This window comes from Staurois parvus, unplaced genomic scaffold, assembly GCF_062004578.1.
Source record: "Staurois parvus isolate SC_StPar_1 unplaced genomic scaffold, SC_StPar_1.0 ptg000030l, whole genome shotgun sequence".
Taxonomy (NCBI): domain Eukaryota; kingdom Metazoa; phylum Chordata; class Amphibia; order Anura; family Ranidae; genus Staurois; species Staurois parvus.
Genome location: NW_028317826.1, coordinates 9186007 through 9313691, shown reverse-complemented (window position 1 = coordinate 9313691; position 127685 = coordinate 9186007). Strand labels below are relative to the sequence as shown.

The 127685-nt window shown below is 46.1% G+C and overlaps 1 long non-coding RNA gene and 1 pseudogene across 1 annotated transcript; both read right to left on the bottom strand.

Moving 5' to 3' along the window:
* Window positions 1-848: 848 nt before the first annotated feature.
* Window positions 849-964, bottom strand: LOC149470876 (U2 spliceosomal RNA; annotated as a pseudogene).
* A 5849-nt stretch (window positions 965-6813) lies between these two features.
* On the bottom strand, window positions 6814-70693 carry LOC149470875 (uncharacterized). The gene is made up of 2 exons (XR_016307830.1): window positions 70493-70693; window positions 6814-7176 (listed from the first exon to the last, which is right to left on the bottom strand). It is a non-coding gene; the product is annotated as an uncharacterized LOC149470875 (long non-coding RNA).
* Window positions 70694-127685: the final 56992 nt, after the last annotated feature.

The following is a 127685-nucleotide window of genomic DNA, read 5'->3' as shown; positions in this document are numbered from 1 at the left end:
TTTTTGTTTTTTTAAGTCCGGAAACGTGCAAACTACAACGAAAAAACCCGTAAGTGATCACAAAAAATGTGCAAGTGCGAACACCACACGAAAAAGTGCACTTAGGGGTGTGTTTGTCCTACCCCCGAAAGGGTTGGACCGTTCACCTTATCCCCCGGGGCACGAAGCTCCTGACGGGGACAAGGTTCCCATTTGGTCCTCCTGGCCAAAAGGCCTGGTGGACCACCGTTCCTTATATCCAGCCGAAGCCGGACATCCAGTACTAGGCAAGGGGGTTCTCCCGAAGAGAAAACCCCCTAGGGATCAGGGGAGGAAGGAACCAAAAGGCCACACATCCTCCCCCTAGACTTCAGGATAGGCCCGAGGACCCACACCCTCCATCCGTGAAAAACACACACATAAGCGAAAGAAAAAAGTGACAAACGTGGGAGGTGAAATAAATTAAATAAATAGAAAATAAAAAAGTGGTACCGTGCCAAATCGTGCACAGACCAGGCCCTGAGGCCCATAGCAAAAATTGCCCTGGACTTGGCCAAAAGGCCTGGTCCTTAGGGCGCTGTGCAAAAAGAAGTGAAAAACAGTGGCCATGTGTCATCTTCACACCGTGGGGTCCCACACCCAAGTGTTACTAGTGACACTCCTGAGAGCGTCTTCCCCAGGGGGCACTGAGTTTGCGGACTTTTTGCGTCCCCAGCCCCTGGCCAGACCAAGGTAGATCCGTCCGAATCAGGAGGTACTGGGTCTTTCCAGCTTTCCCAGAGGAATTACTCCCAAGGCCCCAGAACGAATCATGGCGCTCCCTGGTTTCTGTCCCTCCGGTCCAGCCTTCCGGACCCCCATCATACCAGTGAGGGTACTATACAACAGCCATCCCCGCAAAGCTAGAATGGCCGGGAGCACCCCCACTGGACACTGATAAGAACAGATACTACACTTGATCTTAGCCAAAAGGCCGAGAAGCATCCAATCAGGCAAGCCCCTTGCACTACATGGTTGTTAGTAGATCTAAAGGAGATCCATTACATCTCAACACATTTGTATCTGATTGTAGGAAGTATTCTCAGTTTACCATTTACACAAGAACATGGAATATTTATGGCTAATTTGACAATTCTGACACCATTCCTGTGATCAGTTCCATTACTTTTATGAAAGTGACTTTCCATAATGTGCCTTGAGGAGTCTCACTTCTCAGCCTGAATCTTGATCACAGTAAATAGTACATGTCAGAAGTCTAAAGTAATTCATAAAAACCCCAATGTTCTCCTGATGTATCCCATCAGGGGGGAAACACACACTCCTCCCCCTCCATGAATGATCTCCACTCCCTGTGTGCCTCCAACCTTCATTTATAACTCAACAACCCCAACCATGGTGAGGGAGGCCTGGAGCCTTGTTCATAAACAGTGCCTGTTATGCAGATTGCCATGTATCTCAATGTGTGCAACCATCACAACATCCCATTGTCAGGAGAGGAGATCCCATGAATTCAAAATACAAATAATTCACCAGCAGGAATTATTATAAAGGTGGAAATTGACTGATGGACATAAGAATTCTATGCTGAGCCCCCCAGAAAGGAGTTATTATCTCTAGATGAACATAGAAGGCCCATAAGTTAGTATGGAATTCAGGCTAGATCAGTCCCCACCCCACCTGAACAAGACAAACCATCCTCTCCCCTTCCACTCCCCCTTACTCCCCTCCCCCCCTTTTTTTTTCTTCTTTCCTCTCCCACTAGGTATACCTCTACTAAATGTGTACAATCATCACAACATCTCATTGTCAGGAAAGTAGATCCCAGGTATTCAAAATACAAATAATACACCTGCAGGAATCTTTATAAATGTGGAAATTGATGTTATATTTCATTATTTATTCATTCATTTTTTATTATTTTATGACAAATCTCATGAATTTAAAATGTGCTTTCCCCTTATAGATTGTGAGCATCATAGACTTCAATGTGTGAAGACAACTCGGTAGTATATATACCATACAGGAGAATAATAGTTCATCTCACCGCTAACCAATAGAAATGTCAGGAAATCGTTACTAAGCTATCAATGTCCAAATCATATAAAGGGATCTCTGAACTTTTCAGTACGAGGGCCAATATCTGCGGGCTAAAAAAATATATGAGTTACAAGAGAATGGATCCATTTTCCTTTGAGTTTTTTTTGTAATTGGCACAATATGATTCACAACAGAGAAAGAACTTCACTAAAGCAAAGCAAAGACATTTCAACTAAACCTGAGCCATTAATAAAGGTCAAACAAAAATACACCCATTCTGCACTATTCTCATCAAAGTCCCCTTTGTATCAGGGTCCCCATAAGAGTTTCTTTTAAACCAGAGTCCCAATCATTTTCCTGCAAAATGTCTTGATAAACTCTGGAATTCATTTTCTCATCAATGACAATGGTCTTTAGCTGACACTCTGGGATTCTTCTTTACCTCATGCAGCATTCTGCGCTGTGCTCTTGCAGTCATTTTTACAGGACGACCACGCCTAGGGAGAGTAGCAACAGTGCTAAACTTTCTCCATTTGTAGAGTCTGTCTTACCGTGGACACATGAACATCAAGGCTTTAGGAGATACTTTTGTAACCCTTTCCAGGCTTCACGCAAGTCAACAATTCTTGATCGTAGGTCTTCTGAGAGCTCTTTTCTGCGAGGCATGGTTCACATCAGACATTGCTTCTTGAAACCAGTAAACCCAAAACAGGTGTGTGTTTTTTAAGGGCAGGACAGCTGTCAGCAACACATCCAATATCATCACACTGATTGGAGTCAAGGTTGGCCCACTCCTGTCTCCAATTAGCTCTGGGAGAAGTCATTAAGCTAGGGCCTCACATACTTTTTCCTCCCTGCACTGTGAATGTTTACATATTATGTGCAATTAAACCATGCCAACATCTAATGTTTGTGTAGTATTATGTTCAGCAGACTGTGTTCTTCTATTTTTGTGACTTAGATGACGTTCAGAGCACATTTTATGCCCAATTCATGCAAAACTCCATGTAATCCCAAGGGGTTCACATACTTTTTCTTGCAAATGTACATCAGGGACCTCATCAGAATCCCATCTCACTTCAGGGTCCCTATCAGAGTCCCATCTTACATCAGGGTCCCCATCAGAGTTTTCCCTTACATCAGGGTTCCCATCAGAGCCCCTTCTTACATCACATTTCCCATCAGAGTCCCCCTTACATCAGGGTCTTCATCAGAGTCCCCTCTCACTTTAGGGTTCCCATCAGAGCCCCCTTACATCAAATGTCCCATCAAAGCCCCCTCTTACATCAAATTTCCCATCAGAGTCCCCCCTTACATCAGGGTCCCCATCAGAGCCCCATTATATCAAAGTCCCTATTAGAGCCCCCATCAGATTCCCTCTTAGTCCCCATCAGTGTCCCCTCTTACATCAAAGTCCCCTCTTACATTAGGGCCCCCATCATAGCCACTCTTACATCAGAGCGTCCATCAGAATGGCCCCTCACAGAGCAGTCCCCCCTTACATCAGGGACCCCATCAGAGCAGAGACTGTGCACATCAGCTGTGGGTCAGATAACATCTTGTAGCCAGCAGCATGTGGCCCGCGGGCTGTGGTTTGGAGACCCCTGATATAAAGTAATACCGTGAAGTACATTTTATATCGCTGCAGAATACACTATGTATCCACTACATTAACTTCAATATATAATTAGTAACAATAATCCCAAGAAATAATGTATTATATATGTACAAATAAACTCTAAATTAAGCATAAAATTGCCAACCTATAAAAATTGTGTTTAATTTGCAGAAAATGTAGAAAACTGTTGTAATTCCTACACCGTTCACCTGATTTGGATGTAAAAACCCTCAAATTAAAGCTGCCAGTGTGCATTTAAAGCACATCTTGTTTGTTTCATTTCAAATCCATTGTGGTGGTGTATAGAGCCAAAAATGTTAGAATTGTGTCGATGTCCCAATATTTATTGACCTGACTGTATGTAACATATCTGGAAAGAATTACCTTCCCAGAAGTGTGTGTATTCATGTACAACTCGTGATTGTCAAGGGAAGTCTGGAGCTTCAGCTAGTCACCAAACTAAAGAGATCAGATTTCTCCAGATATCACAGATTATATGAGGTGACTCTATAACCCGGCCTTGTATATTTGACATTTCTGGAGACTTGTCTCTGTCATCTCACTAATGAGATTGCTTAATGCAATATCCTTCTTCTGGCAGTCTCAACAATGACTTATCTTTTTCTGGGGTGAAGGTAAAAAATTGTATCTCTAGATATGAAACCACCAATGACTGGTGTGTCTCACACTTTGAATGGGAGTGGTAAGCTTGCAAGCTATATACTTGGAGACCTGGTTACCAGTCCATGCACTTGAACAAGATTTCCGTACGATGATGTACTTTTAATGTATTTTAGGCTTGTTATTTACCCGTGTAAGTCTTCATTGTGTCTCTCAAAAGCCCCAAGACTGTTCCTGGGCACCGCCATCTTGTGATGTCAGCAGCTCCAGCAGACCCAGAGCTGTCACTCTAGTGACACTCTATAGCAGCCTTTCTCAACATTTCCAACACAGGGGAACCATTGAAAAAAAAACTTTCCAGTATCAGGGAACCCCTGGTAAAAATGAATGTATGTACAATTCATGATACATTAGTGTGATGGTCAGTGAGAAGAATGCTTCTCAAGCCAGCCATACATGGAAAGAAATTTAGCCGGTTCAGCAGAGACCAGCCGAATTTCAATCCATGTATTCACTAGCTGGTTGTACTCAAGTCGATCTATCGATCGAATTGTGTACAACCAACCTGTTGAGATTTTCCTGAATGATCAGTGCCACTATAGCCAGCAACACTGATCATTGTTTTCTGTTGGCAGTGAAGGCTCCCCACTATCAGAATACAATAGGACGGTGGGAGGATTCCCCCACCCACATTGAATGGGGGAATTAACTCTTTTTTTTTTCCAATTATACATGGCCCTTACACATTGGGAAGAATTACTTCTTTACAGATAGCTAAAAAGATCATTGGTGTCAGTGGGAACTTACAGTTGTGCTCAAAAGTTTACATCCCCTGGCAGAAATTGTGAAATTTTGGCATTGATATTGAAAATAAGACTGATCATGCCAAAAAATGCTCTTTTATTGAAGGATGATGATCATATGAAGCCATTTATTATCAAATAGTTGTTTGGCTCCTTTTTAAATCATAATAACAGAAATCACCCAAATGGCCAGCATCAAACGTTTCCATCCCCTGGAATGTTTGGCCTTGGTACACACACAGTGACACACACACACACACACACACACACACAGTGACACACACACAGTGACACACACACAGTGACACACACACGGGTTAAAATGCCAGTTAGAGGTTAATGTCCCACATATGTGGCTTTTTAAATTGCAATTAGTGTCAATGTATAAATAGTCAATGAGTTTGTTAGCTCTTACGTGGAAGTACTGACTAGGCTAGATACTAAGCCATGGGGATCAGAAAAGAGCTGTCAAAAGTCCTGCGTAACAAGGTAATGGAACTTTATAAAGATGGAAAAGGACATATAAGGATGTCCAAAGCCTTGAATATGCCAATCAGTTCTGTTAAATCACCTATTAAGAAGTGGAAAGTTCAGGGATCTCGATACCAAGCTATGGTCAGGTAGACCAAGAAAGATTGCAGCCATAACTGACAGAAGAATTGTCTGGGATTCAAAGAAAAACCCACAGACAACCTCAAAAGAAAACCAGGCTGCTCTGGAAAAAGATGGTGTGGTTGTTTTTCAGGAGTACAATACGGTGATACTTGAACAAAAGGAGCTGTTTGGTCGAGGTGCCAGAAATAAGCTTTTACTGCACCAATGCCACACAAAAGCCCGGTTACAATATGGCCGACAACACTTTGACATGCCTAACCGGGCCTTTTTGTGTTATTGATGCAGTAAAGGCTTCTTTCTGGCACCTCGACCATGCAGGTTATTTTTGTTCAAGTGTCATCATATTGTGCTCCCTCAAAACAACCACACTGTCTTTTTCCAGAACAGCCTGTATTTTTCTTGTGGTTACCTATAGGTTTCCCTTTGTATCCTGAACAATTCTTCTAGAAGTTGTGGCTGCAAGCTTCTTGGTCTACCTGACCTTGGCTTGGTGTCAAGAGATCCCCGAACTTTCCACTTCTTAAAAGGTGATTTAACAGTACTGATTGGCATATTGTATTAGGTACACATTGCTAGTGCCAAGAAAATATCCCCCACACCATTACACCACCAGCCTGAACCATTGATACAAGGCAGGATGGATCCATGCTTTCATGTTGTTTACACCAAATTCTAACCCTACCATCTGAATGTAGCAGCAACCTTCCCATTCTCCTCTGATCTCTGACATCAACAAGGCATTTTCGTCCACACAACTTCCACTCACTGGATATTTTCTCTTTTTTGGACCATTCTCTATAAACCCTAGAGATGTTTGTGAGTGAAAATCCCAGTAAGATCAGCAGTTTTTGAAATACTCAGACCAGCCTGTTTGGCACCAACAACCATGCCTCATTCAAAGCTACTGAAATCCTCTTTCTTCCCCATTCTGATACTCAGTTTAAACTTCAGTAAGTTGTCTTCACCATGTCTAGATGCCTAAATGCATTGAGTCGCTGCCATGTGATTGGCTGATCAGAATTTTGTGTTACCAAGCAATTGAACAGGTGTACATAATAAAGTGGTCGGTCAGTGTATACAGTATATGGACAGATAAGAACACAACAGAACAGCCAAAAGAAAATCATACTGTACTATACATATTTTATCAGATTTATTTATATAAAATAACACATCACAAATGTACACGTTAGCTACAACTAGACAGAACATCAAGTTTATTTCTCCACTTTAATTCTAGGTTCACAAATGCAGAAAATCATGTTGCAATTTAAAAAAACTATGATGAGATCTAACCTCAAAGGCATGTCATCTTTTATGTCTGAAGATTAGTTACATCATTTCTATATGAGCAATGACAATGATTTCTTTTATCTGTACATTTACCAACTGCTGCATAGTTGACATCACATGACCACCTGAGGACTGTCACCTGCCCACAGCGGAGCTATCTTCCATTGTGTGGTAGCACGGATTACTAATTTGGCAGTGAAATTTACTGACCTGTAAAAAAAAAGAAAGCCTTTATGGATTTCTGAACATTTATATATAAAAATAAAATGAAATTCACATGAACCGCAATGCCTTCCCATCAATAAAAGTAGTAGATTCGGTCGGAGTAAAAACTGTATTGAGAAATGTATTATCTGCCACTTAATGAACATTGAGGTAAATGTGGTTCACCAAAGAATGCAATAAAGTACAATTTTCAAACAATGGTGGAGTCATAACACAGTCGCTCCGCTAAATCACTGCTGGCACCGGAGTTTCAAGAGACACAGCTGGCCTTGACACAGAGTATCCATATCATTCCAAAGAGAAGACAGTTATGTTCTTAGAGCAGATTTTGTCCAGCCAAAGTGACTTGGCAGACTGGTGCTGGATTTCACTTTCTCAGCCTATACTGAGGATATTCTGCGTGATAAGATGCAGTCATGGCGCCTGTGACATACAGAAAATACCTTTTATCTATATTGACTTCACATAAGGTAAACCTGCCATAGCAAGAATGTAGACAGGTGACAGGGCCTCTTTATGTGGATGTGCCTGACAGGTTTGGAGAGTTTCATTATTCTACAGAAGGGGCTCATGGGATGAGCCTTTGGATGTCAAACCAAATGGGAAACAAGGAATACTTCTGTTATGTAGAAGGGGAGCTGTCCACTCTTCAACCAGTCCCAGGGTAGGGACCTGCCAGAACAGTATTCTATAGAACCCCACAGAAACCATACTACCCTTCCTGCATGTGGCGGCATCTGTAGGGTGACCCGTCCTGGCTTTACCGGTACCTGTTGACAGTCACCTGTACACCTGCTTCAGGCCTTATACCACCAGTTACCAAAGAGATACAGGGAGGGTTAGTGTTAGGGTTACAGGGAGGGTTAGTGGAAGGGTGTGTTGGGGTTACAGGAGGGCTAATGTTAGGGTGTGTTGGGGTTACAGGAGGGTTAGTGTAAGGGTGTGTTGGGGTTACAGGAGGGTTAGTGTAAGGGTGTGTTGGGGTTACAGGAGGGCTAATGTTAGGGTGTGTTGGGGTTACAGGAGGGTTAGTGGAAGGGTGTGTTGGGGTTACAGAGAGGGTTAGTGTTAGGGTTACAGGGAGGGTTAGTGGAAGGGTGTGTTGGGGTTACAGGAGGGCTAATGTTAGGGTGTGTTGGGGTTACAGGAGGGTTAGTGGAAGGGTGTGTTGGGGTTACAGAGAGGGTTAGTGTTAGGGTTATAGGGAGGGTTAGTGTTAAGGTGTGTTGGGGTTACAGGGGGGTTAGTGTTGATCTTAGTGTTACAGGGAGGGTTAGTGTTAGGGTTACAGGGGGGGGGGGTTAGTGTTAGGGTGTGCTTGGGTTACAGGAGGGTTAGTGTTAGGGTGTGGTGGGGTTACAGGGCGGTGTTAGGGTGTGTTGTGGTTACAGAGGGGTTAGGGTGAGGGTGTGTTGGGGTTACAGGGGGGGTTAGTGTTAGGGTGTGTTGGGGTTACAGGGGGGTTAGTATTGATCTTAGTATTACGGGGAGGGTTAGTGTTAGGGTTATAGGGAGGATTAGTGTTAGGGTTATAGGGAGGGTTAGTGTAAGGATGTGTTGGGGTTACAGGAGGGGTAGTGTTGGGGTTACAGGGGGATTAGTGTTGATCTTAGTGTTACAGGGAGGGTTAGTGTTAGGGTGTGCTGGGGTTACAGGAGGGTATTGGGGTGTGTTGTGGTTACAGGGGGGTTAGTGTTAGGGTCTGTTGGGGTTACAAGGGGGTTAGTGTTAGGGTCTGTTGGGGTTACAGGGGGGTTAGTGTTAGGGTGTGTTGGGGTTACAGGAGGGTTAGTGAGTCACATGCCTGATGAAGGGGTCCTGCGAGACTCCGAAACGTTGCCTTGCTGTAACTATGTGATGGTTTATTAAAACCTTTGGACTCACATTGGTGATCCTCGGTGTGCTGGTGACATTTTTTCCTTGTTCACACAGACCGTCTCCAAGTCCAAAATCACAGAGATTTACTCTCATCACAGTATTGTTTGGTTGCTCCCCAGTCTGTCCTGCACAGCAAACTGGTTCCAGGTTGGAGCATTCTCCCTAAGCAGCCTGGGAGTTTTATAGAGCCCAGAGCTCCTAACCTGCTACAGCTGAGCTCATTAAATCATCAGTGAGCTAAACAGGCTCACTACACAGCACAAAGGAGAGACAGTCAGTGTAGAGCATGAATCTGGGACAAATATACCTCCCATCCTGGACACATCCCCTAGTTCTTCCTGGCTTTCTGTCACAAGTATATGTTGTCTTTTTTTCTTCAATTATTAAAGTGTATGTTATTCCAAAAAAAATTGTTAAAAACTGTCCATTTTGGTTTTGGTTTTTGGCCAAGTGCATCCTGAATTTTCGTTTTCGTCACGAGAATTTTCATTTTGGTGCACCACTACATAAATCCCTTTGAAAGTCTGAACTAGCAATTTATTTTCAGACCTTTATTAATCTGCCGTATTGCTGTTTACGACAAAGGGAAGTTGCAGGCAGAGTGGAGTGAGTTATGAAGCTTAATAACCTTCTCGGAGCTTTTTGTTTCCCTCATTAACGTATAAGAATAGTTGGAAAACTTCCTGAGTGGAATACTGAGTGGAGAGGCATTACAAAAATGAAAACTTATTTCCTTGAATTCTGATTAGTGGGAAGATACAGCAAGCTCTTCATCTAACAACTATAACACTGCAAACAATGCTGGTTTTTACATTTATATTTTTTACATTTATATTGCTTATTTAAAAGGGTTAGTCCTTCCAAAATTGATATATTTTTTATTCTTTTACATAAAACCAGAAACCACCAAACTCTGCGCTTTTGGTTTCACCTCCGATATCAATTTATCTGATGAGTACCCTCCAATTACCTTTTGGGGCGATAGTGCAGAAAATCTAACCAAATCCAATGCAATGATCCCCTGAAGACATCATAACAGACAAAGCGTGCTGGGTGGAGCCTCGCTAACTACGGCTGTTTATGTCACCTCTGGTGACGCAGGTTCCAGTGTCATGGAATGCACGGAGCCAATGGAACCCTAAGCTGAATTCTTATTATTTGCATGCTGGTGCGTTGGACTGTTTTTTAAATCTAATAAAAGCGGTATTACACTATTGGGAGTCCTCTTTTTATGATGGAGCTGCCGGGAGCTGGTGGAGAGTCGGGGGAGAGCTAGAAGGAGAAAGCTGTGGAGGCATGACACAAGCGCAAAAGACCTTCTTATGTATGTATGGGGTTCCATGAGATCTGGTGAGTGGCGCCCACTAAGGGGTGCTGGAAGGTGATACACGAGCACTAGAGTGACTGGGGAACAAGTCCCTGGTTCAAGAGGACTTTATTGCAGTCACCATTATATGCATTTCAAGAGCACTTTATTTTAAGAACACTGTATTGCAGTTATGGTTATATGCATTATTTAATGAACTACAACATCTCTGAAAGATACACAAGAGAAGAATTAGACCGACATTTTAGTATTGCACTTTATGAGTAATCTACCTCATTACTGTACTTTAGGATAATGCACTTTGTTTTTTGCATGTTTGTAAAGAATTATATATGTGGAGTATTTTTTGGAGTATATTTATTGTATAAGGTTTGGGGTATTTAATCTAAATGTGCTGCACCATTTTTGGTTATGATATATTTTTTAGATGTTGGGAAGTTATACCTTTCAACAATTTTCTTGTATCTCTTTGGAGACTCTTTAGGTGAGATATCTGCCTTGTGTTCCCAGGTCTGCACAACTGCTGTAGCCATTAAAAGGCTTCCCACCCAGACCAGGATGAGTTAGAACCTGCCAACATGATTAGGAACATTCAAAACTCCAAAATGTGAAGAAACAGAGCCAGGAACTACAAAAAGAGACGCCCCATGGCTGGAGTCATCAAGAGATATAGGAAGCCAGTGGGCCAGTCCAAACAAAACTGGTATTTATGTTTTTAGTAAATGTTGGGGAGTTATATCCTCCAACATGTTCCTTCTATTTATTTGGATATTCTATTGGTGGACCTTCTGTCTTGTTTTCTCAGGTCTGCATAACTGCTGTAGTGGCTATAAAGCTTCCCACTCAAAACAGGATGAGCTTCATCCTGGTCAGGAACACTCTAAACTCCGAAATGTGAAGGGACAGAATTTGGAAATACACAAAAAACCCCATGGGGCAGCACAGTGCCTAAATAGTTAGCACTCCCGCCTGGCTGTACTAGGGTCGTTGGTTCAAATCCCAACCATGGCACCACTTGCCTGGAGTTTGCATGTTCTCCCTTGCCTGCGTAGGCTTCCTCCGGGTACTCCGGTTTCTTCCCACACTCCAAAGACATGCTGGTAGGTTAGTTGGAATATGTCTAAATTGGCCCTAGTATGTATGAGTGTGAGTTAGGGACCTTAGATTGTACAACCCTTGAAAGTTAGGGACTGATGTGAATGTACAATATATATGTAAAGCGCTGCGTAAATTGATGGCGCTATATAAGTACCTGAAATAAATAAATGTCTTGAGTCATCAAGAGATATGGGAAGCCAATGGGTGAACCCCAGCCTGGCAGATTTCATCCATAATTGAAATATCATTTTCTCCCAAGCTCAGACCAGTTTTGAAAGGGCATACTGTATGTTGACGACAAGGAGGCGACAATGTGGGAGATTGGGTAACTTACATTGTATGTGAGTGTATAAGTGTATGTAGCTTTTGGAATACAGTGTTTTCTCTTGGATCCAAAGTAGCTGCTATTCTTTCTACCCCATCCTCACACTTCGCTCTACTCACTTTGTCTATGGACACTTGCCCGGTTCAATCTAGAACTGTAGTTTCCCATATTCTGATGTTGGCTTGTCTAACTATGACTTATAACTAGAAATCAATGAACTCCTAATATATTAACTCCTAATAGATCCATAGAGTTCATTTCCATTTTACCTATGAGATGTTCCTTGTGTTTAGTAACCAAGGCCTTAAGGCTTTTAATGCTAAGTGGTCAATTTGGGACCATATGTTTAATGTTTTAGGAATGTAGAGAAAATTGTGGACTCTCTAAAGCTCCTTTATCGGATGTTTCATGACCAATGGTGCTTGTTGAAAGGGTTTTCCTTATTCTTTTCTTTAGGTTGTTTGTGTAAACTGCGCAATTTACTTTTGATATGCTATACTGTACAACTGAGATAGCTGTACATCCCTTAGATAACCTAGTTTACCACAGATATGAGTATTGTCTACAATTTTTGTATCATTCCTTTGGTTTTGAAGATTTTGATGGATAATGCTGTCTGTACCTATGATTTAATAATAAAAAACTACTTAAAAGTGTGTGTTGTGTTGGTGGTGCTGAGTGAAGGTTCTTCACCATTCAGACATTGATCATATCATCAATCAGACCCCAGTCAGTGACCCATACTGTATAACCAGTTGCTTCCTGCACAGACCTGCGAACACAGCGTTTGGCAGAGGCAAGTCTTCCAGAACCAACTTTCTTCCAGATCCGAGACCTCCTAGGACCGTATGCCTACAGCCTCAATGGCAGCTGATGCTGGCACACTCACCTTTTACCGTCTCCTGCTTGTAACTATTGGTACTTAAATATAGAGTAAAAAATGAAATTTATACAACTGGGACCTAGATTAATCTAAATTCTTAAACCATTGACAACCGCTTGTGGTCCAAAAACACCAGGCTGACACATCCATCAGGTTCCGTTATTTTGTCCACCCCGTCTATATGTACACATATTACAGCTGACAATCTCTTATCTGTTGATAATAATAGTGTTCCTGAACACTCAGGCACCATATTTCTTTCTATCTCACTTAAATACTCAGATATCTAATTCTGCCTATACAGACCCTTGAAAACATACAGATAAACCACAATTATAGGGAAATGTGTGCCTGGCTCCCTCAGGCTTTTACCTCATTTTCCCATTAGGAAATGTGATCTTGTTAATGCAGCTTCCTATCAGCATTTTCGTGGCACGGGGAAGATGAGTGAGACATCGGCCTCAAGAGCTGGAGAAACATACAATGATAGGAAGACTCTGCTTCTCCAGCATTATCGCTTCAATTTATCAACCAGAACAGCTCTATTTTCATAAAACTGTATACAACGGGGAGACCAGAAATCCCAACAAACAACAAAAGATTGGGTATATAATACTGTGTTGCGTCTAACTCAGCCTTTCCTAAACCAGGGTTTCGGGGGAATCCAGAGGTTCCTTTAGAGCAGTAGTCTCCAAACTGTGGCCCGGGGCGAATGTAGCCCTTTGCTTGCTTTCATCCCGCCCTTGGGGCACTACTCCATCCAGTAACTCAACAATGGGACATCATTTCTGCAACTGACACCAACAATAGGGTGCAATTCCTCTCACTGACACAAATGATAGTCTACAATTCCACCCAATCACACAAATGATGGGGCACTATTCTTCCTAATGACATTAACGACGGGGCGCTATTCCTTCCACTGACACCTACAGTGGGGCACAATTCCTCCTAAACACACAAAGGATGGGGCACAATTTCTCCCACTGACACCAACTATGGGGCACAATTCCTCCCAAAGACACCAACAGTGGGGCACTATTCCTTCCATTGACACCTACAGTGAGGCACAATTTCTCTCACTGACACCAATGTTAGATACAATTCCTTCCAATGACACCAACCATGAGGCACTATTTCTCCAATTAACATCAATGATGGGGCACTGTTCCTCCCAATGAGACCAATGGCAGGCGACTAGTCCTCCCACTGACACCAATGATGGGGCAAAATTCCTCCCACTGACACCAACATTAGGGCACAATTCCTCCCACTGACACAAATGTTGGGGCACAAGTCATCCCACTGACACCAATTATGTGGCACTGTTCCTCCCGCTGACACTACTGATGAGGCACTATTCCTCCTGCTGACACCAATGATGGGGCACTATTCCTCCCACTGATACCAAAGATGGGACATTATTCCTCCCACTGACACCAAAGATGGGTCACTGTACCTCCCACTGACACCAAAGATGGGTCACTGTTCCTCCCACTGACACCAATGATGGGGTACTATTCCTCCCACCAACACCAATGATGTGGCTTTATTGCTCCCAATGACACCAATGATAGGGCACTATTCCTCCCCTAGTTCCAAAGATTTAGCATTATTTACTCCCAGTGAAGCCAGGACATTTTCTTCTTTGACTTCCTACAGTCTGCCCCCCTTAAGTCTGAAGGACAGTAAACTGGCCCTTTGTTTAGAGAGTTTGGAGACCCCTGCTTTAGAGGTTACTAGGGGGTTCCTTGAGAAGAGAGTAGTGGCAGATTACGTACACTGACCACCAACGTAAGAAGTGACTTTTACACCGACCACCACCGACAATTACTATTTTTACTTTAATTTCCTAATTAACCCCTTGCTGACCATGTAATGCAGAGCAAAGAAAGGGGCTCAGCATCCATAGAGGTCTGAGGTGAGCATGCTAACTGCACTTCAAGCACACTGACCAAGCTGTCAGTGACAGCTCTTGATCAAGGCTGCTAACCAATAGCCATCGGTCTCCCAATCATGTGATCACTGTGGGAGCCAATCACAACATGCCGCCTCCTGGGCATTGAAGCCCAGTTAAAGGGTCACCAGCACAGCTTCTGTATCAGATGACTGCTGTGATTGGCTCCCACACTGGTCACGGGATCAGAAGCCTGTCCTGCTGGCTCCCAGTCAGCAGCTTTGAGTCAGTATGATCAAAGAATGCTGTCAACCTCAGACCGGCGTGGATGCATACAGTATGTGCGGTGGCCGGACATTACAGCCCACCTTTCTTGCTGCTGCATATATGCATTGCACTGCTGGCAAGAGCTTAAGTGCACCCCATTCTGTAGTCTGTTATTAAACTCTCTGCAATCTACTGATCAGACTAATGTGCTATGAACTGCTGGGCTAATCATTTTACTGGAGGGCTCCTGACACCTGAAAACCTTTCTGTTTCAGGGGTCCCTTCATGGTACAAAAGGTTGAGAAAGGCTGGTCTAACTATTTCCTTAAAGCATAAGTGCACTTTAAACATTTGTCCTTAATTACTTGGCCTGAAGAATGCCCTAATAAGTCCAATTCCTGTTTAGGTGATAACCAGGCATTTCAGACACAGAAATCTCCAGCCTGTGAGCAGTATGCACACTTTTTCTCTTCTTGCAGCAGCTGTTCTTGGCCACCAGTAGAGGGAAGCAGCGAGACGGACTTCACAGTCATCGGAAATACAAAATCCATCTCTTTTCTTGCTTTTGGCGCCCTCTGGGCACATATGCAGGGAAGATGTAAAAACACTGCAGATAGACTGAAGGCCGTGTTTGTCTGGTTGCCATTGGAGAGTTCTCCCCACTTCCTGTTTAGTAAAACATTGATATTTGCATAGGAATTGAGGAGAAATATCTCTGTTGAAAACCTCCCGACATGACAAGGGTCCAATCCCTTCCCCAGTATATCCAAAACTAAGAAAAAAAATTTCTGGATGGACATATGCTTTACGGCAGATTTCCAATAGAAAAGCTTGAAAGTGATATTAAGCGCTCAGTCTTTTTAAGCACTTTCAGCAGCTGATTTAATCGCTCACACAGTATGCAACTTCTTTATGTTTTAATCTTTTTTTATGTTCCAGTGTAAGCTAGTGCCCCAGGTTTCCTGTTTCAGAGTGGCTCTTTTCTCTTTCAGCATCCTATGGAACCACTCTTGCATTGAGTTGAGTCTCTCTACACTGTGTGCATCAATAGAAACACACAGCCCTGTAGCCTAGGATGACAAGGCACTCCCCTGATCCACCTTCCTCCTCCCCACTCTCTTATTCAAGCTAACAGGCTGGAGACTCCACTGTCCACTGTTAAAAATGCTCCTTTCCCCCCCATCTATTCTGACTAACCCATGTAGGAAAGATATGTATACTTAGCTATTTCCAGGCCACTTTGATCTGGTCATGTGATCTTCCCTGGATCAGCCAGCAGAGGCTGCAGGGGAGAGAGAGCACTCCAACAACAGCTAGTGATGCCTTGGAGTGGTGACATCACCCACAGGCTTCAAAAGCCCATTCATTGTCGGTGCTCCCTCCTCTCCTCTGCAGCTGTGCTGAGTCCATGTGACAATTAAGTATTCAAATCTTTCTTATACAGCTTAGTCAGAATAGGTGTTAGGAGGGAGCATTTTTAAGAGTAGGTTTTGCCTGGAATTCCACTTTAATTCTTTCCTGTGAAAACTGGAAGTTCAGGGAAGCAGCACTGAGAGAGCAGGAGTCAGACGCATTGAAAATTGTAAACTGCAAGTGCTGGGTTACGAATTCTAACGAACGGTTTACTAGGGAAAGATTTCTTCATTGTGCCCAATGTGTTAAGCAAAAAAAAGCTAAGGGTTGATTATTACTTTAACCTCCCTAGCGATATGATTATTTCAATATTTCTGTGCTCAAAGCTAGAACTTCAATAGAAAATTTGAATTTCAGAAACATGAGTTTGATTTTCTAATCTTCAGTAATGTTCTTTCAATCGTAGTGATGCGAAAATTCTTCTATTCTTGTTTCTGCAGGTAGGGCAGACCAGTGAAATAAATGGGCTGCCTACACGCAGTACACAGGTCGCCATAATGGGAGCCAGTGCTTAAAGTGGACCTCCAGGCTCCCCCCCAAAAAATGAAAGTCAGCAGCTACAAATACTACACAGGTATCCAGTGTTGTCCTCCCTTGAGCCGATTCTTCATTTGGCTTTGGGTGCAGGTGCCAGCATCTTCAGTAATCCGGACACCTGGGACACCTGACAGGTCCTACAAAACTACGGGGCCATTCACAAAGTACAGCGCTCCTCACGCATGCGCAGTGGGCACCCGGCTGTGAAGACGCAAGCTGTCACAGCTGGGTGCCTACACTGAAGATGCCAGCGCCAGGGAGAAGACGGCCGGTGAAAGCAGGACACTGCTGGACCGAGGAGCAGGATCTTCTGCACAGTAGAGCCGAGCGGCCAGCCCGGTATTCTAACACGGCAGCGGCGACAGGGGGAACACCGGGCCAGCCGCTCCATAAGACTCACAGACATTTTCCCCCATTTTTTTGGGGGGAAAAAAGTGAGTCTTATGAGCAACAAATACTGTACATATGGGAATGTTGACGACATATTATTTTGAAAGGAAAAGTTCACCTTTTGACAAAAAATTATACTTTTTTTGCAAGTTAAAAAAATGTGCATTTATTATACTTTGAACTAGGACCTTGGAAAGCATTACACCAGCGATCAACAGATCACAGGAGCCATGTAGGTCTCCTGCAGACTACCAGTGTGATCGCACATCCTGTATGGGCAAGCAGATCCAGCCTGGCAGGAAGACCCAATGTACCACCACAATGCTAACAACACTGTGGTAGTTCATTGAGGACCAAAAGCTGACAGCCACTAAGACTGTTGGGACTTGTAGTACATGCTGGAAAAAGGGTGGTGAATTGCCCCAAAGAGGGAGTGAAGAGATCCTCCACCAACACCATACACAGCCTCTTACCAAAGAATAAGACCATAGGTCATGTGGTCCTACACAGCATATACAGACGGTCAATGGAAAGCAAGGACCATATATCTTCTCCTACAGGCCTTCCTTGAAGCTCAATAAGCTCTGACATGACTCCATATTATTAGCTGCGCACGCAGTAAATGATGGAAGTGAGGTTTTCCACCTGTTAGCTAGGTGTCTCATCACACAGCTGAAGCAAAAGAATGTTACGTCACTTCCGCTTTCAACGCAAACCATGTCGTCACTTTCACACCTGCAAATCATGTAGTGTTTCCATATTTTTGTCCAACTCCTGTAGTTCTGTATTTAATTTTTTTTAGGAAAACACACCCCATGCTTCCGCCTTCCTCACTTAGGAAAGAATGACATCCTCCCCACCCCACCTAAATCCCCCTAGGATACCAACATCATGTATCCCAAGTGGCTTTGGGGCAATGTACAATACGCTGTGCATGCGCAGTGGAGTGTCATCGGGAGCTGGTTGCTAGGACCTGGAAGAGAAAGCTGGCTCCAATGATAGCGGCACAAGGCCCTGTGGGTTCTGCTTTCAGCAGATTACTGCAGGGCAATGCTGCAGTTGATGGCTAGGTATGTTATTTAAATTCACCCCAGCACACAAGGTAGGAGGGGGTTTACAGTAAAATTAAACCTGGGGGGGGTTAAGTTCCACTTTAACCTGTTGTCACCCAAATAACACATATTTGCAGCCGCAAGGGCAGGCTTTAACACCCACACATGTGCGTTGTTGGGCAGCCAATGCTTCTGTGCTGAGAACAAGCTCACTGCAAGCTCCCAGCACAGACACTGGGCTGTCAAAGACAGCTCTCGGCCCTCACTAATAATTCATAGCCGGTGAAACGACTCCTGATCATGTGACCTCTAAGACAGCAAAACACAGTAGTCACATGATCGAAAATCTTCCCGCCCCCCAGGCACTCAGAACTTTGTACAAGGACACCGGAGTAGGCGGAAAAGGGTTAAAGGGACTTCAGATGAGACATTTTTGTGGTCATTTAGCTCGTGAGATAAACAATATAAAGCCAAAGACACAACAAACTGACCTTTTCTGCTAGCCAGCCCATGTGCCAAATTTCAGGACTTCCAGAGATTCCGTTTTTTCCCAGCTGAGTTTGGACTTCGGCCATCACCTTGGGAAGAAGTTCCGTCACCGCCCCGTGAATTGCGTTGAACCAGGTCTGGGCCGCCACGGGATCTTTTGCTCGCAGCACCGCAGTATGCTTGGCATCAGGTGAATGCAGTTCTAGATGTCTGCAATACAGAACACATGCGTTTACAGCGGGAAATCCCAGGATCTTCTTATAATCCCCTGTTCATAGCTCTGGATTTTTAGGATATTTTGCCACACACAGTTGAATAAAAACTGTACATCTTTGGACTAATCTCCAGACAGATATAATAGACACAAATGAATGCAACTCTGTATTCATTAACCCCTTCTTCCCAGCCTTTTAAGAGATCACAACACCGAAGCATTGTCACCTGCTTGCTAAGATTCCGGACCATGTGATCACTGTGATTGGCTGTCAAAGTGATTAGATAATTGGAAGCCCATCCTACCAGCTTCCAATTGTCAGTGACGGTACTGTCAGAGTGCTGGGGGCATGCTGCCAACACAAAACAGGTATGCGTATACATGGAGGCACAGAATACGGCCAATCTCTGTGCTGCCACATATATACATACATCCAACAGGAAGGGGTTAATAAATCTTGAAATGTGTGTTTTTTAATGCCACTAGTGGAAGTGCCTGAATTTGACTTGGTATCAGCCTCTTACTATGCACTATGCAGCAGCACTGGGAGAAGAAGGGGTAGAACCGAGAGCCAATCAGGTGTGCTGCATGTACATCTACTAACATGGAACATACTGTTCAATTAGAAAAACAGCGTACTTTAATTAAAAAGTTGATTGGAGAGGAGAAAACATATAAAGAAGTGCAGAAACTGATAGGCTGCTCAGCTAAAATGATCTCAAATGCTGTAAAATGGAAACCAAAACATGGAAGAAAACAGAAAACTGCCATTTTAATGGATCGAAGAATAGCCAAAATGGCAAAGACACAGCCAATGATCAGCTCCGGGGTGATCAAAGACGGTCTAAAGTTCCCTGTGAGGACTGTTACAATTAGAAGACGCCTATGTGAAGCCAAGCTATCTGCAAAAAGCCCCCGCAAAGTCCCACTGTTGGAAAAACAACTGGTGAAGAGGTTACAATTTACCAAAGAACATATTGACTGGCAAAAGAGAAATGGCGCAACATTTTGTGGACTGATGAAAGCAAGATTGTTCATTTTGGATCTGGTGCAGTTTGTCAGACAACCCCCAAACACTGAATTCAAGCCACAGTACACTGTGAAAACAGTGAAGCATGGTGGTGCAAGCATCATGATATGAGGATATGTCTCATACTACGGTGTTGGGCCTATTTATCGCATACCAGGGATCATGGATCAGTTTGAACACATCCAAATACTCGAAGAGGTCAAGCTTTATTTTGAAAAGCCTAATATTCCTTTTTCTTCACTTTTTGTAACGTAATAACAAATTTGAAACATTTTTCTTCGTGTTATGATTTGGAATAGACTGTGCAGTGTTCCCAGTGCATTTGCGTGTATGGAAATAAAAGTTACTATAAGGGTTTTGAGATGACTTACTTTTTTAAACACACTGCTATGATTTTTAACACACCTGTGTATATATATACACATACAGTATCTCACAGAAGTGAGCACACCCCTCACATTTTTGTAAATATTTTATTATATCTATTCATGTGACAACACTGAAGAAATGACACTTTGCTACAATGTGACGTAGTGAGTGTACAGCTTGTATAACAGTGTACATGTGTTGTCCCCTCAAAATAACTCAACCCACAGCGATTAATGGCTAAACCGCTGTCAACAAAAGTGAGTACACCCCTAAGTGACAATGTCCAAATTGGGCCAAATTAGCCATTTTCCCACTCCGGTGTCATGTGACTCGTTAGTGTTACAAGGTCTCAGGTATGAATGGGGGACAGGTGTGTTAAATTTGGTGTTTTCGATCTCACTCTCTCATACTGGTCACTGGAAGTTCAACATGGCACCTCATGGCAAAGAACTCTCTGAGGATCTGAAAAAAAGAATTGTTGCTCTACATAAAGATGGCCTAGGCTATAAGAAGATTGCCAAGACCCTGAAACTGAGCTGAGGCACGGTGGCCAAGACCATACAGCAGTTTAACACGACAGGTTCCACTGAGAACAGGCCTCGCCATGGTCGACCAAAGAAGTTGAGTGCATGTGCTCGGCATCACATCCAGAGGTTGTTTGGGAAATAGACGTATGAGTGCTGCCAGCATTGCTGCAGAGGTTGAAGGGGTGGGGGGTCAGCCTGTCAGTGCTCAGACCATACGCCGCACAGTGCATGAAATTGGTCTGCATGGCTGTCATCCCAGAAGGAAGCCTCTTCTAAAGATGATGCACAAGAAAGCCTGCAAACAGTTTGCTGAAGACAAGCAGACTGAGGACATGGATTACTGGAACCATGTCATGTGGTCTGATGAGACCAAGATAAACTGATTTGGTTCAGATGGTGTCAAGCGTGTGTGGCGGCAACCAGGTGAGGAGTACAAAGACAAGTGTGTCTTGCCTACAGTCAAGCATGGTGGTGGGAGTGTCATGGTCTGGGGCTGCATGAGTACTGCCGGCACTGGGGAGCTACAGTTCATTAAGGGAACCATGAATGCCAAAATGTGCTGTGACATACTGAAGCAGAGCATGATCCCCTCCCTTCGGAGACTGGGCCGCAGGGCAGCATTCCAACATAATAACAACCCCAAACACACATCCAAGATGACCACTGCCTTGCTAAAGAAGCTGAGGGTAAAGGTGATGGACTGGCCAAGCATGTCTCCAGACCTAAACCCTATTGAGCATCTGTGAGACATCCTCAAATGGAAGGTGGAGAAGCATAAGGTCTCTAACATCCACCAGCTCCGTGATGTCGTCATGGAGGAGTGGAAGAGGACTCCAGTGGAAACCTGTGAAGCTTTGGTGAACTCCACGCCCAAGAGGGTTAAGCCAGTGCTGGAAAATAATGGTGGCCACACAAAATATTGACACTTTGGGCACAATTTGGACATTTTCACTTAGGGGTGGACTCACTGTTGTTGCCAGCGGTTTAGACATTAATGGCTGTGTGTTGAGTTATTTTGAGGGGACAGCAAATTTACATGTTATACAAGCTGTACACTGACTACGTCACATTGTAGCAAAGTGTAATTTCTTCAGTGTTGTCACATGAAAAGATAGAATACAATATTTACAAAATGAGGGGGGTTTATTGATATTATTTATTTTTGCCCTGTATCCCAAAAGCTTGTTTTTTTTTTAACTTATTTTGAACATGTGACCGGCAGCAGAGAACTAGAAGCTCCTCCTGTCACTGTTTCCCTACAGGCAGGCTGGGAACCTGTCATTTGTCACAGAAGACTGCAGAGAGGGCCAACGCAGTGCAAAGGTAGGAATCCAGCCATAAAGAAGGACTCGCTCACAATGGCTGCAGGAGGTCGGAGGTTTAGTTATGGAGATCAGGGGAGGACTAGAAGCTTTGCTGCGTTTTCATAACTAACATTACAGGGGTGATTTCTTCTCACTTCCTGTGTAGCCAACATGGGGGGGGGGGGGAGAGAGAATAGACAGAAAAGAAAGTACTATTTTAGTACACTGGGCTTGGAGATATTTTCCTTGACTTCCTGTCTGAGGGAAAATCTTTTGAGACAACAATAAGAGATTGTTTGAGACAACAATAAAGGTCCAACAGAGGTCTTTGCACTTCACCTATCAAAAATAAATGAATATTCCACTTAAAAAAAAAAAAAAAAAAAAGAACCCTTAGTATCACAGTAAGTGTGAAAGAGCCCTAAATTATACCCTGTACTCATTTCAGTACAAATCTTCCCATCAGATTATACTGTCATTTTTTTGAGTGATTATATGTTCATTTAAAGTGTTACTAAACCCCGGACCCTGCATTCACTATATCCGGTCTCCCCGGACCTTGCATTCACTATATCCACTCTCCCCGGACCCTGCATTCACTATATCTGGTCTCCCCGGACCCTGCATTCACTATATCCGCTCTCCCCGGACCCTGCATTCACTATATCCGCTCTCCCCGGACCCTGCATTCACTATATCTGGTCTCCCCGGACCCTGCATTCACTATATCCGCTCTCCCCGGACCCTGCATTCACTATATCCGCTCTCCCCGGACCCTGCATTCACTATATCTGCTCTCCCACAGTACACACAACATAGAAATGCAATTATTTTAGTAAATATAAACTGCTAAATATCTTTTCTCATCAGCAATATATAGCAGTCTTGTCACTTCTCTCAGTGTCTAACCCAGCAGGGGTTAAAGCTTGTAGGAGGAGTTTTCATTCTCCTCCGACTGTCCTATGAGACTACAAGAGCCCTGACCCTCTGTCTGGACAGTGCTGATCACATGCACTCTCCCAACAAAAAAAAAAGCTCTCTATCAATACACACCAAACTGAGCATCGGCTGCTGGTTGCCACCATCTTGGATGTTGACTTCAAGCTGTAACTCAAGTGACACACTATAGTATTCTCTGTCTCCTCCATAAAAGGTTATATAGTGAGGGGAGGGGCAGAGGAGCTGGGCCAGCACACAAAGTAATTAGACACTCGCAGTAGAGGGGAGGGCTATGGGATCAAAGACACATTGCAGGTGAATAAAAAATAATTCACAGAAAGTAAAAACACCAGAAGTAGGCATTTAAAATACTGTGTGTGCTCTTACCTGTAGTTTTTTTAGGGTGGTGACAGGGTCTCTTTAACCGCTTCAATACCGATGCACGTACAGTGGGGAAAGTATTTAGTCATCCACCAATTGTGCAAGTTCTCCCACTTAAAAAGATGAGAGAGGCCTGTAATTGGCATCATAGGTAGACCTCAACTATGAGAGACAAAATGAGAAAACAAATCCAGACAATCACATTGGCTGATTTGGAAAGAATTTATTTGCAAATTATGGTGGAAAATAAGTATTTGGTCACCTACAAACAAGCAATATTTCTGGCTCTCACAGACCTGTACCTTCTTCTTTAAGAGGCTCCTCTGTCCTGCCCTCATTACCTGTATCAATGGCACCTGTTTGAACTTGTTATCAGTATAAAAGACACCTGTCCACACCTCAAACAGTCATACTCCAAACTCCACTATGGTGAAGACCAGAGAGCTGTCGAAGGGCACCAGAAACAAAATTGTAGACCTGCACCAGGCTGGGAAGACTGAATCTGCAATAGGCAAGCAGCTTGGTGTGAACAAATCAACTGTGGGAGCAATAATTAGAAAATGGAAGACATACAAGACCTCTGATAATCTCCCTCGATCTGGGGCTCCACGCAAGATCTCACCCCGTGGGGTCAAAATGATCACAAGAACGGTGAGCAAAAATCCCAGGACCACACGGGGGGACTTAATGAATGACCTGCAGAGAGCTGGGACCAACGTAACAAAGGCTACCATCAGTAACACACTACGCCTCCAGGAACTTAGATCGTGCAGTGCCAGACGTGTTCCCCTGCTTAAGTCAGTACATGTCCGGGCCCGTCTGAAGTTTGCTAGAGAGCATTTGGATGATCCAGAAGAGGATTGGGAGAATGTCATATGGTCAGATGAAACCAAAATAGAACTGTTTGGTAGAAACACAACTCATCGTGTTTGGAGGAAAGAGAATGCGGAGTTGCATCCAAAGAACACCATACCTACTTGTCAAGGTCCTACCTTTTCCCTGAGGTTATGTTACTCCATGTGCTGACGTCCATCTTGGATTCTGCTGTGCATGATGGGAATCCTTTTTATGCCTTCAGGTCTCTGAGGTCCACCCCCCAGAGGGGCGTAGCTGATGACATATAAGCCTGTGGCCCGCACATGCTCTTTGCACTTGTGTCTTGTGTCTTGGTGTTACTATTACTCTGTTCTGACTCTCGTGACTCTCCTGGTATTCTGATTCGGCTTGTGACTTTGTATTCTCCTTTGATCTGACCCTCTGTTGCTGAACCCGGCTCGTGACCTGTGATTCTTGTCTGCTGTCCTGTACTGTTTTGTCCTGTTGTTGTTGACCCCGGCCTGTCTGGCTACTCTTTTGTTTCTTCCACCAGCTACACGCCATTGGCGGCGGCCATTACCGCAGCTGAGGTGTCTCGGGGGCCGCGACCTGGTTCCTGGCTGCGTCAAGTCCATCCCCACCATCAGGAGCCCTGGTGAAGGGCAGCCTGGGACTTAGACTCCGTGCCCTGAGGGACTTCGGTCTGTGGGTGGTGGTTGTCGTCAGCCAGTGCGTTACATTGTTAGGCCTGCCTGTCCGTTCCTCGGCTCCTGCCCTGACATTACACAAGTGTCATGAACCCTGACGGTGCAGGCACGCCTTCGCTCCCAACGCTAGTCGCCAGACTCGATCAACAGGATCACCTGTTGGATCAGTTTGCTCAGGCGTTGCAAACTCTGCTTGCACGCACTGCACACCTTGCTCCTGGTGCTATTAGGCCGGTAGTCACTCCGGTGGTCTCTCCCGCTGCTTCTCCGCCTATTGCGTCCACCACCTCGGCGGCTGCATCAGCAGCACCCAGAGGTATGACTGGCTCTGCCCCTCTTCCACAGCGCTTTGGGGGTGAGCCGAGTCAGTGTCGTGGGTTCCTCAACCAGGTGGGTATTTATTTTGAATTAATACCCCACGCCTTCCCGTCTGAGAGGTCAAAGGTTGGGTTCCTAATTTCACTACTCTCAGACAAGGCCTTGGCCTGGGCAAATCCCTTATGGGAGAGGAACGACCCGGTGATTCAAGATTTTTCCGGTTTTGTCGATGCCTTCCGTAGGGTATTCGATGTACCGGCTCGTTCCGCCTCGGCGGCCAAGCTGCTCATGACCATGCATCAGGGTTCACGGACCGTGGCCGAGTACGCCATAGAGTTCGTACCCTGGCGGCAGAGGTCGGTTGGAACAATGAGGCTCTGATGGCTGCGTTTTCCCATGGTCTTTCTGACACACTGAAGGACGAGATTGCAGCTAAGGAACTGCCTGTGGTGTTGGAGGAGCTCATCTCTTTCCTGATCCTGATTGACACCAGGCTCAGGGAGAGGCCTTCACTCAAGGAACGCCTGCGGAGGCCTTCCAATCGACTGGCACCTGCGTTTTCTGTCCCACCCGTTCCTCCCTCTCCTCCCACGCCTCCTGCGGATGGATTGTCTGGTGGTGAGCCCATGCAGCTGGGGTTTGCTCGCCTTTCCGAGGGGGAGCGGGTCACTCGGCGTCGGGAGGGTCGCTGCCTGTACTGTGGTCTTGGTGGGCACTTTCGGCAGTCCTGTCCGGTCTGTCCGGGAAACGCTCGCACCTGAGATCCTGTCGGGGACAGATCTTGGGTGGAGTCTCCTCGTCCCCGGCGTTCCGCAGAGATAAGCCACTGATCACCGTTGTCCTCTCTTGGGCGGAAGGCTCGGTGACGGCCCAGGCGTTGGTAGATTCTGGGGCCAGCGGGTTGTTTATGGACAGCTCGTTTGCTGCCCAGCACTCCATTCCCCTGCAGGCTCGAGTTACCCCATTGGTTCTCGAGGCGATAGATGGCAGGCCCCAGCAACCACCGCAGGTTACCCACGAGACTGTGCCAGTGGAAGTAGCTATTGGGGCTGTTCACAGGGAGTTGGCCTGTTTCCAGGTGATTTCTTCTCCGCACTATTCGGTGGTTTTGGGGTATCCCTGGCTCCAGATGCACAATCCAACCTTCAATTGGCAAACAGCCGAGATTCTCTCGTGGTCTCCACAGTGTGGGGCCGGGTGCATCCGTGGGCCGGTTAAGGTGTTGTGTGCCTCCTCGGACTCTGCGTTGCCCTCTGATTATGGGGAGTACCAGGACGTGTTTGATAAGGTACGCGCTGGTGCCTTACCTGCTCATCGTCCTTACGACTGCGCCATATCCTTGCAACCCGGTGCCACTCCTCCGCGTGGCAGGGTGTATCCTCTCTCGGTTGCGGAGAATAAGGCCATGGAGGAATACGTTGCGGATGCGCTTTCCCGGGGGCACATTCGTAAGTCTACTTCCCCAGCAGGAGCGGGCTTTTTCTTTGTAAAGAAGAAGGGTGGTGAATTGAGGCCTTGCATTGATTATAGGGGTCTTAATCGAATCACCACTAAGAATGCCTACCCGATTCCCTTGATTACTGAGTTGTTCGACCGCCTTAAGGGGGCAACAGTCTTTACCAAACTTGACCTTAGGGCGGCGTACAACCTCGTACGTATCAAACAGGGGGATGAGTGGAAGACCGCGTTTAACACCAGAACCGGTCACTACGAATACCTGGTGATGCCCTTCGGGTTGTGTAACGCGCCCGCAGTTTTTCAGGAATTCATAAATGATGTCCTTCGTGACTTGTTGCAGCAGTGCGTGGTAGTTTACTTGGATGACATCCTGGTTTACTCTGCCTCCATGGAGTCCCATATCCAGGATGTCAAGTAGGTGCTGCAACGATTACGTGAGAACGAACTTTTTTGAAAACTTGAGAAGTGCGAATTCCATCGATCCCAAGTTGCCTTTTTAGGCTACATCATTTCTGCGGAGGGATTCTCCATGGACCCTCAGAAGGTTTCGGCGGTTCTGCAGTGGCCTCGTCCCAATGGTCTTCGGCCCATTCAGCGCATTTTGGGTTTTGCCAACTACTATCGGAAGTTCATCCGGAACTTCTCCACGCTGGCAAAGCCTCTCTCAGACCTAACCAAGAAGGGCAGTAATCCTCACGAGTGGCCACCCGAGGCCATCGTAGCGTTCGAGGCTCTGAAATCTGCCTTCGCGTCGGCTCCGATACTGTCTCATCCCAATCCTGGATTGCCCTTCATCCTTGAGGTTGATGCATCCGAGACGGGAGTAGGCGCTCTCCTGTCTCAACGTCGGTCGCCCGATGGACCCCTACTTCCCTGTGGGTTCTACTCCAGGAAGCTTTCCTCTGCAGAGTGCAACTACCAGATTGGAAATAGGGAGTTGTTGGCAATCATTCTGGCTCTCAAGGAATGGAGGCACCTGCTCGAGGGCTCCGCGGTTCCGGTCCTCATTCTTACCGATCATAAGAACCTGACTTATCTTTCGGAGGCCAAAAGATTGACACCCCGCCAGGCCAGATGGGCTCTGTTCTTGTCACGCTTCAACTATGTGGTTTCATATTTGCCTGGTTCCAAGAATGTCAGGGCTGATGCGTTATCACGGCAATACTCTTGAGTTGTCCAGGGAAGACTCTGAGCCAATCTCAGTTATTCCTCCAGATCAGATCCTGGCTGCCATTCGCACCAGTCTGACCTCTCCTCTTGGGGAGCAGATTTTGGCGGCTCAATTTGATGCTCCCCCCGGGAAGCCGGAGGGTAGATGTTTTGTACCCGAGGGATTGCGCACCCGCCTGCTGCGTACCTACCATAACGCCAAAACTGCCGGGCATCCAGGGAAGAACCAGCTGTGTTGGGTCGTCTCTCGCTTATTCTGGTGGCCAACCCTCCGTGCCGACATTGCCTCTTATGTAGCGGCATGTTCGATCTGTGCCCAGAATAAGTCTCCACAGCATCTCCCTTTGGGTCTTCTGCAACCCATTCCCAATGGGGAGCGTCCTTGGTCACACCTAGGTATGGACTTTATTGTAGACCTCCCGGTGTCTCGGGGTCATACGGTCATCCTCATGATCGTCGATCGGTTTTCCAAGATGTGCCATTGCATTCCACTCAGGAAATTACCAACAGCGCAAGAACTGGCCACGGTCTTTTCCAGGGAGATTTTTCGCCTGCATGGGTTGCCTAAGGTGATTGTCTCGGACCGTGGGAGTCAGTTCGTGTCCAGATTCTGGCGCGCCTTCTGCTCCCAGTTGAGTATTAGTCTCTCCTTTTCCTCAGCCTACCACCCGCAGTCCAATGGGGCTGCGGAGCGTTCCAATCAGGCCTTAGAACAATTCCTTTGGTGTTATATTTCAGACCATCAGGACGATTGGGCCGATCTCCTGCCCTGGGCAGAGTTTGCCAGGAACTCGGCAGTCAACTCCTCCTCCGGGATGTCGCTCTTCATGGCCAACTATGGGTTCCAACCCGCGGTATTACCTGAGAGGTTCTCACCACAGGACATTCCGGCTGTGGAGAACCATCTTGCTGCCCTGCGTTCTAAATGGGGGCAGATCCAGAGGGCCTTGAGGGACTCAGCTCAGCGCCAGAAGTTCCAGGCTGATCGCAGACGGTTGCCCGCTCCTTCATACCAGGTCGGAGATCAGGTGTGGTTGTCTACTCGCAACCTCAATCTTCGGGTGCCCACACCCAAACTAGCTCCCCGTTTTGTCGGTCCTTTCCGCATTCTCCGCAAAGTGAATCCGGTGGCCTATGCCCTTGCCCTTCCGTCTGGGAAGCGGATCTCCAATATCTTTCATGTTTCCCTGTTGAAACCTCTGATCTGCAATCGCTTCACTACCTCTCTGCCTCGGCCCCGTCCTGTTCGGGTTGACTGTCATGAGGAGTATGAGGTGAGCCGGATCCTGGACTCTCGATTGGTGCGCGGTCGTTTACAGTTCCTGGTTCATTGGCGCGGTTATGGTCCTGAGGAGCGTTCCTGGGTTCCTTCCGCGGATGTCCATGCTCCTGCCCTCCTCCACGCTTTTCATACCCGCTTTCCTCAGAAACCTTTTGTTGAGCCGCGGAGGGGGAGGGGCCCTTGAGGAGGAGGTACTGTCAAGGTCCTACCTTTTCCCTGAGGTTATGTTACTCCATGTGCTGGCGTCCATCTTGGATTCTGCTGTGCATGATGGGAATCCTTTTTATGCCTTCAGGTCTCTTAGGTCCACCCCCCAGAGGGGCGTGGCTGATGACATATAAGCCTGTGGCCCGCACATGCTCTTTGCACTTGTGTCTTGTGTCTTGGTGTTACTATTACTCTGTTCTGACTCTCGTGACTCTCCTGGTATTCTGATTCGGCTTGTGACTTGACTATTCTTTGTATTCTCCTTTGATCTGACCCTCTGTTGCTGAACCTGGCTCGTGACCTGTGATTCTTGTCTGCTGTCCTGTACTGTTTTGTCCTGTTGTTGTTGACCCCGGCCTGTCTGACTACTCTTCTGCTTCTTCCACCAGCTACACGCCATTGGCGGCGGCCATTACCGCAGCTGAGGTGTCTCGGGGGCCGCGACCTGGTTCCTGGCTGCGTCAAGTCCATCCCCACCATCAGGGGCCCTGGTGAAGGGCAGCCTGGGACTTAGACTCCGCGCCCTGAGGGACTTTGGTCTGTGGGTGGTGGTTGTCGTCAGCCAGTGCGTTACATTGTTAGGCCTGCCTGTCCGTTCCTCGGCTCCTGCCCTGACACTACTGTGAAGCATGGGGGTGGCAACATCTTGCTTTGGGGCTGTTTCTCCGCAAAAGGACCAGGACGACTGATCCATGTACAGGACAGAATGAATGGGGCCATGTATCGTGAGATTTTGAGTGCAAACCTCCTTCCATCAGCAAGGGCATTGAAGATGAAACGTGGCCGGGTCTGCCAACATGACAATGATCCCAAAAATACTGCCCGGGCAACGAAGGAGTGTCTTCGTAAGAAGCATTTCAAGGTCCTGGAGTGGCCTAGCCAGTCTCCAGATCTCAACCCCATAGAAAATCTTTGGAGGGAGTTGAAAGTCCATGTTGCCCAGCGACAGCCCCAAAACATCACTGCTCTAGAGGAGATCTGCATGGAGGAATGGGCCAACATACCAGCAACAGTGTGTGCCAACCTTGTGAAGACTTACAGGAAACGTTTGACCTCTGTCATTGCCAACAAAGGATATATAACAAAGTATAGAGATGAACTTTTGATATTGACCAAATACTTATTTTCCACCATAATTGCAAATAAATTCTTTCCAAATCAGCCAATGTGATTGTCTGGATTTTTTTTCTCATTTTGTCTCTCATAGTCGAGGTCTACCTATGATGCCAATTACAGGCCTCTCTCATGTTTTTAAGTGGGAGAACTTGTACAATTGGTGGCTGACTAAATGCTTTTTTGCCCCACTGTAAATATACACAGCCTGGTACTGAAGTGGTTATACCGGGACAATGGCTGAGGCGACAACCATGATCACGTATCCGTATCATTTTTCAGTGCCAACGATTCTCTTTTATGTAAAAGTAATCTGAGCGACTATGCGCCGTTGGATTACTTTTACAGGTGGCCCTCATCCCCTCCCCCCACCACCTTTCCCGTGTATCTTGTGCAATCGGGAAGCCCGGCAAAGATGCGATCGGTGGCATCGGCTCCCCCAGACACAATGGGAGGCATTGATGTTGTTCTTCCCACTAAGTGAAATGAGAAACTGGAAGCAACAAGGATTCTGTCACTTCCAGCTCTGGGTTTACTCTCTGCCTGCCAGCCAGTGAAGCAGCCAATCAGACCAATCTGTGGAGAAATCTGGGGTCTGATAGAAGAGGACCTGTCATGGCCCATGTTATCATAAAGGATGTTGTTTACCCCTTCTGATAGCAATGAAAGTGAAAAAAATAAATAATAAAAATAAAACAACCCCCAGCCCCCTCGTGGTTACATGCAAAGGTGAACGCATGTGTCGGCCCTGCATGCATATGTACACAGCGATCGCACGACACATGCGAGGTATCACCGCGAACTTCACAGCAATAATTCCAGCACCAAATCTCCTCTGGAACTCTCATTTGGTAACCTGTAAAGATTTTTAAACCGTTGCCTATGGATAAACTAAAGTACCAGTTTTCCGCCATTTCATTGGTGTGCGCAGTTTTAAAGCATGTCTTGTGTGGTATCTATTTACTCGGCATAACATCATCTTTTATATTTTACAAAGAAATTGGGTATTATATTGTGTTTGTGTTCACTAAAATTCATAAAAGTGTTTTTTTCCTCAAAAATATGCTTTTGAAAAACCACTGTGCAAATACCACGTGACATAAAAAATTGTAACCCCCATCATTTTATTCTCTAGGGCCTCTGCTTAAAAAAATATAATGTTTGGGGGTTCTAAGTAATTATCTAGCAAAAAAAAAAAAGAGAATTTTTCCATGTAGGAGAGGAATGTCAGAATTGGCCCAGTAGGCAAGTGGTTAAATAATAAACATGTCTATACTTACCTGCGGTTTGCACAGAGCAGCCCGGATCCTCCTCTCCTCGGGTCCCCCGCAGGCTCTCCTGGCTCATCCTGTCTGTCGGGTGCCCTCACAGAAAACAGCTTGCTATGGGGGCACCCACTGCTCCGTGTGTCCATTCACACATGGAGCCACGGCTTGGCCCCACCCCCTCTATCTCCTCATTGGCTGACTGGCTGTGATTGATAGCAGTAGGAGTCAATGGCTCCTGCTTGCTGTCTCAGCCAATGAGGAGGCAGAGACCAGGGACAGCGAGGCTGTCATTCATATTGCTGGATCTCGATGGGGCTCAGCTAAGTATTGGGGGGATGGGGGCACTGCCACACAAAGAAGGCTTTTTACATTCATCCATAGCATGCATGAAGGTAAAAATCCTTCAGACTTTACAACCACTTTAAGGAGAACTGCAGTGCCATCTGAAGAGCAATCCATATTTTAAGAGGACATTTGAAAGGCAGTGAGGAGGCGAGATATCACCTCCTCACTGCCTGATATTACCCTGTAATGCTGCACTCCAGCCCTGCAATTGCATGCACTGAACTCAATGGGTGAGTTTGGCAGAAGGTACCGCCTGTCAAAATCTGCTCCCCACAGTAAAAATGCCAAAACATTGCAGCCATGCATGCGTACAGCCCCAGCTGGCTGTATTGTGCCAAGCTGAGTGGGCAGTAAAACTTCAGCTCAACTATTTGTTTTTAATACCCCCAAACCACCCACCTGAAAGAGACAATAGAAGAAACATATCCAGGTTAATCCCGCCCACTGCCATTTCCTTCACTTCTGTGCTGAGAAACAAAGGCAATACTAGGTAGCCCCAGGTATGAAGAAGCATGTGACTTACCCCATGTGACCGTGCTGGGCCAATCAGCAATGTGTCATCTACAATCCCCATGACTTGAAGCTTATACTGGACTCTCCTATCAGCAGCTGAACGGAGCGGCGGAGAGGTACAAGGAAAGTCAGTATGGAGTATGCTGCTGGGGAGAAGTGCATTAAAGGGAACTTGTTGTTGCTTTGCCCTGCATAGTCTGAGCACAGACGTCCATGAAGGAAGTGGGCGGTAAAATAAGTACGCGGGAGAGTCAGTCTTCCTATAACCACCTAAAACTACAAGATCCGTTTAGGTGGGCTGACCCCCAGAAGTGTCTCCTAAGTCTCGGGGACGGCGCTCTCTTTCCCGGCGTAGTGTGTGGCACTTATACCGTGGAGGTAATCATGGCTGCATTTGTAATGACCTCCACCTACTTATCACAGCAGAGACTCCGGAGAGGGAAGCAGCATGAGTTACATGAACATTGCTGAAATCTTCAGCTCCCTCTGTGCGGCCGGGTCGTTCTAATATTAAATCGCATCCGTCCCACTGAGGCCATTCTGATTGACTTCGCATTCTTTCTCCACTGATATTTTAATGCGAGTGGCTGGAACCGGCAGAAATGATGTTATAGGACAGAGGACGATGGCTGGGGGACCTCACGGCGGGAATATCACATTTGTGTATTTATAAAGGTCATCAAATACAATCTATCAATGACGAGGGTTACATTAGATTCAAACCCAACCTCTAAAACCTGATAACCCCTCCCCCCCCTCCTGGCAGCCCTTTAGCTGGGTCTTAACACCGGGAGGTGATCACTAATCATGTGATCACGGTGATTGGCTACCACTGTGGTCACATTATAGGGATCCCATCCCTCCGTCTCCTGAACATAAACAGAGATTGGGAGCTGTTTGTGACAACTGAGAGTTGCTGGGCTGGGAATGAGCCGGCTCTCCGACCCCTCCGCTGTCACAATACAATACGGCAGCAGGGAGGATTCCCCAATCCACCTCCAATGTGTGGATGGGGGAAGCCCTTCTTTCTTTTCCGCTGCTCACCCACTACTTTTAACTGCCTCATACTCAGAATCTGAGTCTCACAGAGAGAGATCCCCGCTACTCTCGTCCGTCATACTCAGCATCTGGAAAGCCTCCTCACTGGTGTATCATTGTTTACACAAGTTTATGCTGCATTGCTGATGTTGATGTTCACTGGTACAGATGTGTATCTCTGGTACAGATGTCTATCACTGGTACAGATGTGTATCACTGGTACAGATGTCTATCACTGGTACAGATGTCTATCACTGGTACAGATGTGTATCTCTGGTACAGATGTGGATTTCACACTGATAATCTGTGACAGATATTGATCACTGGTATAGATGTGTATTTTACTCTGGTGCACCGTGACAGATGTTATTCACTGGTACTGATGTGGATTTTACACTAGTGCCGTGTGACAGATATTGAGCACTGCTAAACTGACAGATGTGGATTTGACACTGATAGGCCATGAGAGATGTGGATCACTGGTAAAGGACCACTGGTACACGGTACAGATGTGGATTGTATGCTGACAGAAGTGGATCACTGGTACAGATGTGTATGACCACTGGTACTGTGACAGATGTGGATCACTGGTGCACTGACAGCTGTGTGGGGGACACTATGGGGTGATGTGTGTGTTTTACACAGATCGGCTCCGCTTCTCACTAGCGGGCTCTGTGTGAGGAGAGGCAGAGCCAATCAACAGACTGGCGGCTTTGTTGACATCACATGATGGCTGTGATTGGAAACAGATATCATGTGATCAGAAGGGCCAATCAGAGAGCCTTTCTGCCGTGCGGCGTTATGCTGTGTCCATGGGACACAGGCAAACTGAGAGCGCACAGCTGCGTGGCCACATTCTGAGTGACGTTCAGGAACGTCCAATCAGAACAGCGATGATCCCACCTGGCCGTTTATGTGCAGTGGTCGGGGGGGGGGAGCGGTTAAAGAATTTTGATGCACAAACACTATATAATACCCACATTTTTGGTAAAATAGAAAATATGGTGTTGCACCAAGTAAACAGACAAAAACCCGTCACGCTTTATAATTGCGCACGATTATGGAATGGCGCCAAACTACGTGATTTACAAATCTTTATAGGAGACACTTTATAAGCCGTTCCAGGTTACCAGTTTAGAGTTACAGAGGAGGTCAGGTGATAGAATTATTGCTCTCCTCCGACATTCACGGCAATACCTCACATGTGTGGTGTGATCACTGGTCATGTATGCGTATGAGACCAATGCACGCATTCGCCTTTGCACTATAGCGAGGGGGGGATGGGGGCACTTTACATTGTTGTTTTTTTTTGTGCCCTGTACACTGTGACAGGTGATGACATGTATGTGGGACACTGACAGACGCTGACATGTGGACAGGGACAGATGCTGCTTGGTGTCCTGGTGTGGGGGGGCTGCAGAGCTGTGTAATGGAGGAATAAAATCATCAGCTACACACATCAATTGTCACAATTTGCAGCATCCCCCCCTCCCCCCCTCCCCGAGCTCTCACAGACCTCAGCTGAGGGAACAGCTACAGAGACACGTGTCTGCTGACATTCAGAGATGGCTGTGATTGGACACTGCCATTACGATTGGAAGGTCCAATCAGAGAGCCCATATCCCAATCCGTAATTGGCTAAGTCCGACGGGCGCAGCCATCACAGATTCGTGTTGCGTGGCCCCGGGGCCGCACACAAGCGCATGTTCTGAGGGACGTACAGGAATGTCCAATCAGAACGGGGGAGCTCCCAGCCGGCCGTTTATGTACATTGGTCAGGTGGGAGGGGTTAAAGCCCCTTAAAGGTCATCAGTGTAGTGTATGGAGGAGGTCTGGTGCTGGAATTATTGCCTCATCCTGGCGTGTGCGGTGATATGTAACGTGTATCGCAATCTACATCTTCATGTGTAGGCGCCCCAGTGTTTGCTTTGACGTTTCAACGTGCATGTATGTGAGGGGGGGGTCTCAATTTTTTTTTTGGAGGGGGGGGGGGAGGAGATGTGCTTGGGTGTAACTTTCATTTATTACATAACTTTTATTTTTTTTACTTTTTTTTTCTGTGTGACAGGTTCTCTTTATTGAGACATCAAAGATCTAAAATCCCCCGGGAGTGTCCCCTGTACTACACTGACAGGAATACAGTGCACTGCATTACATTCTATCCTGGCTTCCATGATAAGGAGTCTGTCAATGGGGACCCAGAAGTGATCCTAGATTGTAAGCTCCTAGGATCAGGGCCCTCCTATCCCTCTTTTATTGAATTGTATTGTTACTGTATTGTCTCCCGTTATATTGTAAAGCGCTGAGCAAACTGTTAGCGCCATATAAATCGTGTATAATAATAACATAACGTCACTTCTGGGTCAGGACACACAGGAGGTACAAACACAGCCCAATACCCAGGAGCCACACATGCAGCCCGATACCCAGGAGCCACACATGCAGCCCGATACCCAGGAGCCACACATGCAGCCCGATACCCAGGAGCCACACATGCAGCCCGATACCCAGGAGCCACACATGCAGCCCGATACCCAGGAGCCACACACGCAGCCCGATACCCAGGAGCCACACACGCAGCCCGATACCCAGGAGTCACACACGCAGCCCGATACCCAGGAGCCACACATGCAGCCCGATACCCAGGAGCCACACACGCAGCCCGATAACCAGGAGCCACACACGCAGCCCGATAACCAGGAGCCACACACGCAGCCCGATAACCAGGAGCCACACACAGCCTGATACCCAGGAGCCACACACGCAGCCCGATACCCAGGAGCCACACACGCAGCCCGATACCCAGGAGCCACACACGCAGCCCGATACCCAGGAGCCACACACATCCCGATAACCAGGAGCGACACCAAGTCAGATACCCAGGAGCCACACACAACCATACCCAGAACCACACAGCACCATACCCAGAACCACACAGCACCATACCCAGAACCACACAGTCCATACCCAGAACCAAACAGCACCATACCCAGAACCACAGTGGTCATGAACAGTTTGTAACAAGAGAGACAACAGAGTTGATCCTGGCTGACCAGATGAACTGCAACACCCTGTGGTACAGACATAGAGGCACCTCTCTGGGATAAGACCTGGAAATGAACACATTATCATTTGTGAGTTTATTGCCTTCTTCACACCCGGCTATCACAGGCTATAACCTTTCATCAGTCACTGTTCAAACATCGCAGACCTGCCTGTTATCAGGGGCAGAGAGTGGAAGAGATGGAGTCCTTCATCTGTTTACTCACTACCTACAGCAGAGGGCGCTGTAGCCGGGTACACACTACAAGGTTTGTATTTTCCATTCAACCCAGCGGACTTATTTTTGTAAAGAGTAGCGTGGATTGTCAGCTCCTGGGGCAAGGCGACTTTTGGGCGACAAGCTTCACACGATGCGACTTACCGCACGACAATCACGGCAAAACTGAAACGTTTTCAGGGCTCATGTACACTGCAGCTGCTACACTGACGTTCAGGAACTGTGGAGCAGATTTTTCAGCAGCCCCTGAACTCTCCTTTATGTCTTCCTGTGTCCATGTACACACAGGCGTTTACAGACGTTTACAGGCAGATCAGTTTAGTCGGCTTTTTTTGAACGCACCAAAATTGCATTCAGGATTAGATTTTACCGATATTTCAAACGCCAAACGCTTATGAACGCTGTTAACCGCCTTTACAAGCGTTTGCGTTTAGACGCGTATTTTGACAGGTCCTTATCCAGAGGCTGTCCAGAGCCCATTTTCTTCATCAAAAGTGCATGCAAAGCATTTTCCATGTATTCCAATGGACCCGGTACACCAGCGCAGTCACTTCCAGGTTTCGCGTGAAGGAAAAATAGGTAAAACGCGCCGCATTATGATGGGATCCATAGTGACTACAACCAGAATAGACAGGTCATCTCCACACATACTGCTCTCTCTGCTTCTGCTCGCTCTATTTCTCTCAAAATGTCTGAAATAGTTCATGATTTACTATTTTTCAGTGCATTCTGGGCATTTGGAAGGTCTCCTGACGCTATTGTTTAAAAACGCTTCTAAACTCAAACACGCATAAACGCGGTATGCAAACGCGGCTAAACTGACATTTTATAATCTACGTTTTCTAGCAGTCAGTTTCCAGAGGTCAGAAGAGTTTTCCAAACGCCCCGTGTACATGAGCCCTAATAATAAATAATGGCGCCTGAACCTGCGTTTTGCGATCACAGCGATTCTGCCGCAATCCCAAAATGCCCAAATGTGAAAGGAGCAGCCCTGGTTCACACATATGCCATTCTGGATGCATTTTCAAACTCACAGATTGACATGACAGGCTAGATATTATGTGCTCCTATTGAGGAGGTTCACACAGATGCCACCCACACGCATTGTGCTTTGAGTGCCATTATGGAAAGGGTTCTGTGCGAGTTTGTTGCGGTGCGTTCCAGAATCACAAGTGATAGAGCAGAGCCTCAAGAGAACATAAGTGTTCACATAGGATTGCTACTGAAAGGTGTTTTTGCATTAAAGTCTATGGGAGGCGTTTTCGCATTGAAGTCTATGGGAGGCGTTTTCGCATTGAAAAAAAAAATTCCATCATTTAGGGAAATAACGATAAAAGACTAAAAAAAAAAAGCAAGACAGAAATGAAAATATTTGTTCGGCAGGAAATCTTTATATGAAGCGATAAGGCTCCAATCACAGAGTTCTCATAGGAATAAAGACCTTTATTTTAAGCCGTGGGACTGTAAGGTTGAAATATCAATCAAAATAACTCACTTAAATTAAAAAAAAAAAGAAAAAACCTCTTCTCCTGGTATATGAGATCTATATACTGAGGCTGCATTCACATAACTGCCGCCCCTTTAGGAAAAATCGTCAGTTGTGTTTGTCTGAGTACCAGGAGATTTGAAAAAAAAAAAAAAAAACAGTCTCCTAGAGTTCTTAAAGGGGCCATGTCCTTGTTTTTGAATTAAACCTGCAGGTGGCTGAATTTAAAAAGGACGTGGCCCCTTTAAAAAAAAAAAAAGTCTCTCCAGCACCGTGATGTCATCACCTGACCCCTCCCCCTTCCCCCCCCTTTCTCCCCCCTAAGCCAGCTCTGCCAGAGTCCCTTCAGTCGCTCCTTGTACCCGGTACAGAGCAGACATGATTGTTCCTTCTCCTGAGTTTGGCTTGCAGTCTCATCGGTTCGGATTTGATCCGATTGGCTGCACTGCCTTTCTCACACAGGTTGAAGCGGGTTTCATTATTTTCCGTAATGAGACAATTAAAGATTAAAAGGTTTATTTCTCAGAAAACCACCAAAGAGGAATCGAGGGAAGGAAAGCCCCCTATGGAAGGAGGGATCACTGAGCAGTCTGCAGATCCCACCACCAAGAGGCCCACCACCATGAAGAGGACTCGGGCTTTTCTGCGCGGCTGCTTCAGAGCCGTTGCTGGATGTTTAGGCGCCGGCAGTAAAGTCAATGGGCGCCACCACAAGGCAGAACACCAAAATGGTATGTATTGTGGATCTAGAGAGAGACGAGGGAACTCACCTCCTCTCACTGGACCCTTTTTTCCCCCTTTTTCCCGGCTGACATTCCCATATGGACACATGTACAGGGATCCCCATAGACACTGAGGAGAGCTGACATTCCAGCAGGGATGGGGAATTCATATGGCCGGGCATGTCCGGACACGTCCCGGGGGTGGGGCAGGTAGTTTCCTCTCCCCTTCATCCCTGCTGCGGGGCTCACCTGTCAGGTGGAAGCATTGGAGGGGCAGCACAGCCTCTTCCACACAGTGCCGGCCTGTCCGCCGCCCCCCCCCCCCCCCCCCCGAGGAAGGAGGAGAGCGCCCGTCCCCGTCTGGTCCTGACCAGGAAGTGATGGTGTGATGTCACTTCCTGGTTACCGGTCAGAGATCCCCGCCCACCGAGGGCGGGACATATGGAATCCCATCCGATGTGCATTGCAGTCCATCCAGTGTAGTACAGGGGAGACATCCGGGGTCTATTACACCTCAGATGTTTCCATAAAGAGAACCTGTCACCAAAATACATCACAGACGGGACATTGTTCCCTATGTGATGAAAATAAATTCAGAAAAAAATATATATTTTTTTTAATTGAAAAAATTAAAGTAACAACCAATCACATAACACACCTCCCCCCAGACATATGCACATGTACAAATGTAAAAGCACACGCTGGGGCACATGAAAACGTCGGTTGCAATACACGTTACATATCACCGCACACGCCAGAATGAGCGCAATAATTCTAGCAGCAGACCCCCTCCATACACTATACTGATCACCTAGAAGGGGCTGTAACAGTCCGACATTCTCTGTAGTTGATGCTTTTAAAGCCCCTTCTAGGTGATCAGTATAGTGTATGCAGGGGGTCTGCTGCTAGAATTATTGCGCTCATTCTGGCATGTGCGGCGATATGTAACGTGTTTTGCAATCAACGGTTTCATGTGTAGGCGCCCCAGCGTGTGCTTTTACGTTTGTACATGCGTATATGTGCGGGGGAGGGGGGGGTCACTGCGTGGAAGCAAATCGGCAAATGCTTCCACCTGACAGGCAAGCAGCTGAAGATAAATAAAAAAAACTGCCTACCCGGCACCCGGGACTACATGTATGGCGATAGAAATTCAACATCCCTGGGCCATAGACACTGATGACGGCTGACATTCCCAGTGGTTCACAAAGCCCAGCCACAATGCAGAGCCAGGCAGGTGACACCACTACTTCCTACTGCCACTTCCCTTGTGACCCGCCCACTCATTTAACTTGCTGGTTTCTTCAGTCATTTAATTGTAGAGGCTTGGCATAACTGCCACCCAACTAGCATTTTTATATGAAGGCCACTATAGTCATCCCTGTGTCCCTATCATGTCAGGTTTCCTTACTGTCCCTGGCACAGGTGTTTCTAACTTTATTCTCTGTAATTTGATTTTGTATAAAGAAAAATATATAAAATGTATATTAAAGGTGCTAAATTCAATTCTTTTTTATTACAGATGTAAACAATATTTACTGCAAACACAGCTCACCCGGCAGGCTTGCCACAGTGAGCGAGAAGAGATATGATATCGACATGGAGGCTCCGTCAGCATGTGCCGAGCACGTGGAAACTCCGACAGCATGTGACGAGCTTGGTGAGATTCTGACAGCATGTGACGAGGTTGTTAAGATTCTGACAGCATGTGTCGAGGACGTGGAGACTCTGTCAGCATGTGACGAGCTTGTTGAGACTCTGTCAGCATGTGACAAGGTTGAGGAGATTCTGACAGCATGTGACGAGCTTGTTGAGATTCTGACAGCAAGTGTCGAGCACGTGGAGGCTCCGACAGCAAGTGCCGAGCACGTGGAGGCTCCGACAGCAAGTGCCCAGCACGTGGAGGCTCCGACAGCATGTGCCCAGCACGTGGAGGCTCCGACAGCATGTGCCCAGCACGTGGAGGCTCCGACAGCATGTGCCCAGCACGTGGAGGCTCCGACAGCATGTGCCCAGCACGTGGAGGCTCCGACAGCATGTGCCCAGCACGTGGAGGCTCCGACAGCAAGTGACCAGCACGTGGAGGCTCCGACAGCATGTGCCCAGCACGTGGAGGCTCCGACAGCATGTGCCCAGCACGTGGAGGCTCCGACAGCATGTGCCCAGCACGTGGAGGCTCCGACAGAATGTGCCCAGCACGTGGAGGCTCCGACAGAATGTGCCCAGCACGTGGAGGCTCCGACAGTAGTTGACATTCACGTGGACGCTCCATCAGCATTTGACATTCACGTGGAGGCTCCGTCAGCATGTGACATTCACGTGGAGGCTCCGTCAGCATGTGACATTCACGTGGAGGCTCCGTCAGCATGTGACATTCACGTGGAGGCTCCGTCAGCATGTGACATTCACGTGGAGGCTCCAGCAGCATGTGACATTCACGTGGAGGCTCCGTCAGCATGTGACATTCACGTGGAGACTCCGACAGAATACGACTTTAATGTCAAGACCCTACCAAAATGCCAGGGGAACATCTCCTCCAGTGAAGATGGGGGCAAGGATACAAGAAAGGATAGACATATACTGGTGGTAGGGGACTCCATTCTTAGAGGTACAGAGAAAGCAATCTGTCACAAAGACCGTCATTGCCGAACAGTCTGTAGTTTACCAGGCGCTCGGGTTCGAGACATTGCAGATCGCATGGACAGATTGCTGAAAGGGGCTGGGGAGGACCCAGCTGTCATCGTACATGTCGGTACCAACGACAAAATCAGAGGAAGATGGAACGCCCTACAAAAAGATTTCAGAGACTTGGGAGCTATATTGAAGAAAAGAACCTCCAAGGCAGTATTTTCAGAAATACTGCCTGTACCTCGAGCCACACCAGTGAGGCAGAATGAGATCAGAGAGCTTAACAAGTGGCTGAAGAACTGGTGCAGAGAGGAGGGGTTTGAGTTCATGGAGAACTGGGCGGACTTTTCGTTCAGTTACCAGCTCTACAGCAGGGACGGACTGCACTTAAATGGCCAGGGTGCGACTGTTCTGGGAGTTAAGATGGCCAAGAAGTTGGAAGAAATTTTACACTAGGAGGTGAAGAAGAGGAGGACCTTCATCATCAGAAAGTCCCCTATGTCATCGCTCTATTGAAGGATTGTCATCAACACCTGCCTCCAAGAAAGCAATTACACCAGCTCTCTTCACCCACAAGAGAGCTACAATATTTTTTTATCCAGGTGTGTGTTGGACCGGCTATAAGGGGAGGTTGGAGGCCGGTAGCTAAATGGTTGAAGGCAGCACATTGGCTAAATGCCGCTTGGAAGGCTCCGATGGCTTGTGCCGAGCACGTGGAGGCTCCGACGGCTTGTGCCGAGCACGTGGAGGCTCCGACTGCTTGTGCCGAGCACGTGGAGGCTCCGACGGCTTGTGCCGAGCACGTGGAGGCTCCGACGGCTTGTGCCGAGATCGTGGAGGCTCCGACGGCTTGTGCCGAGATCGTTGAAGGCTCCGACGGCTTGTGCCGAGCACGTGGAGGCTCCGACGGCTTGTGCCGAGCACGTGGAGGCTCCGACGGCTTGTGCCGAGCACGTGGAGGCTCCGACGGCTTGTGCCGAGCACGTGGAGGCTCCGACGGCTTGTGCCGAGCACGGGGAGGCTCCGACGGCTTGTGCCGAGCACGGGGAGGCTCCGACGGCTTGTGCCGAGCACGGGGAGGCTCCGACGGCTTGTGCCGAGATCGTTGGAGGCTCCGACGGCTTGTGCCGAGCACGTGGAGGCTCCGACGGCTTGTGCCGAGCACGTGGAGGCTCCGACGGCTTGTGCCGAGCACGTGGAGGCTCCGACGGCTTGTGCCGAGCACGTGGAGGCTCCGACGGCTTGTGCCGAGCACGTGGAGGCTCCGACGGCTTGTGCCGAGCACGTGGAGGCTCCGACGGCTTGTGCCGAGCACGTGGAGGCTCCGACGGCTTGTGCCGAGATCGTTGGAGGCTCCGACGGCTTGTGCCGAGCCCGTGGAGGCTCCGACGGCTTGTGCCGAGCCCGTGGAGGCTCCGACGGCTTGTGCCGAGCCCGTGGAGGCTCCGACGGCTTGTGCCGAGCACGTGGAGGCTCCGACGGCTTGTGCCGAGGACGTGGAGGCTCCGACGGCTTGGGCCGAGCACGTGGAGGCTCCGACGGCTTGTGCCGAGCACGTGGAGGCTCCGACGGCTTGTGCCGAGCACGTGGAGGCTCCGACGGCTTGTGCCGAGCACGTGGAGGCTCCGACGGCTTGTGCCGAGCACGTGGAGGCTCCGACGGCTTGTGCCGAGCACGTGGAGGCTCCGACGGCTTGTGCCGAGCTCGTGGAGGCTCCGACGGCTTGTGCCGAGCTCGTGGAGGCTCCGACGGCTTGTGTTGAGCACGTGGAGGCTCCGAAGGCTTGTGCAGAGCACGTGGGGGCTCCGACAGCATGTGCCAAGCACGTGGAGGCTCTAACAGAATGTGCCAAGCATGTGGAGGCTCCGTCAGCATGTGACATTCACGTGGAGGCTCCGTCAGCATGTGACATTCACGTGGAGACTCCGTCAGCATGTGACATTCACGTGGAGGCTCCGTCAGCATGTGACATTCACGTGGAGACTCCGTCAGCATGTGACATTCACGTGGAGGCTCCGTCATCGCTCTATTGAAGGATTGTCATCAGCACCTGCCTCCAAGAAAGCAATTACACCAGCTCTCTTCACCCACAAAAGAGCTACAATATTTTTTTTCCAGGTGTGTGTTGGACCGGCTATAAGGGGAGGTTGGAGGCCGGTATTCTTTTTTAAAGGCGTGTGTTGGACTGGCTATAAGGGGAGGTTGGAGGCCAGTATTTTTTTTTCACTCATGTTTTAGACGTCTATAGATGGTAGTTTCGTATATGATTGCAAATATATGCAACCAAAACCTCTGTTTTTGATTTAATTTTTGTTGAACTAGTTTACATTCTGAATGTATTTCTTGCTCTGTATGTCACAATTTGGAAATGACATTAGAGTGGAGTTAGGGACCGCACTGTACAGAGGAGCCTTGACGTGGCAGTGCGGCTTTACATATATTTGCAAATGTATCCAACAAACTGAACACAAATTGCTGAAACATTTTAGGCTTTTTCCAATTTTGCTGGCTGGCTGGTAAGTATGCTGGAGGACTCTGTGTATTGTAACGTTCTGTGAATTGCCCTCCCTATGCGCACCTTACATGAAGCATCCAATCACACTTTTGTGTTGCGGTAAGATGCATTCCTGCAACATAGGTCGACACGTGGTCCATGCATTAGCGTGTTGCAGTGCCATCCATTGTCAATAGGAACCGAACGCACATCTGACAAACATGCATTGCAGCGCACCACACTGCACATCTAGTCAGAAGAAACGATGCGTGTCCGATATTTGGTCTATTCTGGCGTGTGTCGGCAGCCCGTTCAATGGAACACAATAAATTGATCAGAGGAGGGGCAACTTCAGGCAACAGAAAAACTTTAATGCACAACTTGGGCAGCACAGTGGCTAAATGCACTTCCACCTGGCAGTACTTGGGTCGTTGCTTCGAATCCCAACCACGGCACCACCTGCCTGGAGTTTGCATGTTCTCCCTGTGCCTGTGTGGGTTTCCTCTGGGTACTCCGGTTTCCTCCCACCCTCCAAAGACATGCTGGTAGGTGAATTGGCTCCTGTCTAAATTGTCCTAGTTTCATCCCTGGCCATGTGGGATCTCCTGCATGGTGGGGGTTGGAGAAAGACCTGGCAACCTACCCTGTAAAGTAACTGCTAAGAGAGTTCATGGAAAAAGTCGCTTACAAGTGACTGTCCATGCAATCGCCAAGGGTCGGATACAACTGGATAGATAGATAGATAGATAGATAGATAGATAGATCGATAGATAGATAGATAGACAGACAGTGTATGTATGAATGTGAGTTAGGGACCTTAGACTGTACGCCCCTTGAGGGTTAGGGACTGATGTGAATGTACAATATATATGTAAAGTGCTGTGTAAATTGACGGCGATATATAAGTACCTGAAATAAATAATAAATAAAATAAACTTCAATCTCAATAAACATGAGCTATTTTTGATCCTTCTGCTGCTATCCTTAGCAAATACACGGCTCAAAAAATAAAGGAACACTTTGAGAACACATCAGATCTCAATGGGGAAAAATCTCATGTTGGATCTCTATACTGACATGGACGGGGTAATGTGTTAGGAATGTAAGGACGCCCCATCGTTTGATGAAAATTATCAACCAACAGAGGACTGAATTCAAAGACACCCCGAAAATCAAAGTGAAAAAAAAAATGCAGACGAGTCCATTTTGCTAAAATTGTATTGCAGCAACTCAGAATGGTCCTCAGTAGTTTGTATGGCCCCCACGTGATTGTATGTATGTCTGACAACGTCAGGGCATGCTTCTAATTAGACGACGGATGGTGTCCTGGGGGATGTCCTCCCAGATCTGGACCAGGTCACCACTGAGCTCCTGGACAGTCTGAGGTGCAACGTGGCAGCGTCAGATGGACTGAAACATGATATCTCAAAGGATGCTGGGATATCTTTTTAACCACTTGCCAAGTGCGCTATAGCCGAATAACGGTTAGAGCGCAGTTGTCCAGTTGTGGGAGGGCGTCATATGAGACAAAACTAGTGAAAAACAGTCAAAAAAGATGAGTAAGGAAAAAAATGTCAGTGGCCTTCACCTGTAAAACCATTCCTGTGTTGGGGGTCGTCTCACTGTTGCCCATCTAATGCAACTTTTGTTCATTTCATTAATACCAAAGCAGCTGAAACTGATTTACAACCCCCTCTGATACTTAACTGACCAGATAAATATCCCAGAAGTTTAATTGACTTGACACTATACTCTGATTAAAAAGCGTTCCTTTCATTTTTTTGAGCAGTGTATTTAGGAACGTAGATCATATCTATTTGTTTTAAACGTATTCTTTTTTATTAACAATTCCTCAGTTACTTCCTGGTTTCTAGCCTAGGCAAATGAGGTCATACATCCCAGGAGTATTCAGGAGTGGAGCAGAGGCTCTCTCACCAAAGCACACCCTCGTGCCTGAGCTAAGGGCAGATGGATTCCAGGAAGTAATGGCTACATCAGTCATCTGCCCTTACTCAAGGTGGTCACAGCCAGAAATGCTAGACAAGAGTTTTTCAAAGTGATTTCTCAGTAAAATAAAGCATGGAAACATGGATGGATGGGGGAGTTTTCTTTGATTATTACAAATGAATAAATTATCATTTTGGTTTTGTGGTGCTCAGATACAGTGTAATTCCAAGTCTGTGGTGACTGGCATTTCTATCATTCCGTGTGTCCCGTACTCTTTTAATTTGTGTACCACCAACATATCCTGTACAGTTAAAGGGTCAGTCCACCCAAAAGTGATATTTTAGTTACCAGTGGAGTCTACGGGGCTTAGTCACCCTCTGGCCTCTTCTGTCTCTCATAGTATCATCTGTTCCCACTAATTCTGCTGCATGGACCATCCAATAAAATGAATCCCACATCTAGAAGAGTTGAACCCTCTAGTCATGGCTGCACTGGATGTGAAGATCTGGGATCCCGATTCCAGACATCTCACCACAACATATAAGAGACTATTAGGTAGTAGAACTCTGTTCCATGAATTAACCAGCTGCCGACAGGTCCATGCAAATATACAGCAGCCTGGGGTCTCTTCTGCACCAGATCATGTACATGTTTGTGATCTTTCATTTCTAGGTAGGGGGCATGTGTGCCCGTTACCCCCATCTGTGCTGCCATTCGCTACAACCCAAGCCAATCAGCAGGTTCAGCCAAATGATTTATGGCTGGGACCTGCTGAACGACTGAGCGAATGACTTAGCAGAGCTCTGTGTTGACAAGCAACACAGACCTCTGTCAAACAGCAGTGATGTGTCTATTTTTTTCTCCCTGCAAAGCAGAGAGTAAAAACAGCCAAATGGATTAGTAAAAGCAGCCCATACTACACACAGTACACACCGCTAACCCTTTGATTGCCCCTAGATGTTACCCCTTCCCAGTCTGTGTCATTTATACAGTGACAGTGTATAGTATTAACACTGATCTCTGTATCAGTGTCACTGGAGATGTCAGTGTCAGTTGCGACAAAGTGTCAGATCGCTCGGCGCACTATCACAGCCCCACTCATCATCAACATTAATAGTATAAACATAAATAAATAAATGTAAAAGATAAAGAAAAATTCCAGTATTTATTATTTATCCCATTGTTTGTAGACGCTACAACTTTCACACAAACCAAATAATACACATTTACTGATTTGCGTTTTTTTTTTTCTTTTGACCTAAAACATGTAACAGAATATATGTTGGCCTATATTTATAAAGAATTTTTTTTTAAATTTTTATTGGATATGTTTTATAACAAAATTTAAAAAATATAGTTTTCTTGTTTCAAAATGTTCATTTATATAATAAATACCTAGTGGTGTTCATATATCACCAAGAGAAAGCTCTATTTTTGTGGGAAAAAAATGAAAAATGTCATTCGTGTACAGCGTTGCATGACCGTGCTATTGCCAGATAAAGCGAAGTGGAGAATAGCAAAAAAATGCCCAATGTACCCCATACTCATTCACATGGATGGGGGGGTTGGGTTGGCAGGATCTGGGGGTCTGCCCCCTTTACTGGCCAGCCCGGCCACATGCTCGGATAAGGGGTTTTTTTTGGCATGGAGTTACCCTCAAAATCCATACCAAACCAGGACAAGCAGCCATCTACCTGGCCCCCCCCTTACCCTCTTCCCGTCCGCCCATTCTACATTGACGGCAGACGGGAAGCAGCGCCGATGCAGGCTAATGTTCCTGTACGTTAGGCTGCATTGATGGCTCGTGTGCAGCTCACAGAGCGATCACCACAAAACCCGGTGATCAGGGTGTCGCCCAGACACAGTGGATCAAATTACCGCTGTGTTATGGCGATCATATGGTGTATCACATGTGACTGCTGTGACCAATCGCTTTTTTCTGATCTCATTGTGAGCGATCCTGCAGTGTGTGAGTTTACACTGAATGTCAGGCTGCTTGTACCCTCACACACTGCACTGCCAGCCTCCCCAGGGCCCCAGTTTAGTTCCCCTGTGTCCCTGATCACTGCCCCACAATATCAATAATACATCATTCAGGAGGCCTTGTCACCTGTCCCAGTGCAAACAAAACACCCCCATACACCATACCAATGTCCTGATCACAGCCACACCCCATAGCAGCATCCTGATCACAGCCACACCCCATAGCAGCATCCTGATCACAGCCACACCCCATACCAGCATCCTGATCACCGCCATACCCCATACCAGCGTCCTGATCACAGCCATACCCCATACCTGCATCCTGATCACAGCCATACCCCATACCAGCATCCTGATCACAGCCACACCCCATACCAGCATCCTGATCACCGCCATACCCCATACCAGCGTCCTGATCACAGCCATACCCCATACCAGCATCCTGATCACAGCCATACCCCATACCTGCATCCCGATCACAGCCACACCCCATACCAGCATCCTGATCACAGCCACACCCCATACCAGCATCCCGATCACAGCCACACCCCATACCAGCATCCTGATCACAGCCACACCCAATACCAGCATCCTGATCACAGCCATACCCCATACCAGCGTCCAGATCACAGCCACACCCCATACCAGCATCCTGATCACCGCCATACCTCATACCAGCATCCTGATAACAGCCATACCCTATACCAGCATCCTGATCACAGCCATACCCTATACCAGCATCCTGATCACCGCCATACCCTATACCAGCATCCTGATCACAGCCATACCCTATACCAGCATCCTGATCACCGCCATACCCCATACCAGCATCCTGATCACCGTCATACCTCATACCAGCATCCTGATAACAGCCATACCCTATACCAGCATCCTGATCACAGCCATACCCCATACCAGCATCCTGATCACAGCCATACCCTATACCAGCATCCTGATAACAGCCATACCCTATACCACCATCCTGATCACCGCCAAACCCTATACCAGCATCCTGATCACAGCCATACCCCATACCAGCATCCTGATCACAGCCACACCCTATACCAGCATCCTAATCACAGCCATACCCCCTACCAGCATCCTGATCACAGCCATACCCTATACCAGCATCCTGATCACCGCCATACCCCATACCAGCATCCTGATCACCGTCATACCTCATACCAGCATCCTGATAACAGCCATACCCTATACCAGCATCCTGATCACCGCCATACCCCATACCAGCATCCTGATCACCGTCATACCTCATACCAGCATCCTGATAACAGCCATACCCTATACCACCATCCTGATCACCGCCAAACCCTATACCACCATCCTGATCACAGCCATACCCCATACCAGCATCCTGATCACAGCCACACCCTATACCAGAATCCTGATCACAGCCACACCCTATACCAGCATCCTGATCACAGCCACACCCTATACCAGCATCCTAATCACAGCCATACCCCCTACCAGCATCCTGATCACAGCCATACCCCATACCAGCATCCTGATCACAGCCACACCCTATACCAGCATCCTAATCACCCCCATACCACATAACAGCGTCTTGGCTACTGTCATACCACCGTCCTGATCACCGCCATAGCCCATACCAGAGCCCTGATCACTGCCATATGCCATTATGGCATATATTTCAAATATATATCCCATAGTTTATAGACTCTATAGCTTTCACAAAGACTAAATAATATAAACTGTTTTGGGTTATTTTTATCCCAAAAATGTAGCTGAATACATTTTGGCCTAAATTTATGAAGAAAAATGATCTATTTGCAAAATTATATAACAAAAACTAAGCAAAAAATGTTTTGGTTTTTTTCAAACTTTTCAGTATTTTTTCGTTTATATAGCAAAAAATAAAAAACCCCGTGGTGATCAAATACCACCAAAAGAAAGTTCTGTCACAAGAAAAAGATAAAAATGTAATATGGGTATAGTGTTGCATGACTGAGTAATTGTCACTCAAAGTGTGATAGTGCTGAAAGCTGAAAATTGTCCTAGAATGGAAGGGGGTGCAAGTGTCTGGACCTGTAGTGGACCAGGTATTGTTAAAGATGTCGGTAGCCAGCAGCTCCATAAATTTGCATCTGAACCATATTTGAAAACCACAGATGAACCGCTGAATAGCAGCATTGGAAATTGGCAGTGAAAATGACCCATAAATTCACACCAGACATGTTTAAACCTAGCCGTAGGAAAATTATGCTGCCGCAAAGCCCCTGTGAGGGTGAGGCATTAGGCGACCGCCTAATTAGCCGCTTCTTGAGTTTTGGGAATCTCTGCCCTTTCGCAAGTTCAAATGTGCATTGAGCTTGAGAAAGGGGTGGGAATGCCAGAAACGGTCATTCCTATGGCTTTTAATATACATACATCCATACGATATAGTGAATATATTTTTAGAGAAAGAGCATAGAGAGGGTGTGAACCTAGCATTGTATAGATGGAGAAAGGGGGAGGTGTTCTGTAGTCCTAAAACCCCACAATGCCGCGCTTCACTTCAACAATAATATGTGTATCCAATCACTAATATTTCTAATGCATATCCAAATATATAAATGAATATAAATATATGTAATTGTGTATCCAGTTACTATTAGTTATATATCAAAATAAATGAAAAAGTGAATAAACCAATGATGATTTTCAACAACAGTGTCCATATGATTGTTATAAGCAGTCAAAAGAAAACTCCATATATGAGTTTCTTCAAACGTGCAAACTTTGCTTTACCGTATACTATCCCGTGCTTCTTAAAAAGTATTTGGTGCGAATAACTTGCATAAACGTGCCCCCCCACCGGTTGTGCTCTCACCTCCAATATATGAACAAACCGTTAAGTAAGGTCATATAGCGCTTGTGTCCCTTTAAATGGACCAAAGTGTGGATGGGACGGTATCCTGCTGTTTGGGGTCCTTCTCCACTCAAATGATAAACTCCCCTTCCACGGTGGTTATTATAGAGGAATAGATCAAATCATAGTGTATTACCCTTTAAAAATCATTTTCATTAATAAAAGTAATGCACTCACATTTACTCTATGTTAAAACTGCTTTGTGCACAAAATGTGTCCTCCAGAACTTTTTCCCAGTTGAAAATCCTACAATTGCCAGCTGGTGTCAGTATGGTACCACTGAGCATGGTGACATCAAAGCCCCTCAGGAGGCTGGATGGTACCATACTGACACCAGCTGGCAATTTTAGGATTTTCACCTGGGAAAAAGTTCTGGAGAACACATTTTGTGCACAAAGCAGTTTTAACATAGAGTAAATGTGAGTGCATTACTTTTATTAATGAAAATGATTTTTAAAGGGTAATACACTATGATTTGATCTATTCCTCTATAATAACCACCGTGGAAGGGGAGTTTATCGTTTGAGTGGAGAAGGACCCCAAACAGCAGGATACCGTCCCATCCACACTTTGGTCCATTTAAAGGGACACAAGCGCTATATGACCTTACTTAACGGTTTGTTCATTATTTGAGGTGAGAGCACAACCGGTGGGGGGGCACGTTTATGCAAGATATTCGCACCAAATACTTTTTAAGAAGCACGGGATATTATACGATAAAGCAAAGTTTGCACGTTTGAGGGAACTCATATATGGAGTTTTCTTTTGACTGCTTATAACAATCATATGGACACTGTTGTTGAAAATCATCATTGGTTTATTCACTTTTTCATTTATTTTGATATATAACTAATAGTAACTGGATACACAATTACATATATTTATATTCATTTATATATTTGGATATGCATTAGAAATATTAGTGATTGGATACACATATTATTGTTGAAGTGAAGCGCGGCACATTGTGGGTTTTTGTTTTTTTACACACTAGTATGAGCATGTGTTAGGTGCAGGCGATTCACAATCAGCACTTGGTAAGATATATTACTCACATAGCAGCTCACAAGCCTACACGTGTTTGTTCTGTAGCCCTGAAACACTTCTTGTCCTAGGGTGACAATGCTGCTCTCCATAGTGTGACAGTGCGGTGATCTGTCATGTTGTTAAAAGGATATTATGCTACCCAGGATTCTCAACAAGGCAGGTTAAGGGGCTCCAGGGAGTTTGTGTAATGCAGAGGAAACTGGCTTTTCAGTTTCTTCATTGTTTCATAAAGGTCCATTTTGGGACCCGGAGCCTGGAAATTTCAACGTGATCTTAGTGGGAAGAAATCTGCAACCTGGGACCAGGTTTTAGGAATAGCCAGAACACTGATTATGCAGGTGGGTTCTGGACTTTTTGTAGAGACAGAACCAGGGTTCTGGGCTCTATCCTCCCGATGAGTCAGGTATGTGCAAAGGAGAATCCAGAGGAGTGCATATGTGCATTGGAAAGGACAGAGTCCAGAGCCTGAGGATCAGGGCAGCAAGGGGCTGCCAGCTGTGTGGACAGTGTTGGCAAAGAAGTGGTCTATGGGGGACTGACGAGGGTCTATAGTGGAAGGCCTGAGCAGAACTGCTGTACATAAGCCAGGAGGCTGAAGAACTATTTTGTTGCAAGTGCAAGCCAGGAGGCTGCATTGGTTGTTTTCTGCTGATGTGGCAAACATATATTGTATGGACTTTTTTTTTTTCTTTAATAAAAGTGGGCCAAGAAACTCTAAAACAACAATTTCTGGTGCGGATTCTACTTGCTGGTGAGCGCTACCCTGAGCTAAACAACCCCCAAACATTACAATAGATATAGTACATTGAGTGTTGTCACCCTAGGACAGGAAGTGAACATGATTACCAGCTTAACATAAAAACTAGATAATCCTAATAAAAATAAAACAATGGCAGCCACCAAATCTAAAGATTGGTAAACTGGAAAAGATTTTGTTCTCGGGTTCAGATACGCTTCAACTTCTGTGGAAACATAACAAAAAAGGAGCAGAGAAATCGCTCAGGGACTGTTATAAATGGGCAAAGCTTTTGGAAATTACGTGCTGGTAAAAAGCAAACAACAATAACTTTAAAAAGTAAATACATAAACGATGTCTATCAACACCTAGACTGTCCATCTTCCATATTAACAGGAAGCATTCACTGGATGCATCTGTCTTTACGGACATCCAGCCAATCCAACCGCCAACGCTAACAAGTGTGATGCTCATTAAATTTGCATTGGCTCAGCTGGACAAGCCGTCTCACCATCTACACTTACAGTACTACTGTACCTCCCCAGATAACGATGTACACGGCGTGACCTAAATCAGAGCCCAGATGGGATGGGGGAGGGACCTGAACATGGCGGCACTGGAGAGTGTAGAGTAAACACTCTCCATTAGTCTTTCCCGACTATCTCCTCCTCAGGTGTCCCAGCTTGTTGACCGGCTGCCCTGGAGAGAAGTGGATTCACCTGCCTGGCCGATGAAGGTCACTGGAGACGGCGGGGAGCTGAGCCCGGAATGAGTCAACGGAGTGCTCGCTTCCCTGGGGTCATCTCGCGATAGCGGTGAGACAAGGAGAGTGGTTGCCGGGAGACAGGAAGGTGCAGCTGTGTGTGGCCGCGGAGGAGCACTGGGAGATAGAGTAGCCGGCCGGCGTTTTAGGAGGCCGGAGAAAAGCCGGCTTTCTACTGGACGCGGACCGGGGTGGCATGGGAAAGTGAACGCTAAGCACCCCATGCCAGTCTTCTCGGATCCTGAGGTTCTCCAGGCTTCCCCTGGAGGCTTTTTGAGAAAGCTCCTGCTTCCCTGGGGACATCTTGCGGTGGCGGTGCGACAAGGAGAGCGGCCGCCAGGAGACGGTCAGGACGGCGCAGCCACGTGGGAGAGACGCCAGACATAACAGTAGTGGAGAGGCCCTGCGAGCCCTGTGAGGGGAGAAACCTGCGACCTGGTACCCCGAGGTTTGGAACGCTGATATACTGCCCCCACACTGCCTCTATACTCCACATTGCTACTGCTGCTGTGTGAACATATATTATATATACTATAGTAATATAGCACTATACTTTTTACCTCCCACCTCCATACCTCTATATCACCCTACATGACTATTCTACTCTGTTAACAAATTATACTATTTCCATGCTACTACAGATACATCTCTAGCCTTTATTACTCCACACCATTGGGAAACTATATACTGTTCCTAGTAGAAGAAGAAGTTAACCTCACAAAGAGTAACCCCCCTAGGAGAAGACTGCCACAGAAGAGAATCATACCCTGAAGGATAGCTCAACTTGGAGGGTGAGTGATAACTGTGGTTTATAATAAGATTCTGCATCTGATGTCTAAGGAACGTGGACTCTGAACCTGGAGAGTCCTAGGGTGGGTCAAAAGATCTGACAGATTGTAAGGAAAGGAGTAAGAATAAAACTTCAAAAGAAACACGAAAGGCAAAAATACCAAAGGGGTTGGGTCTAGGAACCCCCAAACCGGTACGATCAAAAAATTTACGTCACAGGGAAATTTCACTCCAGAAAGATCCCAGGGAATCAGTGAAAAAAGTGAATTGGAAATAAGTCTGGATAATAGCCCGAGACTTTCCCTGGGTCCGGTGTATAAAAGTCAACAATTAATGGAAGGCATTGAGTCGAGAGAAATTGAAAGGGACCTTCAAATACCAAATAAAAAGGAAATGGCGGAGATGTTTAAAAATCTGGAAATATCAATAAAGCAAGAGATGGGCACACTTCGGGAAGATTTGGAGCAATTGTTAACTAGGGTGGAGGAAACGGAGGAAAAAGTTCAAACACATGCCCAAATTATCCCAAACTTGAAAAAAGAGATAATAGATAATAGAAAGGACCTAAAAAGATTGCTGTATATGATGGAACAACAAGAAAACAGAGCAAGGAGAAATAATCTAAGAGTAAGAGGAGTCCCAGAGTTGACCTTGGGGGAAGATTTAAAAGAGTTAATTGGTAAAATTTTGACCTCCATAATGGATAATCAGGACGTGGCGATATGTAAACTGGATGAAGTATATAGGATAGGGAAGTATCAATGAGACAAAGGATTAGAAAAACCAAGAGACATAATTGTCAAATTTCATAACCACGGTGATAAAGAAGAGATATGGAAAAAGGTAAAAGGAAGAACAAGTATTGTATATGGGGGGAAAAACATCCAAATTTTTGCGGACTTAACAGCAGAGACTTTGAGAAAAAAGAGATCGCTGAAACCCTTATTAGAAGTGCTGAAAAAGCATAATGTGAACTATAGATGGGGTCGTACAGCGGGGTTAATTGGTTGGAGGGAAGGAATTACAGCGGTCCTGAGGTTCCCAGAAGATGTGGGGGATTTTTGTGATAAATTTGGCATACAGAAACCAGAGATTCCGGGTTGGGAAGTGGAGGAGGGAGAGTTATATAATTTGGAGGAAGAAAATTGGCAGCCAGTTAGAAAAAGAAAAGCAATGGATAAAGGGACACGGGGGAGGAGGGGGGGGGTGCAGTCATGGGAGGAGTTGAACCCCTAAGGTAGGGATCTGAGGTGGATAAAGATCCAAAGGCAGAGGAGGCCTAGAGGGGATGGTATGGGGGGGAGAGGGGGGGTGGTGGGATGTGGGGGGGAGGAGGGTGGTGAGATGGGGAGTGGGGGGGGCTGGACGGGTAATACTCTGCATAGGAGGGGTAAGTGTAAGAGGACGGGTGGAGAAAAGAGAGAGAAAAGAAAGAGGAGGACAACATGGAAGAAATTCAGTTTGTAACTTTTAATGTAAAGGGGCTAAGCTGCCCTGGAAAGAGATTTAGATTATTTAAGGAGTTACAACATAGGACAGCCTCAGTGGTTCTTTTGCAGGAGACACATTTGGATTTGGAATCTAAGATTAGGCTGCGGTCAAGATATTTTCCGACATGGTATTATGCGGATTCACCAATTAGAAGAGCAAAAGGGGTAGCTATAGGGTTTGCAAAAAATATTAGGTTTGAAGTGGAGAAGAGAATAACAGACCCAGAGGGCAGGTTTTTGTTTTTAAGGGGTAAGTTGCAGGATATTGATTGTACAGTTGCTAGTATATATTGCCCAAATAAGAAACCAGAGATATTCCTAAGGGAAGTATTGCAGAGGCTGATGGATTTTAAAAGAGGTCGATTGATAGTAGCGGGGGACTTTAATCTTTGTATGGATCCACGGCTGGATACTACCTCCCATGCGAGGAAAGAGGAGTATAGGTCCCTGAGATTATTAAAGAAATCATTGAATAAGTGTCAGTTGGTGGATATATGGAGAATCAGGCATATGAAAGATAGAGATTATACATTTTATTTGCATGTTCATGAGACTTACTCTAGATTGGATTACGTATTGGTAGAACATCAATTTATAGACTCCATGGTAGAGGTTATGATTGGAGGGAGTTCTATCTCAGACCACTCTCCGGTTGCAATGAAGTTAAGATGGGGTAGAGAGGACAGAGGTGGTTTTGTGTGGTGGATGAATGAGGCACTTCTTTTGGATGAGGAGATCGATCGAAAGATTAAAACAGAAATTGAAAGATATTTTGAAGAGAATGATAATGAGGAAGTGTCGGTTGCAACATTGTGGGAAGCCCATAAAGCCTATATCAGAGGATTACTTATTGCAATAGGGGCAAAAAAGAAAAGAGAAAGGAGAGAAAAGATCAATAGACTTTTAAATGAAATATCTGATCTAGAACAGGCCCATAAAAGGAATATCTTGAAAGAATTAAGGCAGAAGATAACAAAAAAGAAAGATGAATTAGAGAGGGCAATAGAGGAAGAAAAAAGAAGAGTCTTTAATAAGTTAACAAGTGAAAGGTATAGATGGGGAGATAGGCCGGGAAAACATCTAATGAGGGCGTTGAGGGAAAAGAAAAATAGGAATTACCGTATTTTCTGGCGTATAAGACGACTTTTTACCCCTTGAAAATCTTCTCAAAAGTCGGGGGTCGTCTTATACGCCGGTAACGGCATGCTGACACTTTTCAGGGGGGCGGCGCGGTGCCGCCACCGTCCCTCCCCCTTCCAACAGAAGGGAAACTAAGTACAGGGGTGGGCAGGGGCTGCTGTCTCTTACCTGGCTCCGGTCCCACGACGATCCGGTCCAGGAAGCGCGGCTGCTCCTTCCTTCGGTTCGTCCACTGGATGTTCGCGTGGCTGCTCGGCTCCGCCTCCTCACCGGTGATTGGCCGCCAGAACTGTAGCTCAGGAAAGGCACACAGGCGGCCAATCACCGGCGAGGAGGCGGAGCTGAGCGGCCCCGCAAAAATCGAGTGGAGACGCAGGTAAGTGTGCCGTGCTTAGATGCTGCTGCAACCACATATGCTGGCTGCAGCAGCACCATACTGGAACACCCCTGTTTACAAGCAAGTGTCAGTGGGAGGAATAGTGCCCCATCGTTGGTGTCTATGATACCAATGATGGGGCATTATTCCTCCCACTGACACCAACGATGGAGCACTTTTCCTCCCCCCCACTGACACCAACGATGGGGCACTATTCCTCCCCCCCCCCACTGACACCAACGATTGGGCACTATTCCTCCCCCCCCACTGACACCAATGATGGGGCACTATTCCACCCCCCCAATGACACCAATGATGGGGCACTATTCCACCCCCCCCACTGACACCAATGATGGGATACTATTCCTCCCCCCCCCACTGACACCAACGATGGGGCACTATTCCTCCCCCCCCCCCCACTGACACCAATGATGGGATACTATTCCTCCCACTGACACCAAAGATGGGGACCTATTCCACTGACACCGATGGGGTGCTATTCCCCCCAATGATACTAATAATGGGGCACTATTCCTGCCACTGATACCAATGATGGGGCACTATTCCTCCCACTGACACCAATGATGGGGCATTATTCCTCCCACTGACACCAATGATGGGGCACTATTCCTCCCACTGACACCAATGATGGGGCACTATTCCTCCCACTAACACCAATGATGGGGCACTATTCCTGCCACTGACACCAATGATGGGGTGCTATTCCTCCCACTGACACCAATGATGGGGCACTATTCCTCCCACTGACACCAATGATGGGGCACTATTCCGGCCACTGATACTAATGATGGGGTGTTATTCCTCCCACTGACACCAATGATGGGGCACTATTCCTGCCACTGATACTAATGATGGGGCACTATTCCTGCCACTGATACTAATGATGGGGCACTATTCCTGCCACTGATACCAATGATGGGGCACTATTCCTCCCACTGACACCAATGATGGGGCACTATTCCTCCCACTGATACCAATGATGGGGCACTATTCCTCCCACTGATACCAATGATGGGGCACTATTCCTCCCACTGACACCAATGATGGGGCACTATTCCTCCCACTGACACCAATGATGGGGCACTATTCCTCCCACTGACACCAATGATGGGGCACTATTCCTCCCACTGACACCAATGATGGTGCACTATTCCTGCCACGGATACTAATGATGGGGTGTTATTCCTCCCACTGACACCAATGATGGGGCACTATTCCTGCCACTGATACCAATGATGGGGCACTATTCCTCCCACTGACACCAATGATGGGGTACTATTCCTCCCACTGACACCAATGATGGGGCACTATTCCTCCCACTAATACCAATGATGGGGCACTATTCCTCCCACTAATACCAATGATGGGGCACTATTCCTCCCACTAATACCAATGATGGGGCACTATTCGTCCCACTGACACCAATGATGGGGCACGATTCTTCCCACTGGTGTGCACTGGAAGAGGGGTAGTCTTATACGGCGAGTATAGCCCAAACACTACATTTTAAACAGGAAAAGTAGGGGGTCGTCTTATACGCCCAGTTGTCTTATACGCCGGAAAATACGGTATATAGAAAAAATAAGAAACTCCAAGGGTGAAATGGTCCATTCAACTAAAAGAATAGCTAGAGTTTTTAAAGATTATTATAGTGAACTATACAACATTATACCCCAGGACACCCCCAATAATATTGATACAGTAAATAAAGAAAAAAGAAGTATATTTTTAAAAAATGCAGGTCTAACAAAACTAAGTAAAATCCAACTGAATTCCTTGGATTCAGAAATTACGTCAGAAGAAATAGAAATAGCATTGAAGGATACAGTGGTGGGGAAAAGTCCGGGCCCAGATGGGTTTACTGTAAAATACTATAAAAAATATAAAGAGTTACTAATACCCAGATTGAAGACATATATGAATGCCCTGGGAGACAAGTTGGAAGTTAGGGGACAGTCCTTACAGGCCAATATAGTTTTAATTCACAAGGAAGATAAAGACCCTTCTCAGTGTGCAAGTTATAGACCTATTGCGCTGTTGAATGTTGACACTAAATTGTTTGCAAAAGTTCTGGCAAACAGGCTTAAGGTCTTGTTGCCAGAATGGATACATGGGGATCAGGTGGGATTTGTCCCGGGAAGAGAGGGTAGAGACAACGGATTAAGATCATTGTTGCTTATACAAGAGGGGAAAAAAGGAAAGACCCCAGTAATATTACTATCAATTGATGCAGAGAAAGCATTCGATAGAGTGAACTGGAGTTTTATGATGGACACCTTGGTGGAGATAGGGTTGGGGGATAGAATTAGGAAGTGGATTGGTAATTTATATAAAAGGCCCCACAGCCACTGTCATGGTAAATGGAGGAAGATCAGAGCTCTTTAGGATGTCAAATGGAACTAGACAGGGATGACCCCTATCCCCATTGTTGTTTGTCTTGTCCCTGGAGCCATTGTTGTCAATGATAAGAAAGAATATTAATATAAAAGGAATAAAGATAGGTGATAGAGAACATAAGGTAGCGGCCTACGCGGACGATTTATTGTTTTTCGTTGGAAACCCTCGCATTTCTCTACCAAACTTAATGAAAATACTGAAAGAGTATGGGGAAATATCAAACTTAAAAATTAATCCAACAAAATCTGAAATTTTAAATATAAATCTTAAAAATAGTGAAAAAGAAAAAATACAAGAAGAATTCCCCTTTGTGTGGAGAGAGAAAGAATTAAAGTATCTTGGGGTAAAATTGTCTGCTTCAATTAATAATATGTATAAGAATAATTATATTTCACTTTTAAACGAGATAAAAGAGGAATTGAAGAGGTTGGGAACTGGAAATCCGTCTTGGATGGGCCGTATAAATTTGATAAAAATGATAATTTTGCCCAAAGTCTTGTACAAGTTTCAAATGATCCCAATTAAACTTCCAGGTTTTTTTCAGGACACTAAGGAAAATGTTGTTGGGGTATATATGGAGGAAAAAAAACCCGAGGATACGCTATGAAACGCTGACTAGAATTAAAGAGAGAGGAGGCCTAGGGCTCCCAGATTTCAAGAGATATTATAAAGCGATCTTGATCGCGAGAATCTTTGACTGGACTCATAACCCAGGGAAAAGTTGGGTCAAAATTGAAAATATATTGAGTGGGTCCAATCTGAATAGAATTATATGGTTACCTACACATCATAGAGGTCTAGATGTTAACACAAGTATATACACTTCTATTGTTTTAAAAGTCTGGCAGATGTTACACAGACAAAAGGGTTGGGTTTTTAACTCACAGTTAATGCCACTTAAAAATACAGATTACTTTGCACCTGGGAAGGAAGATATCACAGGGAATTGGATTATTAAACAGGACGCGCAACTGAGAGATATAATGGTGGGTGAGGAACTAAGATCTTATAGAGAGATGGAGAAATTAAAGGGAGAGGTTTTTAGCAGAATGGACGAGGTTCGATACCACCAATTAAAACACTTTTTTGAGAGTCTCCCAAAATCGGTGAGAATTAGAAAGGAGTGGAATTTATTTGAAAGTTTATTAGATACACGGGGAGATGGGAGACACGGAGTTGCCAAAATATATAGAATCTTAAAGGCACTAGACACTGACACAAAACTAACTTATGTAGAGAAATGGGAAAAAGATATGGGCAGGGAGATCGATGAGGAACAGCAGAGGAAAATGTTTAGATTAACCACTTCCCGTCCGGCCGCTGTTTATAAACGGCAGGACGGGACACCTACAGGAGCGGGTTGCCGTCTCTAAACGGCACCTTGTATCTGAGGCTCGTGCGCGGCTCCTAGAGCGCGCACCCGCGAGCCCGATGATCGCCGAGTCCGACGGACACGGTGGATTACGTGACATGGTATGGGACCAATGAAATCGGTCCCATACCATGTGATCAGCTGTGTCCAATAAGGACACAGCTTAAGTGTCAACAAAAGCCGCATGGTGCAGCTTCCGCCTCCTTCTCCTCTCACGGAGTTGTCTGTGAGAGGAGAAACAGCGAAGAAGAGGGTTGTAGCTAACTGCCCTCCACCTCAGTGACACCTGATCGCCCCTAAAGTGTCCCTGATCGCCCCAAAAGTGGCCCTGATCGCCCCTAAAGTGGCCCTGATCGCCCCTAAAGTGGCCCTGATCACCCCAACAAGTGGCCCTGATCGCCCCCACAAGTGTCCCTGATCGCCCCCACAAGTGTCCCTGATTGCCCCCACAAGTGTCCCTGATTGCCCCAAGTGACCCTGATTGCCCACAAGTGTTCCTGATCGCCACAGTGTCCCTGATCGTCACAGTATCCCTGATCGCCGCAGTGGCCAAGCAGTGTCCCTGATCGTCACACAAGTGGCCCAGCAGTATCGCCGCAGTGGCCAAGCAGTGTCCCTGATTGCCACACAAGTGGCCCAGAAGTGTCCCTGATTGCCGCAGTGGCCCAGCAGTGTCCCTGATCACCGCAGTGTCCCTGATTGCCGCACAATTGGCCCAGCAGTGTCCCTGATCGCCGCAGTGGCCCAGCAGTGTCCCTGATCACCGCAGTGTCCCTGATTGCCGCACAAGTGGTCCAGCAGTGTTCCTGATCGCCACAGTGTCCCTGATTGCCGCACAAGTGGTCCAGCAGTGTCCCTGATTGCCGCAGTGTTCCTGATTGCCGCAGTGGCCCAGCAGTGTCCCTGATCGCCACACAAGTGGCCCAGCAGTGTCCCTGATCGCCGCAAAAGTAACCCAGCATTGTCCCCGATTGCTGCACAAGTGGTCCAGCAGTGTCCCTGATCACCACAGTGGCCCAGCAGTGTCCCTGATCACCGCAGTGTCCCTGATTGCCGCACATGTGATCCAGCAGTGTCCCTGATCGCCGCAGTGGCCCTGATTGCCGCAGTGGCCCAGCAGTGTCCCTGACCACCACATTGGCCCAGCAGTGTTCCTGATCACCACACAAGTGGCCCAGCAGTGTCCCTGATCGCCGGATAAGTGGTCCAGCAGTGCCCCTGATCACCGAAGTGTCCCTGATCACCGCAGTAGTCCAGCAGTGTTTCTGATCACCACACAATTGGCCCAGCAGTGTCCCTGATCCCCACATTGGCCCAGCAGTGTTCCTGATCACCACACAAGTGGCCCAGCAGTGTCCCTGATCGCCGGATAAGTGGTCCAGCAGTGCCCCTGATCACCGAAGTGTCCCTGATCACCGCAGTAGTCCAGCAGTGTTTCTGATTGCCACACAAGTGGCCCAGCAGTGTCCTGATCATCGCAGTGGCCCAGCAGTGTCCCTGATCGCCGCAGAAGTGGTCCAGCAGTGTCCCTGATCGCCGCAGTGTCCCTGATCACCGCAGTGTCCCCGATTGCTGCACAAGTGGTCCAGCAGTGTCCCTGATCACCGCAGTGTCCCTGATTGCCGCAGTGGCCCAGATCACCACACAAGTGGCCCGGCAGTGTCCCTGATCACCACACAAGTGGCCAGCAGTGTCCCTGATCGCCGGACAAGTGGTCCAGCAGTGCCCCTGATCACCGCAGTGTCCCTGATCACCGCAGTTGCCCAGCAGTGTTTCTGATCGCCACACAAGTGGCCCAGCAGTGTCCTGATCATCGCAGTGGCCCAGCAGTGTCCATGGTCGCCGCACAAGTGGTCCAGCAGTGTCCCTGATCGCCACAGTGTCCCTGATTGCCACAGTGTCCCTGATCGCCACACAAGTGGCCCAGCAGTGTCCCTGATCACCGCAGTGGCCCAGCAGTGTCCCTGATCACCATACAGTGGCCCAATCAGTGTCCCTGATCACCTTACAGTGTGCCTGTTCATAAAGTGTCCCTGATCTCTGCCACACCAGTGGATCCTGTTCACTGCCATCGTCTGTGAGGAGAGAGATCCAGTACAGCTAACTGTGAGTAATTTTCAGCCTTTGCACAGAGTTTACACACACTCACAAAACATTGCCAGCCACCTCACTGTATCTCTGATTTTTGCCCAACAGTGACTAGTGTGAACCAACTGCAGCCAGATATCTGTCCCTCACTGCAACACCATCCTGATCACTGCCATACCAGTGGGTCCTGATCAGTGTCAAAAATATGGCCAAAGGATCATATACAAGCGAGGAGGCATTTCAAATTCTGAGTATGACAGATGAGAGTGACGGAGAACTTAAAACATACCTTGGGGTGTTTGCTTTCCAAAATGGGGTCTTTTTATGGATAATTCCATTGTCCTGATGCTCCAGGACCTCCAAAACAGCAATAGGTAGTTTAGAAATTAGATGTGCGATCTTTGCCCTTAGAACGCTAACAAGTGCTTATTGGATGTGGAACCCCTCTATGTGGCCAGACTGTGAAAAAGTCTTACACATTTGGTATCACCATATTCAAGAAGAGTTAGAGAATGTGTTTTGGGGTGTAATTTTAAGTATGCCTATGCAGTGTATTAGAAATAACTCATAGATTGACAACTTTGTGTAGAAAAAAATACATTTTCATTTTCTTTTCGCATTTTCCAAAAACTTGTGGCAAAAAATGAAGTCTTCAGAAGACTCTGCATGCCTCTTAAAACATACCTTGGAGCGTTTGCTTTCCAAAATGGGGTCATTTTGCGGATAATTCCATTGCCCTGATGCTCCAGAACCTCCAAAACGGCAATAGGTAGTCAAGAAATTAGATGTGTAATTTTTGCCCTTAGAACGCTATCAGGTGCTTATTGGATGTGGAACCCCTCTATGTGGCCAGACTGTGAAAAAGTCTCACACATTTGGTATCGCCATATTCAGCAGGAGTTAAAGAATGCGTTTTGAGGTATCATTTTAAGTATGCCTATGCTGTGTAATAGAAATATCTCATAGATTGACAACTTTGCGTAAAAAAAAATACATTTTCATTTTCTTTTCACATTTTCCAAAAACATGTGGCAAAAAATGAAGTCTTCAGAGGACTCCCAATGCCTCTTAAAACATACCTTGAGGTGTTTTCTTTCGAAAATGGGGTCATTTTGTGGGTAATTCAATTGTCCTGGTGCTCCAGGACCTCCAAAACTGTGATAGACAGTCAAGAAATTAGATGTGTAATTTTTGCCCCTAGAACGCCTAAGGGTGCTTATTGGATGTGGGGCCCTTCTATGTGGTTAGGCTGTGAAAAAGTTTTACACATGTGGTATCGCCATACTCAGGATGAGTAGCAGAATGTGTTTTGGGGTGTAATTGCAAGTATGCCTATGCCGTGTGAGAGAAAGAACTTGTTAAATGACAACTTTGTGGGAAAAAAAAAAAGAATTTTTTTTACTTTCATCATTTCCTTAAAAAATTGGCAAAAAATTACAACTTCAAAAAACTCCCCATGCCTCTCATTAAATACCTCAGACTGTCTACTTTCCAAAAAGGGGTCGTTTGGGGGGTATTTGTACTGTCCTGGCATTTTAGGGCCCCAAGAAATTATATAGGTAGTCCGTGCATCAGGATTGATACATTTTCAAATATATCAAATATATATACCGTGGTCTGTGGACTCTATAACTTTCACAAAGACTAAATAATACACACTGATTTGGGTTATGTCTACCAACAAAATGTAGCACAATGGATTTTGGCCTAAATTTATGAAGAAAGTATATTTATTTGCAAAATTTAGTATCAAATACTAAGAAAAACATGTTTTTTTTCAAAATTTTCAGTCTTTTTTCATTTTTCTAGCAAAAAATAAAAACCCCAGTGATGATTAAATACCACCAAATTAAAGCTCTATTTGTTTGAAAAAAATGATAATAATTTCATTTAGATACAGTGTTGTATGCCTGAGTAATTGTCATTCACAATGTGAGAGCGCCGAAAGCTGAAAATTGGCCTGGACAGGAAGGGGGTAAAAGTGTCCGGACAGGAAGTGGTTAATTCACGAAAATATTAGTATGAGAGAAGTAGAATTAAATTATAAGTGTTTAGTTAGATGGCACATTGCACCGATTGTGGAGCACAAGATGAATGGGGAGAACTCTCCACTATGTTGGAGAGGTTGTGGAGAAGTGGGGACACTATATCACATTTGGTGGGAATGTTCAAAGATACAGGTGTTCTGGGGGAAAATCTTCCATTTAATGAGGAAAATTACTAAGATCGATATTAGATTGGATCCAGAGTTATGTCTTCTTCATATCTCTGAGCTTACAGTGAGATCATATAAGGATTCAGGGATTTGGTACTTTCTGAGTGCAGCCAAAAGCTTGATTCCTAAGTTTTGGAAAAAAAGGGAGGTGCCGACGGCAGAAGATTGGTTGATCAGAACGAATCAGTTATGTGAGATGGACTTTATTACACACACATAGACGGGATGGAGATGTACCATAAAAAGTGGGGAAAATGGGAAGAATTTAGACAGAAAGTGAAATATAGTTGATTTATACCTCTTGAAACGAATAATGTATTTTAGAAATGAGTTTTAGGAAGAAAAGGATAGTGCTATATATATATATACAGTATATATATATTTTTTTTTTTTTCTCTCTCTCTCTTGGATTAGAAAAGAAAAGGCAGAGTGGGATGGAGGGGGGAGGGGGGATACGAGGATGGGTGTGGGCGGGGAGGGGCTTAGGAGGGAATTAGGGTTGTGGGAATTAAATAAATTATGAGGAATATAATGATTATTTAATGAAGAAAATGTTTGTTAATTATATCTGATTGAAAACCAATAAATATTTATAAAAATACCTTTACCTTTACACGTGCTCCCAACATCGGAACAGACACCTTCTTGTAAGCACCGTGCATGGCCCCTTAAGACGTTAAAGACCCGCTTTAGGGAAAAATATTGTATTTTGGATAGTATTCTCGGTACACAATAACTGACTAAAAAGTGTTCCCAGTGTTGGGCCTTAAAAAATTAACTCCTGAAGGAATTAAAAACAAAAATACAGATCCATACTTGCATGTCTAAATCCTCAGCCTCCCCCGATTCCTGTAACAGTAAAACCCCATATTCAAACAAACCGACTAATTACACTTCCCAGGAGACTGTGACATATTTGATGTGTTCAGTGCTTGCTGTTAAGTGGCAACATTCAATGAAAGCTGCATACGGAGTCCCCTCTTTAATCGCATACATTGCACAGAAATGACAAATTCCAGTAGGTGGCAGAGAAAGGTCTCCGCTTAAGTAACTGATCATAGTTTAAAGTGGACCCAAATAACAAGCAGACAATCAGCACATTAAACAGATATAGAGCAAGAACACGATGAAGTCAAACTACTAAGATTTTAACACGAACCTTCAGTCCCAGTTATACGGGTTGGACAAAATTATGGAAACACTAGGTAAAAGAACAAAATCATTAGCTACTATAGTATCCCTGGGCGACTGTGGCGCCCAGGGAAGGTGTGAAACCTTGTCTGCATCCTCGCCAAACCGTGATTTGACAACACCAGCTGCGTGAATTCAGAGCATTGTCAGCTTGGTAAATGGCGCGGTCTTCGGGAAACAATGTCTGCACCATGGGGTGCACATAGTCTGCCACAATGTGTACATAGTCACTGGCAGTGACTCTATCTTTCAATGTGACAATGGGACCTGCAGAATACCAAGATATGGCTGCCCAAACATCGTTTTTCCAGAAACTGTATATGCCGCCATAACCTTTGATATTGTACCTCGTGACACGGCAAAAAAATTGGCAACTTCAGTCACAGAGGCACCAGCTAAATGGCACCAACAATTTGCCCACTTTGAAGCTCAGTAAGCTCTGACATGACTCCATATTACTAGCTGCGCACGCAGTAAATGACAGACGTGAGGCTTTCCACCTGTTAGCTAGGTGTCTCATCACACAGCGGAAGCAAAAGAATGTTACATCACTTCCGCTTTCAATGCAAACCATGTTGTCACTTTCACACCTGCAAATCATGTAGTGTTTCCATATATTTATCTAATTCCTGAACTTTTTTTTTTAAATTTTTTTTAATTTTTTATTTTAGGAGAACACACCCCATGCTTCTGCCTTCCTCGCTTAGGCAAGAATGACATCCTCCCCACCCCACCTGAAGCCCCCTAGGATACCAACATCAGGTATCCCAGGTGGCTTTGGGGCTATGTACAATACGCTGTGCATGTGCAGTGGAGTGTAAAGTGAGGTGCAGCTCTAATAACTAAACTATATGTAAATCCCAATGTGAATAAGTGGTGATCAGTAAATAAATGAGTGAACAATACTATAATACCCAGTGACTATATTAACAGCATAAGTGACATAAACCCCAAGCTAAACATCTACACCACCTTTCTTAAATGAGTTAAATGAACATAAAAAAATCTATAAATACAATAATTAAATACACATACATATAATGAATGCCTTGGTACTGAATATGCGCCTATTACACAACACCAGTAAATACATATAATGTGGGGACATAAACGCATGTATGCTTCACATGCCCAAAACCAACTGATGTGAAAGAAATGGCAGTGATCCCACTAAGGGATAAGAAACAAAGTGAATCAGTGAAACCACGCCTTGCAGTAAACGTACAAAAAGGGAAGAGGAATCAGAATATAAACGCATGTATACCTACATGGTCAAGGATAACTGGTGAATAAGAACAATAGCAGTGATCCCTCTAAGGGACAAACAAAGTGAATCCGTGAAACCACAAATTGTGGTACTTGTGAAAAAAGAAAGAAGTCAGGCTCACCGCCTGTAAATCACTAACAATCACTAAATGTACACAATTGTGACCCCCCTACTGGGGATAAGTGAACAGAAAAATAGGCTATAGTGCCTATAAATAATGAAGGGATTTGTAACCCCAAATGGGGGGTTCTGAATAAGCAGAGAAATAAGTGACGGCAAACAGTGCCTCACACTCTCCGTGTATCCACAAACATAAATAAACATGGATAATCCACCAATCAACATGAACAAAAAAACCAAAACACAAAATTATTAACGTGTCCTAAAAGGTGAAATAAATGTCCAATCTATAAAAGGTGTCCAGAACCATCCATATGGTGGAGGTGTTCTGTAGTCCTGTGATCACCATAAATGTGCAACAGGATACTATAAATCCCACTCTAGGTGCAATGGCCCCTCACCTCCATGCGGTGACCCTGCAGGGTTAAAACACCTTATGGTAATCAAACACCACTAAGGTTGAAGTTATCGCTATCTCATCACAACTGAGCCATCACTTCTAGGACCACTGAGAGGAGGCTGCATGCGGGACCTTGCCCACCAGAGAGGGAACTGACACAGCGGTGGACCTGACATCCGTTGGAGAGAGTCCGGGTTCCAGACCAGTGGTGTTTGATTATCATAAGGTGTTTTAACCCTGCAGGGTCACCGCATGGAGGTGAGGGGCCATTGCACCTAGAGTGGGATTTATAGTATCCTGTTGCACATTTATGGTGATCACAGGACTACAGAACACCTCAACCATTTGGATGGTTCTGGACACCTTCTATAGATTGGACATTTATTTCACCTTTTAGGACACGTTAATAATTTTGTGTTTTGGTTTTTCTGTTCATGTTGATTGGTCTATTATCCACTGTTTATTTATGTTTGTGGATACACGGAGAGTGTGAGGCACTGTTTGCCGTCACTTATTTCTCTGCTTATTCAGAACCCCCCATTTGGGGTTACAAATCCCTTCATTATTTATAGGTTTTCTGTTCACTTATCCCCAGTAGGGGGGTCACAATTGTGTACATTTAGTGATTGTTAGTGATTTACAGGCGGTGAGCCTGACTTCTTTCTTTTTTCACAAGTACCACAATTTGTGGTTTCACGGATTCACTTTGTTTGTCCCTTAGTGGGATCACTGCTATTGTTCTTATTCACCAGTTAACCTTGAGCATGTAGGTATACATGCGTTTATAATCTGATTCCTCTTCCCTTTTTCGTACGTTTACCACAAGGAGTGGTTTCACTGATTCACTTTGTTTCTTATCCCTTAGTGGGATCACTGCCATTTCTTTCACATCAGTTGGTTTTGGGAATGTAATGCATACATGCGTTTATGTCACCACATGATATGTATTTACTGGTGTTGTGTAATAGGCGCATATCCAGTACCACGGCATTCATTATATGTATGTGTATTTAATTATTGTATTTATAGATTTTTTTATGTTGATTTCACCCATTTAGGAGAGGCGGTGTAGATGTTTAGTTTGGGGTTGATGTCACTTATGCTGTTAATATAGTCACTGGGTATTATAGTATTGTTCACTCATTTATTTACTGTTCATCACTTATTCACATTGGGATTTACATATAGTTTAGTTATTAGAGCAGCACCTCAATTTACACTTTGGATTGTCCATTTCTGGTAGATGGTTAGGTACTAGCAGCTTTAGCCACAGGTTCACCTAAGCCCAGGAGGACTACGAATATTGTCTATGCTCAGTGGAGTGTCATCGGGAGCTGCTTGCTAGGACCTGGAAGAGAAAGCTGTCTCCAATGATGGCGGCACAAGGCCCTGTGGGTTCAGCTTTCAGCAGATTACAGCAGGGCAATGCTGCAGTTGATGGCTGGGTATGTTATTTAAGTTCACCCCAGCACACAAGGTAGGAGGGGGTTTACAGTAAAATTAAACCTGGGGGGGGTTAAGTTCCACTTTAACCTGTTGTCACCCAAATTACACATATTTGCAGCTGCAAGGGCGGGCTTTAACACCCACACATGTGCGTTGTTGGGCAGCCAATGTTTCTGTGCTGAGAACAAGCTCACTGCAAGCTCCCAGCACAGACACTGGGCTGTCAAAGACAGCTCTCGACCCTCACTAATAATCCATAGCCAGTGGAACGACTCCTGATCATGTGACCACTATGACAGCCAAACACAGTAGTCACATGATCGAAAATCTTCCCGCCCCCCAGAACTTTGTACAAGGACACCGGAGCAGGCGGAAAAGGGTTAAAGGGACTTCAGATGAGACATTTTTGTGGTCATTTAGCTCGTGAGATAAACAATATAAAGTCAAAGACACAACAAACTGACCTTTTCTGCTAGCCAGCCCATGTGCCGAATTTCATGACTTCCAGAGATTCCGTTTTTTCTCAGCTGAGTTTGGACTTCGGCCATCACCTTGGGAAGAAGTTCTGTCACCACCCCATGAATTGCGTTGAACCAGGTCTGGGCCGCCGCAGGATCTTTTGCTCGCAGCACCGCAGTATGCTTGGCATCAGGTGAATGCAGTTCTAGATGTCTGCAATACAGAACACATGCGTTTACAGCGGGAAATCCCAGGATCTTCTTATAATCCCCTGTTCATAGCTCTGGAGTTTTAGGATATTTTGCCACACACAGTTGAATAAAAACTGTACATCTTTGGACTAATCTCCAGACAGATATAATAGACACAAATGAATGCAGCACTGTATTCATTAACCCCTTCTTCCCAGCCTTTTAAGAGATAGTAACACCGCAGCATCGTCACCTGTTTGCTCAGCTTCCGCACCATGTGATCACTGTGATTGGATGCCAAAGTGATTAGATAATTGGAAGCTCATCCTACCGGCTTCCAATTGTCAGTGACGATACTGTCAGAGTGCTGGGGGCATGCTGCCAACACAAAACAGGTATGTGTATACGAGGAGGCACAGAATACGGCCAATCTCTGTGCTGCCACATATATACATACATCTGACAGGAAGGGCTTAATAAATCTTGAAATGTGTGTTTTAATGCCACTAGTGGAAGTGCCTGAAATTGATTTGGTATCAGCCTCTTACTATGCAGCAGCACTGGAAGAAGAAGGGGCAGAACCGAGAGCCAATCAGGGGTGCTGCATGCACATGTACTAACATAGAACATACTGATAGGAGAAGAGATCAGAGAGATGACCTAATCAGTCTGCTGCTGTTGTTTCACCATCCAATCAGACGGTTGGGGGTGAACAGAGGACACCACTGTATTTCCTATCTGTAAGTAGTCTTGTCTGCTTGGCTGTGCTGTCTGGCAGAGCTGTGGAAATCCCAGGAATGAATGAACAGATATAAAAATCTTCTGACAGGCAAAACATTTCTCATATATGTATTTAGAGTACAGCTTTCTAGGACTGTGAGTGTACTCCATGCACCTAGAGATGACAGTATCCACCCTAACTGCTTTAAGGAACAACATGTACTGTATATAATAACAAAATAAATCACATATAATAACCATGACAGTCTGCCTAAGGTGGCAACAAACAGGCCCCAGAAATAAAAACTGGGCACCTCATCTGTGGGAATACAAAGAAACCAATGAGATGTAGATATGAGTGCGTTTTGTATGATTGTGCGCTCTTCTTTCTTCCTATTATGTAAGTACCGGTCGGGTTTTAATAAAGAACATTTTTTTATGGCAGAACATTATTGCAGATCCCTTTGGCTTTTCTTTGGAGAGACACTGCATACTGAATTTGTGAGGAAGGTTTGTTTTCTGCCCGGTATATTGTGTCTCCTGGAGGTTGGACGTTCATATGGATATAGCCAGTGTTGCTGAAAGGGATATACCTCTATATATAATATATCTCTAAAAATCTGAGTAACGGGTCATTCCAGACAAAGTGTAGAAAAACAGCGTACTTTGATTAAAAAGTTCATTGGAGAGGAGAAAACATATAAATAAGTGCAGAAACTGATAGGCTGCTCAGCTAAAATGATCTCAAATGCTGTAAAATGGAAACCAAAACGTGAAAGTAAACAGAAAACTGCCATTTGAATGGATCGAATGTATCAAAAGCCGCAGAGAGGTCAAGTAGTAAGAGTACGGAGTAGTGGTCATTGGTTGGGATGACTACGGAGTAGTGGTCATTGGTTGGGATGACTACGGAGTAGTGGTCATTGGTTGGGATGAGTACGGAGTAGTGGTCATTGGTTGGGATGAGTACGGAGTAGTGGTCATTGGTTGGGATGAGTACGGAGTAGTGGCCATTGGTTGGAATGAGTACGGAGTAGTGGCCATTGGTTGGGATGAGTACGGAGTAGTGGCCATTGGTTGGGATGAGTACGGAGTAGTGGTCATTGGTTGGGATGAGTACAGAGCAGTGGCCATTGGTTGGGATGAGTACGGAGCAGTGGCCATTGGTTGGGATGAGTATGGAGCAGTGGCCATTGGTTGGGATGAGTACAGAGTAGTGGCCATTGGTTGGGATGAGTACGGAGTAGTGGCCATTGTTTGGGATGAGTACGGAGTAGTGGCCATTGGTTGGGATGAGTACGGAGTAGTGGCCATTGGTTTTAGCAGTTAGTAGATCATTGGTGAGTTAGACTTTTGGTAAAAGATGGTAAAGACCTGTTCCTACCAAAACCCAGGCTCATGATATTTCCAAAGTTCTCGGTTGAGCTTGTCTTGTACTGCTTGAGAGATTACTGCAGAGTACGCTGCAACTTGCAAGCTCACTAGATAACAAAAGCATTTTTTGTGCAATTATTGAACAGGTATAACGGAACACTTTCAATTATTATCTAATAGATCAAAGGGGAACAAATAAGAGACGTTGTCTCCTAAACTGTATCTAGACCTAAATTGATGGCATGTTCAGATCAAAGGAAAGCTTATTGATATGCACATAAAAGAACACGTCCAAATACTTTATTCATGACAATAATATTGATAGGACATCCAGTATTTATCAGTGAAAAAGGCAAACACTGCTAGCAGGCTGCATTTACACTGCTGCAGGGGCTCCTGTGGAACAAGGCGAGACCCTGTTGTCAAGCTGACAGCCGGTCCAGGTGGATTTTGCTGGACAGAACATGACACCGTTGGTCTACAAGGTATGCCCAAAGTACAGTTACCCTGACATGGGCATGCATGGGCCCCTTAGGAAGCTGGGGCCTCAGGTAGTTGCCTGAACTACTCCAATGGAGATCTGACAAAGGTCATGCTGACTCTCTTCTTTTAAATGGAATGAATCAGAGATTTAGAACAGACAATTTATGACTGTGTTAATCTAAATAAGTGTTTTGGGTTAGTGAATTGGAAGGTCCAAATATATAAACTGAAGCATTGTAAATCACACTGCATTTTTATGTAGCCTTTTATAGGACCATTAAAACAAGAAAGGCTCCCACCAGGAAAAAGTGTAGCCTGCAGCAGCTATTCTCATCCAGGGCTCCATGAAACCCTAGGATACCTCTAGAGCAGTGGCCTCAAAACTGCAGCACACGGGCCGAATGTGGCCCTTTGTTTACTTTACATATGGCCCTTTAGGCACTATTCCTTCCACTGATATGAGATGCTATTCCTCCCACTGTGACCCACAGAAGAATTAATTCTTGACCCCAACAATGGCATACTATTCCTTCCACTGACACCAATGATGGAGCACTAATCCTTCCACTGACACCAATGACGGGACACTATTCATCCCTTTAACAGTAAAGATGGACCACTGTTTACTCCCACTAATGCCAGGAGATTTTCTACTTCCACTGGCCACAGTCCGACCCCCCTAAAGTCTGAATGACAGTAAACTGGCCCTTTGTTTAGAAAGTTTGAAGACCCCTGCTTCAGAGCAGGGGTCTCCAAACTGTGGCCCTTTGCATACCTTTCTCTGGCCCTTGGGGTACTATTCCTCCCACTGATATGAGGCACTATTCCTCCCACTGACAATTGGGCAATAATTCCTGCACTGTCACCAACAGTAGGGAACCATTCCTCCAATTGAAACCAATGATGGAGCATTATACCTTCCACAGACACCAATTATGGAGCACGATTCCATCCACAGACATCAATGATGGAGCACTATTCCCTCCACAGACACCAATGATGGAGCACTATTTCCTCCACAGACACCAATGATGGAGCACTATTCCCTCCACAGACAACAATGATGGAGCAATATTCCCTCCACAGACATCAATGATGGAGCACTATTCCCTCCACAGACATCAATGATGGAGCACTATTCATTCCACAGACACCAATGATGGAGCACTATTCCCTCCACAGACATCAATGATGGAGCACTATTCCCTCCACAGACATCAATGACGGAGCACTATTCCCTCCACAGACACCAACGATGGAGCACTATTCCTTCCACAGACACCAATAATGGAGCATAAATTCGTTTTTAAACTTTACTTCACTATGGGCATTTTTTCTTGATCCCCTGTGAGGAGCACCTTTTCTCCCAGATATCGTTCTTGCACAGTGGAGGAACAGTGCTCTTTTGGTGGAGCAGTGATCGTTTTCTACCATCTAGTGGATTTCTTCTGCCCAGCTCTGTACCGTCGTGAGGATCTTCACTGACCAAGGGAATGCATCTACCCTTTCCATGCGGATGACTACTCTATGAGCTCCATCTTGGCTACATTGCACTTATAATGTGCACTTCTGGTTAGTGTGCATTGTTACCCTAGGTCACCGTTGTTGGGACTTTTTTTGATCACTTTTATCTATTGTGACACATTTATATATTCTCCTAGCGCTGCACTTTGATTTTATTTTCATGTGAGGATTATTTTGGTTATCCTGTGTGCCTCAGCTACTTGTACATTTAAAGCGCTCGCTTATTATTCTCTGTTTTATAATGATGGAGCACTATTCCCTCCACAGACATCAATGATGGAGCACTATTCCCTCCACAGACATCAATGATGGAGCACTATTCCCTCCACAGACACCAATGATGGAGCACTATTCCCTCCACAGACATCAATGATGGAGCACTATTCCCCCCACAGACATCAGTGATGGAGCACTATTCCCTCCACAGACATCAATGATGGAGCACTATTCCCTCCACAGACATCAATGATGGAGCACTATTCCCTCCACAGACATCAATGATGGAGCATTATTCCCTCCACAGACATCAATGATGGAGCACTATTCCCTCCACAGACATCAATGATGGAGCACTATTCCCTCCACAGACATCAGTGATGGAGCACTATTCTCTCCACAGACATCATTCATGGAGCACTATTCCCTCCACAGACATCAATGATGGAGCACTATTCCCTCCACAGACAACAGTGATGGAGCACTATTCCCTCCACAGACATCAATGATGGAGCACTATTCCCTCCAGACATCAATGATGGAGCACTATTCCCTCCACAGACATAAATGATGGAGCACTATTCCCTCCACAGACATCAGTGATGGAGCACTATTCTCTCCACAGACATCATTCATGGAGCACTATTCCCTCCACAGACATCAATGATGGAGCACTATTCACTCCACAGACATCAATGATGGAGCACTATTACCTCCACAGACACCAATGATGGAGCACTATTCCCTCCACAGACATCAATGATCGGACACTATATCTCCCACAGACATCAATGATGGAGCACTATTCCCACCACAGACATCAATGATGGAGCACTATTCCCTCCACAGACATCAATGATGGAGCACTATTCCCTCCACAGACATCAGTGATGGAGCACTATTCCCTCCACAGACATCAATGATGGAGCACTATTCCCTCCACAGACATCAATGATGGAGCACTATTCCCTCCACAGACACCAATGATGGAGCACTATTCCCTCCACAGACACCAATGATGGAGCACTATTCCCTCCACAGACATCAATGATCGGACACTATATCTCCCACAGACATCAGTGATGGAACACTATTCCCTCCACAGACATCAGTGATGGAGCACTATTCCCTCCACAGACATCAATGATGGAGCACTATTCCCTCCAGACATCGATGATGGAGCACTATTCCCTCCACAGACATCAATGATGGAGCACTATTCCCTCCACAAACATCAATGATGGAGCACTATTCCCTCCACAGACATCAATGATGGAGCACTATTCCCTCCACAGACACCAATGATGGAGCACTATTCCCTCCACAGACATCAATGATGGAGCACTATTCCCTCCACAGACATCAGTGATGGAGCACTATTCCCTCCACAGACATCAATGATGGAGCACTATTCCCTCCACAGACATCAATGATGGAGCACTATTCCCTCCACAGACATCAATGATGGAGCACTATTCCCTCCACAGACATCAATGATGGAGCACTATTCCCTCCACAGACATCGATGATGGAGCACTATTCCCTCCACAGACATCAATGATGGAGCACTATTCCCTCCACAGACATCAATGATCGGACACTATTTCTCCCACTGACACTAACAATGGGGCACTAATAGTTCCCCTATTACCAAAGATAGGACATTGTTTACTCCCACTGACGCCGGGACATTTTCAGCTCCCTCTAGCCATGGCAGGGGATCCCTTAGCTATAGCTGCTTGGCTCCCATGTGATGGTGCCTGCACAGTTCTGGGGCCAACGTCACTATGAAGGGCCAGTGGCATGATACCAATTATGTTTTTAGCTGTCTTTAAGGGGGGCAATCAGCACTGCAAATGGGGCATTTTTCAAATTGATCCCCAAGTAACTGTTTTTAGCAGGGTTTCCTCGACGTCTGAAATATATTTCAAGGGTTTCACTGTTGAAAAAAGGTGAGAAAGGCTGGTCTACAGGGCATGCCACCTCTCATTGCAGCTCTGCAATAATCTCAGGAAGGAGAGCATGCTAACAAAAGAACAGAGCACACAGTAACTGTAATACATGCAGCTACACAATACCAAAAATGACACAAACCCATGGGCTCAAAGGGCTTCATAATACATCTCCATGGTCTTGGGGATGGTCCTTCCATCACCAGACTCACTCATCTTCATGGAGGCAAAGAGAGGACCTAGTATGCCCAAGCCACTCAAAGTCAGTAATGTAACCGGCTCACTGGATGACAGCACAAGGAACAGTATTCAGGACCATTAGACCCCCCCTGTGCTGCCACCACTTACATATTTTGGGACATCTGTCCAGTAAGCCGCTCATAGTTGGGACTTCGGCCGAGTATAGTTACACTCATCACAAAGACCATCAGGAGGCATTAATAAATCCTCTGATCCCAGAGCAAGCTTTCATCTTTTACATGTTCTCTACTTATTCCAGTTACTTGCTGCAAGGTGTGCTGTGTTGTTTAGGTGTTATAGCGCATACTGCATGACTAGCGCAACTAGATTTCATGTTTTATTGTTACCGGGAAACCACATCAACCCAATGAGAACGCACTGCTAACGGCGCACAAAACCACGTATATTGTCACAATGCAGAGTGTGAATCCGGCCGTACTGCACGTGTTGGGTGAATGTAAATGTCATCACTGGTAACATTTGTCATGAAGTCATGGCTGGTGGGAGGGGCTAGCAGGGTGCTGTACATAGTTCCCAGAAAACATCAGGGCCCCTCCTCAGTACTCCCCCCAAGAGGCCTCAGCCCTGATGCAATCAGTGGGCTGGCTCCTGAGGGAGTTCTGGAAATATCAATCTGCCTGGCTGTGTGGGTGTCAGTCTGGTGTAGTGAACATTCCTATGCAGATGTCTCTAGGTAACGCTGACATGTGATGTGGAGCTTCTATGCCTGAAAGAACTGAAATCCAATGAATGAAAGCAGTGGGCCAGGGACAGTAAGGTTGGGGAGAAAAGTGCTAGATGATGCCGGATGTCCTCCAGCCAGGAAATGAGGAAGGCTCGGTTTAACTTTCTGCAGCTTTTAATACAAACTGTATGAATCTCACAGAGCGCAGTAGCATCAGAGTTAGATATTTCCGTAGAGGAGCTGAGCGTTTTACAACTGTGCAATACTGAAGATAAGAGTGGAGTTCAAGTGTTACTAAACCCCGGACCCGGCATTCACTATATCCGGTCTCCCAGGACCCTGCATTCACTATATCCGCTCTCCCCGGACCCTGCATTCACTATATCCGGTCTCCCTGAACCCTGCATTCATTGTATCCGCTCTCCCTGGACCCGGCATTCACTATATCCGGTCTCCCCGAACCCTGCATTCACTATATCCACTCTCCCCGGACCCCGCATTCACTATATCCGCTCTCCCCAGACCCCACATTCACTATATCCGCTCTCCCCGGACCCCGCATTCACTATATCCGCTCTCCCCGGACCCCGCATTCACTATATCCGCTCTCCCCGGACCCCGCATTCACTGTATCTGCTCTCCCCGGACCCTGCATTCACTATATCCGCTCTCCCCGGACCCCGCATTTACTATATCCGCTCTCCCCGGACCCTGCATTCACTATATCCGCTCTCCCCGGACCCCGCATTCACTATATCCGCTCTCCCCGGACCCTGCATTCACTATATCCGCTCTCCCCGGACCCAGCATTCACTATATCCGCTCTCCCCAGACCCTGCATTCACTATATCTGGCCTCCCCGGACCCTGCATCCACTATATCCGCTCTCCCCAGGACCCTGCAATCACTATATCCGCTCTCCCACAGTACACACAGCATGGAAATACAATTATTTTAGTAAATATAAACTGCTAAATACCTTTTCTCATCAGCAATATATAGCAGTCTTATGACTTCTCTCAGTGTCTAACCCAGCAGTGGTTAAAGCTTGTAGGAGTTTTCATTCTCCTCCGACTGTCCTATGAGACTACAGGACCCCTGACCCTCTGTCTGGACAATGCTGATCACATGCACTCTCCTAACAAAAAAAAACAAAAAACCTCTCTATCAATACACACCAAACTGAGCATCGGCTGCTGGTCGCCACCATCTTGGATGTTGACTTCAAGCTGTAAATCAAGTGACACACTATAGTATTCCGTCTCCTCCATAAAAGGTTATATAGTGAGGGGAGGAGCAGAGGAGCTGGGCCAGCACACATAGTAATTAGACACTCGCAGTAGAGGGGGAGGGTATGGTATGCAAGAAGGGAGGGGGCTGTGCTAATCACATTTTTTAGCTTCAAAGACACATTGCAGGTGAATAAAAACTAATTCACAGAAAGTAAAAACACCAGAAGTAGGCATATAAAACACTGTGTGTGCTCTGACCTGTCATTTGTTTAAGGTGGTGACAGGGTCTCTTTAACCGCTTCAATACGGATGCACGTATATATACACAGCCTGGTACTGAAGTGGTTATACCGGGACAATGGCTGAGGCGACAACCATGATCACGTATCATTTTTCAGTGCCAACGATTCTCTTTTATGTAAAAGTAATCTGAGCGACTATGCGCCGTTGGATTACTTTTCAGGTGGAAGAAGGGGGTCTCATCCCCTCCCCCCGCCACCTTTCCCGTGTATCTTGTGCAATCGGGAAGCCCGGCAAAGATGCAACCGGTGGCATCGGCTCCCCCACACACAATGGGAGGAACTGATGTTGTTCTTCCCACTATGTGAAATGAGAAACTGGAAGCAACAAGGATTCTGTCACTTCCAGCTCTGGGTTTACTCTCCGCCTGCCAGCCGGGGAAGCAGCCAATCAGACCAATCTGTGGAGAAATCTGGGGTCTGATAGAAGAGGACCTGTCATGGCCCATGTGATCATAAAGGATGTTGTTCATCCCTTCTGATAGCAATGAAAGTGAAAAAAAGAAATAATAAAAATAAAACAACCCCCATCCCCCTCGTGCTTACATGCAAAGGTGAACACACGTGTCGGCCCTGCATGCACATGTACACAGCGATCGCACGACACATGCGAGGTATCACCGCCAACGTCACACCAATAATTCCAGCACCAAATCTCCTCTGGAACTCTCATTTGGTAACCTGTAAAGACTTGTAAACCGTTGGGTAGCTGGATGTAATCATTCACTTTTCCCTCAGGGGGTCTCTTAGGCTTGCTGATCCCTGTCTGTAATATGGATGGATGGATTTCTCCCTCTATCCTCCAGGGGGCTTTCCACTTCCTCCACCTTTCCTCTTTATTCCTCCATATTGTTGGTGACCATGAAAAAAAGAATACATATAGTGCCTTATCTTTCTGTAAAAGGTTTATTTATACTGCATAAGTACTTCACTCACATATCTATATATTAAATGTGTTTCTGAAATAGTAACCATCCTCTGTGTGTGCTCTGCACACTATCTGTACTCGCCGTGTGATTCCTAATAGCGTCGTGACGTCAGAGCCCCTCCTTTTAAACCGTTGCCTATGGATAAACTAAAGTACCGGTTTGCCGCCATTTCATTGGTGTGCGCAGTTTTAAAGCATGTCTTGTGTGGTATCTATTTACTCGGCATAACATCATCTTTTATATTTTACAAAGAAATTGGGTATTATATTGTGTTTGTGTTCACTAAAATTCATTAAAGTGTTTTTTTTCCCCAAAAATATGCTTTTGAAAAACCACTGTGCAAATACCACGCGACATAAAATATTGTAACCCCCGTCATTTTATTCTCTAGGGCCTCTGCTTAAAAAAATATAATGTGTGGGGGTTCTAAGTAATTATCTAGCAAAAAAAGAGAATTTTTCCATGTAGGAGAGGAATGTCAGAATTGGCCCAGTAGGCAAGTGGATAAATAATAAACATGTCTATACTTACCTGCGGTTTGCACAGAGCAGCCCGGATCCTCCTCTTCTCGGGTCCCCCCGCAGGCTCTCCTGGCTCATCCTGTCGGGTGCCCTCACAGAAAACAGCTTGCTATGGGGGCACCCACTGCTCCGTGTGTCCATTCACACACGGAGCCACGGCTTAGCCCCACCCTCTCTATCTCCTCATTGGCTGACTGGCTGTGATTGATAGCAGTAGGAGTCAATGGCTCCTGCTTGCTGTCTCAGCCAATGCGGAGGCAGAGACCTGGGACAGCGAGGCTGTCATTCATATTGCTGGATCTCGATGGGGCTCAGCTAAGTATTGGGGGGATGGGGGCACTGCTGCACAAAGAAGGCTTTTTACATTCATCCATAGAATACATAAAGGTAAAAATCCTTCAGACTTTACAGCCACTTTAAGGAGAACTGCAGTGCCATCTGAAGAGCAATCCATATTTTAAGAGGACATTTGAAAGGCATTGAGGAGGCGAGATATCACCTCCTCACTGCCTGATATTACCCTGTAATGCTGCACTCCAGCCCTGCAATTGCATGCACTGAACTCAATGGGTGAGTTTGGCAGAAGGTACCGCCTGTCAAAATCTGCTCCCCACAGTAAAAATGCCAAAACATTGCAGCCATGCATGCGTACAGCCCCAGCTGGCTGTATTGTGCCAAGCTGAGTGGGCAGTAAAACTTCAGCTCAACTTTTTGTTTTTAACACCCCCAAACCACCCACCTGAAAGAGACAATAGAAGAAACATACCCAGGTTAATCCCACCCACTGCCATTTCCTTCACTTCTGTGCTGGGAAACAAAGGCAATACTAGGTAGCCCCAGGTATGAAGAAGCATGTGACTTACCCCATGTGACCGTGCTGGGCCAATCAGCAATGTGTCATCTACAATCCCCATGACTTGAAGCTTATACTGGACTCTCCTATCAGCAGCTGAACGGAGCGGCGGAGAGGTACAAGGAAAGTCAGTATGGAGTATGCTGCTGGGGAGAAGTGCATTAAAGGGAACTTGTTGTTGCTTTGCCCTGCATAGTCTGAGCACAGACATCCATGAAGGAAGTGGGCGGTAAAATAAGTACGCGGGAGAGTCAGTCTTCCTATAACCACCTAAAACTACAAGATCCGTTTAGGTGGGCTGACCCCCAGAAGTGTCTCCTATGTCTCGGGGACGGCGCTCTCTTTCCCGGCGTAGTGTGTGGCACTTATACCGTGGAGGTAATCATGGCTGCATTTGTAATGACCTCCACCTACTTATCACAGCAGAGACTCCGGAGAGGGAAGCAGCATGAGTTACATGAACATTGCTGAAATCTTCAGCTCCCTCTGTGCGGCCGGGTCGTTCTAATATTAAATCGCATCCGTCCCACTGAGGCCATTCTGATTGACTTCGCATTCTTTCTCCACTGATATTTTAATGCGAGTGGCTGGAACCGGCAGAAATGATGTTATAGGACAGAGGACGATGGCTGGGGGACCTCACGGCGGGAATATCACATTTGTGTATTTATAAAGGACATCAAATACAATCTATCAATGACGAGGGTTACATTAGATCCAAACCCAACCTCTAAAACCTGATAACCCCTCCCCCCCCCTCCTGGCAGCCCTTTAGCTGGGTCTTAACACCGGGAGGTGATCACTAATCATGTGATCACGGTGATTGGCTACCACTGTGGTCACATGATAGGGATCCCATCCCTCCGTCTCCTGAACATAAACAGAGATTGGGAGTTGTTTGTGACAACTGAGAGTTGCTGGGCTGGGAGTGAGCCGGCTCTCCGACCCCTCCGCTGTCACAATACAATACGGCAGCAGGGAGGATTCCCCAATCCACCTCCAATGTGTGGATGGGGGAAGCCCTTCTTTCTTTTCCACTGCTCACCCACTACTTTTAACTGCCTCATACTCAGAATCTGAGTCTGACAGAGAGAGATCCCCGCTACTCTCGTCCGTCATACTCAGCATCTGGAAAGCCTCCTCGCTGGTGTATCATTGTTTACACAAGTTTATGCTGCATTGCTGATGTTCACTGGTACAGATGTCTATCACTGGTACAGATGTCTATCACTGGTACAGATGTCTATCACTGGTACAGATGTGTATCTCTGGTACAGATGTTCATCACTGGTACAGATGTTCATCACTGGTACAGATGTCTATCACTGGTACAAATGTCTATCACTGGTACAGATGTCTATCACTGGTACAGATGTGTATCTCTGGTACAGATGTATATCACTGGTACAGATGTGTATCACTGGTACAGACGTCTATCACTGGTACAGATGTATATCACTGGTACAGATGTGTATCTCTGGTTCAGATGTGGATTTAACACTGCTAATTTGTGACAGATATTGATCACTGGTACAGATGTATATCACTGGTACAGATGTCTATGTCTGGTACAGATGTATATCACTGGTACAGATGTGTATCACTGGTACAGATGTGTATCTCTGGTTCAGATGTGGATTTAACACTGATAATCTGTGACAGATATTGATCACTGGTACAGATGTGGATTTTACTCTGCTGTGCTGTGACAGATGTTATTCACTGGTACTGATGTGGATTTTACACTAGTGCTGTGTGACAGATATTGAGCACTGCTAAACTGACAGATGTGGATTTGACACTGGTACGCTGTGACAGATGTGGATCACTGGTGCAGATGTGGATTTTACGCTGGTACACCGTGAAAGATGTTATTCACTGGTACTGACAGATGTGGATTTGACACTGGCAGGCCATGAGCGATGTTGATCACTGGTACAGAAATGGATGACCACTGGTACAGATGTGGCTTTTACGCTGGTAAGCTGTGACAGATGTGGATCACTGGTATAGATGTGGAATTTACACTGGTATGAGTGACAGAGGTGGATCACTGGTACAGATGTGTATGACCACTGGTACTGTGACAGATGTGGATCACTGGTGCACTGACAGCTGTGTGGGGGACACTATGGGGTGATGTGTGTGTTTTACACAGATCGGCTCCGCTTCTCACTAGCGGGCTCTGTGTGAGGAGAGGCAGAGCAAATCAACAGACTGGTGGCTTTGTGGACATCACATGATGGCTGTGATTGGACACAGACATCATGTGATCAGAAGGGCCAATCAGAGAGCTTTTCTGACATGTGGCGTTGTGCTGTGTCCATTGGACACAGGCACACGGAGAGCGCACAGCTGCGTGGCCACGTTCTGAGTGACGTTCAGGAACGTCCAATCAGAAAAGCGATGATCCCACCTGGCCGATTATGTGCAGTGGTCGGGGGGGGAAGCAGTTGAAGAATTTTGATGCACAAACACTATATAATACCCACATTTTTGGTAAAATATAAAATCTGGTGTTGCACCAAGTAAATAGATAAAAACCCGTCACGCTTTATAATTGCGCACGATTATGGAATGGCGCCAAACTACGTGATTTACAAATCTTTATAGGAGACACTTTATAAGCCGTTCCAGGTTACCAGTTTAGAGTTACAGAGGAGGTCAGGTGATAGAATTATTGCTCTCGCTCCGACATTCACGGCGATACCTCACATGTGTGGTGTGATCACCGGTCATGTATGTGTATGACACCAATGCCTGCGTTCACCTTTGCACTTCAGCGAGGGGGGATGGGGGCACTTTACATTGTTTTTAATTCTTTGTTTTGTGCCCTGTACACTGACAGGTGATGACACGTTTGTGGGACACTGACAGGTGATGACGTGTGTGGGACACTGACAGGTGATGACATGTGTGTGGGACACTGACAGGTGATGACATGTGTGTGGGACACTGACAGGTGATGACATGTTTGTGGGACACTGACAGGTGATGACATGTTTGTGGGACACTGACAGGTGATGACATGTTTGTGGGACACTGACAGGTGATGACATGTGTGTGGGACACTGACAGGTGATGACATGTATGTGGGACACTGACAGGTGATGACATGTTTGTGGGACACTGACAGGTGATGACATGTTTGTGGGACACTGACAGGTGATGACATGTTTGTGGGACACTGACAGACGCTGACATGTGGACAGGGACAGATGCTGCTTGATGTCCTGGTGTGGGGGGGCTGCAGAGCTGTGTAATGGAGGAATAAAATCATCAGCTACACACATCAACTGTCACAATTTGCAGCATCCCCCCCTCCCCCCCTCACTGAGCTCTCACAGACCTCAGCTGAGGGGAACAGCTACAGAGACACGTGTCTGCTGACATTCAGAGATGGCTGTGATTGGACACTGCCATCACCATTGGAAGGTCCAATCAGAGAGCCCATATCCCAACCCGTAATGGGCTGAGTCCGACAGGCGCAGCCATCACAGATCCGTGCTGTTGCGTGGCCCCGGGGCCGCACACAAGCGCATGTTCTGAGGGACGTACAGGAACGTCCAATCAAAACGGGGAAGCTCCCAGCCGGCCGTTTATGTACATTGGTCAGGTGGGAGAGGTTAAAGCCCCTTAACCTCTTGCCGACCGCGCATAGCCGAATGACGGCTTCACCGCGGCCGGCCAGTTCTGAGTGGACGTCATATGACGTCCTCCCAGAACGCGCTCTCCTGCGCGCCCCAGGGGGCGCGCACCTGGCGATCTCCGTGATCGCTGTGTCCTACGGACACAGCTGATCACGTGATGTGGTGAAAGGCCGATCCCACCGTGTCCAATGACACGCTGATCACAGGGAAATGCAAGTGCCGGTTCTCGGCTGCACTTTCCTCACGCTGTCAGATCGTGAGGAAAGTACTGCCGAGAACCGGCAGTTGTCAGAGCGGGGATCGGCACCGATCATCAGGGCACTGATGATCAGTGCCCTGATGATCGGTGCCCAGCAGTGACACCCGCAAGTTCCGCCCAGCAGTGCGCCCACTAGCCCCGCCCACCCGTTCCCAGCAGTGCCCCCACCTGTGCCCAGCAGTGCCCCCACCTGTGCCCAGCAGTGCACCCACCTGTGCCACTCTGCAGTGCCACCTACCTGTGCCCAGAAGTGCCACCTACATGTGCCCACCCACCAGTGCCACCCACCTGTGCCCACCAGTGCCACCCACCTGTGCCCACCAGTGCCACCCACCTGTGCCCACCCACCAGTGCTGCCCACCAGTGCCACCCACCAGTGCAGCCCAGCAGTGCTGCCAGTCAGTGCCACCAGCCAGTGCCCAGGGGTTGTGCCAGTCAGTGCCGCCAGTCAGTGCCCAGAAGTGATGCCAGTCAGTGCCGTCTATCAGTACCCATCATCAGTGTCACCTATCAGTGCCGCCTATCAGTGCTGCATATCAGTGCCACCTATCCGTGACCCCTAATTAGTGCTGTCTATCAGTGCCGCCTATCCGTGCCACCTCATTAGTACTGCCTATCAGTGCCCTTTAGTGCTGCCTATCAGTGCCCATCAGTGCCGCCTATCAGTGCCCATCAGTGCCGCCTCATCAACGCAAATCAGTGAAGGAGAAAAAATACCTGTTTGAAAAATTTTATAAAAGAAACAAATAAACTTTTTTTTTTTTTCAAATTTTTTGCACTTTTTTTAATTTATAGCGCAAAAAGTAAAGCGCCCAGTGGCGATTAAATACCACCAAAAGAAAGCTCTATTTGTGAGAAAAAAATGATCAAAATTTCATATGGGTACAATGTTGCATGACCGCGCAATTGTCAATCAAAGTGCGGCAGAGCTGAAAGCTGAAAATTGGCCTGGTAAGGAAGGGGGTATAAGTGCCTGGTAGGCAAGGGGTTAAAGGTCATCAGTGTAGTGTATGGAGGAGGTCTGGTGCTGGAATTATTGCCTCATCCTGGCGTGTGCGGTGATATGTAACGTGTATCGCAATCCACATCTTCATGTGTACGGGCCCCACTGTGTGCTTTGACGTTTCAACATGCATATATGTGGGGAGTCTCAATTTTTATTTTTTGGAGGGGGGAGGAGATGTGCTTGGGTGTAACTTTCATTTATTACTTTTATTTTACTTTTTTCTGTGCGACAGGTTCTCTTTATTGAGACATCAAAGGTCTAAAATCCCCCGGGAGTGTCCCCTGTACTACACTGACAGGAATACAGTGCACTGCATTACATTCTATCCTGGCCTCCATGGTCAGGAGTCTGTCAATGGGGCCCCAGAAGTCATATCATTACATCACTTCTGGGTCAGGACACCCAGGAGCCACACACAGCCCGATACCCAGGAGCAACACACAGCCTGATACCCAGGAGCCACACACAGCCTGATACCCAGGAGCCACACACAGCCCGATACCAAGGAGCCACACACAGCCCGATACCCAGGAGCCACAGAGCCCAACACCCAGGAGCCACACACACAGCCCCATACCCAGGAGCCACAGAGCCCAACACCCAGGAGCCACACACACAGCCTGATACCCAGGAACCACACACAGCCTGATACCCAGGAGCCACACACAGCCCCATACCCAGGAGCCACACACACAGCCTGATACCCAGGAGCCACACACAGCCCCATACCCAGGAGCCACACACAGCCCGATACCCAGGAGCCACACACACAGCCCCATACCCAGGAGCCACACACACAGCCCCATACCCAGGAGCCACACACAGCCCGATACCCAGGAGCCACACACAGCCCGATACCCAGGAGCCACACACACAGCCCTATACCCAGGAGCCACACACAGCCCGATACCCAGGAGCCACACACACAGCCCGATACCCAGGAGCCACACACACAGCCCCATAACCGGGAGCCACACGGCACCATACCCGGCACCATACCCAGAACCACACAGCCCCATACCCAGAACCAAACGGCACCATACCCAGAACCACACAGCCCCATACCCAGAACCACACAGCACCATACCCAGAACCACACAGCACCATACCCAGAACCACACAGAACCATACCCAGAACCACAGTGGTCATGAAGAGTTTGCAACAAGAGAGACAACAGAGTTGATCCTGGCTGACCAGATGAACTGCAACACCCTGTGGTACAGACATAGAGGCACCTCTCTGGGATAAGACCTGGAAATGAACACATTATCATTTGTGAGTTTATTGCCTTCTTCACACCCGGCTATCACAGGCTATAACCTTTCATCAGTCACTGTTCAAACATCGCAGACCTGCCTGTTATCAGGGGCAGAGAGTGGAAGAGATGGAGTCCTTCATCTGTTTACTCACTACCTCCAGCAGAGGGCGCTGTAGCCGGGTACACACTACAAGGTTTGTTTTCATTCAACCCAGCGGACTTATTTTTGTAAAGAGTAGCGTGGATTGTCAGCTCCTGGGGCAAGGCGACTTTTGGGGGACAAGCTTCACACCATGTGACGTACCACACGACAATCACGGCAAAACTGAAACGTTTTCAGGGCTCATGTACACTGCAGCTGCTACACTGACGTTCAGGAACTGTGGAGAAGATTTTTCAGCAGCCCCTGAACTCTCCTTTATGTCTTCCTGTGTCCATGTACACACAGGCGTTTACAGACGTTTACAGGCAGATCAGTTTAGTCGGCTTTTTTAGAACGCCCCAAAATTGCATTCAGGAGTAGATTTTACCGCCATTTCAAACGCCAAACGCTTATGAACGCTGTTAACCGCCTTTACAAGCGTTTGCGTTTAGACGCGTTTTTTGACAGATCCATATCCAGATGCTGTCCAGAGCCGAACGCAAAGCATTTTCCATGTATTCCAATGGACCCGGTACACCAGCGCAGTCAGTTCCAGGTTTCGCGTGAAGGAAACAATGGTAAAACGTGCCGCATTATGATGGGATCCATAGTGACTACAACCAGAATAGACAGGTCATCTCCACACATACTGCTCTCTCTGCTTCTGCTCTCTCTATTCCTCTCAAAATGTCTGAAATAGTTCATGATTTACTATTTTTCAGGGCATTCTGGGTATTTGGGAGGTCTCCTGATGCTATTGTTTAAAAACGCGTCTAAAAGCAAACACGCATAAACGCGGTATGCAAATGCGGCTAAACTGACATTTTATAACCTATGTTTTCTAGCAGTCAGTTTCCAGAGGTCAGAAGAGTTTTCCAAACACCCCGTGTACATGAGCCCTAATAATAAATAATGGCGCCTGAACCTGCGTTTTGCGATCACAGCGATTCTGCCGCAATCCCAAAATGCCCAAATGTGAAAGGAGCAGCCCTGGTTCACACATATGCCATTCTGGATGCATTTTCAAACTCACAGATTGACATGACAGGCTAGATATTATGTGCTCCTATTGAGGAGGTTCACACAGATGCCACCCACACGCATTGTGCTTTGAGTGCCATTATGGAAAGGGTTCTGTGCGAGTTTGTTGCGGTGCGTTCCAGAATCACAAGTGATAGAGCAGAGCCTCAAGAGAACATAAGTGTTCACATAGGATTGCTACTGAAAGGTGTTTTTGCATTAAAGTCTATGGGAGGTGTTTTCACATTGAAGTCTATGGGAGGGGATTTCGCATTAAAGTCTATGGGAGGCGTTTTCGCATTGAAAAAAAAAATTCCATCATTTAGGGAAATAACGATAAAAGACTAAAAAAAAAAAGCAAGACAGAAATGAAAATATTTGTTCGGCAGGAAATCTTTATATGAAGCGATAAGGCTCCAATCACAGAGTTCTCATAGGAATAAAGACCTTTATTTTAAGCCGTGGGACTGTAAGGTTGAAATATCAATCAAAATAACTCACTTAAATTAAAAAAAAGAAAAAAAACCTCTTCTCCTGGTATATGAGATCTATATACTGAGGCTGCATTCACATAACTGCGGCCCCTTTAGGAAAAATCGTCAGTTGTGTTTGTCTGAGTACCAGGAGATTTGAAAAAAAAAAAAAAAACAGTCACATAGAGTTCTTAAAGGGGCCACGTCCTTGTTTTTGAATTAAACATGCAGGTGGCTGAATTTAAAAAGGACATGGCCCCTTTAAGAAAACTTTGAAGAAAAAAAAAAAAGACTCTCCAGCACCGTGATGTCATCGCCTGACCCCTCCCCCTTCCCCCCCCCCTTTCTCCCCCCTAAGCCAGCTCTGCCAGAGTCCCTTCAGTCGCTCCTTGTACCCGGTACAGAGCAGACGTGATTGTTCCTTCTCCTGAGTTTGGCTTGCAGTCTCATCGGTTCGGATTTGATCCGATTGGCTGCACTGCCTCTCTCACACAGGTTGAAGCGGGTTTCATTATTTTCCGTAATGAGACAATTTAAGATTAAAACGTTTATTTCTCAGAAAACCACCAAAGAGGAATCGGGGGAAGGAAAGCCCCCTATGGAAGGAGGGATCACTGAGCAGTCTGCAGATCCCACCACCAAGAGGCCCACCACCATGAAGAGGACTCGGGCTTTTCTGCGCGGCTGCTTCAGAGCCGTTGCTGGATGTTTAGGCGCCGGCTGTAAAGTCAATGGGCGCCACCACAAGGCAGAACACCAAAATGGTATGTATTGTGGATCTAGAGAGAGACGAGGGAACTCACCTCCTCTCACTGGACCCTTTTTTCCCCCTTTTTCCCGGCTGACATTCCCATATGGACACATGTACAGGGATCCCCATAGACACTGAGGAGAGCTGACATTCCAGCAGGGATGGGGAATTCATATGGCCGGGCATGTCCGGACACGTCCCGGGGGTGGGGCAGGCAGTTTCCTCTCCCCTTCAGCCCTGCTGCGGGGCTCACCTGTCAGGTGGAAGCATTGGAGGGGCAGCGCAGCCGCTTCCACACAGTGCCGCCCCCCCCGCCCCGTGTGACCCTCCCCTCGCCCACTATCTCCCTCATCTGCGGGCCCCGGGGCCAGCTCACCGCCCTCAGCAGGAGAGGAAGGAAGAGAGTGCCCGTCCCCGTCTGGTCCTGACCAGGAAGTGATGGTGTGATGTCACTTCCTGGTTACCGGTCAGAGATCCCCGCCCACTGAGGGCGGGACATATGGAATCCTATCCGATGTGCATTGCAGTCCATCCAGTGTAGTACAGGGGAGACATCCGGGGTCTATTACACCTCAGATGTCTCCATAAAGAGAACCTGTCACCAAAATACATCACAGACGGGACATTGTTCCCTATGTCATGAAAACAAATTGAGAAAAAAAAAAATATATTTTTTTTTTAATTGAAAAAATTAAAATTCCACCCAATCACATAACCCCCCCTCCCCTCCAGACATATACACACGTACAAATGTAAAGGCACACGCTGGGGCGCCTACACATGAAAACGTCGGTTGCAATACACGTTACATATAGCCGCACACGCCAGAATGAGCGCAATAATTCTAGCAGCAGACCCCCTCCATACACTATACTGATCACCTAGAAGGGGCTGTAACAGTCCGACATTTTCTGTAATTGACGCTTTTACAGCCCCTTCTAGGTGATCAGTATAGTGTATGGAGGGGGTCTGCTGCTAGAATTATTGCGCTCATTCTGGCGTGTGCGGCGATATGTAACGTGTATTGCAACCGACGTTTTCATGTGTAGGCGCCCCAGCGTGTGCTTTTACGTTTGTACGTGTGTATATGTCTGGGGGGGAGGGGGGGGGGATTGGATGATATGTACTTGGGTGTACCTTTCATTTTTTACAACTAAAAAAATTAGAATTATTTTTTTTTTTATTTTGCCCGCAGCAGGTGTAGGGAGATAGGAATTCATCATCCCTGGGCCATAGACACTGATGACGGCTGACATTCCCATATGTATCCATGTACAGGGATGGCCATAGACACTGATGACGGCTGACATTCCCATATGTATCCATGTACAGGGAACGCCATAGACACTGATGACGGCTGACATTCCCATATGTATCCATGTACAGGGATGGCCATAGACACTGATGACGGCTGACATTCCCATATGTATCCATGTACAGGGATGGCCATAGACACTGATGATGGCTGACATTCCCATATGTATCCATGTACAGGGATGGCCATAGACACTGATGACGGCTGACATTCCCATATGTATCCATGTACAGGGAACGCCATAGACACTGATGACGGCTGACATTCCCATATGCACACATGTATAGGGATGGTCATAGACACTGATGACGGCTGACATTCCCATATGCACACATGTATAGGGATCGCCATAGACACTGATGACGGCTGACATTCCCATATGCACACATGTATAGGGATCGCCATAGACACTGATGACGGCTGACATTCCCATATGCACACATTTATAGGGATGGTCATAGACACTGATGACGGCTGAAATTCCCATATGCACACATGTATAGGGATGGTCATAGACACTGATGACGGCTGACATTCCCATATGCACACATGTATATGGATGGTCATGAATACATGTGACGCTCACATTGCAACTCCACCAGCAAAAGTATGAATATCCATATAACATTGATAAAAACATATGACTAGACATAAATATTCCTACTACATTAGTCACATGTTTACTCTCCCTGCCAATGCAAACAATCAGCTGTTGTCAGGCTGGTGTATGACCCCCCCATAGTGGGTGACCCGTATCCTGTCTGACCTCAGGGCTGATAAATGACACACTTTCTGGGTAAAACTGCCAGTAAAAAAAGGCTGTGCTTAGCTGGCCCAATGATTCACAAACCCCAGCCACAATGCAGAGCCAGGCAGGTGACACCACTACTACCTACTGCCACTTCCCTTGTGACCCGCCCACTCATTTAACTTGCCGGTTTCTTCAGTCATTTAATTGTAGAGGCTTGGCATAACTGCCACCCAACTAGCATTTTTATATGAAGGCCACTATAGTCATCCCTGTGTCCCTATCATGTCAGGTTTCCTTGCTGTCCCTGGCACAGGTGTTTCTAACTTTATTCTCTGTAATTTAATTTTCTATAAAGAAAAATATATAAAATGTATATTAAAGGTGCTAAATTCAATTCTTTTTTATTGCAGATGTAAACAATATTTACTGCAAACACAGCTCACCCGACAGGCTTGCCACAGTGAGCGAGAAGAGATATGATATCGACATGGAGACTCCGACAGCATGTGCCGAGCACGTAAAGGCTCAGATAGCATGTGACATTCACGTGGAGGCTCCGACAGCATGTGCCGAGCACGTGGAGGCTCCGACAGAATGTGCCCAGCACGTGGAGGCTCCGACAGAATGTGCCCAGCACGTGGAGGCTCCGACAGCATGTGCCCAGCACGTGGAGGCTCCGACAGCATGTGCCCAGCACGTGGAGGCTCCGACAGAATGTGCCCAGCACGTGGAGGCTCCGACAGCATGTGCCCAGCACGTGGAGGCTCCGACAGAATGTGCCCAGCACGTGGAGACTCCGACAGAATGTGCCCAGCACGTGGAGGCTCCGACAGCATGTGCCCAGCACGTGGAGGCTCCGACAGCATGTGCCCAGCACGTGGAGGCTCCGACAGAATGTGCCCACCACGTGGAGGCTCCGACAGAATGTGCCGAGCACGTGGAGGCTCCGACAGAATGTGCCCAGCACGTGGAGGCTCCGACAGCATGTGCCCAGCACGTGGAGGCTCCGACAGAATGTGCCGAGCACGTGGAGGCTCCGACAGAATGTGCCGAGCACGTGGAGGCTCCGACAGAATGTGCCGAGCACGTGGAGGCTCCGACAGAATGTGCCCAGCACGTGGAGGCTCCGACAGCATGTGCCCAGCACGTGGAGGCTCCGACAGAATGTGCCGAGCACGTGGAGGCTCCGACAGAATGTGCCCAGCACGTGGAGGCTCCGACAGAATGTGCCCAGCACGTGGAGGCTCCGTCAGCATGTGCTCAGCACGTGGAGGCTCCGTCAGCATGTGTCCAGCACGTGGAGGCTCCGTCAGCATGTGCCCAGCACGTGGAGGCTCCGACAGCATGTGCCCAGCACGTGGAGGCTCCGACAGCATGTGCCCAGCACGTGGAGGCTCCGACAGCATGTGCCCAGCACGTGGAGGCTCCGACAGCATGTGCCCAGCACGTGGAGGCTCCGACAGCATGTGCCCAGCACGTGGAGGCTCCGACAGCATGTGACATTCACGTGGAGGCTCCGACAGCATGTGACATTCACGTGGAGGCTCCGTCAGCATGTGACATTCACGTGGAGACTCCGACAGAATACGACTTTAATGACAAGACCCTACCAAAATGCCAGGGGAACATCTCCTCCAGTGAAGATGGGGGCAAGGATACAAGAAAGGATAGACATATACTGGTGGTAGGGGACTCCATTCTTAGAGGTACAGAGAAAGCAATCTGTCACAAAGACCGTCATTGCCGAACAGTCTGTAGTTTACCAGGCGCTCGGGTTCGGGACATTGCAGATCGTATGGACAGATTGCTGAAAGGGGCTGGGGAGGACCCAGCTGTCATCGTACATGTCGGTACCAACGACAAAGTCAGAGGAAGATGGAACGCCCTACAAAAAGATTTCAGAGACTTGGGAGCTATATTGAAGAAAAGAACCTCCAAGGCAGTATTTTCAGAAATACTGCCTGTACCTCGAGCCACACCAGTGAGGCAGAATGAGATCAGAGAGCTTAACAAGTGGCTGAAGAACTGGTGCAGAGAGGAGGGGTTTGAGTTCATGGAGAACTGGGCAGACTTTTTGTTCAGTTACCAGCTCTACAGCAGGGACGGACTGCACTTAAATGGCCAGGGTGCGACTGTTCTGGGAGTTAAGATGGCCAAGAAGTTGGAAGAAATTTTACACTAGGAGGTGAAGAAGAGGAGGACCTTCATCTTCAGAAAGTCCCCTATGTCATCGCTCTATTGAAGGATTGTCATCAGCACCTGCCTCCAAGAAAGCAATTACACCAGCTCTCTTCACCCACAAGAGAGCTACAATATTTTTTTATCCAGGTGTGTGTTGGACCGGCTATAAGGGGAGGTTGGAGGCCGGAAGCTAAATGGTTGGAGGCAGCACATTGGCTAAATGGTTAGCACATCCGCTTGGCAGGCTCCGACAGCATGGGCCGAGCGCGTGGAGGCTCCGACAGCATGGGCCGAGCGCGTGGAGGCTCTGTAAGCATGGGCCGAGCGCGTGGAGGCTCTGTAAGCATGGGCCGAGCGCGTGGAGGCTCTGTAAGCATGGGCAGAGAGCGTGGAGGCTCCGAAGGCATGGGCAGAGAACGTGGAGGCTCCGACGGCATGGGCAGAGCACGTGGAGGCTCCGACGGCATGGGCAGAGCACGTGGAGGCTCCGACGGCTGTGCCGAGCACGTGGAAGCTCCGACGGCTTGTGCCGAGCACGTGGAGGCTCCGACGGCTTGTGCCGAGCACGTGGAGGCTCCGACGGCTTGTGCCGAGCACGTGGAGGCTCCGACGGCTTGTGCCGAGCACGTGGAGGCTCCGACGGCTTGTGCCGAGCCCGTGGAGGCTCCGACGGCTTGTGCCGAGCCCGTGGAGGCTCCGACGGCTTGTGCCGAGCGCGTGGAGGCTCCGACGGCTTGTGCCGAGCCCGTGGAGGCTCCGACGGCTTGTGCCGAGCCCGTGGAGCCTCCGACGGCTTGTGCCGAGCCCGTGGAGGCTCCGACGGCTTGTGCCGAGCGCGTGGAGGCTCCGACGGCTTGTGCCGAGCCCGTGGAGGCTCCGACGGCTTGTGCCGAGCCTGTGGAGGCTCCGACGGCTTGTGCCGAGCCCGTGGAGGCTCCGACGGCTTGTGCCGAGCCCGTGGAGGCTCCGTCGGCATGTGACATTCACGTGGAGACTCCGTCAGCATGTGACATTCACGTGGAGGCTCCGTCATCGCTCTATTGAAGGATTGTCATCAGCACCTGCCTCCAAGAAAGCAATTACACCAGCTCTCTTCACCCACAAAAGAGCTACAATATTTTTTTTCCAGGTGTGTGTTGGACCGGCTATAAGGGGAGGTTGGAGGCCGGTATTCTTTTTTAAAGGCGTGTGTTGGACTGGCTATAAGGGGAGGTTGGAGGCCAGTATTTTTTTTTCACTCATGTTTTAGACGTCTATAGATGGTAGTTTCGTATATGATTGCAAATATATGCAACCAAAACCTCTGTTTTTGATTTAATTTTTGTTTAACTAGTTTACATTCTGAATGTATTTCTTGCTCTGTATGTCACAATTTGGAAATGACATTAGAGTGGAGTTAGGGACCGCACTGTACAGAGGAGCCTTGACGTGGCAGTGCGGCTTCACATATATTTGCAAATGTATCCAACAAACTGAACACAAATTGCTGAAACATTTTAGGCTTTTTCCAATTTTGCTGGCTGGCTGGTAAGTATGCTGGAGGACTCTGTGTATTGTAACGTTCTGTGAATTGCCCTGCCTATGCGCACCTCACATGAAGCATCCAATCACACTTTTGTGTTGCGGTAAGATGCATTCCTGCAACATAGGTCGACACGTGGTCCATGCATTAGCGTGTTGCAGTGCCATCCATTGTCAATAGGAACCGAACGCACATCTGACAAACATGCATTGCAGCGCACCACACTGCACATCTAGTCAGAAGAAACGATGCGTGTCCGATATTTGGTCTATTCTGCCGTGTGTCGGCAGCCTGTTCAATGGAACACAATAAATTGATCAGAGGAGGGGCAACTTCAGGCAACAGAAAAACTTTAATGCACAACTTGGGCAGCACAGTGGCTAATGGTTAGCACTTCCGCCTGGCAATACTTGGGTCGTTGGTTCGAATCCCAACCATGGCACCACCTGCCTGGAGTTTGCATGTTCTCCCTGTGCCTGTGTGGGTTTCCTCTGGGTACTCCGGTTTCCTCCCACACTCCAAAGACATGCTGATAGGTGAATTGGCTCCTCTCTAAATTGTCCTAGTTTCATCCCTGGCCATGTGGGATCTCCTGCATGGTGGGGGTTGGAGAAAGACCTGGCAACCTACCCTGTAAAGTAACTGCTAAGAGAGTTCATGGAAAAAGTTGCTTATGAGTGACGGTCCATGCAATCGCCAAGGGTCGGATACAACTGGATAGATAGATAGATAGATAGATAGATAGATAGATAGATAGATAGATAGACAGACAGTGTATGTATGAATGTGAGTTAGGGACCTTAGACTGTACGCCCCTTGAGGGTTAGGGACTGATGTGAATGTACAATATATATGTAAAGTGCTGTGTAAATTGATGGCGCTATATAAGTACCTGAAATAAATAATAAATAAAATAAACTTCAATCTCAATAAACATGAGCTATTTTTGATCCTTCTGCTGCTATCCTTAGCAAATACACGGCTCAAAAAATAAAGGAACACTTTGAGAACACATCAGATCTCAATGGGGAAAAATCTCATGTTGGATCTCTATACTGACATGGACGGGGTAATGTGTTAGGAATGTAAGGACGCCCCATCATTTCATGAAAATTATCAACCAACAGAGGACTGAATTCAAAGACACCCCGAAAATCAAAGTGAAAAAAAAAATGCAGCAGACGAGTCCATTTTGCTAAAATTGTATTGCAGCAACTCAGAATGGTCCTCAGTAGTTTGTATGGCCCCCACGTGATTGTATGTATGTCTGACAACGTCAGGGAATGCTTCTAATTAGACGACGGATGGTGTCCTGGGGGATGTCCTCCCAGATCTGGACCAGGTCACCACTGAGCTCCTGGACTGTCTGAGGTGCAACGTGGCAGCGTCAGATGGACTGAAACATGAGATCTCAGAGGATGCTGGGATATCTTTTTAACCACTTGCCAACCGAGCTATAGCCGAATAACGGATAGAGCGCGGTTGTCCAGTTCTGGGAGGGCGTCATATGATACAAAACTAGTGAAAAACAGTCAGAAAAGATGAGTAGGGAAAAAAATGTCAGTGGCCTCCACCTGTAAAACCATTCCTGTGTTGGGGGTTGTCTCATTGTTGCCCATCTAATGCAACTGTTGTTCATTTCATTAATACCAAAGCAGCTGAAACTGATTTACAACCCCCTCTGCTACTTAACTGACCAGATAAATATCCCAGAAGTTTAATTGACTTGACACTATACTCTGATTAAAAAGCGTTCCTTTCATTTTTTTGAGCAGTATATTTAGGAACGGAGGTCACATTTACTTGTTTTAAACGTATTCTTTTTTATTAACAATTCCTCAGTTACTTCCTGGTTTCTAGCCTAGGCAAATAAACTCATACATCCCAGGAGTATTCAGGAGTGGAGCAGGGGCTTTCTCAGCAAAGCACACCCTCATGCCTGAGCTAAGGGCAGATGGATTCCAGGAAGTAAATGCTACATCAGTCATTGCCCTTACTCAAGGTGGCCACAGCCAGAAATGCTAGACAAGAGTTTTTCAAAGTGATTTCTCAGTAAAATAAAGCATGGCAACATGGATGGATGGGGGAGTTTTCTTTGATTATTACAAATGAATAAATTAGCATTTTGGCTTTGTGGTGCTCAGATACAGTGTAATTCCAAGTCTGTGGTGACTGGCATTTCTATCATTCCGTGTGTCCCGTACTCCTTTCATTTGTGTACCACCACCATATCCTGTACAGTTAAAGGGTCAGTCCACCCAAAAGTGATATTTTAGTTACCAGTGGAGTCTACGGGGCTTAGTCACCCTCTGGCCTCTTCTGTCTCTCATAGTATCATCTGTTCCCACTAATTCTGCTGCATGGACCATCCAATAAAATGAATCCCACATCTAGAAGAGTTGAACCCTCTAGTCATGGCTGCACTGGATGTGAAGATCTGGGATCCCGATTCCAGACATCTCACCACAACATATAGGAGACTATTAGGTAGTAGAACTCTGTTCCATGAATTAACCAGCTGCAAAGCAGAGAGTAAAAACAGCCAAATGGACTAGTAAAAGCAGCCCATACTACACACAGTATACACCGCTAACCCTTTGATTGCCCCTAGATATTACCCCTTCCCAGTCAGTGTCATTTATACAGTGACAGTGTATAGTATTAACACTGATCACTGTATCAGTGTCACTGGAGATGTCAGTGTCAGTTGTGACAAAGTGTCAGATTGCTCGGCGCACTATCACAGCCTCACTCATCATCGCCATTAATAGTATAAACACAAATAAATGTAAAAGATAAATAAAATTCCAGTATTTATTATTTATCCCATTGTTTGTAGACGCTACAACTTTCACGCAAACCAATTAATACACATTTACTAATTTGCTTTTTTTTTTTTACCTAAAACATGTAACAGAATATATGTTCGCCTAAATATATCAAGAATTTTTTTTAAATTTTTTTATTGGATATGTTTTATAACAAAAAGTAAAAAATATAGTTTTTTTTGGTTTCAAAATATTCATTTATATAATAAATACCTAGTGGTGTTCATATATCACCAAAAGAAAGCTCTATTTTTGTGGGGGAAAAAATTTAATTTTGCTATTACCAGATAAAGCGAAGTGACGGATGGCAAAAAAAATGCCCAATGTACCCCATAGTCATTCACATGGATGGGGGGGGGGGTTGGCAGGATCTGGGGAGACCTTTACTAGCCAGCCCGGCCACATGCTCGGATAAGGTTTTTTTTTTTCTCTTGGCATGGGGTTACCCTCAAAATCGATACCAGAACTAAAGAGCCTGGTATGTATTGGGGGGGTACCCCACGCTTTCAGCTGATGAGTCATCGGTTGTTAAGGACGTGGCAGCCAGCTACCTGGCCCCCTCCTTACCCTCTTCCCGTCCGCCCATTCTACATAGATGGCAGACGGGAAGCAGCGACGATTCGGGATAATGTTCCTGTACGTTAGGCTGCATCGATGGCTCGTGTGCGGCTCACAGAGCGATCACCACAAAACCTGCAGATCGGTGTGTCGCCCGGACACAGTGGATCACATTACCGCTGTGTTAGGGCGATCACGTGGTGTAACACATGTGACTGCTGTGACCAATCGCTTCTCTCTGCTCTCAGTGAAAACGATCCTGCAGTGTGTGAGTTTACACTGAATGTCAGGCTGCTTGTACCCTCACACACTGCACTGCCAGCCTCCCCAGTGCCCCAGTTTAGTTCCCCTGTGTCCCTGATCACTGCCCCACAATATCAATAATACATAATTCAGGAGGCCTTGTCACCTGTCCCAGTGCAAACAAAACACCCCCATACACCATACCAATGTCCTGATCACAGCCATACCCCATACCAGCATCCTGATCACAGCCATACCCCATAGCAGCACCCAGCGTCCTGATCACAGCCACACCCCATACCAGCGTCCTGATCACAGCCACACCCCATACCAGCGTCCTGATCACAGCCATACCCCATACCAGCATCCTGATCACAGCCACACCCCATACCGGCATCCTGATCACAGCCACACCCCATACCAGCGTCCTGATCACAGCCACACCCCATACCAGCGTCCTGATCACAGCCACACCCCATAAAAGCACCCAGCGTCCTGATCACAGCCACACCCCATACCAGCATCCTGATCACAGCCATACCCCAAAAAACCACCCAGCGTCCTGATCACAGCCACACCCCATACCAGCGTCCTGATCACAGCCACACCCCATACCTGCGTCCTGATCACAGCCACACCCCATACCAGCGTCCTGATCACAGCCACACCCCATACCAGCGGCCTGATCACAGCCACACCCCATACCAGCATCCTGATCACAGCCACACCCCATACCAGCGTCCTGATCACAGCCACACCCCATACCGGCGTCCTGATCACAGCCACACCCCATACCGGCGTCCTGATCACAGCCACACCCCATACCGGCATCCTGATCACAGCCACACCCCATACCAGCATCCTGATCACAGCCACACCCCATACCAGCATCCTGATCACAGCCACACCCCATACCAGAATCCTGATCACAGCCACACCCCATACCAGCATCCTGATCACAGCCATATGACATTATGGCATATATTTCAAATATATATCCCATAGTTTATAGACTCAATAGCTTTCACAAAGACTAAATAATATAAACTGTTTTGGGTTATTTTTATCCCAAAAATGTAGCAGAATACATTTTGGCCTAAATGTATGAAGAAACATGATCTTTTTGCAAAATTATGTAACAAAAACTAAGCAAAAAATGTTTTTTTCTTCAAAATTGTCAGTATTTTTTCGTTTATATAGCAAATAATAAAAAACCCCGTGGTGATCAAATACCACCAAAAGAAAGTTCTATCTGTCACAATAAAAAGATAAAGATGTAATATGGGTATAGTGTTGCATGACTGAGTAATTGTCACTCAAAGTGTGATAGTGCTGAAAGCTTAAAATTGTCCTAGACTGGAAGGGGGTGCAAGTGTCTGGACCTGAAGTGGACCAGGTATTGTTAAAGACGCCAGTGGCTACCAGCGCCATAAATCTGCATCTGAACCATATTTGGAAATTGGAAATTTGCCATTGGAAACTGGCAGTGAAAATGACCAGGAAATTCACACCAGGCATGTGTGAACCTGGCCATAGGAAAATTATGCTGCCGCAAAGCCCCTGTGAGGGTGAGGCATTAGGCGACCGCCTAATCAGCCGCTTCTTGAGTTTTGGGAAATCTCTGCCCTTTCGCAATTTCAAATGTGCATTGAGCTTGAGAAAGGGGCGGGAATGCCAGAAACGGTCATTCCTATGGCTTTTAATATACATACATCCATACGACATAGGGAATAACTTTTTAGAGAAAGAGCATAGAGAGGGTGTGATCCTAGCCTTGCATAGATGGACAAAGGGGGAGGTGTTCTGTAGTTCTAAAAATCCACAATGTGCCGCGCTTCACTTCAAAAATAATGTGTATCCAATCATTAATATTTCTAATGCATATCCAAATATATAAATTAATATAAATATATGCAACTGTGTATCCAGTTACTATTAGTTATATATCAAAATAAATGAAAAAGTGAATAAACCAATGATGATTTTCAACAACAGTGTCCATATGATTGTTACAAGCAGTCAAAAGAAAAATCCATATATGAGTTCCTTCAAACGTGCAAACTTTGCTTTACCGTATAATATCCCGTGCTTCTTAAAAAGTATTTGGTGCGAATAATTTGCATAAACGTGCTCCATCCAGCGTCATGACGTCAAAGCCCCTCACGATGCTCGATGGTACCATACTGACACCAGCTGCCAATTTTTAGGATTTTCACCTGGGAAAACGTTCTGGAGGACACATTTTGTGCACAAAGCAGTTTTAACATAGAGTAAATGTGAGTGCATTACTTTTATTAATAAAAATGATTTTTAAAGGGTAATACACTATGATTTGACCTATTCCTCTATAACCATTGTGGAAGGGGAGTTTATCGTTTGAGTGGAGAAGGACCCCAAACAGCAGGATACCGTCCCATCCACACTTTGGTCCATTTAAAGGGACACAAGCGCTATATGACCTTACTTAACGGTTTGTTCATATATTTGAGGTGAGAGCACAACCGGTGGGGGGGCACGTTTATGCAAGTTATTCGCACCAAATACTTTTTAAGAAGCACGGGATATTATACGATAAAGCAAAGTTTGCACGTTTGAAGGAACTCATATTTGGATTTTTCTTTTGACTGCTTATAACAATCATATGGACACTGTTGTTGAAAATCATCATTGGTTTATTCACTCTTTCATTTATTTTGATATATAACTAATAGTAACTGGATGCACAATTACATATATTTATATTCATTTATATATTTGGATATGCATTAGAAATATTAGTGATTGGATACACATATTATTGTTGAAGTGAAGCGCGGAACATTGTGGTTTTTTGTTTTTTTACACACTAGTATGAGCATGTGTTAGGTGCAGGCGATTCACAATCAGCACTTGGTAAGATTTATTATTCACATAGCAGCTCACAAGCCTACACGTGTTTGTTCTGTAGCCCTGACACCCTTCTTGTCCTAGGGTGACAATGCTGCTCTCCATAGTGTGACAGTGCGGTGATCTGTCATGTTGTTAAAAGGATATTATGCTACCCAGGATTCTCAACAAGGTAGGTGAAGGGGCTCCAGGGAGTTTGTGTAAAGCAGAGGAAACTGGCTTTTCAGTTTCTTCATTGTTTTTTATAAAGGTCCATTTTGGGACCTGGAGCCTGGAAATTTCAAAGTGATCTTGGTGGGAAGAAATCTGCAATCCTGGGACTAGATTTTAAAAATAGCCAGAACACTGATTATGCAGGTGGGTTCTGGGCTTTTTGTAGAGATAGAACCAGGGTTCTGGGCTCTATCCTCCTGAGGAATCCAGGTATGTGCAAGGGAGAATCCAGAGGAGTGCAAATGTGCATTGGAAAGGACAGAGTCCAGAGCCTGAGGATCAGGGCAGCAAGGGGCTGCCAGCTGTGTGGACAGTGTTGGCGAAGAAGTGGTCTATGGGGGACTGACGAGGGTCTATAGTGGAAGGCCTGAGCAGAACTGCTGTACATAAGCCAGGAGGCTGAAGAACTATTGTGTTACAAGTGCAAGCCAGGAGGCTGGATTGGTTGTTTTCTGTTGATGTGGCAAACATACATTGTATGGACTTTTTTTTTTCTTTAATAAAAATTGGGCCAAGAAACTCTAAAACAACAATTTCTGGTGCGGATTCTACTTGCTGGTGAGCGCTACCCTGAGCTAAAAAACCCCCAAACATTACAATAGATATAGTACATTGAGTGTTGTCACCCTAGGACAGGAAGTGAACATGATTACCAGCTTAACATAAAAACTAGATAATCCTAATAAAAATAAAACAATGGCAGCCACCAAATCTAAAGATTGGTAAACTGGAAAAGATTTTGTTCTCGGGTTCAGATACGCTTCAACTTCTGTGGAAACATAACAAAAAAGGAGCAGAGAAATCGCTCAGGGACTGTTATAAATGGGCAAAACTTTTGGAAATTACGTGTTCATAAAAAGCAAATAAGAATAACTGTACAAAGTAAATACATAAACGATGTCTATCAACACCTAGACTGTCCATCTTCCATATTCACAGGAAGCATTCACTGGATGCATCTGTCTTTACAGACATCCAGCCAATCCAACCGCCAACGCTAGGAAGTGTGATGCTCATTAAATTTGCATTGGCTCAGCTGAACAAGTCGTCTCACCATCTACACTTACTACTGTACCTCCCCAGAGAACGATGTACACGGCGTGACCCAAATCAGAGCCCAGAGTACCTTTACCTTTACACGTGCTCCCAATATCGGAACGGACACCTTCTTGTAAGCACCGTGCATGGCCCCTTAAGACATTAACCCCTTGCCTACCGAGCACTTATACCCCCCTATTTACCAGGCCAATTTTCATCTTTCAGTGCTGTCGCACTTTGATTGACAATTGCGCGGTCATGCAAGATTGTACCCATATGAAATTTTTATCATTTTTTTCTCAATAATAGAGCTTTCTTTTGGTGGTATTTAATCGCCACTGGGTACTTTACTTTTTGTGCTATAAGCAAAAAAAGTGCAAAAAAATTTGAAAAAAAAAAAAAAGTTTCTTTGTTTCTATTATAAAAATTTTCAAACAGGTAATTTTTCTCCTTCACTGATGTGCGTTGATGAGGCAGCACCGATGGGCACTGATAGGCGGCACTGATGGGCACTGATGGGCAGCACTGAAGGGCACTGATAGGCGGCACTGATAGGCAGCACTAATGAGGTGTCACGGATAGGTGGACCTGATATGCGGCACTGATTGGTGGCACTGATAGGCGACACTGATAATGGGTACTGATAGACAGCACTGATAGGTGGCACTGACTGACATCACTGCTGGGCACTGACTGGCGGCACTGCTGGGCACTGACTGACACAACCGCTGGGCACTGACTGGCAGCACTGCTGGGCTGCACTAATGGGCACTGGTGGGTGGCACTGGTGGGTACTGGTGGGTGGCACAGGTGGGTGGCACTACAGGGCACAGGTAGGTGGCACTTCTGGGCACAGGTGGTGACACTGCTGGGTGGCACAGGTAGGCGCACTGTTGGGCACAGGTGGGTGCATTGCTGGGCACAGGTGGGTGCATTGCTGGGCACAGGTGGGCGCACTGCTGGGCGGAACTTGTGTGTGGCACTGCTGAGCACCGATTATCAGGGCACTGATGATCAGTGACCCCGATGATCGGTGCCGATCCCCGCTCTGACAAATGCCAGTTTTCGGCAGTACTTTCCTCACGATCTGACAGCGTGAGGAATGTGCAGCCGAGAACCGGCATTTGCATTTCCCGCTGATCAGTGTGTCATTGGACACGGCTGATCACGAGGTAAAAGGCCGCTGTGATTGGCCTTTTACCACGTCACGTGATCAGCTGTGTCCATAGGACACAGCGATCACGGAGATCGCCGGGGGCGCGCAGGAGAGCGTGTTCTGGGTGGACGTCATATGACGTCCACCCAGAACTGGCCGGCCGCAGTGCAGCCGTCATTCGGCTATCTGCGGTCGGCAGGTAGTTAAAGGCCCGCTTTAGGGAAAAATATTGTATTTTGGAAAATGTAAGGTCAGTGACTGTAGAGATAGTATTCTCGGTACACAATAACCGACTAAAAAGTGTTTCCAGTGTTGGGCCTTAAAAAATTAACTCCTGAAGGAATTAAAAACATAAATACAGATCCATCCTTGCATGTCTAAATACCTGTATTCACTTCTCCAATGAAACAGTATTGAAATGTGAAGTAAATCTCTTTTTGGTTCCTTAATTTCCAGCTTCTCTGCTCCTCCCCGACGAATGCCCAGTTAGTGGGCGTCACTAACATTGATCTCAGACACAGCATAGCTGCCACAATCCCCTGTTCACGAAGTGTGACTGGCAAAGGGGGCTTGTCAGCTACAGTGGCCCTATCCTCAGCCTCCCCCGATTCCTAAGTGTAACAGTAAAACCCCAAATTCAAACAAACCGACTAATTACACTTCCCAGGAGACTGTAGCATATTTGATGTGTTCAGTGCTTGCTGTTAAGTGGCAACATTCAATGAAAGCTGCATACGGAGTCCCCTCTTTAATCGCATACATTGCACAGAAATGACAAATTCCAGTAGGTGGCAGAGAAAGGTCTCCGCCTAAGTAACTGATCATAGTTTAAAGTGGACCCAAATAACAAGCAGACAATCAGCACATTAAACAGATATAGAGCAAGAACACGATGAAGTCAAACTACTAAGATTTTAATACGAACCTTCAGTCCCAGTTACAGGGGTTGGACAAAATTATGGAAACACTAGGTAAAAGAACAAAATCATTAGCTCCTATAGTGTTGGACTGCCTTTAGCATCCAAGACGGTCTGAATTCTCCTGGGAATTGACAAATATAAGTCTTGGGTGGTGGATAATGGAATCTGATACTACTCTTCATACAAAAATCGTTCCAGTTCTCGCAGAGATGCAAGAGGCGGAAAACAAGCCCAAATCTCGTTGACCATAATGGCTCTATGATATGGAGGTCTGGCGACTGTGGCGCCCAGGAAAGGTGTGAAACCTTGTCTGCATCCTCTCCAAACAGTGATTTGACAACACCAGCTGTGTGAATTCAGAGCATTGTCAGCTTGGTAAATGGCGCGGTCTTCGGGAAACAATGTCTGCACCATGGGGTGCACATAGTCTGCCAAAATTTGTACATAGTCACTGGCAGTGACTCTATCTTTCAAGGTGACAATGGGATCTGCAGAATACCAAGATATGGCTGCCCAGACATTGTTTTCCCACAAACTGTATATGCCGCCATAACCTTTGATATTGTACCTCGTGACACAGCAAATAAATTGGCAACTTCAGTCACAGAGGCACCAGCTAAATGGCACCAACAATTTGCCCTCTTTGAAGCTCAGTAAGCTCTGACATGACTCCATATTACTAGCTGCGCACGCAGTAAATGACAGACGTGAGGCTTTCCACCTGTTAGCTAGGTGTCTCATCACACAGCGGAAGCAAAAGAATGTTACGTCACTTCCGCTTTCAACGCAAACCATGTCGTCACTTTCACACCTGCAAATCATGTAGTGTTTCCATATTTTTATCCAACTCCTGTACTATGTAAATCCCAATGTGAATAAGTGGAGATCAGTAAATAAATGAGTGAACAATACTATAATACCCAGTGACTATATTAACAGCATAAGTGACATCAACCCCAAACTAAACATCTACACCACCTCTCCTAAATGGGTGAAATCAACATAAAAAAATCTATAAATACAATAATTAAATACACATACATATAATGAATGCCGTGGTACTGGATATGCGCCTATTACACAACACCAGTAAATACATATCATGTGGTGACATAAACGCATGTATGCTTTACATTCCCAAAACCAACTGATGTGAAAGAAATGGCAGTGATCCCACTAAGGGATAAGAAACAAAGTGAATCAGTGAAAACACTCCTTGTGGTAAACGTACAAAAAGGGAAGAGGAATCAGATTATAAACGCATGTATACCTACATGCTCAAGGATAACTGGTGAATAAGAACAATAGCAGTGATCCCACTAAGGGACAAACAAAGTGAATCCGTGAAACCACAAATTGTGGTACTTGTGAAAAAAGAAAGAAGTCAGGCTCACCGCCTGTAAATCACTAACAATCACTAAATGTACACAATTGTGACCCCCCTACTGGGGATAAGTGAACAGAAAACATAGGCTATAGTGCCTATAAATAATGAAGGGATTTGTAACCCCAAATGGGGGGTTCTGAATAAGCAGAGAAATAAGTGACGGCAAACAGTGCCTCACACTCTCCGTGTATCCACAAACATAAATAAACATGGATAATCCAGCAATCAACATGAACAGAAAAAAACAAAACACAAAATTATTAACGTGTCCTAAAAGGTGAAATAAATGTCCAATCTACAGAAGGTGTCCAGAACCATGCAAATGGTGGAGGTGTTCTGTAGTCCTGTGATCACCATAAATCTGCAACAGGATACTATAAATCCCACTCTAGGTGCAATGGCCCCTCACCTCCATGCGGTGACCCTGCAGGGTTAAAACACCTTATGATAATCAAACACCACCGGTCTGGAACCCGGACTCTCTCCAACGGATTTCAGGTACAACGCTGTGTCAGTTCCCTCTCTGGTGGGCAAGGTCCCGCATGCAGCCTCCTCTCAGTGGTCCTAGAAGTGATGGCTCAGTTGTGATGAGATAGCGATAACTTCAATCTTAGTTGGATACCAGTCAGTGACTCAATCGATAAGACATCTTGTAGATCTTGTGAAGTTTATTCAGTTGTGTTCAAAATATTAGCAGTCAGACATCACTAACCGGATCAATTACTGTTTTTGGTAGAAATGATATTTCTACATGGTTTTTGGTAGAAATGATATTTCTACATGGCAAATAATTTCCTAGCAGGTGTAGTAGAGTAATAGAAATCCAACAGACCTAACAGTCATGACATGCATGCTGCTGATTCTGTGTCATTGAATCGCTCATTGAAAGGGGCATGTTCAAAATAATAGCCGTGTGGAGTTCTATTAGTGAGGTCATTCATTCTTTGAAAAACAGGTGGCAATTATTGCCCTTATTTAAGGAAGGAAGGCAGCAAATGTTGGACATGCTGGTTACAGTGCATTTCTCTCTGAAATTCTGAGGAAAATGGGTCGTTCCAGACATTGTTCAGAAGAACAGAGTACCTTGATTAAAAAGTTGATTGGAGAGGGGAAAACATATAAAAAAGTGCAGAAAATGATCGGCTGCTCAGCTAAAATGATCGCAAATGCTTTAAAATGGCAACCAAAACCTGAAAGACGTGGAAGAAAGTGAATAACTAGCATTCGAATGGATAGAAGAATAGCCAAAATGGCAAGGACTCAGCCAACAATCAGCTCCAGGAAGATGAAAGAAGGTGTGACGTTCCCTGTGAGGACTGTTACAATTAGAAGACACCTATGTGAAGCCAAGCTATCTGCAAGAAGCCCCCGCAAAGTCCCACTGTTGGAAAAAAGACATGTGCTGAAGAGGTTACATTTGGGGTTACAAATCACTTCATTATTTATAGGTTTTCTGTTCACTTATCCCCAGTAGGGGGGTCACAATTGTGTACATTTAGTGATTGTTAGTGATTTACAGGCGGTGAGCCTGACTTCTTTCTTTTTTCACAAGTACCACAATTTGTGGTTTCACGGATTCACTTTGTTTGTCCCTTAGTGGGATCACTGCTATTGTTCTTATTCACCAGTTATCCTTCAGCATGTAGGTATACATGCGTTTATAATCTGATTCCTCTTCCCTTTTTCATACGTTTACCACAAGGAGTGGTTTCACTGATTCACTTTGTTTGTTATCCCTTAGTGGGATCACTGCCATTTCTTTCACATCAGTTGGTTTTGGGAATGTAAAGCATACATGCGTTTATGTCACCACATGATATGTATTTACTGGTGTTGTGTAATAGGCGCATATCCAGTACCACGGCATTCATTATATGTATGTGTATTTAATTATTGTATTTATAGATTTTTTTATGTTGATTTCACCCATTTAGGAGAGGCGATGTAGATGTTTAGTTTGGGGTTGATGTCACTTATGCTGTTAATATAGTCACTGGGTATTATAGTATTGTTCACTCATTTATTTACTGTTCATCACTTATTCACATTGGGATTTACATATAGTTTAGTTATTAGAGCAGCACCTCACTTTACACTTTGGAATGACCATTTCTGGTATATGGTTAGGTACTAGCAGCTTTAGCCACAGGTTCACCTAAGCCCAGGAGGACTACGAATATTGTCTATGCTCAGTGGAGTGTCATCGGGAGCTGCTTGCTAGGACCTGGAAGAGAAAGCTGGCTCCAATGATGGCGGCACAAGGCCCTGTGGGTTCCGCTTTCAGCAGATTACTGCAGGGCAATGCTGCAGTTGATGGCTGGGTATGTTATTTAAGTTCACCCCAGCACACAAGGTAGGAGGGGGTTTAAAGTAAAATTAAACCTGGGGGGGTTAAGTTCCACTTTAACCTGTTGTCACCCAAATTACACATATTTGCAGCCACAAGGGCAGGCTTTAACACCCACACATGTGCGTTGTTGGGCAGCCAATGTTTCTGTGCTGAGAACAAGCTCACTGCAAGCTCCCAGCACAGACACTGGGCTGTCAAAGACAGCTCTCGGCCCTCACTAATAATCCATAGCCAGTGGAACGACTCCTGATCATGTGACCACTATGACAGCCAAACACAGTAGTCACATGATCGAAAATCTTCCCGCCCCCCAGGCACTCAGAACGTTGTACAAGGACACCGGAGTAGGCGGAAAAGGGTTAAAGGGACTTCAGAGGAGACATTTTTGTGGTCATTTAGCTCGTGAGATAAACAATATAAAGCCAAAGACACAACAAACTGATCTTTTCTGCTAGCCAGCCCATGTGCCGAATTTCATGACTTCCAGAGATTCCGTTTTTTCTCAGCTGAGTTTGGACTTCGGCCATCACCTTGGGAAGAAGTTCCGTCACAGCCCCGTGAATTGCGTTGAACCAGGTCTGGGCCGCCGCAGGATCTTTTGCTCGCAGCACCGCAGTATCGTTGGCATCAGGTGAATGCAGTTCTAGATGTCTGCAATACAGAACACATGCGTTTACAGCGGGAAATCCCAGGATCTTCTTATAATCCCGTTCATAGCTCTGGATTTTTAGGATATTTTGCCACACACAGTTGAATAAAAACTGTACATCTTTGGACTAATCTCCAGACAGATATAACAGACACAAACCAATGGAACTCTGTATTCATTAACCCCTTCTTCCCAGCCTTTTAAGAGATAGTAACACCAAAGCATCGTTACCTGCTTGCTCAGCTTCCGCACCATGTGATCACTGTGATTGGATGATTAGATAATTGGAAGCCCATCCTACCAGCTTCCAATTGTCAGTGACGGTACTGTCAGAGTGCTGGGGGCATGCTGCCAACACAAAACAGGTATGCGTGTACGTGGAGGCACAGAATACGGCCAATCTCTGTGCTGCCACATATATACATACATCCGACAGGAAGGGCTTAATAAATCTTGAAATGTGTGTTTTAATGCCACTAGTGGAAGTGCCTGATATTGATTTGGTTTCAGCCTCTTACTATGCAGCAGCACTGGAAGAAGAAGGGGCAGAACCGAGAGCCAATCAGGTGTGCTGCATGCACATGTACCAACATAGAACATACTGATAGGAGAAGAGATCAGAGAGATGACCTAATCAGTCTGCTGTTGTTGTTTCACCATCCAATCAGACGGTTGGGGGTGAACAGAGGACACCACTGTATTTCCTATCTGTAAGTAGTCTTGTCTGCTTGGCTGTGCTGTCTGGCAGAGCTGTGTAAATCCCAGCAATGGATGAACAGATATAAAAATCTTCTGACAGGCAAAACATTTCTCATATATGTATTTAGAGTACAGCTTTCTAGGACTGTGAGTGTACTCCATGCACCTAGAGATGACAGTATCCACCCTAACTGCTTTAAGGAACAACATGTACTGTATATAATAACAAAATAAATCACATATAATAACCATGACAGTCTGCCTAAGGTGGCAACAAACAGGCCCCAGAAATAAAAACTGGGCACCTCATCTGTGGGAATACAAAGAAACCAATGAGATGTAGATATGAGTGCGTTTTGTATGATTGTGCGCTCTTCTTTCTTCCTATTATGTAAGTACCGGTCGGGTTTTAATAAAGAACATTTTTTTATGGCAGAACATTATTGCAGATCCCTTTGGCTTTTCTTTGGAGAGACACTGCATACTGAATTTGTGAGGAAGGTTTGTTTTCTGCCCGGTATATTGTGTCTCCTGGAGGTTGGACGTTCATATGGATATAGCCAGTGTTGCTGAAAGGGATATACCTCTATATATAATATATCTCTAAAACACTGTTCAACAGGTAAAAAGTTTTGGGCATAAAATTAGCTAATCTTACATAATTTCGGGGTGCTGAAAACGAAAATGACCCTAAAAAATGTTGATTGGCTCTAGTTTCCATGATATATTCACCCATCTAATGACGTAAGCCATTCAAAATTATGATGCAACTTCAGCTGCATATTGCGCAATTGATACTGGTGACCAATAGAAAATTGCATGTATACTGAGATGATGCAATATTAGCCTTTAATTGCATCACTTCACTGCATAAAAGCTGCAGTATCTGTAGCTGATTGTAGTTCGACAGCGTCTTTACATTTCGTTTTATGCTTATATAGGCTACTCAGTAATGCCTCGAACTTGTGTGAATAAAGCAGATCATTTATGCTATATCTGCGGTGAAATAACTTTTATCTCACAAAAAAGGAGGATAACAGGAATGATTAAGAAAGCCTACAACTTGTATTTTGGCTGCAAGATAGGAGACCAGGACAAGAGCTGGGCACCACATATATGCTGCAATTCTTGTGGGACGGCACTGGAGCAATGGTTGAATGGAAAAAAGGCATCTATGACTTTCGCTGTGCCAATGATTTGGAGAGAGCCAACAGATCATGTTAGTAATTGTTACTTTTGTATGGTGCCTCCAACAAAAGGGATAAATAAGAAGAAAAAGTTATCTGTGCACTATCCAAATATTCCATCGGCAATACGTCCAGTTCCTCATGGAGAGGGGCTACCAATTCCTAAAGCACCAGAATCCTTCGTGGTTGAGTCAAGTGAGGAAGAACCTGAAGCGTGTAGTCATCAGCCGTCAACCTCACATGACCCAGACTTTCTTCCATCCACACCCACTGAACCACACCTCATTACACAAGTGGAATTGAGCGATTTTATCAGAGACCTGGATCTTCCGAAGAACAAGGCAGAGCTTTTGGGGTCAAGACTACAACAGTGGAATCTCCTAGCAAGTGATGTTCGTACGTCTTTCTAACGTCATCGTCAGAAAGATCTGATCCCATTCTTCGTCCAGGAAGGTGATATTGCTGTATGTAACAATGTTCATGGTTTAATCTCAGCCATCGGCGTATGCTATGATCCCGATGAGTGGAGGCTGTTCATTGATGCTTCAAAGGCGAGTCTTAAAGCTGTTTTGCTCCATAATGGCAATCAGCTGCCGTCAGTTCCAGTTGCTTACGCAGTTTCAATGAAAGAAACGTATGAAAACTTGAAAGAGCTTTTAAGGTGCATCAACTATGATGAACATCAATGGTCGATTTGTGGTGACCTGAAGGTGATTGCTATCCTACTTGGACTTCAAGGTGGATATACTAAGTACTGCTGCTTCCTCTGTGAGTGGGACAGTCGTGCGAGAGAAATGCACTATGCCAAAAGAGACTGGCCATTACGCCAGTCATTGCAGCCTGGAGAAAAAAATGTTAACTATCCAGCACTTGTAGACAGCAATAAGATCTTATTACCTCCAATACACATCAAGTTGGGATTAATGAAAAACTTTGTTAAGGCAATGGACAAGAATAAAGCAGGTTTCAAGTACCCGATTAGCAAATTTCCAGCACTTAGTGCTGCAAAAATAAATGAAGGAGTCTTTGTTGGGCCACAGATTCGTAAACTTATTCATGATGATGAGTTTCTTTCTCTGTTGCGTGGAAAGGAAAAGGCTGCCTGGACAGCATTTGTATCAGTGACATCAAATTTTCTTGGAAAAAATAAAACACCAGACTACAAGAAAGTGGTAGAAAAACTCATCCAGACTTCAGAAATCTGGGTTGCAACATGTCTCTAAAAATTCATTTTCTACATTCGCATCTGGATTTTTTCCCACCAAACTGTGGAGCAGTGAGTGATGAACACGGAGAGCGCTTCCATCAAGACATTGCAGCTATGGAAAGAAGATATCAAGGTAAATGGAGCCCATCAATGCTTGCTGACTATTGCTGGACAGTTGTAAGAGATAGCCCTTTCCTCGAATACAAGAGAAAAGCCAAGAGAAGCAAAACCGACACAAACTGAAGACAAAACTAGTGAGAATCCTAAGTATTAAAATGATTCAACTTAGCTTATGGCTATAATTTTTCTTGGTAATCCTATGCAATATATTATGCCATTTAGGCTTTGTTATGTAGTCAATATAACTTGCTTTATATTTGTGGAAAGACATCTATCTATATAATTATTGTGCATTATGTAGTCATTACGCCTATAGTAGAAAACTTTCCGTTTACAGAAAAACTAGAGCCAATTGACAAATTTCATTGTTATATTTGAACTCAGAATGTGAAATTCATTAAGAAATGGATCCTTTTGTTTCCAAAACTGGCAAAAAATAAAAATTTGTTGAACAGTGAAATCTGAGTAACGGATCATTCCAGACAAAGTGTAGAAAAACAGCGTACTTTGATTAAAAAGCTCATTGGAGAGGAGAAAATATATAAATAAGTGCAGAAACTGATAGGCTGCTCAGCTAAAATGATCTCAAATGCTGTAAAATGGAAAACAAAATGTGAAAGTAAACAGAAAACTGCCATTTGAATGGATCGAATGTATCAAAAGCCGCAGAGAGGTCAAGTAGTAAGAGTACGGAGTAGTGGTCATTGGTTGGGATGAGTACGGAGTAGTGGTCATTGGTTGGGATGAGTACGGAGTAGTGGTCATTGGTTGGGATGAGTACGGAGTAGTGGTCATTGGTTGGGATGAGTACGGAGTAGTGGTCATTGGTTGGGATGAGTACGGAGTAGTGGCCATTGGTTGGGATGAGTACGGAGTAGTGGCCATTGGTTGGGATGAGTACGGAGTAGTGGCCATTGGTTTTAGCAGTTAGTAGATCATTGGTGAGTTAGACTTTTGATAAAAGATGGTAAAGACCTGTCCCAACCCAAACCCAGGCTCATGATATTTCCAAAGTTCTCGGTTGAGCTTGTCTTGTACTGCTTGAGAGATTACTGCAGAGTACGCTGCAACTTGCAAGCTCACTAGATAACAAAAGCATTTTTTACTTCCACTGGCCACAGTCCGACCCCCCTAAAGTCTGAATGACAGTAAACTGGCCCTTTGTTTAGAAAGTTTGAAGACCCCTGCTTCAGAGCAGGGGTCTCCAAACTGTGGCCCTTTGCATACCTTTCTCTGGCCCTTGGGGTGCTATTCCTCCCACTGATACGAGGCACTATTCCTCCCACTGACAATTGGGCAATAATTCCTGCACTGTCACCAACAGTAGGGAACCATTCCTCCCATTGAAACCAATGATGGAGCATTATACCTTCCACAGACACCAATTATGGAGCACAATTCCATCCACAGACATCAATGATGGAGCACTATTCCCTCCACAGACATCAATGATGGAGCACTATTCCCTTCACAGACATCAATGATGGAGCACTATTCATTCCACAGACACAATGATGGAGCACTATTCCCTCCACAGACATCAATGATGGAGCACTATTCCCTCCACAGACATCAATGATGGAGCACTATTCCCTCCACAGACACCAACGATGGAGCACTATTCCTTCCACAGACACCAATGATGGAGCATAAATTCGTTTTTAAACTTTACTTCACTATAGGCATTTTTTCTTGATCCCCTGTGGGGAGCACCTTTTCTCCCAGATATCGTTCTTGCACAGTGGAGGAACAGTGCTCTTTTGGTGGAGCAGTGATCATTTTCTACCATCTAGTGGATTTCTTCTGCCCAGCTCTGTACCATCGTGAGGATCTTCACTGACCAAGGAAATGCATCTACCCTTTCCATGCGGATGAATACTCTATGAGCTCCATCTTGGCTACATTGCACTTATAATGTGCACTTCTGGTTAGTGTGCATTGTTACCCTAGGTCACCGTTGTTGGGACTTTTTTTGATCACTTTTATCTATTGTGACACATTTATATATTCTCCTAGAGCTGCACTTTTATTTTATTTTCATGTGATTATTTTGGTTATCCTGTGTGCCTCAGCTACTTGTACATTTAAAGCGCCCGCTTATTATTCTCTGTTTTATAATGATGGAGCACTATTCCCTCCACAGACATCAATGATGGAGCACTATTCCCTCCAGAGACATCAATGATCGAACACTATTCCCTCCACAGACACCAATGATGGAGCACTATTCCCTCCACAGACATCAGTGATGGAGCACTATTCCCTCCACAGACATCAATGATGGAGCACTATTCCCTCCACAGACACCAATGATGGAGCACTATTCCCTCCACAGACATCAGTGATGGAGCACTATTCCCTCCACAGACATCAATGATGGAGCACTATTCCCTCCAGAGACATCAATGATCGAACACTATTCCCTCCACAGACACCAATGATGGAGCACTATTCCCTCCACAAACATCAATGATGGAGCACTATTCCCTCCACAGACATCAATGATGGAGCACTATTCCCTCCACAGACATCAGTGATGGAGCACTATTCCCTCCACAGACATCGATGATGGAGCACTATTCCCTCCACAGACATCAATGATGGAGCACTATTCCCTCCACAGACATCGATGATGGAGCACTATTCCCTCCACAGACATCAATGATCGGACACTATTTCTCCCACTGACACTAACAATGGGGCACTAATAGTTCCCCTATTACCAAAGATAGGACATTGTTTACTCCCACTGATGCCGGGACATTTTCAGCTCCCTCTAGCCATGGCAGGGGATCCCTTAGCTATAGCTGCTTGGCTCCCATGTGATGGTGCCTGCACAGTTCTGGTGCCAACGTCACTATGAAGGGCCAGTGGCATGATACCAATTATGTTTTTAGCTGTCTTTAAGGGGGGCAATCAGCACTGCAAATGGGGCATTTTTCAAATTGATCCCCAAGTAACTGTTTTTAGCAGGGGTTCCTCGACGTCTGAAAATTATTTCAAGGGTTCCACTGTTAAAAAAAGGTGAAAAAGACTGGTCTACAGAGCATGCCACCTCTCATTGCAGCTCTGCAATAATCTCAGGAAGGAGAGCATGCTAACAAAAGAACAGAGCACACAGTAACTGTAATACATGCAGCTACACAATACCAAAAATGACACAAACCCATGGGCTCAAAGGGCTTCATAATACATCTCCATGGTCTTGGGGATGGTCCTTCCATCACCAGACTCACTCATCTTCATGGAGGCAAAGAGAGGACCTAGTATGCCCAAGCCACTCAAAGTCAGTAATGTAACCGGCTCACTGGATGACAGCACAAGGAACAGTATTCAGGACCATTAGACCCCCCCTGTGCTGCCACCACTTACATATTTTGGGACATCTGTCCAGTAAGCCGCTCATAGTTGGGACTTCGGCCGAGTATAGTTACACTCATCACAAAGACCATCAGGAGGCATTAATAAATCCTCTGATCCCAGAGCAAGCTTTCATCTTTTACATGTTCTCTACTTATTACAGTTACTTGCTGCAAGGTGTGCTGTGTTGTTTAGGTGTTATAGCGCATACTGCATGATTAGCGCAACTAGATTTCATGTTTTATTGTTACCGGGAAACCACATCAACCCAATGAGAACGCACTGCTAACGGCGCACAAAACCACGTATATTGTCACAATGCAGAGTGTGAATCCGGCCGTACTGCACGTGTTGGGTGAATGTAAATGTCATCACTGGTAACATTTGTCATGAAGTTATGGCTGGTGGGAGGGGCTAGCAGGGTGCTGTACATAGTTCCCTGAAAACATCAGGGCCCCTCCTCAGTACTCCCCCCAAGAGTCCTCAGCCCTGATGCAATCAGTGGGCTGGCTCCTGAGGGAGTTCTGGAAATATCAAGCTGCCTGGCTGTGTGGGTGTCAGTCTGGTGTAGTGAACATTCCTATGCAGATGTCTCTAGGTAACGCTGACATGTGATGTGGAGCTTCTATGCCTGAAAGAACTGAAATCCAATGAATGAAAGCAGTGGGCCAGGGACAGTAAGGTTGGGGAGAAAAGTGCTAGATGATGCCGGATGTCCACCAGCCAGGAAATGAGGAAGGCTCGGTTTAACTTTCTGCAGCTTTTAATACAAACTGTATGAATCTCACAGAGCGCAGTAGCATCAGAGTTAGATATTTCCGTAGAGGAGCTGAGCGTTTTACAACCGTGCAAGACTGAAGATAAGAGTGGAGTTCAAGTGTTACAAAACCCCGGACCCGGCATTCACTATATCCGGTCTCCCTGAATCCTGCATTCATTGTATCCGCTCTCTCCTGACCCTGCATTCACTGTATCCGCTCTCCCCGGACCCCGCATTCACTATATCCGCTCTCCCCGGTCCCCGCATTCACTATATCCGCTCTCCCCGGTCCCCGCATTCACTATATCCGCTCTCCCCGGACCCTGCATTCACTATATCCGCTCTCCCCTGACCCTGCATTCACTATATCCGGTCTCCCTGAATCCTGCATTCATTGTATCCGCTCTCTCCTGACCCTGCATTCACTGTATCCGCTCTCCCCGGACCCCGCATTCACTATATCCGCTCTCCCCGGTCCCCGCATTCACTATATCCGCTCTCCCCGGTCCCCGCATTCACTATATCCGCTCTCCCCGGACCCTGCATTCACTATATCCGCTCTCCCCTGACCCTGCATTCACTATATCCGGTCTCCCCGGACCCTGCATTCACTATATCCGCTCTCCTCGGACCCTGCATTCACTATATCCGCTCTCTCCTGACCCTGCATTCACTATATCCGCTCTCCCCTGACCCTGCATTCACTATATCCGCTCTCCCCGAACCCTGCATTCACTGTATCCGCTCTCCCCGGACCCAGCATTCATTATATCCGCTCTCCCCGGACCCCGCATTCACTATATCCGCTCTCCCCGGACCCCGCATTCACTGTATCCGCTCTCCCCGGACCCAGCATTCATTATATCCGCTCTCCCCGGACCCTGCATTCACTATATCCGCTCTCCCCGGACCCTGCATTCACTATATCTGGTCTCCCCCGAACCCTGCATTCACTATATCCGCTCTCCCCGGACCCTGCATTCACTGTATCCGCTCTCCCAGCACCCTGCATTCACTGTATCCGCTCTCCCCGGACCCCGCATTCACTATATCCGCTCTCCCCGGACCCCGCATTCACTATATCCGCTCTCCCCGGACCCCGCATTCACTATATCCGCTCTCCCCGGACCCCGCATTCACTATATCCGCTCTCCCCGGACCCCGCATTCACTATATCCGCTCTCCCCGGACCCCGCATTCACTATATCCGCTCTCCCCGGACCCCGCATTCACTATATCCGCTCTCCCCGGACCCCGCATTCACTATATCCGCTCTCCCCGGACCCCGCATTCACTATATCCGCTCTCCCCGGACCCCGCATTCACTATATCCGCTCTCCCCGGACCCAGCATTCACTATATCCGCTCTCCCTGGACCCCGCATTCACTATATCCGCTCTCCCCGGACCCCGCATTCACTATATCCGCTCTCCCCGGACCCCGCATTCATTATATCCGCTCTCCCCGGACCCCGCATTCACTATATCCGCTCTCCCCGGACCCCGCATTCATTATATCCGCTCTCCTCGGACCCCGCATTCACTATATCCGCTCTCCCCGGACCACGCATTCACTATATCCGCTCTCCCCGGACCCTGCACTTACTATATCCGCTCTCCCCGGACCCCGCATTCATTATATCCGCTCTCCTCGGACCCCGCATTCACTATATCCGCTCTCCCCGGACCACGCATTCACTATATCCGCTCTCCCCGGACCACGCATTCACTATATCCGCTCTCCCCGGACCCCGCATTCACTATATCCGCTCTCCCCGGACCCTGCATTCACTATATCCGCTCTCCCCGGACCCTGCACTTACTATATCTGGTCTCCCCAGGACCCTGCAATCACTATATCCGGTCTCCCACAGTACACACAGCATGGAAATACAATTATTTTAGTAAATATAAACTGCTAAATACCTTTTCTCATCAGCAATATATAGCAGTCTTATGACTTTTCTCAGTGTTTAACCCAGCAGTGGTTAAAGCTTGTAGGAGGAGTTTTCATTCTCCTCTGACTGTCCTATGAGACTACAGGACCCCTGACCCTCTGTCTGGACAATGCTGATCACATTCACTCTCCCAAAAAAAAACCTCTCTATCAATACACACCAAACTGAGCATCGGCTGCTGGTCGCCACCATCTTGGATGTTGACTTCAAGCTGTAAATCAAGTGACACACTATAGTATTCCCTGTCTCCTCCATAAAAGGTTATATAGTGAGGGGAGGGGCAGAGGAGCTGGGCCAGCACACATAGTAATTAGACACTCGCAGTAGAGGGGAGGGCTATGGTATGCAAGAAGGGAGGGGGCTGTGCTAATCACATTTTTTAGCTTCAAAGACACATTGCAGGTGAATAAAAACTAATTCACAGAAAGTAAAAACACCAGAAGTAGGCATATAAAATACTGTGTGTGCTGTGACCTGTCATTTGTTTAAGGTGGTGACAGGGTCTCTTTAACCGCTTCAATACGGATGCACGTATATATACACAGCCTGGTACTGAAGTGGTTATACCGGGACAATGGCTGAGGCGACAACCATGATCACGTATCATTTTTCAGTGCCAACGATTCTCTTTTATGTAAAAGTAATCTGAGCGACTATGCGCCGTTGGATTACTTTTCAGGTGGAAGAAGGGGGTCTCATCCCCTCCCCCCGCCACCTTTCCCGTGTATCTTGTGCAATCGGGAAGCCCGGCAAAGATGCGACCGGTGGCATCGGCTCCCCCACACACAATGGGAGGAACTGATGTTGTTCTTCCCACTATGTGAAATGAGAAACTGGAAGCAACAAGGATTCTGTCACTTCCAGCTCTGGGTTTACTCTCCGCCTGCCAGCCGGGGAAGCAGCCAATCAGACCAATCTGTGGAGAAATCTGGGGTCTGATAGAAGAGGACCTGTCATGGCCCATGTGATCATAAAGGATGTTGTTCATCCCTTCTGATAGCAATGAAAGTGAAAAAAAGAAATAATAAAAATAAAACAACCCCCATCCCCCTCTTGTTTACATGCAAAGGTGAACACACGTGTCGGCCCTGCATGCACATGTACACAGCGATCGCACGACACATGCGAGGTATCACCGCCAACGTCACACCAATAATTCCAGCACCAAATCTCCTCTGGAACTCTCATTTGGTAACCTGTAAAGACTTGTAAACCGTTGGGTAGCTGGATGTAATCATTCACTTTTCCCTCAGGGGGTCTCTTAGGCTTGCTGATCCCTGTCTGTAATATGGATGGATGGATTTCTCCCTCTATCCTCCACGGGGCTTTCCACTTCCTCCACCTCTCCTCTTTATTCCTCCATATTGTTGGTGACCATGAAAAAAAGAATACATATAGTGCCTTATCTTTCTGTAAAAGGTTTATTTATACTGCATAAGTACTTCACTCACATATCTATATATTAAATGTGTTTCTGAAATAGTAACCATCCTCTGTGTGTGCTCTGCACACTATCTGTACTCGCCGTGTGATTCCTAATAGCGTCGTGACGTCAGAGCCCCTCCTTTTAAACCGTTGCCTATGGATAAACTAAAGTACCGGTTTGCCGCCATTTCATTGGTGTGCGCAGTTTTAAAGCATGTCTTGTGTGGTATCTATTTACTCGGCATAACATCATCTTTTATATTTTACAAAGAAATTGGGTATTATATTGTGTTTGTGTTCACTAAAATTCATTAAAGTGTTTTTTTTCCCCAAAAATATGCTTTTGAAAAACCACTGTGCAAATACCACGCGACATAAAATATTGTAACCCCCGTCATTTTATTCTCTAGGGCCTCTGCTTAAAAAAATATAATGTGTGGGGGTTCTAAGTAATTATCTAGCAAAAAAAGAGAATTTTTCCATGTAGGAGAGGAATGTCAGAATTGGCCCAGTAGGCAAGTGGATAAATAATAAACATGTCTATACTTACCTGCGGTTTGCACAGAGCAGCCCGGATCCTCCTCTTCTCGGGTCCCCCCGCAGGCTCTCCTGGCTCATCCTGTCGGGTGCCCTCACAGAAAACAGCTTGCTATGGGGGCACCCACTGCTCCGTGTGTCCATTCACACATGGAGCCACGGCTTAGCCCCACCCTCTCTATCTCCTCATTGGCTGACTGGCTGTGATTGATAGCAGTAGGAGTCAATGGCTCCTGCTTGCTGTCTCAGCCAATGCGGAGGCAGAGACCTGGGACAGCGAGGCTGTCATTCATATTGCTGGATCTCAATGGGGCTCAGCTAAGTATTGGGGGGATGGGGGCACTGCTGCACAAAGAAGGCTTTTTACATTCATCCATAGAATACATAAAGGTAAAAATCCTTCAGACTTTACAGCCACTTTAAGGAGAACTGCAGTGCCATCTGAAGAGCAATCCATATTTTAAGAGGACATTTGAAAGGCAGTGAGGAGGCGAGATATCACCTCCTCACTGCCTGATATTACCCTGTAATGCTGCACTTCAGCCCTGCAATTGCATGCACTGAACTCAATGGGTGAGTTTGGCAGAAGGTACCGCCTGTCAAAATCTGCTCCCCACAGTAAAAATGCCAAAACATTGCAGCCATGCATGCGTACAGCCCCAGCTGGCTGTATTGTGCCAAGCTGAGTGGACAGTAAAACTTCAGCTCAACTTTTTGTTTTTAACACCCCCAAACCACCCACCTGAAAGAGACAATAGAAGAAACATACCCAGGTTAATCCCACCCACTGCCATTTCCTTCACTTCTGTGCTGGGAAACAAAGGCAATACTAGGTAGCCCCAGGTATGAAGAAGCATGTGACTTACCCCATGTGACCGTGCTGGGCCAATCAGCAATGTGTCATCTACAATCCCCATGACTTGAAGCTTATACTGGCCTTTCCTATCAGCAGCTGAACGGAGCGGCGGAGAGGTACAAGGAAAGTCAGTATGGAGTATGCTGCTGGGGAGAAGTGCATTAAAGGGAACTTGTTGTTGCTTTGCCCTGCATAGTCTGAGCACAGACATCCATGAAGGAAGTGGGCGGTAAAATAAGTACGCGGGAGAGTCAGTCTTCCTATAACCACCTAAAACTACAAGATCCGTTTAGGTGGGCTGACCCCCAGAAGTGTCTCCTAAGTCTCGGGGACGGCGCTCTCTTTCCCGGCGTAGTGTGTGGCACTTATACTGTGGAGGTAATCATGGCTGCATTTGTAATGACCTCCACCTACTTATCACAGCAGAGACTCCGGAGAGGGAAGCAGCATGAGTTACATGAACATTGCTGAAATCTTCAGCACCCTCTGTGGGGCCGGGTCGTTCTAATATTAAATCGCATCCGTCCCACTGAGGCCATTCTGATTGACTTCGCATTCTTTCTCCACTGATATTTTAATGCGAGTGGCTGGAACCGGCAGAAATGATGTTATAGGACAGAGGACGATGGCTGGGGGACCTCACGGCGGGAATATCACATTTGTGTATTTATAAAGGACATCAAATACAATCTATCAATGACGATGGTTACATTAGATCCAAACCCAACCTCTAAAACCTGATAACCCCTCCCCTCCCCCTCCTGGCAGCCCTTTAGATGGGTCTTAACACCGGGAGGTGATCACTAATCATGTGATCACGGTGATTGGCTACCACTGTGGTCACATGATAGGGATCCCATCCCTCCGTCTCCTGAACATAAAAAGAGATTGGGAGTTGTTTGCTGAAAGGAATGATTTTCTTTCCCCCTCAGAGACCCCCGGTCTGTGGAGAGATTCCTGGTTTATCAGCAGAATTCTGGGAACACCCCTTGAACACGGAAATCACGACAGCTTATGTTCAGAGATGTTCAAAGTTTATTAGACATTAATAAGATTATATAGGATACAGAAAATAATAAGGGAGGGGGGGGGGAGCGAGTTTCAAAACTGTAACTTGTAACTTTCCATCATGAGCTAACTACATAAAACATGACATATACATTTCTTGGTACAAATTATTTTGGCTAACTTTCTGGGAAAACAGCCAGACAAAGACATTGTCAGGGTCGTGTTAGCTTCTGTTGATACATCCTTGAACAACCAGAAACAGTTTCATTAAACTTTTAATATTTCTGCAAAAAGCTAACTTAATACTTAATACTTAAAATGGCGTACATAATACAAAATGGAAGTTATCTAGATTCTTTCAATCCCCTCTAAGATCATGAACATGATCTCAATTCTTTACTTCATTCATCTTTTTGTACATAGCTAGATAACCTTCATTTGTATTCTGCGGCTTGGTAGCTCTAGAATGCAATATAATGAGCATTTAAACCATAGATATAAAGATAAAACAAAAAACAATATCATGACTATGCTTACAGCGATACCTTTCATCCATGAAAAGATGGAACCAAATCCTGATCCTAACCAATCAAAAGGAGTCCATCCATCTTTTCCTATAGCTCTAGCTTCTTCCATCAAACCATCTACAGTTGTGTCCAAAATTATTCAACCCCCAATGCTGTAAAGGGGTTTAGGGACTATAGTGTACATTTGGAATTGTATTCAGAATCAAATCCTACAAGGACGTTGTAACTACCCAAATGCAACTAAAATGACATCAATTGTTTATGTAATACAGTAGTAAATGGTTCTTATGTGGTTTCTTCATTGCCACAATTATTCAACCCCTTAAAGACTACCACTCTGAAGAACAGAGGTTCATACAGGTGCTTTCCATCAGGTATTGAAAACACCTGTGGATGTCACCGAGCAGCAATCAAGCATAATAAGCACCAATTAGGCAGCTTTAAAATGACTGTGATACTCAGCTCCTTCTAGACATTTACTGGTGTGGTTACAAACATGGTGAAGGCAAGAGAATGGTCCAGGAAGACAAGAGAAGAGGTGATTTCTCTTCACAGGAAGGGCAATGGCTATAAGAAGATTGCAAAGATGTTAAACATACCAAGAGACACCTTAGGAAGCATCATTCGCAAATTCAAGGCAAAGGGCACTGTTGAAACGCTACCTGGTCGTGGCAGAAAGAAGATGCTGACTTCGACTGCTGTGCGCTACCTGAAGCGTAGAGTGGAGAGAAGTCCCCGTGTGACTGCTGAGGAACTGAGAAAAGATTTGTCAGATGTGGGTACAGAAGTTTCAGCCCAGACAATAAGACGCACACTGCGTAATGAAGGCCTCCGTGCCAGAACTCCCAGGCGTACCCCCTTGCTGTCTCCAAAGAATAAGAAGAGTCGACTGCAGTATGCCAAAAGCCATGTGGACAAACCACAAAAGTTGTGGGATAGTGTTCTGTGGACTGATGAAACAAAATTAGAACTGTTTGGGCCCATGGATCAACGCTATGTTTGGAGGAGGAAGAACAAGGCCTATGATGAAAAGAACACCTTGCCTACTGTGAAGCATGGTGGAGGGTCAATCATGCTTTGGGGCTGTTTTGCTTCTGCAGGTACAGGGAAGCTTCAGCGTGTGCAAGGTACCATGAATTCTCTTCAGTACCAGGAGATATTGGATGGAAACGTGATGCAGTCCGTCACACACCTGAGGCTTGGGAGACGTTGGACCTTTCAACAGGACAATGATCCCAAGCATACCTCCAAGTCCACTAGAGCATGGTTGCAGAGGAAAGGCTGGAACATTTTGGAGTGGCCATCGCAGTCACCAGACTTAAATCCGATTGAGAACCTCTGGTGGGACTTAAAGAAAGCAGTTGCAGTGCGCAAGCCTAAGAATGTGACTGAACTGGAGGCCTTTGCCCATGAAGAATGGGCGAAGATACCCGTAGATCGCTGCAAGACACTTGTGTCAAGCTATGCTTCACGTTTAAAAGCTGTTATAACTGTAAAAGGATGCTGTACTAAGTACTAAGATTGAATGTCACTTGGGGGTTGAATAAAACTGATAATGCTGTGAGCACAGAAAAGACATTTGTGGTTATTTCATTATAACTGTTATGTTATATTTGTCTGACCTACAAGTGCCTCTTTAATGTAAATGTAAGCAAGATGACTGAATGATCAAAAGCAATGTCAAACTGGCCAAAACACTCAATTTCAGTGGGGGTTGAATAATTTTGGACACAACTGTACCTGTTCCCTGTGTTGCTTTATTATTTCATAATAATCTGGAACAGTCATTGTGGTATTATATATCCAAGTACAACATTCATAATCCTCTGTCATCTCACACAAACCTGTCAGAGCAGCACTCATACTTTCAATAGCTAATTCTTGCATCTCCAGCTGTTTTCTAATAGCTCTGGTCTCAGTATTTAGCAACCCTATGTCCTTAGAGTTCCTCTCCAGTATATCATCAATAATGTTTGTGTAATTATTTATTTTGTTCATGAGTGTTATTCCCCATCCAGTGTAAGTAGGAAACCATGACCAAACCTTATCCCCTGTAGAGAATAGATCTACCTTTTCTTGTTTGGTTTCCCTTCTCTGTCTCAGAGTTAGTTGGTGTTTAGGGTATGTACTGGCTTTTACCTGGTGTTCCTTTTGGTCTATAGCTGCCATAATTGGCACTAATTGGGCTACATAGCACCAGCCCTGGACATTACTCGGTATCCAAGGGTAACAGATCTTACCACAACAGATATAGGTATTGTTTCCCAAGGAGATCGGCAATTTTTGTATTGCAGAATGAAATTAAGGGGTGACAACAAGTGTAAAATAAAAACTTTTCCAAACATAGTTTTCCCCACATTATCTTGTATCCCTTCTAAACTTTCATTCAGGGTTTTACCATTTACTTGCCAGAGTTTCACAGAAGAAGTTCCATCCCTCCTTCCAGGATCAGATATGTTTAATATGGACTGAGAGCACATTCCCCTTCCCTTGTGAGAAGTATTCCCCAGTCTAAAACACCAATCGGGGAGTTGAGTGACTCCCAGAGTTGGAAAAGATATGGTGGCATTAGAAGTAATATTGGTCAAACCAATACTTACATTCCCTTTTATTAACAAAAATATTTTGACTGGAGCGGCCAGAAGAGGAATTTCATATGTGCTAGGATGTAACTTACTACATATCCAACATTTATCAGAACCGGACTTTTGGGCATAAGCATATTTAAACTGCATCATCAACATTTTTCCTGAAAAAGGATTGTTCTCTTCAAAACTTCTTTTTGACTTTCTTTCACTTTTGGTTATCTGGGTCTCATTTAAATCTAGTCCTTGACCACAGATACCTTTTATTAGACCCAAGTCCTCAGGGTGATAAATACAGTTAGTTAGGATCCATACTGGCAGGAAAAAGAGCACAGTCAGTGTGCCCAATAGGACCCAGAGTTTCAAAACACCATGAGGGGCAGTAAGGAATGTCATCTTCAGGGTCTTTCTCACCGACTTCACCCGCTCTTCGAGGATTTTCTACTTGTCCTTCACCTCCTTTTTCCGTTTCGTATTTCTCAGGTGTTTGGTTCACCTTCTTCACTCGACTAGCATGGATCCAGGACTGGGAATTTTCCACCAGAACAGCTGTTCTGGTAACCGCTATCACCGTAGTAGGTGGTCCAAAGGGGTAGCCTTGCTTCTTGTCTTTAGCGAGTTGGCGGACCACTACGACATCTCCCACTTGGAAAAGGTGTGTTGGTTCCTGAAAAGATAAAGAAAAAGTGCGAGCAACATTTCTTTCAACCTTATCTAAAGTTTGAATCAATTTTTTCACATATTCTTGTTGTACCAGGTCAAGGTCCCCTCTTTCTAACATAAGTGGCTGTCTAGCCCAAGGAGTGGGGAACAGTCTTCCCATTAATATTTCAAAAGGAGATAACCCTGTAGTCTTATTAGGTGTCATTCTTACCTCTGCTAGAATTGCAGGTAACATCTTCTTCCAGTGGGTATAGGTTCCTCCAGTGGCCTTCCTCAACTTATCCTTAATCGTCCTGTTCATCCTTTCTACTATACCCGAACTTTGAGGATGATAGGGAATATGAAACTTCCAATCTATCTTAAGTACTTTTACCAAATCTTGACATACCTTGGCCACAAAGGCTGGTCCGTTATCAGAATTTATCTGCAGCGGACATCCCCATCTGGGTATTATCTCCTGTGTGAGAATTCTGACTACAGTTTGCACATCTTCTTTATTAGTGACAAATGCTTCCACCCATCTGCTGAACA